Source organism: Micropterus salmoides, unplaced genomic scaffold (assembly GCF_014851395.1).
Source record: "Micropterus salmoides isolate LMB-PRFRI ecotype aquatic unplaced genomic scaffold, ASM1485139v1 Ms_hic_scaffold_4, whole genome shotgun sequence".
Classification (NCBI taxonomy): Eukaryota; Metazoa; Chordata; class Actinopteri; order Centrarchiformes; family Centrarchidae; genus Micropterus; species Micropterus salmoides.
In genome coordinates this window covers 22,740,245-22,884,423 of record NW_024043372.1, presented here as the reverse complement: position 1 = coordinate 22,884,423, position 144,179 = coordinate 22,740,245, and the positions used below count along the sequence as shown (strand labels likewise).

General features: G+C 40.2%; 3 protein-coding genes across 6 annotated transcripts; all 3 read right to left on the bottom strand.

Moving 5' to 3' along the window:
* Window positions 1-22,259: 22,259 nt before the first annotated feature.
* LOC119886561 (PAK4-inhibitor inka2-like) lies at window positions 22,260-25,374 on the bottom strand. Its single transcript, XM_038697378.1, has 3 exons — window positions 25,223-25,374; window positions 25,085-25,118; window positions 22,260-23,513 (listed from the first exon to the last, which is right to left on the bottom strand). The coding sequence occupies exons 2-3, from the start codon at window positions 25,100-25,102 to the stop codon at window positions 22,509-22,511; spliced, it is 1,023 nt and encodes a 340-aa protein (XP_038553306.1). The 5' UTR covers window positions 25,103-25,118; window positions 25,223-25,374; the 3' UTR covers window positions 22,260-22,508.
* Window positions 25,375-33,031: 7,657 nt separating this feature from the next.
* Window positions 33,032-97,309, bottom strand: LOC119885750 (guanine nucleotide-binding protein G(i) subunit alpha-2-like). The gene is made up of 9 exons (XM_038695967.1): window positions 96,505-97,309; window positions 52,453-52,495; window positions 47,486-47,627; window positions 43,437-43,597; window positions 38,924-39,052; window positions 36,730-36,859; window positions 36,386-36,539; window positions 34,054-34,268; window positions 33,032-33,955 (listed from the first exon to the last, which is right to left on the bottom strand). Exons 1-8 carry the CDS (start codon window positions 96,620-96,622, stop codon window positions 34,078-34,080), a joined length of 1,068 nt encoding a protein of 355 aa, XP_038551895.1. The 5' UTR covers window positions 96,623-97,309; the 3' UTR covers window positions 33,032-33,955; window positions 34,054-34,077.
* Window positions 97,310-98,608: 1,299 nt separating this feature from the next.
* Window positions 98,609-141,088, bottom strand: LOC119886704 (sodium-coupled neutral amino acid transporter 3-like). Of its 4 annotated transcripts, none has more exons than XM_038697611.1 (17): window positions 140,882-141,088; window positions 121,891-122,137; window positions 120,866-120,898; window positions 120,575-120,668; window positions 119,570-119,685; window positions 113,249-113,322; window positions 112,826-112,918; window positions 112,530-112,611; window positions 108,958-109,040; window positions 107,284-107,342; window positions 106,751-106,897; window positions 105,836-105,915; window positions 105,300-105,400; window positions 104,626-104,750; window positions 104,339-104,483; window positions 103,313-103,416; window positions 98,609-101,713 (listed from the first exon to the last, which is right to left on the bottom strand). In XM_038697611.1, exons 2-17 carry the CDS (start codon window positions 122,025-122,027, stop codon window positions 101,609-101,611), a joined length of 1,578 nt encoding a protein of 525 aa, XP_038553539.1. In that variant the 5' UTR covers window positions 122,028-122,137; window positions 140,882-141,088; the 3' UTR covers window positions 98,609-101,608. The 4 variants fall into 4 exon arrangements, with proteins under 4 accessions (XP_038553539.1, XP_038553537.1, XP_038553538.1 ...); XM_038697609.1 differs by lacking the exon at window positions 140,882-141,088 and adding an exon at window positions 140,344-140,734; XM_038697610.1 differs by lacking the exon at window positions 140,882-141,088 and adding an exon at window positions 139,953-140,293.
* Window positions 141,089-144,179: the final 3,091 nt, after the last annotated feature.

The following is a 144,179-nucleotide window of genomic DNA, read 5'->3' as shown; positions in this document are numbered from 1 at the left end:
AATTATACTAATATTCAATCTATCTATTTGAATATCATCGTGAACAGCAGTCTTTGTAGTACTTGCAGTATCTTATGAGAGAGACCTGTTTTATCCGTAAAAACAGCCATGTCATCTGACCTTGACTTCTGAAAGCAAATGCTGGCTAGCAAAGCAGGTTTGAGTTTCTGCACAAGTAAGTATTAGAGCTGCTGATTTAAATAGCAGGAAAAGCCTCTTTGATTCCTGTCATCCTCTGGGCTGAGCCCCGAGCCTTGGAGCCTGTTGTGGTATGTGCTGGGTGCAATGACGGCGTGTCCCCTGGGAAATATTGTGTTACGCTGCTGGTTTTCAGATCAGAAAAAGGATTCCGGATACTCTGTTGCAAGGATTTTTGGATCAGTGGATAAGGCAGTGGTTTTAAGAGGAGTATGGATGTCACATTGGGATAATAATCCTTGTCATCATGTGCTGAAACAGAGCAATCAAAATACTGTACTCCTCACATTTCCTTCCTTTAAGTGGGCCTGTGTTTGTAGTTAAAACACAGTAAGACATTTGGATACATAAGCCATCTGGGCAGTTTAGAAAAGGAGAAGAAAAACAACCAGTGAGTGTCCAATGGCATACAATAAAGAATGGCCCCAGATCATTTGGAGGAGATAGAAAAATAAACACACAAATAAATTAATGATCATCTTTACTTGGTCACCAGAGATCTTGGCTTTAGGCAGCCGTATTCCTGGGCCTGCCTCATCAGTGCCTTTAAACATTATATCATCCAAATGGAGTTGGAAATACAAAACAAAGAGGAAAGTGGATGAAAGAATACAGTACCACCAAACAACATAAAGAGTAATAGCAAATATGAAAAACATGGAATAAATTTGAACAAACAAACAAACAGAATCCAATTTCACTCACACAGAAGACTAATTTTTTTTAGAAATGGAATGAGGGGTCTTCAACCTGCAGACAATCATCGTTTTAACTTCTGTTGGAGCCATAAGTAGTATGTGTTTTTCATAGATAGATAATAGATTAATGACAAACCAACAGTAACATGTAATGGTTTTGTACCATATATGTAATCAGATGTTCAGAGGGATCACTCTGAGACAACTGGCCTTCAAAATATGCGGGATGTATAGTAAGTTCTATGTACAAATTAATAATAAATAAAGTGCATTTGCTTGGCGAAACTGAGATATTGTTCCAAATGATTTGCCAGTTCAAGCCTGCTGCAGACAGCTGGATGTCAGCACCCCAGACGGAGTCCAAGGAAAGAAGCTTATACTGAGTGAACAGATCCTGGCCAAAAGACCTTTGGAGTTCGTTCTACATTGGATTGTAGTATATAAAAGTATATATAAAGGATGGGAGGGCAGTCTGCCCATCAATGGAACTCCATAAGCTTGCATAGCTGATCGTAAATGAAGATAAAAAAGAAAAGAAGAGCCAGGGAGATGCAAATGCTTTTGGATGTCTTGAACGTATCCCATCCAGCCAATATTAGGATCTTTCACTAAGACTTCACATTTTCTCAGAACAGGTTTCAAAGCATAACTTTCCATTACCCAGCTATTTGAAGGTTGGGGTCATTAAAAAATGTTCACTCCTGTTCTTTTGGGTTTGAGGGGTACTGCAGGCTAGTGGAAAAGGTGAGAGTGAGGAGTGCAGTAGCTGCTCAGTCACAAGCATTGCTTTGTATGAAGGGCCGTTTCCTGTGTTCACAGGAAATGCTCATATTGGAAACAGATTTTCTCTGACAGTTCATTGAGCCAAAGCCCGGCTGGAACCACTCTCAGCTGCTCCAGACTGCACACAGAAAAGGAGGAAGGAGGGGGCAGCTTTGAAACTCATCTCCCTCATCTTACAGGGTGCGGGGTATTTCCTTCATTATTTTTTCTTTTTTACGACCACATATTTTTTCTCTCTCTCACCCTTCCTCTTTTTCACTCTCCTCACCAAACTGATGCCCTTTCCTCCTAGTGCAAGGCTCATGTTTCACTGCTGAGTGCTGTTTGGTTTTTCAAATGTCAACACACAGGAGCCTGCCTGAGTGGAGGAGTTACCCCAGCCTCAGCAGTACAGTGAGGGTCCATGCAGAGCCCTGGTCAGATGGAACAGCCAGGGCCCAAACATAAATATAGCATGCGACACACCATCACTGCACGCTTTTAAACCCTCAAACAGAGGAAGTTAAAATCTGAGCATCGCAGTGCAAGCAGCCAGTCATCTATTGGGTATATAAAACTGTCAGGAGAAACCAAGTGACCCTGGTCTCAACCCAAACAGTCGCTCTGCTGTAGGCTGCATGTGGAGGCATACATGTTGGAATTCTGCACATGCAGGAACATGAATACAGTCTTATTTGACACTGAAAGACCATTCAAATAAATCCGGAGTGATTACAATGTGTTGTTTGGATCTGAAAGAAAGGAGAACATATTTTTTTCAACTGTGTTTCTTGTGTGCATTTGTACAGTATGAGCACCTTTATTTACTGCAGTACAAACATACATTCTTCAGTCAACTTTACATTTTTCTTTTATGAATACCAATGGAATAATATTAAAAAATTTATTGTATTATTGCATTTGTTGTCTGTTTTTGCTGTTAAGATGAGACATGCTTGCCAACACAAGCATGACAGATATGGTTGTGTGTCTATATTCATGCAGCAAATGACTCCTCACTGACCACCACACCAGAACAGCTGCTCAAGTCTGTCCAGGTATCACCCAGTAGCCACTATCATTCCTCATGGGCGCTGTAGCCGAGATTACCATGGTGATAACCCTGAGGTCGAGGGAAGTGTGCCAGGGGCGGGACCCCCCATACTGCAGGCAGGGTCCCCAGGGGCCACACTGTTAGCTCTCCAGAGAATGTTGTTTACCTCATGTCATTTTAAAGTGGCCAAATGGACCAAGCAGAATACAAACTCAAAGGAGTACAAGATGTCTGCAATAACGTCAGGCTTTTTGGATCATGCTTACAGTGCAGCTATTATTGGCTAAACACTGATGAAAAACACCAAATAGAATTTTATCCAAATGCAGTAACTCAGTGTTGTGGAAGCTTTCTCAAGCATTTCAATTTATTGCTTTTTATAAAAAATAACTACTGTTACTGGTTGCCTCTGCATTCTCAACTAGTAAGACTGAAAAAGAAAGAAAGAAATTCAAATTATTTTAAGTGACTGTTTGTAATGCCCCATCCCTCTCTGTTACTCTTGTAATGTCAACAGTACATAAAGATACAAAGATAGCATGGCAAATTTACCACTCCTTGAATTCAAACAGTGGTAGGCAAAAGACATCTCATTTCTAGCTTTGATGATCAGCTGAAATGACAACAATAGACGATCAGCATCAGATTATCATCTAGGTAGCTATAGCTCCGTGGCTGAAAACGCTGCTTCCGGCTGACTCTTTAATGTTTCCTGCCGACTCATTTAAAACAGAGAAGCCTGTAAAGGAATCTTAAATATACCCTTGATGGCTAGATCCATGATCATCCGGTTAAAGGACTGTTGCTAAAGCTGATGTAGTTAACAGATGTATGTGGAAAAGGTCAGCTGATGATCCGTGTAGAAGACATGTAAAATAAAGAATTCTCTGTGTTTTTATTAAGTATGATAATGAATAATGTCAAATCAGATTGTTATTTCCTGCTAACATAGCCGTGTTTGCCTGCTTAGTTTACAGACTTCGACAAGCAAGACAAGGGTTGGATTTATGCTTAATAATTCACATTTTCACCAACACTTCTTAATTTCATTAAATATTACAAGAGAAAAAGGTTTTAAGATGACATAATGTAATACTATCTCAAATAATGAGTTTGCTGAGTGTAAACTTTCCTAAATCCAATAGAAGCCACCATCTACACTCTTTGTATATCTCTCTAAACTATAGTCATCCTCGCATTGCTTCAAAGCTTGACAGGGGTGCCTTGCCTTGTTACGGTTGCTAAGCTATGATTGGACAATCGCTATTAGTTTGGTGAATGGTTAGTTGAGATTTGTAATGTTGCTGCTGTGGACAGTCCCAAAGGATTTCCCACCTTTTCCTCTTGGTGTTGTATTTCTGTATCACTAATCCTCATCTCAGTCAGAATCCTTTTCTTTCAGGCTAGCCATCTTCTCTCCTGCTGTGTGCTGGTTTTGCCGACTTCACATCTTTTGTCCTGCAGTGCTGGTGGGCCTGGCATCATCTTACCCTCCAGGTGTTCTAAATGAGCCATAAGTATTCTAGCAAACCTGGCAGCGAGCTCCGTCTTGGGGAGCCGAGGCAGATGTGGGTGCACAATACACCCTCCATCACCAACGCTTAAATCATTCAAAACAACTCTCCCGTTGGATCCCGTTTTCCCACCGTGCCAAAGCTGCACCCATGCTTTGATTATAGCACAATCACACAGAGTAAACCGCAGAAGAGAGGGTGCATCTGCTGTAGGCTTTGGAAAGGAAAGGCTTCTCCAGGTCTCCTTGTGGGAGAGGGCAAGTGTGTTCACAAAGCCCTAAACATGAAGTTAGGGAGCTGTAAACAGGGGTTAGTAGGAGAGAAGTTTCCCTTCCATCATATTTTATTCACAGGAGTGCCACGCTGCCAAACAACATGTTGACTTTTGGACAAAGTTTCAGGGTGTGTGCTGTAACCTTCTGCTAGGAAAGAATGTGCTCTCTGTGTCATTTCGTGCCTCTGCTCTTGTCTATATTTGAACTTGAGAATGTCCGCGGTGGAAAACCAGATGCTTTGCTCTGGGTTTAGGTTGGGAGGTTTTCCTTGGCGTGGCCTGGTGATTACATACAGGGAAAGGAGAGCAGCTGAGCAGATTGGGATCTTTCACCACAAGCCGGGATCCCCAAACTGTACAAACTGCTCCGTGGTCACAGCCAGATGAGAGCTATTATCCTGCAGGCTGCTGTATGCAAAGTTTTTTTTTTTTGTTACATTGTCTTATATTTGCTTTGTGATGATAAAAAATTAAAAACCAACATTTAATTTTATGATATGGCAAACACTGATGCATTTGATGCTGATACAAGATAAGGAGGCCTCTGTAAATAACGTCTGTTAAAAAAGGAGCAATGCAAATGAAAGCAAAACATTTCTGTTGAGCAAAGTGATTTTAAGCAAAAGCAACTGAACTAAAGAAGCAGATATCTCCAACTATGTTGATACTGCAGTTCCTATTTTCATTCTGCATATTTTCTATCTGGTATTCCCTTTTCGCCATAACCCTCATCTCGTCCAGGCTTGTCATCCCTGTGCAAACCTGAAAGTGCATATAGTTGTGGCCCAGTCCCCCACTGCATTCAAAAGCCTTTCACACCTGGGTGCCATGGGAGGGGCAGCTGCCGCACAGCTCTCCTGTTAACAGCTATAATGAACTGTTCACGAGCTGGATTTAGATCAGAACTGGACCTGATGGGATACAACATCTAAATCTACTATATTTTATATCTTATAAGAAGCTAACATTTTGGGAAACTTTCAGAGTCACATAAGAAGATTAATGCCACTCTAAACAAGAAGCTAAAGCCAGAAGCCGGTTAGGTTAGCTTAGCATAAAGACTGAAAGCAGTGGGAGACAGCGAGCCTTGATCTGTCCAACGGCGCAAAAACACAAACCGCCAAGCTCACGAATAAACACACATAACACGTTATATCTCTTTTGTTTCATTTTTACAAACATTCAAATGTAAAATTTACTCTATCAGGCTTTATAAGGAATAAAATAGGTAAGTAGGTTTATTGTAACAATATAACAAGTTATATATAACTATATAACTCTCTTCTGCTACATAGCAGACAATATACATTAATAAAGAATCAATTATGAAAAATGGTAAAGAGAAATAAACTATCATCACTGGAGCAGTGCTGAGAATGAATTAGAGTTGAGTAAGAGTCTGATAGCTTGAGGGTGGGTACTGTCCTTTAGTATCCTTTGGGCTCTGCGTAGGCATCTCACCACACCGATATCACTGATGCTCGGGAGATGGGTACCAATGATCTTCTGAGCAGTTTTAATCACCCGCTGCAGAGCCCTCCAGTCCTGGGCCACACATCCCATGCCAGTTTGTTATGCTTCCAGTCAGGATGCTTTCTATTGCTCCTCTGTAAAAACTGACAAGAACTTGGCGCAGGAATTTGGTCCTCTTAAGCTTCCTCAAGAAATATAGTCATTTCTGAGCTTTCTTCACCAGGGTGGAGATGTGAGATGTGAAATAATGTGAAAATACTACTTTATTCCCTATAAAGCAATGACTTTCTGGAGTTTTTATATTTTCAAAAAAATAAACATTTTACAGCTGCTGTTTTATGAAGGTTTTAAATGTGTGTGTTAAATTAACCTTGTCGAATGAGAATTTCTGTCACTGCTTTGGGACAGACAATCTATCTATCTATCTATCTATCTATCTATTTAAAAAGCATAATTAGCATACAGATTTAGGAGTGATACTGATCTTCCCACCTAACTGTCAACAAGAGGGTAAAATAGATTTCCCAAAATGCAGAAATATTCCTTTAAAGCATGTCTTCAAAGTGATATGAATGGTTGTTTGATCAAAGGATGCGCCCTGCATGTTGATGAATAAAGGGTATTTGGTGGAACATAAACACGTAGCAGCATGAGCTGTTATTAGATGTTTAACGTCTTTGTGGTCACATTTCAAGCCATATTTAGATGCTGTTGGCGTTCAGAAATTACCTTTATAAGCTGGGAAGCAGAACTATTAACCAACTGGCTTTCTTAGGTCAGTTTATGGTCATCTCCTTCTAGCGCTTGGCCATAGCCGACTTCTAATAGCTTACAAAAATTGTCTACCACACTTATGTAAACATGAAACATGTATAAAGATAGAAAGAGAGCCACAGAAATAACAGCAATATAGTTGTGAATAAAACTTCATGGGGCTATCAAAGTATTGATTTAATTGATGCCCGTACATTCTCTTGACCTGGACTGTCCACTAATAAACACATACGAGAGCAAAGAAGGAAAAAAAACCCTCAATTCTTCCTGTAGTTTTCAGTCTGGTGCCAATTATCCTGATTGGACAGGGCCTGCTGTGTGAAGGTGATTACATCCCGGCACCAAAGCCACACACCATCAGGTGTGGGACAACATGAAAAACCTGAAAGAAGATATGGGTGGTGGAGGTGTGTGTGTGTGTGTGTGTGTGTGTGTGTGTGTGTGTGTGCAGACAGTTTGGCATTAGTCCAGTAGTCCAGCTGTGATTCACTCAACAAAATTAGAGTTTAGTGTTCTTCGCAGCCAGACTAATGGAAATCTGATTCCTTCACAAAATGGTGCACAATTTTCAAAAGTGGTGAAACAGAGTACTCTCATTTCCCTGATGCTAAAACCAAACTAGGTTTTACAAGGAGGGTTGCAGTAAAAACAAATATGTGGGATGTGTTACTTCCTTGGAGGTGCTTTCCATTCATCTTGAAGAATAGTGGTGGACATGCAGAAGATTAAGTTGAGGCCAGACTTAATTTTGGCACAAGCATGCAAGTAGTTCCAGAGGGAGCAGGGTTAACCACTCAGTAATATCTGGGAACAAGATTAGTATGTCCTCCTGCAGCCCAAGGGTTTAGTAAAATGCTATACACACCAGTTTTAGAAAAGGTTCTCTTCTTGTACTCTTCAAATCATCAAGTGTCTGCTTCAAAACTCCCAAGACATGCTGATGGTGCACAGATATGTCTCATAAAAAGCATGATAAGCCACATCCAAATATGGTATTGGATACATAAAATGAAACCTTTCTTCTCCATATCCGCCTCACGTGCTATTGTTTAGACAAGTTGCTGTAAACGTCTGCCCATAGGGAGGACTAGCAGAAGTTAGCTACACTGTTTAAACTCAGCAGCTTTCAGCCTGGCCTTCTAGAGCTAGATCATCAGATTGTCTGGCTGCCGCATCTCATTTTCTCCAGAGCAGTGGACAGTGACCCTCTGAAAGGGCAGCTCTCAGGGTGAGAGTCCCTCTGTTCTGGTACTTTTAATATTGCAACACTTCCTTCTCATATTATTAGCAGCTAAAGTCCCAGTGGTCTGCAGAAGCCTGTGTTGTAAAACGCCAGACCACCAGTCTGTTACAGCTGACCCTATTGATCTTCTCCAGCTACTGTGACATCTGCTCAGCACTAATTGAGAGAAATTTCATGTGTACAACTGTCAGCCACTATAGTGCCAGGCTGTTGTAAAAGTAATTCCCTCAATGGCGTAAAGAAGACTATGTTGTTTACTGGCAGGTACTAAATAGGAAGTCAAGGTAAAAGTCCAAATAAGTGTTTATATTATTATTTTCCATATGAAAATGAATATGCTGACTGGGCCACATCTGTTCTTATGGATGACTTTTGACATTTTAAAGATTTAAAGAAGGCTTTCACACCAACAGAGAATAGCTGGATTTTTCATTAATTTTCTTCCTCTGTTTAGCTTAGCTTAGCATAGACTTAGGGAAATAGCTGGCCTGGTTCTGTCCCAAGTTAAAATAAAATCTGCCTACCACCCATAAAGCTCACTAATTAATGGGTATGGGGGTTTGTCTACAACACTATATTTTCGTGGCTGGGACAAATATGTATTAATTAAAGAGCTTTAGAAGAGCAGATTTTGTCACCTTTGGTCAGAGCTACGCTAGCAATTTCCCCCCAATTTCCAGGCTTTGTGCTATGCTAAGCTGCTGGTCTGCTGGCTCCATGCAGCTATAGCTATATTTTTATTCTGTTCTGTTCTAAACCATGGCTTTGTAGAGTGGGCACTATTCCATTGAGGGATAGCATGGTGGTATTCAAGATGACTGCTGAGTAAATAGTGAGCAGATTACAGTAGGGCTCAATAACCATCACTTTAGTAATTAAAAGATTTTTGTAATTCAAATGTAAAAACCTTTGTCATGAAAGATTTCAACCCAATAAATGACAGAGAATCCATGTTCAAATCTTACTCTTAATCTTAGTTAGATCACTATGGCGTCTGTACTATATGAAACATGGCTGTCAGATATCCCAGCCTAGAGAGCAGACTGAAGGACACACATCACCTCAGGGTTTAGAGGTCAAGAGGAGCCACACTTCCTGTAGCCTGCACCGTCGAACCCCTGCTGACTCTTTTACTGGCTCTCTCATTGTTCAAATTTATCATCCCAGCCATTGATGTGGCCTCTCGCAGAGGCCATTAAAGACCAAAGAGCATCACCCCAAACCAGATGTTTCACCTGACAAAGTCCTCAGTGCAGTCTGACACTGAAACATAGAAAGTGACTGATGTGCTCATGAACAACGTTTAGAAGTCACCGGTCAACATAAAGCACTCCGGCATATGAAAGGATCTCTCCAGGTATAACACATCCATGTTATGGTTTTAATTTAAACTCCCACATTCTCCATTAGAATGATTATATGTACTGTATAATATAAACTGATTGATGAAAATAGCATCCAACCTTAACAGAGCCAAAATCTCTGTCAGCAAAGTGTTACTGGATGACAATGCTTGAGACTTAAACTATGTGCGAGTTATGTCCCCACTTTACCACCAACAGTCTCAAGACAAGGTTAGCACACAACATGCATAAACAACTGTCACAATCCAGTATGCACAGCTCATTGTTGAGCTATTTTGTTGGTTCTGTGAGGTTCTGTGGGGTTTGTTGTGGGTGAGAGAACGTCCCTGAGGTCAGAGCAAAGAGCGCGATGCACAGATAATGTGAAAAAGGGAAAGGAGAGTCTGGTGTGGTCTGATGATGTGACATGAAAGCTCTCTGTCATACTGGAGTCAGGACATGAAGATCACCATCCCTCTGCTGCCTGCTGGGTTACAGAGGTAGGACGTGGATGCAGAGTCAAGGGGGAGCAGGATGGGGGAGCAGGATGGGGGAGGGGGGCTAATGTGATTACATCAACCCTATTAGGAGAGTGCATGTGAAGAAAAGCAGCTGTACACAAAGGAGCACAGTATTCACTTCTTTGGTCTGATAGAAGAGAGTTCCAAATACCAGTGTGATAAAGACATTAGCACATTTATACTTGTGACGATAGTGTGGTTTCTCATTTGCCTAATGTCGGAAGTGGGGTAGAGCAGTAAAAGAGCAATAGAATCTCTGAACTCTTTGACTCTTTGTTCCTTGGATTTAGATGTAAAAAAGATTTTGCGCCAACTCTGGAAATGAAACCCTGTTTGAAAGAGATGTGTCAGATGAGAGAACATTTTGCTGACTTAATACTGATGATAATTCCCAAGAAATCTTTTCAATTAACACCTCTGGCTTTCACAGCTGTGCTGGGAAGTACAGTGTGACTGACTAAGCATATACAGTATGTGCTTGACAACGAAAACAACAATTTTGTGCCATGGCAATTTACGTGGCACTGTCTGTTTTCTAAATGTTAAGCCACAGCCAGCAGCTGTTTAACATAGCTTAGCAAAAAGACTGGAAGCAGGAAGAACAAAATCCTGCTAACAGCACTTTATAAACATGCACTGATTTTATATGGTTTTCGGTCTTTACACTAAGCTAAATGACTGCTAGCTGTAGATTCATATTTACCATACAGACATGAGATTGGAATCAACATTCTCATTTAACTCTCTGCAAGAAAGTGGAGAGGCGTATTTCCCTAAATGTGGAACTATTCCTTTAAAGAAACACATGGGTCTTTGCCAAATTGCAGCAGGAACCTTACCTTAAAAATATATTTTTTGCCGTTTGATTGAAAGCTTGAAAACCCATTCCTGGCCTAATTCAGCTGAACTTGCAGTAAAAACATCAAACACAGCAAGCTTGTGGGTTTACCACTCAGTAGGAATGTGGATGTTAATTGCCGCTGAGCCAGTGTATTTGATCTGTACTAAGCGACATGCATTACTCAGCCTTGCAGAGCGGCACATCGCTGAAATCCAGCCAAGATCACGGCCTGAGTTCACTGTATAAATACAGGCAGTATCTGGGGTTTATTTGCTCTGGCTGATGTGGGTGTTTGTATTAAAATACAGAAGGTGAAAAGGCAGCGCAGATAACAAAAATCTACAGAAATGCACTCCTGATTGGATCACACAGTGTTTGTATGATTAATAGTGCTGATAAGATGATGAGGACTGTTATTTGAGCTGATATAGTGCTGATGTGACACCACTGGGCGACTCGATTATACAGGATCTAGGGATCTTTTTTGCATGAATATTTTGTCATGCCCGCAGTCTGAGTCAGAGTTTAGTTCTCTTGTCAAGTCAAAGACTTTCACTTTTGTCATGGGTCAGGCACTGTGTTTGGGGGGAGGGTTGATGGCTGTGTGGTGTGTGTAGGTGGTGACAAGTCACAAGGGGCAACAGAGGTGACAGAGCTCAACAGCAGAGTAATTAGCGACACAGTGGTCAGTCTGTGTTGTCAGACGTAAAAGCTGCTGTTGCCTACTGTTGGGCCCTGCAGCTACACAGACGCCGCGGTGCCACGGGTCACCACGGATTCCATGGTCATAAAGTGGTCGACATCACAAGTTTAGTGCTCTTGTGTATGTGCCTTTTTGTCTCTGCATCATACATCAGAAACTATTATGTCATTCAAAGGATTCAAATGAAGTTGTTGTGATGCTTCTTGTTTCTTTCCCCTAGTCTTTTCTGTGTTTGATTTTATTCTGTTCATTTTGAGCATCTACTTTGCATGACAAGAAAACGTCTGAAACTAAAGATTATTTTCATTTTTGAGTAATCTGACAGTTCATTTCTTAATAAAGATAAAATGTGTCTATTACTTATTATTGCTTACTGTCATAGAAGACAAAAGAAAAGCAGCACTTGTTTACCTGCATTTTTGCTTGATACATAGCTAAAACAAAAAAAATGCACATGACTGTGCTTAAACAAAATTTCAGTGGACAATTGATTCATTTTTGGCCTCTGGTGTGAAAGTGTAAAGCACCCAAAAATGTTGAAAAAAATGTGTCAAAAGAGATATCTGTCAAACAAGTTGTTTATGGTTACTACACATTAATTGTTACATACATCATACTGCTGAAATTGGGCACCTTTTAAAAGGGCCTATTATAAATTAAGCAATTTTGTGTTTAGAATTCCGCGTCTGCAAATCCATGTTTGAGACTATAGCAAGGAAAGTGTTACAGCTGCATACATAATTGCATAAACATTAAGAAGTACAAGACTATGAGTCTACAGGCATGCAAACAGCTGAGATAAATGCTAATGTCAGCATGCTAACATGCTCCGTTGATAATGCTAAAATGTTAATATTTGGCAGGTACATTGTTAACCATGTTCACCATCTTAGCGAGTCAGCATGCTAACATTTTCTAATGGGACCAAACACAAGTACAGCTTAGGGCTGATACAACTATTAATATTAATTTGTTAGTGGTAATGGTGCCGGATGAAACGTTAAGGAATCAACAGAATTACAATTCCTCCTCTGAGGACCATAAATGTCTGGCAGTCCAACAGTAGGTGAGACATTTCAGTCTGAACCATCTAGAATTGCCATTCCTAGAGCCATGTCGCTAGCACAGCTTAAAAAATTGTTTAAACATTTAAAATATCCATCTGGTCTTTTTATTGAAACCTGAACTTTCAACATCCATGCATGAGTGAAATGACAGCAATACTAGTAATATTTTTCCCACGCTGCATCCTGCTTGCCGTTTCCCCTCACTACTGGGCTGGTTCAGCCGGTCGTGTGTAATAGTGATCCATCCCGTTTCCTGACTCACCATCCAAATCAAATCTTCTGTTATCCTGCCATTCACATCCTTGTTAAGGGACAGAAGGCGTGGCAGCAGGTAGAGGAGTGACAGTGGGTTATTTTAAGACTGATCTGCTGTGGCAGTTTGGTTGCGAGGCCTCGAGGCCAATAGATTCGGAATGTTCCTGATTTTACAGTCAACACCTGCAGTTTTATTTCACCTAGTGACTGGATGGTGACTGCTGAGCAATGAACTGCTCCAGTGGCCCTGTACTATTGGCAAATCTGTCCCCTGACATTTCCAGAAAATCTGTGTAACACACAGGTTTCATCTTTATGTTGTTCATCAAGTTGGACTGTGAGTTGTTTCATTTCAGTTTCCCATCCTCTCTGTCCTCCTAGGTGCATCTAATAAAGGCTAAAAAAAAAAGACCCGAGCATTACCACAGTGGTATGTGTGTGTCTATTTGTTAATGTATGGGAACAAGTCTGGTCATGTGATAGGCTCAGTCTTGTCGGGCAGGGTTTACCTCTCCATTAAATTAGTCTGCAGAATTTATTACTGCTCATTAATTATCAAATACTGTTGTCAGATGAGACCAATCAGAGGGTCCAACAACAACAGTGTGACTCTGGTTAAAGTAATTGGGATTAATGTAAGTGGTTTCTGTTAGTCCACATGGAAACCAAAACCGATGCATAATATGAAAGCAACTGTTCAGTTAGAGTAACTGTTCCGGGTGACTGACCCGCACAATTAAAGTGTTTTTGTGACATGTCACCCAACCTGTTGCACTTTCTTGTGCACCGTTGACTCAACGATCTGATTACAACCAAAGTGGAAGGCTACGTTAAGGCTTGAAATTCTGGTTATGAAACTGTAAAACTGGTTGTTGTTGACAAATGTTAAGGTGCTCAGCTCGTTTATAATTATGCTAGTCATTTCTATAAAAATAAAACCTTTGTCCAGAATTGAATTATCCAGATGGTCTCACACTCATAGGTTATTCAAAACCATATTAATTGAATATTAGGCTGGAGTGACTTGCTGCTATGATGTTTTTTCTTGCTGGAAAATTGGAAGCTTAGTTATGTTTAGTATTGAATCACATTAAAAGGTTGTACAACGATTGGAACAGGAAAATGTGTGCAGTGTGTATGGTGTTTATCAGCTGTGAGGGAGTGAAAGGTGAAAGGCTTTCGGGGGGGTTGCTTGACAACTCTAAGTTTAATATTTGACTCCATCAGTCGTACTGAGGCGGTCACTCAGTCACGCGGTCTGCATTAAAACTGACAGCTTTGTTTAAAATCAACAGTAGTCCAGGTGCGGCAGACAGCCATCTGGTCCCTGCAGTAGCCCACCTCTACTGGGCTGTGTGTTGACACAGAGGCGCCATGAAGAGGACGTTTCTCTCTGCCAGCCAGGAGCTTTTACCTCTGTTAAAATGTTTAATCTTCTATCTTTGTTGTACAAAATAGCAATATTAATAATTTACAGTATATTTCCATTTTAGGTTTGTTGGTATAAAGCATTGTATAGCCACTTACAATAGCTGCAAATGTCAAGAATCAAGAATATTTCAAGAATAGTTTACATCCAGAATAGTTTACATCCAGAATAGTTTACATCCAATGCTATGAAGTTTAGGTCACAGCGACAGTTTCCATTATGAAAAATACATTTATTCGCTATCTTGCCAAGAGTTAAATGAGAAAATCGACACCACTCCACTCACATGTTTTACGGTGAATATGAAGCTACTGTCAGCTGGTTAGCTTAGCTTTGGACAGAGCCAGGCTAGCTTTTCCATTCTTTATAGTCTTTAAAGCTACTGTCCAGTCTTCATGACTGGACAGTAGCTTCATTTTTACAAACCATATGTGTATATGTGTATATATATATATGCATATAGCCATATGTATTTTGTTCGTAACCACATGCATTTTGTTTTGAGACAAAAAGAAAGACAATATGTGAAAAGATTTGTCTTTTCACCATTTCCTGCATTCTTACTCGTTTTCCCACGTCCAAATAATAATATTGTCAGTGAATTTGGTTGAAGGCATCTGGTCTCTCACATGATCGTGTAACTTTAACCTCTGACCCTCATCTTTACCCGCATGACGACATGACCTTATACCCATGATCAACCCAGCTGATCCTCTATGACACATGATTTATACAACACTGCTTTTGTGCTTTTTTAACTTTTGCTCTGTGTCAGATGCCATCTCCTTGAAGAATGAAAGCACTTTCTTAAAGGTTTGCCATACAACAGCGGAGAAATCGGTGAACCTTAATCACTGACTGCACGCACATCTGTTTTTAATGATTTCTACATTGAAACCGCGTTTGTTAAATTGGTCCAAGAAGGCCAACTGTAAGGTTGATATTTGGAGTCACACTGCAGTTTCTCTTTGCTCCAGCGCATGAGAAATAAATCTCTGAAAACATAAACAAACAACCCGTGGGGTATCATTATTATAATTTGTGTGTGACTGCACGGGCCTCCATTGACATGTTCTCTCATTTTTTCTATCATTTCTATTTACACTCAGCCTGCTCTGGCATATATCAGGACAATAGGTCACTAAACAAGTTCAGCCATCATAACAAATTATCCATAGCCAGACACGGCGTGAGAGCAAGACAGCCATGACCAACTGGTTCGACAGCGCTGTAAAGCAAAGTCTGCACAAACAAAACACACATCTTTACTAACAAATACCTGCAGGGGTCTGTACTGATGGACAAAGTTAAAACGCGAATAGTTTTATATTTCAGTGAATTGAAAGGACATCATAAGATGGAGAAGATGGGATGGAGGGTGGTGGTGGGGTGTCAGCAGGAAGTGAAAATGTCAGAGAAAGACACGTTGGAGGAGGCGGGAGACTGAGAGATCTTTGAGACCACACAATGTCTGCTTTCTGTCTGTCTTCTCAGTGCAGCCCATCTTAAGAAGGCCTCTATTGTGCAGACATCTCGCGAGGGTTTTCTGTTTGGAGCTGCAGAGGGACAGTTAGTGGCGCTACCATGCTGTGGAGCACCACAGGAAGAGGACTTATCAAGGTCGCTCTTCTGACCTCGGTTTCCTGCTCTCCAGAATCACCAATTGTGCAACAGAGCAACTCGCAGGCTTGCATTCTGATTGCTGCATTCCTCACCCAGACATTCAAACTTTAACTCAACAACCTAAACGGTGCTTTTTTCATTGCAGTCTGCTTGACAAATCTTTTTCCCTCTTCTTTTCTTTATTCCTCGTCAGCACTTGCTCCTTCCCTTCCCTCTCCTCCTCATAGTGCAGGATTTATGTCTCTTCTCTCTACCTCCTCTTATCTCTCCACACCTTGAGTTCATTCGATCACGAGCTAGGCATGCCCATTCTCCCACACTGCTGAAGTCTATGATGCTTCCTGTGTCTGCAATATTTGGGAAAGACAGAGGTCACATTACTTCCCTGTGTTTTTAATGTCAGTCATATGGGCTGCTTTCAGCCAAGACCAATGGATTTTTCCAGCCATGTAAAGCCCAAAGGCAGTTCTTTAGAGGGCCACATGCTGGCTACTCTGGCCCCATTATGCCGTAATATCAGAAGACATTGGAGTTATATGTGTGTGTGTATATGTGTGTGTGTATATGTATGTGTTATGAGCATTTGGAAAAATACTCAGATTTTTAGTAAAAACACAGCATCTTCTCTTCCTTGTTTCTGGGTTCAGGCCTTCAGGTTCTGGTTTATTAATTGTAACCGTCTGTGTCTATTGTATCAAAGTAAACTATGTGACAATGTTTGTGTGTATGCGAGTGTGAATATTTGTGTTTGGGAGTGAAAGTGTGTGTTTGACTTAGACGGCCTGTTGGAATTGATGCCTTGCCTGTGTGACTATAAACACACATTGGGCCATGTGGTTGTGAATGGACTCCTCCAGCAGCAAGGCTTGAAGTTATGAATAGAGTTTGTCACCATATGTGGCTTTGGCATCTTCTGCTGCCTTTGTTTGGAAAGTCTTCTTTGTGGTATTTATTGAAACCATTTTCAGAATGTTTCCAGATTCGCTCTGCAAAGTCAGCTGCATGGTGATAAAGTTTAATCTTCTTATATCTGTGTTAAAAAAACAAATATGAGTATCTGTCCCATTGTCTCAAACAACTGCCTTTTCGAAGCGGACCTTGTGAGCCCGATCTATTTTTAGACAAAGAGGGGGAAACTGCTGCTTTATGGGAGTGCTGAGACATGAGGATCTGCAAGAAATACAAAAACCATTAATTGGCTCCAGAGAAGCTAATGTTTTTTCCGTTGTCTTTACTGTGGTGTTTTTCTCTGTTTTTTCCAAGGCAGAGCGTGGAGACGTCACGTTGGCAGGAGGCTGCAGGCTCTGCAGAGGCCCCGTGATCCTGTCACTGACTGGGCCAAAAACACAGGCTCAGGCAGGTCCGTGCTCACATGCAGGTACGGCGGCTTCACAGCAAGAATAGGTGGCAAGGAATAGCACTACATTCCAGAGATGGCAGTTGTTTATTCAAGCTTAAAAAATCTGCAAGACAGCGGAGAATGTCTCTTTCCAGTATTACAGAAATTGAGAAATCACTTAATGCAGGAAAAGGCTAATGGAAGTGCTAATACTATCATGCTCATGGTGAATTAGATGTATATGGATTGTGCACAGTGGATCACAGCAAGCAGTAATATCATTTTTATTATTATTACAGATATAATTATTATTGATTTTCTGCAGTGAAGAAAACCAAATCGTTGCCGAAACTATGCTGATTTTGCAGGAAGCCAATATGATTGTTTTCTGCACTGGTTTTCTGCCCTTTCCTTGTAATTTCTTTATAAGCAAATTCTAATTGTTGATAAAACCTTTTTCTCATTTAGGAACAAAAAAAGAGCCTATACTGATACATTTTTGTGCTTATGTCATTAATTAAACAACCAGTTAATGACATAAGTACCCAACTGTCCGTTATTTAAGCTTCTAATGAGGCAGTTTTATTTACGGTTTGCTTGTGAAGCCTTGTGTTGTACTGCACAGAGGAAGCAGGCTCTGACCTAAGAGGCCCTGTTTGGCCATGAGAACCAAAGCAAAGTCCGCTGGGACATTTCACCAATGTCATCTCGTCTGTTATGATTCCCATGAACCCCATGGTCCGATTTATAGTAAGCAGCAGAAGAAGGCAGCTGTGTGGTTTATAAATAAAGCTTCTGTGATGATTCCCTGATTCCCCTTGTTCAAAACTTATCTGGTCACAATAAGGAGAATATTTCGATGTTATTTATATGTATATATTACACAACTTCACTTCAGAAATGATGAAATGTCAAAATAATCAAGAATGACTAAATAACTAATGACAATGTCAATCCTTCTCAAGTATTTTAATGCCGGAAATTCGGCTTTAAGGGTCAGTTGGTGGAAGTCTTTACTTTATTAAGATAAAGTATAAGAATCAGACTCCGGAAATTAGTTTTTAATACTGGCCAGGTTATAATGGGGGAGTTTTACCCAGGCATTTTACAGCCAACAAAGAGAGAAAGAAAACCAAAAAAAAGAACATTAATCACATTCATTCCATGCCAGACTGCAGGCTAAACACTCCACACACTTCACTTCCTGCCCCTCTCTCTGCTAGTTGATGGGTTAATAGGAATAGCCTTCATGTGTGTGCATATCCCAGCAGTCATGAGAGGAGTCCCTCTTCAGTAAAGGCTACATAAAGTTGATTATCTCTATCTGTAATGGAGCATTTGTCTATCTGTGGATGTGCATATGGAAGCCAAACGCTGCTGTGCATCTGTCCAACACATAACTAAACTACTTGAAACTCCACACAGCTTCGTAGACTTTTTGTTTTATAAAGAATCTCCTACATCATCATTACACACTTACATAACCTTCCTGTTCCCAAAGGGACATAACCAAATATGATATTTTGCTTTCTCTGCGACATCGAAACCCTGAAGGTCAGTGTTACATAAGCAACTTGGTGAATCAGTTCACTGGAATTCTTCCAAAATCCAAGGTAAATTATACATATTCATTTTTTTATCTGACAGCTGACATCTCAATAACTAGGTGTCATTATTTAACTGCAGGAAAAGATTTTAGCACTTTTTTTTCAGCTACGGTTTTCCCCACCCACTCAAACAGTAACCTGCTTTCTCGGGAAGCAGCGCATGATGCCAAATTGCCTCCAGCAAAATGTCAAAAGGGCCACATGATGTCGTTTACCTCTAAATCCCCAGTGAAAGAGAAGTTAGAGGTACTGTAGAAATACAACTGAATTTACAACTTACTGACCTGAATTTTATATATTTTTTAAACTTGTGTCTGGCTTATAAAATTTGTTGTGTTAGATGTTATGGTCCCTCGTCCACTACGAGGATCTTCATGTAAACTCACTCAGTAAATTCTATTAGCTATCTATTAGAATATTCTCTACACAAGACTGTGACATACCATTTCACCTCACTGCATTTGGGCAAAATCAGATGACCTTGAATTTTTACTTTGCATTGACCGGCCAAGGGACTACAGATGCAAGTTAGCTTAAAGCTAGAACCTGGTATGGTGCATCAAGTGGTGATATTTATGTTTTAAACTACATTTGATCCTTTTTAAGTAAAATGGAATAGAAATGTCATGTGTGGAGTCAGTCGCAGATCTACGTAATCAGAGTCAGCAGATGTTGGAGATGCTGGATGAAAAGAAAATCACAAGGTCTTGTTATTCACCCGCGCTGTTCACAATACATTAAAAAATGTATTTGATTAGCACTTAGCGGCACAGACAGATGCATCCACTGCGTCCAACAGTGTGAGTTCAGGCGAGCGCATTCAAAGGCCACTTAGATGTCATCTGAAGCTGTCAAGTATGATAAATAAAAGGTCTGCGGTGCAATAATCCTGAACATGGCTCTAATTAGAGCTTGTTTCTATCAACACAAGAATCACAGAGATGAGTAGCTTGCCAAGCTAAAACACATGGACCATCTTCACCTCCCATTTACTATTTAATTAACAGGAGATTTGTTGTGTGTCCACTACATTAGACTGGGCCACCCTGTAACTTTAAAATGCTTCAGTAGATCTGCTTGAGATTACCTTGTGTGCCAAAGTCATGAATACTGTTTATGGCAACTGGTACTAAGAGAGTCCCATTTGCTACAAGCAGACTGTGGGTGGCAGTCATCATTAATCCTTTATAGTTTGAAAGCTAAGTCATCTTAAAAGTATCCCGTATTGGTGGACAGACTGTTACTGAGTTTCCTTACCATTGTGCCTACTTGAAAGTGTCCCCTTGAAGGTTGTTTGAGATAAATTAAGAAACAAATGGTGACATAGTCTGACTTATTGCCATGATTTACACAATAATAGGTTGCTTTTGATCAGGTACATGTGCATTTTAAATTTTATTTAAATATTAAGCATTTTGGTGGACCAGATAAATAAGGACTGAACATGGAATCAAGAATCAAATGGTGATCAGAGAAACCAGGACAAGTAGCAGAGGTCAGCACTGAAGCAGGTTCCAGACCACGAGACGAGTGAGATGAAAAGGTGGAAAAGCAAGAAAAAGATCCAACTACAATTTCTTTGGCAGTAGGACGAAGCCACCCGAAAGTTTCAAAGAACGTGTAGAGAGAAATCTGTCGAGTGCTTTTAAAATCTGAAATGTAATCCAGAGCCATTTGTAGTGGCGTCGGTAACTCCAGGCGAGATGTCATTATGTATCCATGGCGTTAACTGTTGATGTAGACATCAGAATGAAGAATTGGTCAAATGGCATTTTGTAGCTGTTTACTGATCTGATGTCTTCACTGGAGCTGAATCTGATGTGCTCTTCTGCAGCTGACGTCTAATGGCTGTAAGGTTCAACAAGTCGCATGTGCATGTCAGTGTTAAACTGTCATTAGCATCCTTGTTTGTTTTTTGTGTTTTTGTTTGTTTATTTAGAATTTTTCCTCTGAGCGTCCTTTTCACTGACCCAAGATTTCCATGCTAGACTTAATAAACACTATAAATTACATATATACCACATATTTGAACGAGTAAACTGGCTTCAACAAGTTCTTGCTAGCAGTCACTTAATTTTGTGTCTTGCAAATACAGCATTTTTTGTCTGTTACAGCTATATATGGTTCAGTCTACTTCGGTTGATTTTTCATTATAATATGTAACCTTAGTTTAAATTAGTGAGGAATCTATTTTTGACCATTAATGATGCTTTACATCTTCTACTCTCCATACAGACATAGATAGGGGACCATGTCCTGTTGAGATGAGTTTGAGTAATGGGTTGGATTCATTGCTTCCCCTCTCTTATCCTCTTATCCCCTTTACCTGAATATTTCTCAGTCAGCTGGAGAAGGTGATGTATTGAGGCACTTATCCAGCTGCAGACCAGTGGGAAACCAGCGTGTGCTAAAAAGGGAAATCAGCTGTAGAGTAAGAAAAAAATCGAAGATTATTTGTTCCAAGTTCTCTTTGCAACGATTTTCTATTTTTCCATCATGGGTTGCCACACAACTGTGGTGTGGGCGTTATAACTGATGAGTAATTTTATCCCAGCAGAGTGCTCAGCAGTTTGCCACAGTGACATTCCAGCAGGAGACCTAGATAAACAGGCTAAGACAAACGGCACCCAGTAAGAACCATCTCTCTTCTGTAACCCCCCGTGCCCTTAATATCAGACATGATTGGTGAGTCTGGCTGCAGCAGGGAGCATGGGAAATCCCTTTTGGGAAAATTCTTTATCTTTATAATGTCTGCTGCTATTTCTCCTCTGAATTGATGAACAAAGCGAATATGTAAAGGCAAAGGTGAAGTGATCATTAGCTTATCTTCGGCGCAGATGTCACTCCTTTGTATCTGTTTACCTTCCTCAGTGGGCCCAGAACTAATACTACCATTAACCAATGTGTGTGGGTGAGTTGGTACCACTAGGAGGCTAGGACACAATAAGCAGAGGCCGAGTTAAATGAGGCAGCGGGGCTGTTAGTGAGAGACGCTATGCTTCATAAAGCAAAGGGAGGGTAAACTTCTGCTCCATCTGCAACCAGCTGCTTTGCCTCTCTTCACCTCTTTCTACATGGACACATGGGGAATTACCTCATCATGCACACAGCACTCTGTGTTGATACAGCCTCTGTTTCTGGCCTGTAAATAGCTTTGTTGCTCTGTTTAAAGCCTCTCCAAAGGTTTCAACTTTTTGTTGAGTAAGAACAGAACTTTTTGAGGACAGTGAGTCCCTCTGTTTCTAACGAGTACACTCGGACTTTACAAACTCAAATACCCTTATTAGTCCTGGAATGAAGTCTGAGAAGCACATCTGAGACATTGTTATGCTTATAATGTATCTTTTTTAATTATACCTTATTACACCCCTACAAACTCCATCATGCACACCCAGAGTATTACATTTCTAATGAAAACAAATGAGCGTACATTAATTTGCTTTACTGCAGAAACAGCAACGGCCCCCTTTAACTAATCTGGCAGTGAGGATTCACTGACTGTAATGAGCTGTAATGAAACACAGATGACAGTGGCAGAAGCTTCATTCAAATAAAAAATTTATTCAGATAATGTTTGTCTTCTGGGAATTCAAAATTATATGAAGCAGCCACATGTCCTGTGTCACATGCAAGACATGAATGATATAAATAAGAGTATGTAGCGTTTCAATTATGAGAACATCTTTATTTCTGTTAGTCACAGCATATAAAAAGTGAAAAAAAAAACAGTCATGTAAAAATAAAGTGACTCTGAGGATTGTCCAGTCTGTTCACGGCTTCACATGAAAAGTCAGACGTAGCCAATGATATCTTTGCAAATTATGGGCTGTCGGCTGCCTGATTTCATGAGGGCTGCAAAGTGGTGAAAATCAGTGTCCAGCTCATTAATGGCTGAGTGTGACTGGTGTAAAAAAGGGACTTTGGGCTGCGAGGCCACAACTGGACAGGAGAGACGTTTTGGAGCATTCGCAGCTCTGTTAACGTGAGCAGAATCTGTGGTTCTCATCCTCACTTTGTCCTCTACGCTTTTAGAAAACCCAGTCAGTTTCTTCCTCATGTTGACAAAGAAACCTCTTCCCAGTCTACGCCTTGGATTTGGCTTCAGCTCAGTGGGCTCAGGAAAATCTGGCAAGTCCATCCAGTTCTGTATGAGGTCTGCAAAGCTGTTGTCGCCAAGGACCAGAGGCTGGCGGTTACGTCCTCTTGTCAGTAAAGAGTTTGTCCAGTCCTCTGGGTCGCTGACCTCAAAGGATGTCCACTTCTCCAGACAGGCGTCAGAGGTGGATTTGGGTCGAATACGTCCACTTGGGGCTCGGTTTGTACGGAGGCAGGCTGAAGATGACACCCGCACATTCCTCGTCCTCCTGAGAACCACCCTTTCATCCTGCCATGATGCCTCAGAGTAGCCTGAATCAAACTCCAAACTTTTCTGGCTGCTGGGAGAGCCCAGGCCCTGTCTGAGGCTCAGGCCCAGTCGGCTGCTCGAATCGTCGTCGTCCTCCTCCACCTCTAGAGGACTCGCCAGGCAGCAGGCAGAGTCGTAGGTGCTTGCCGTGCTGGCCGAGCTGGCATCGGACATCCGCAGGCGTGTGCGCTGTTCTCGTTGCAGTGCTCGCTGCTGACATGCCCGTGCGACCGCAGAGTGGCGCGCTAAAGCTGGCAGCTGGTTGCTGATGGGAGCTAGGGGTCGTCTGTCTGAGGGGCAGGTTTTCCGTAGCTGTTTCAGATCTTGCAGTGACCTCATCATATACTGCATCTGCTCCCGTAAGCAGTCGCCTGAGTCGCGTAGGCAGAGCTGAGGAGACAAAAGATAAATAAATGGTCAGTAAATCACGTCAGTAAACAGTCAGCTAAGCCTTTCTGATGAACTGTTGCAGAATGCCTCTAACAATAACAAGAGTTGAGTAAGCACAGAGTATCAAAGTGACTGCTTCGTAGGCACGCTCGGACTTGCTTGCAGTAAGTTTCAACCTATGAATGAACACCTTTTCTCTTATTGTAATCTTGAAGGCCAGCCGACCTGCTGATCAAAGAATGCGCTTCTTCAATAGACAAACACAAAGCAAATCAATCTGTCCGTTAATTCACTCGACCACACCAGCAACATAAGTGAACGCCCAATTTTCATTGACTCAGACGTGACTCAACTGAAAGCCCAGACAGATGTTATTACAGGTAGAGGTGTACTAATATCTAACCTCAACTATTTATCTACACACTGAGGCAACTCCACGAGTAAAGTGAAAACATCTGCACTATATCACGGAGTAACTTGGCTCTTGATTTAGCTACAGGGGTCCTGCCTCTTTAAGGGTGCAGCGTTCCTGCCTATGAAATTCACCAGTGACACAGTGAGGAATATAATACTCGTGCTTCCTCTCTGACTCGTTGTGCTGATTGGCCAGATTCAGCCAGTGAGCAGCGATGGCTCACACTCAAACTCAAACAGGGCTTGAGAGATCATGTGACTCTAAACAGAGTTTAGAGCAGACATAAAGCAAAGGAAGAAAGATGGGGGCCCATATTCTTTGTAAACACAGTCCAGCCTGGTACTACATGGGTTAATAACATATTATATGTGCTTATACGTTCTTATAATTCTTGTAATCTTAACATATTTGTAGACAATGCTAGAAAAGACACATTAAGGAAACACAGGATACAGGTTCATATGTGGACACAGAGGTCACATCCAACACAAGGCAACATAACAGAACACTTCTTCCCTCCACTACACTAACCTTTGAACCTCTATGACTTCTCTGCTCTGAGTCTACACTGTCCATCAGCATTTGACCCTGCTGCAAGACCTCCTGCCCCCATTTGGTTTTCATCATAACTCTGTGAGATGTTGCAAGAACATGAGAAAGTACCCGAAGCACATAGTCATGGAACAACACAGCAGAAAATGCAATACATATAAAAGAAATCACTATAAAAAGCTTTAAAATTGGATTTTATAATGAAAAAAACTGCATTCATGCTTCAGAATCAGTGAATGTCCGTTAAACAGTTAGACGCCTCCATATACTTTGGAGAAAGAATCAAGTGTCATTATTTACTCCAAACAATGCTGTTGTGTAAAAACTCATGAATCCCCACTATGGAGGCATCTGGGCATCACTGTCCGTTCAGCCGTCTGCTGCACTGGCAGATGTTTTCTCCATATGTTGGAGGACTACCGGACAGATCTGCTATTCAGATCATACTAAATATAGTTTAGGCTATAGAGCCCTACTTTTTATTTTATTTGTAATAGGCCTATCGCTTGAGATTAGATAACCGCAGTCTGAAAGAAATGTTCTTGTTCAAGATGTCTTTTACAGTTAAGTTAAGTACACAGAAAAATAGAGAAAACGAACTCACCATCTCGATCCCTCTCATCTGTAAAACTCAGATCCTGCAAGAAAAATGATGGAGCAGTTTTAAAACTTGACCAGACATAAATCTCTATAAGAATCTACAATAGCGTGTAAAAAGCAGGCAACGCAAGCAGACACTCACTTCTGATGTAGATCCGTCCAGAGGAAATAATTTGGCTCATTAAGAGGTATAATGTCCCGCTTCGTTCAGAGGTGTTGCGGGCTTCAGTGTCACCGGTAGGGAGCCAGTCCTGACTGAACAGAGGCAGATGTGCTGAGTGAAAGGTTCAGCGCTGTTCGCCTCCTTTTACAGCTCCGCGCTCTGAATGAGCCAATCAGAGCACAGGACGCTCACTGGTCTCATTTGCAAAACCCACCTCTGCGAGCAGTCAAACTCACCAGCAAGAGATGCAAAGAAAAATAAACGTATAAATTAGACTTTAGACCACCACAGCATAAAAAATAAATAATAGATTTTTTTTAAAATAGTGTAGTAGTTGTTTTCTAAAGGCGAGGTAATGTCTAGGAGGGAGGATTGCTCCCTCTTCACTCTAGTGGATTTTATATATATATTGGAAATTAGCTCCGTTTAATTAAAGGAGACCATCTGGAACAGTACAACACACAAACTTGACCCAAAAAACTCTTCAAATTAATTTCCTATTTTGTTGAATTAGGTAAAAGATGTAAGAAGAAGATCATGAAATCAGTGTACTGAGGTCCCTTGAGTTTGTTTTGTATTTTGAACCTTTGTCATTGTGTGTCTCTGTCCATGATTTCATTTACTGCATTATGATCTCTCTTCATGGTAAATCTGCAGGTTAATTCCTAATTTTTAGCTTCCAATATTTAGACAAAATGTCCTGTTTTGTCAAAACAAAAAGTATGATTTCTCAAAGCCCAAAGATGATGTCTTCAAATACCTTGTTTTGCTGACCAACAATCCAAAGATATTCACTTTACTACCATAGAATCCATCAAATATTCAAACTCAAGAAGCCAGAATCAGTGAATTGTGGGCATTTTTACCCTGAAACATGAATCATCAAGTGATTGATTAATTCACTAATTGTTGCAGCTCAGTTATGCATTTATGTGTGTAATTTAACCTTGTGGACATGCAGGGAAGATATGTTTTTAATTTCCTAGCACTGATTTGAATACTGATTGTTTTAAAGTCACATTGCAAAAAATCCAACAATAACACAAACCCTTGCACTCATTGTCTCACTGTGGATCACTGAATCAGAGCGTAAACAAAATACCTAAATGTAAATGTGATAATCTACAAGTGGGCATTGTGCCCGTAGCCCCAACAGTCATTTGGCACTCAACCTTCCATTCACACTATTCAGTGAATGGATGTTTATGCAAATCTGACGGGCAATGCATCTGCCCATTACTGTTGAGGAGTAAATCCAGATCTGATGGCCTGCTGTTCAAGTGCAGATTTGTCTCCACAGTGAGTCCAACATTAACATACAGGTACGTTTGGCATGTCCTAACCTGCTCAACCAACATGACCCTGAACCATGGGTAAGGCTTATGAAAGTGTGATTGACTTGATTACATTTAAAGTTACCCAGTCTTAAGTTCATCTATAAACTCTGTCACATACTGCTCTCTTTTGACTCTTTTATGGAGATTGTAAGCCCATTAAATAAAAATAAAATACAGCACTAAATTGCTTACATCCTTGCACAAATTTTCACATAATGCTTCAATGTACAGTATAAGCTACAGTACATACTAACATTAGAGTATGAAAATAGTAATTTGACAGATTACAAAGAACACAAGCCTTTCACTTACACCAATATTATGTTTCTAAAAAAAACCATGCACCATTAAGTATGGTGCCTCAAAAGCCCTCCACTCTAAAAAGCCACCAGCCCATACACTCCACACTGTGAATTAAGGCATTACACAGGGCTTCTAATGGAAATGTGATTATTTCAATTTTCTACACAGGCTGACCTTTATTCTGAGCACCTCTGCTTTCCTGAATGCCTAATACATACAATTAGTATTCGAGTTGGTACTTCAACACAGTCCATGCCCATTAAGGTCACTGATGAGTAGTTTGCTCTCCTTCTTCATAACACTTGATTTTATAATCATGCTGATATTTTGTTATCTTGACATACAGTGATGGTCATTAAGGCTGAGCCCTCGGGTAACCAGGGCTATGCACTAAACACACCTACAGTCTAGGTCCCTATAGGTCCAACATTGTCAAGATGTAGTTTCATTTCAACATAAAATGTCTGCTTCAAAGATGGTTTATGTTGATCTGTCAAACCTGTCAGTGTGCAGCAAAACCCTTTATAAACTTTAGCACACTTACTTGCACTTTGAAACCTTTAATAATTTGACCACAACAGAACATGAGATAATATTTCCTTTTACTGTCAAGTACACAAACACTGAAATGTTACACTTGTGGGGTTTTAGAAGCTGGATGATGGAGTAGGCCTGGTAGAGTCTTTCAGGTGTAGAACTGCAGTGCCCTCTAGAGAAAGCAATGTTGAAGGGTTTAGAAAACTGGATTGAATCAAATCCAGCACAGTGTTTTATAAAGGATGGCAGAAGTGTTTCTATAGGTTGATCTGCTGCAGTTTAGTTTCATTTCAGATTTTTATATATATTGTTGTTATGTCCTGGACTATTGATTGTTGCTGTTCATTGTCATCAGTGTATTCCGGTCTCCTGTGAGTTAATGCTGGCCTGCAAGCCAAGCTAAAGTTGAATTGAGCATAATTTTGTCTTTGTAACGTTGAGCATACAGTTACCAGAAACACAGTTCACAGTGACTCCCATGTACTAGGTGAAGTATACCAGCGGCTAGTTGTATTGAACTAGCTGTAAATACACAGGCAAAACCTCCCTGCAGAGTTTCTGAGCAACCTTGACTAAACCTTGCATCCATATGAATACTATGTTTTGATATATTTAATATAATCCCATTTTAATGATCTTACCTCTGGTTGTCATGTTTTATTATAATATCAAAGCTGGTGCACCCACAAAGTAGCTCATTATGATTGTATTTTTAACACACAAAACTGTTTTCGTCAGTTTTGAAGACAAATCAGTTCACATGCACCTAATCAACTTGAAGACCTGCTTGCGAGATTACCAGACTTGATCCCATACAAGTGAGCAAGTCTTGTATAGCGCTACATCTACTGTATGTGTTTATTTACAGTGTGTATAAAGAGGGCTGTAAAAGCTGGATTTTATTTATTTTAGCTTAAGGTTTAAGCTTCTGTCAAGTATAGTGATTCTGTATGGGCCATCTTTTTTGTTTCACAGCCACAGCTCTGGTAAGAATGACACCACTCACTCATGTCAACTCTAATCTGACACTACTTCTTATACAGTATACACATACAGTCCACTATGTGTATTTACTTATTCACATTAGTTTTCCTCTGAGTCGGTACAAGAGATCCCCCCTGCCTCTCAGGTCCACAGCCTTGTCCCTCTGTCCAAGCCTTTTTTTCCAAAGGTAAAGAGGTGACAGAAAACTATGAGAGACAGAAATAGGGGTGATGACACGCAACAAAGGTGGCTGGAACCGGGCTTGGGATGTTGTAATCACAGTATATTATGTATCTTTTATTTATTTTATTATGTACCAGGGGACCTCAACAACCCCTCTTATTTATATATTCAGTATATATATATACAAATTAAATTAAATTCAACAGTATTGACAAAGCTTCATTATATATGTATATATAAGTATATTCAATTCCCTGGTGAGCACAAGAGCCAAGAAATTGAAATATTTAATTTGGCAATCAGACAAAGAAAAGATGAGGAGAGCAAACTGTCATGTGTCTGCTTTTGTAATTATAGATCGTTCTAAACTTTGAAAGGCTCAGGTAATCCAGTGTACATACAGCCGTGGTAACTGCATCTATAATACGTACGTATAATACTATAGTACATGTGAACAAGTACTGAACCACTGCAGTCAGTGAAAATCTTTGATAAAGTTGGATGAGTATTATGACATGTTAACTGATTTAGGTTTTTTTTTAATATCTGTGTTCAACAAAGTTGTTACAGTCCAGGCTTTAAAGAGGTGGTATTATGCTCATTTTCATGTTCAAAATCCTATTTAGGGGTTGTACCCGAACAGGTTACATGGTTTAATTTTCAAAAAATCTTCTTTTTTTTCATACTGCACATTGCTGCAGCTCCTCCTTTCATACTGTGTTGAAGGCTTCGTTTTAGCTGTGGAAAGATACATCTTGACATCACAATCAGAAGCAGAGAAGGGTGGGTCAGTGAGAAGCAAACACGGCTTCGGTTCAGCTGTACATGTTGGTGACCAGCTTAGCAACATGGACTGGAGCAAGACTTTCAGAGTGGTGACTTATTAATCTGTAACAAATGTATCATTCATCCATAATGTTTTAACTGAGCTCTGTCTCTACATCACAGTAACGACTTTATGTCCATTGACTGCCTGGAGATAGCTAGTGTTTGGAAGGGAGAGGAGGCTTGTGCTGCAGCTCGGTGTTTTTCCACCGGTGTATTTGGGGGCGTGTTGGAGTACCCGCTTGGCGTGCCTTATATTAGGTGCATTTAGCTTTCATCCCTGTGTCATCACAGGGATAAAAGAGAAGCGGCTGGACTACAAAGGAGCTTCTTTTCAAGCAGTTCAGAGCAGAGTGTTCTTTGGGAGATGGGAACTCCCTTTGGGCTGGACTATGGTCTTTTTCACTTTGCAAACATGCACAAAAAGGTATATAACTCAATAAAGGAGAAGGAAAAAGCCAAAAAGCACAATACCACCTCTTTAATGATCATTTACATCGTATTGTCTTCAGACTGAGTCGGCTGTGACACCTTTCTGTGATATTTTACACTGTATAACTGCATAGAAAGTATGTAATCTTGTAGTTTTCCTGTCTTTGCAGATCAATGTAGTTTGCCACTCACTTGTCACTTGTCCTTAATCTGTCTCAGTGTGAATTTTAATATTCTGGAGGGCATCTGTAGAAGATTGAAAGGATGAATCTAGGGGAGGGACTGTGCACTGGGAGTCATTAAGCTAACACAAGCATTATTAATTTGCCCTCTTATCTTGTGTGATATGGATTACATCATGAACAGCCTCTCACCTACTTTGTAGGCTCCTGACATGCACACATAAGACAACGTTGAAGCACACTGTAACTGCATCTCTGTCAATAGGTTACTTCAAATCTGGAACTGAGTGTTGATGTCCACTCTGTGGTGGTTTTTTTTGGCGGGGGGACACCGCCGAAGCAACCTCCATGTAGCCCAGCACATGATTCTAATAGAACAAAAGTACAACTACATGTATAGTGAATGGAAGTAGCTACAGAGTGAACTATACGGTTTCCTTATCATCATGGTTGAGTTTCACATGCGCTGTACCGATCACCGCCAATCAAGGCTCAACAACTGTCCGACCAGCAGCCTCTCCGTTCCTCTGCAGAGCGCCTCCACACCGGGATCGAAGTCAGCCAGCTGATCAGCAGACATTGACGACAATTACGCTAGTTAGTGTAAGTACGTGGTGCAATAAAGACTTAGCGAGTAAAAAGCCAATACTTTACCAACACACCTGTTTAATAAGCATAAACACGACGTTTGAATCTGCTCAGTCTCTCATCCACCGCAGCTGTGTTTTGGTTTTACACAAGCCCAGTTCAGATAGCCTAATAGCTTACTGTTTCAAACAGGCTAAAGTGAAAGCTGTGCGTCTTTAGTGACTGTTCAGCTTAGTTTGCTAGTATATTAAAATATGACACATTATAAACTGAGCTGGTGGCTGAGACAGACCAGCCCTCATGTCTACCAGCAGCAGCAGCAGAGGAAGGAGGAGGACAGGAGGGACTGAGTTGTTCATTCTTGCTAAACTTCACTCTGTATGTTGATGTCAGAAATATGATTTATTTTACGGACATTTGTTTCCAGTGAGATATTAGTGACTTTGCTGTTGTAAATCATGTTGCTGCTCTAGAAACAACATTTAGTTATTAAAAAATGTATTTTTTTTTAATAATATATGCAATTATTTAGTAATAAATAGGATTGATAAGAGCATTGATAAAGAACTGAACCAATAAGGAATACCAAAACAAGTGTGTCAATAAAATCCTAATGATCCCAACTCATGAGAAAATTTCCGGCCCATCTCTGTGTTCTGGTTTTAAAATCCAGCCCAGTTGAATCTGTAATTGAATAGCCCTGGTCTACAGTGATCATAGTAATATAGCTTCCTTGCGACGAAATGTACATTAGACTGAATGCAGCACTGTAGAAAATATTTTCTCCTTGTACTCCATGTTTCCTTTGGATATTGCCGGAAATTGTTCTGAGTCCCTCTCCTTAAAGGGTAAATTATTTTCATAACAATTTAATAATGCATTGCATTTAAACAGCATTTTTCATACACAAAAAGTGATAACAGTAGCTTACTGGTCCTACCTGGCTGGACATGCAGTCTGCCAGAATATGTATCCCCCTTTATAAAACAGATGATGGCCTACCATCAAGTATTTTATTTTGTGTATACTTCACATCAGGACTAATAACAGGGGTGAATATGGAGATGTTTCAATTTTCCAAGCAATTATTTCAGACTTTATTTTCAACCTGCCATAAAACGTATCCCCCCTTTATAATGCACAAATGATGGCCTACCATCAAGTATTTAATTTTGTGTATACTTTACATCAGAACTAATAACAGGGGAGAATATGGAGAAGTGTGTTATTTCCTAACAAAAGTTATAGTGGGATACAAAATACAAACTGGGATCCAGAGAATGTCTAGTACACCAGAGCTTATACGGTTCATTAAGCTCTACAAAGAAGTGTTGCATCAAAGAATGTACTGTAACTTGAGCTAAAGTTAACAGGAATGTTTTTTTTTTGTATAATGTAATTTAATAAAACTATAACTAAGTTACTGAAACAAATAACTGTAAGTTACAGAAACATACTAAAACATTATATACTAAACAAGACATTTTGAAAACTTGAACATTGCCTTTGTCTCTTTTGTCCCAGATTTATTCCAAACTTATTGAGAACAATATTTTATTCCCAGCCTAACTGCAGGTTAAGGGAAAGATAGCATTCATTTCTGCATCTGGAAAATTAGATGATGATTATATACCTTTACAGTAGAGAGTGATATAATTGTCGAGGTGTTTTAAGTCAATTACTGATTTGGTAGTCAAAGATAATAGGCACAATTTCATTAGAGAAAAACCTTGGCAAGAGCCTGGAATTTATTGAAATCAGACCGCCTGTCCCTTCAGTGCCTCCATTATTCCATTTACCAGGCCCTTACAGCCTCTCGCACTTAAGAACTTACCAGGTGACATCAACTAAGTAAGTCTGTGAGGGTTCAGGGCTTAAGCTTTAGGCCCAATCCCTTCACCCTGTCAGTGCCAACAGTTGATGCCATACACATCAAGTGTCCACTAGATGGTGCCATGAGCCAGTTTTGAAGACATGTCTCCAGTCAGAAGTGTTGGTTGGGTTGACCTGTGTGCGCTGTCTGCACCAACAAGTACCGGAATTAGTTCTTGAAGAGAGACTCCCCGCATCCACAGCTATTTGTTCCAGTATCTTTGTGTACTGTATACCAACCAAACACTAAAGCAGCTTATTTCAAACGTTTGTTCCTTCCTTCCTGGTTGAGTATGTGAAATGGTCTATAAAAAACTGCTCACTTGCCAGCCTCCATGATTGAAACTGTCCACCATCATAACATACTTCTAAAGTACTTCCATTGTATTTATGTTTGCAATCTAATCCTCCCGTATAACCCCAGGGCAAACATGTGGAGCTGTCAGTGCACTTCAGCAAGTCCACCACAAAAACTCTTATACAATGCTGCAAAACAACATAAAGGTAACAAATCGGAGAGAAAAAAACATGTCAGTTGAGTCCGGTCAGGTGATCACTACTTTTATTTAAATTAAATCATATAGGACTTTTAAAGCATTTTAATATTTACCAAAAACACTAACCTTTTTCTGAATTAGATTTTCGTCTCTCATTAATAATCACTATATATTCATAGTTGCTAGGCAGAAAATGGAAGAAAAATATAGGCGCACAGTAGGTCACACAGTACTGAAAGCATATCTAGGAATTGGTTGTAAACAAAAGTCAAGGCACAAACATACTGCAACAGACATGGAAATGGTACTATAAAAAGTGATAGAATGTTAGGTACACACATTTTAAATATCAGTTAGAACTTTGCCCTCATTTTCCCCTGCATGTGAAGCTTTTTTTTTTTTTTTCAGCATTTTAATATTTTTTATTTTCATTTTGTAGGAATGTTAGATCATTTTGTGCAGATTACAGAGCCGTTACTTGCCATGTTGTCATGCAGAACAATATACGGTTTGGCTATGAATGATGAACTTATGGAAACATTATTTTAAAAAAAGCACTTTCCTTTATCAGTAATATTTTATGACCATGCCTGTGCTTCATCTCTTAAAAAATAAGCTTCATGTGATTAAAAGTTTAATAATTTGCACATCAGTATTTCTAAAACTAAATTGAATGCATTCATATAAAAACTTTTTCCTTTGCCTCCTCTATTAATTGAAAATAAAGAAGAAGAAGAAAAAAGAACAAAAATACAATAATAAATGTTGATTTTGTTGTGGTCATAGCCCAAAGAGTTAACAATACGAGTGACTGGATCAGCAATCGTTGAAATTCCGCAAGGCTCGTCGGGTTTTCAGTCTCTTAGGTGTCTTTATAAAAAGCAGATCAAAGCAGAAATCGTGGTTGGCCAACGCAGTCATGATGTATGTATATTCCCCTATCTTTATGGTGACTGGAACTGTTCAAGTAATCTAAGGACAAAAAACACACACACAAATCAGTCATTTCAAACAGGCTTCATTTTGTGACTTGAGCTGAATCACGTTCCGCATCATTTCTCTCAACTCACCTTGACTCTTTCTCAGATGGTTTATTAGAAGAGGCCACAGTCCTTCAGGTTGTTCTTGATGATGACGTCAGTGACGGCATCGAACACAAACTGCACGTTCTTGGTGTCAGTGGCGCAGGTGAAGTGGGTGTAGATTTCCTTGGTGTCCTTCTTCTTGTTCAGGTCCTCAAATTTGGTCTGGATGTAAGCCTGGGCCTCCTCGTTCTTGTTAGGGCCTGAGGGACACAGAGTGTCGGGGAGCGTTAGAAGAGCTTGTAAAAGAATCTCGGGGGATCAGACAGTTTGATTTGTTTGTGATCCATGCAGACTAGTTCCAGCAGTTCCTTGAATCAAGTGTCATTTTCTTCTTCTTGCCCGAGTTTACCTAGCCCCAGTCTGTGCCGCTCCTTTATTGCCATTAGATTGGAGTCACACAGATAACAGGGTATATATACAGGAATACTGAAGTAAAATTCAATACATTTTTACATTTACATTTATTCATTTAAGCTGACGCATTCATCCAAAGCGACTTACAATTGCTATACATGTCTGGAGCAACTAGGGGTTAAGTGTCTTGCTCCGGGACACAACAGTGGATGGGTCACAGTGGGAATTGAACCCGAGTCTCTCACACCAAAGGTATGTGTCTTATCCATTGCGCCATCACCTCCCCTTACCCCCCTCCCCTTACCCCCCTCCCCTTTTCAAGACCTTTTCAACATATTTTAAGACTGCTGTACCACTTTGAGCTGTAACCGATTAAATCAGCCACACATACACACATAAAAATTGAGCCATTCACCAACTTTCTCAATTGCCTATAACAGGCTGTATGAGCCAACAGTTTTCTATGTGAAGGACTGGTCAGATTTCCTGCAAAAAACAACTGTCTTACATTAGCTATGACATTTATGTACGCAACATTACAGCAAATCATGTGAAACACAGTGTAATTTTGTGTGTTAGTTGGTTTAAACTAGATAATGTGAGCTTGCCTGCAATGATATGTGTGATAACTTTCATTGACCACTTGATCAATACAACAAAATTCAAATAGGCCAGGAGGAAACAAAGATGAAGAGAATAAACTGAGTGATGAATAACGTAAGTAGTGTAGGCGGTGTAGCACAGATACAACCTGGAGGGGAATTAGTCTCAATGTCTGTATTAGTATAATATTATAACTTAAAAGTATAAATTAAAAGTATATTGTTAATTTAATAGTAAACTGTAAGTTTGATATTAATATATTAATTATGTTACTATATTCAATATAATAGTATATAACTTACCACTAGTATAATATTAATTCAAATTACAGCTGTTTCAGTTTGGGGTTGTTTTTTATTCATTAACTTTGTGCAAGAAAAATTCTCTAGGCTACATGATGGTCTCCAGCCTTGATTTTGGGCAGGCTACTAACTCGTCAATAATCATACCCATTTATGCAGAACATTGAGTTCAACATTTATAAAGTTTAAGAGTGAAATAGGCGCACGGTAGATCCCTGCGCCTAACGTTACAGAAGCGAATCACACAGTCGCTACTCACTGCCTGTCTAGTATTTTTGGCTACGCATTATAAATAAATACGTTCACCTACACTTTTAGCACACAAACTTTTGGACAAACAGGATTTTCACATTGAAAAAAATATCTTCAAAATTTAATACCTTGTTAAATGCCGATTACAACTTTTTAATAGCCTTAATTTTCGCAAAATTGATTTATCACCTTTTAAGACAAGACCCTGCAGACACCAGCGATGACTGAAAAAGCCAGACAGAAACACTGTTGCTATTCTGAAGCTATTTCCAGATTCCTCAAAGAAAAAAATTGGATTTCATCCAGCTAGTTCCCGAAACCAAACAAAGAGGGTAGCTCAAAATGACATGGGTGTTTGTTTAATTTATACATAAATAAAATGATGTTTTGTATGTTTTCTATTTATTTTATTTTCATACTGAATAATGCTGTCACATTTTACTTGGGTTGTACTAGAAAGAGGAAAGGTCATTTCTGGCAACCTGGATTACAAAATACACTCGCAAACAAAGTAAAAATTGTCTAGATCATACATATCATGGCGCAAACAGAATATCTTTTCATTCAGAAGGTTAGAAGATCTTTCAGAAAAAAACTTTTTTTATTCTGTTACGGGAACAAAGAAGTACAACTTAAGTGGAAACAGGTCTCACAGGTATCACACCCTGTTGACAGAATATTTCACTTTGAAAAGGTTTGAACTGAAATGGAGTTTTGCACTGTTACCAATCAAGTGGTTGTAAAAAAAACAAAAGTGAAGCTTTTAAGTTGGCTGTGTCTTGTGTGTAGAGGCGTTCAGACTGTACCAGTGTACTCAGGGAAGCAGATGGTCAGAGGGCTGTGGGCGATCTTCTCCTCAAACAGGTCCTTCTTGTTGAGGAACAGGATGATGGACGTCTCTGTGAACCACTTGTTGTTGCAGATTGAGTCAAACAGCTTCATGCTCTCATGCATCCGGTTCTGGGTGGAACGGGCACAAATGTGGAGATAAAGAAATGGTTCAAGTGCACAATTAGGGTACATAAAGGAAATTAATTCACTGAAACCTCCCACTCCCATTCAAATTATCCTGGAAATGAGCTCTGCTGAGAAATGCATGCAAAGCTTTTCTTTTTTTTTTGGTTATAGCGGGAGTATAAGCTTAACTCACCATCTCCTCATCCTCAGCCAGGACCAGGTCGTAGGCACTCATGGCTACACAGAAGATGATAGCTGTGACACCCTCGAAGCAGTGGATCCACTTCTTCCTCTCTGACCGCTGGCCTCCAACATCAAACATCCTACACAGACACACATGCACACACAGTATAAACACGCTGTTATTCTTTTTATGTAGAAAGTGGACGGGACTGGGCTCAAGAGAAACAACACTTTTTTCCCCCCACAGTGACAGACAAGGCAAGCAGCTTCAAGGTCTTCCTCTGGAAGCGTGCGTGCTCTCTCCCGTCTCTTTTCATTGAATATATTTCTGCCTCTTCCTCTTTTCAGGGCAGGGTGTTTGCTGCACAGGCCTTGTCATTTTCCTGGCATTTGAGTTCAGAGCAGTTGCTGTGGTAACACGCGGCCTCAAGACAGGTTGAGGCATTGTCTGCTCCAGTTATAACCTGCTCACTCTCCAGCCCCCCGTGACAAACTATTCACCTTCATAACATCCGTATTGTTACTTTATTATTACAATTATTATTCTTAATACAAAAGCACTTCCATTGTGTATTTCTGTTTGCAATCTAACTCTCTTATTTAAATAACAGTACAGTACAAACACAAGAGAAGTCCACCATAAAATCCTAAACACGGCCAGGTTTTTCACTAACATCCTATATGACTTATTCATGAAGATGGGGTGGTGGTGGCTTGGTGGTTGAGAGAGGAGGCTCCTCTGGACGGTGCCAGTCTTAAGATTTTCACCATCTAATATTGAGAGGGTGCTTTGTCAGCTGGCAGCTGAAGGCAGAGCGTAACCGTTTGCACTACCTCAGAGAGACACGCTGTCGTCATGATACTTGATTCTTCCTGCTAAGCAGGTTTCACTCTGCAGACTTTTGGATCATTAGTGCAGAAGTTTGACTCATGTGGACGGCCCAGCTTTAGGCTGAGTAAGCATAGCTCATTATAACAGTGACACACTTTAGACTGTTTACCTCAACAGAGTGCTTGTTTCCAGCACTGCTTACATAAGCTAAATATATCTCAGCGGTACTGCACTGAAGAGCTGCTGTAGGTAAACACAAAGCTAGCTGGACTCGGTTTATGTCTTCCCAAAAGAAATAAAAATAAATCAAGCCATAAATATGAGACTTAAATATTACACACAGACACACAGCAGGCACAGATGGAGAAGCACACACACTTTTCCATTTCCACTGCCTTGATAAAGCAGCTAAAGTCTGACTCAAAGCTGTTTTAGGTCTTTCATATTTTACAAAACAAAATCCTGTTGTTTCAAAAGCGGTAGCAGTGACTAATGTCTCCATCAGATATAAAGTATAAAGTGTTAGTGTGTGGTCTGAGGGGTGACTACAATCTTCAGATTTCATTATGTCTATGAGGAATATACCGTTGCACATAAACACAATGACAAAATATTTTCATTGAAAAAAAAGGATCACTTCTGAGAAGGGTTGTGGAAAACTGACATTCAAAGTAACAAACTAAAGCGGTAATAATGAGTTTTTATTCACTAATACATGTTTTCATCACTAATATGTGTAATCCTGTTGTGAAAAACACTCAGTTACACTAAACTCCCCCACACAATGCATCTGGTTTGTGTGTCTGTTTTTACTCATATATATGATTTGCACTTCACTGAAGGTTTCCCTCTGTTCTTTTACTGTGTGTGAGCAATATGTTCAGAGCAATGAGAATGTAACAAAACAACAACAGCCCAAGTTGGAAAAAAACAAACAAATGTTTGACTTTCTAAAAACATGCGCTGTAAGTACAAAAAAAAAAAAACGTGACTCATAAGCGCACATCAAAGAATTTTCCTGGCAAAATATTCAAATTAGGATCATTCTCGTCAAAACACAGTGAATAGTCCTGATGGTGTCTCACCTCTTTGATCAGTTTAGTTAGTAGATGATTATCTAAAAAACTAAATATGTCCTCTGCTGTGTGAAATAGCACCAATGCGTCTTTTTATTTCATGGGAGAGGCAGTTTTTAATACAGCAAAGCTGCTGTTAAATGCAGTACTTGGTTGAGTAAATTAGTAGATTGAAATTAAATGTTGTGCTGCATAATATAAACTGATGTGGTGATTGTATATTTAACTGTTTAAACGGTGCTCCCCAAAAATTAGCTTGAGCAGTTGAGAGAAAATTGCAAAAAGGGGGGTCTTACTTGAAGTGCAGCTCCTTGAAGGTGAAGTGTGTTTCCACAATGCCAGTGGTCTTCACTCGGGTCCGCAGCACATCTTGTTGTGTGGGGATGTAATCTTCCTTGGCTATCCTCTCCAGGTCATTTAGGTAACTGATAGGACACACACACACAATTTATATATGAAATTAAGAGCACTGTCCTATGACCCCACAGAGAGAAAGGGTATTAAGATGTAATGTTAAGGTAAGGACGGAAGGTTGTTATAGTTCTCAGCTGTTCCTTCACACAGACATGAGAAGAACAGAAGTGCCTCATGCTGGCCCTGTCACAGCACTGGCGACACTGTGTCGTCTCAACGCAGTCAGGTTTAAATTTACAGTCACATTACACGAGTTAATGTGCTGTCACAGAACTGCTGCTTTACCACCGCAAATACCCCTAACCGTTCACACAGTTTCCCCATAGGTCAGTTAAAGATCACCTCACTTATAAAAAGATTTTACCCAACTTTTAAAAATCACGAGTACTCATTTAATATAATGTACATTTTTATTCAACGATAGATCAGGACGCATTTTTTGAAACGTTATATCTGCTGACATTCTGCACACCTGAACAAGAGCTCCACTCACAATCCGTTCATTGGTAATTGGAGCATACATAACAGCATGCTATTGAATACAGAGATTGTATAGATGTATATCACATACTGCACTCAGCCATGGAAAAAGCATGAACTGTAAGTTACAGCCACCTCAGTTAGAAATGAATGTAACACGTAACAAAGATAAAATTGCTCGTTGATCAGAACGTCTAAAAATAATACTCAAAGCTTCCTCTAAAACAACATTTACAACCAAAGGTCAGTAAAATAGGTGAAGCGCGGTAATGAACAGTTCTGGTAGCTATAGTGTTTGCCTGATTAAATCTTCTTAATGATCTTTGTCAGCAATTACAAAATCATGTCATATCGGCAGCTATTTAAACACTAAATCCTGCCGAAGCACACGGAGGGGCAAGTTTTCTCATATCCACATGAACACACACACACACACACACACACACACACACACACACACACACACAGAAGGCAGTCACCTTTGTTTAAATCCTCTGATTTACACTGATAAGGGACGTCAAACAGTGCAGCCAGGGAACAGCACCCAGTTCACAGTTATAAGATTACTGTCAATCATCTCCTTTTCTGTGAAGATGGTTGCCTTTGATTTTAACCCATTTAGGGTTGGGTATCAAAAACCAATTCCAAGTTGGAACCGTTACCAAATTTCCAAGAAACATGGATTTGTTCAAACGTGTGCATTGCGATTGCTTATCGTTCCCTAACTATCTTGTTGCGTATTTCAGTCGTGCTCCAGATTGATTTGCAGTGAGCATTTTACAGTCCATAAAAATTGCGCTCAGCTGCCAGGAACTGCTATGCGGGTCACATCATCTGTTACGCCATAAGAGAGAACTTCTGTTTACATTCCTGGACCATGGCGGCCTGCAGCAAATGCTCAAAAATTTGGCTTAGCGTCATTAAAATAGATAACCATGCTAATAGTAGCAACGTCTCACGTTCAGGTACAAGACACAGATGAGCTGACATTGACCTTTTATACTGAAAGTAAACAAATTATATTTTTCTTAGATATGAGTCCCCGGAGACACTCCTCTAGTACAGAAACTCCTTTCAGTTTAGCCATGGAGGGGAAGAAGAGCAAGGAGAAAGTGGATGAATGTCAAGATGTGAAGAGTGACAAGATTTGTGGTGAACCGGATTCGATAAGTAGAATCAGAAACGATAAAATTTAAACGATACCAAACCCTACGTGGATATCAAACTCCTTCTATATTTCTATTTCCTCTTAGCTGGAGGGAATGTACCTGAATTGTTTTGATGGCCAAATAAAGTGCCAGCTTGGCTGAAGCCTGATAAAAGCACGAAATACAAAACCACAATCAACTTTTACACTTTACCATGGGAGACACAAAAAAGTCTTCTCTGTCAATCTTACGGCAGAAAACATTCAACTGCATAAAAAAAACTACGGTGTTTGTGCTGGATGTAATCCGATACAAGCCACAGCTCGGGTGTAGATATTAGAAATTCAGCACCACTACTTCATGCCACGTGTTTGACAGTTTAATCATAATCCTGCTCCCCATAGAGGTTTAGGCTGCTTTTGTAGTCCACACATCAGATATTGTAACAAGCTTGATTTAGCCATTGGGTTTATGAGCCTTGAAGATTAATTGAATTTGGTCAGCTTACACTCTAATAAGAAAAAGGTCCTCCACTGTAGTGTGACAGAATTGTCAATGGCAAAACAATCATTTTATATGTTTTTTTTAAAACTACCTCACCGTGCAAATTTTTGTCAATGTAGTTAACAATTATCAGAGACCCAGTGTGAAGCCGCAGTTTACTTGTGCAGTTAAAAGCCAGCAAATACTGCTGCACACAGAACACTTACTGTGCAAGGAGAGACCATTACATTATTTATACACACACACACAGACGTGTGAAAAGGTTTGTCTTGTTTTCTCAAATAACGGCAGCTGGATCCATTATTTTCAGAGCGTCCAGTACATGTCCCTTTCTATCAAACCAGTGAGAGAGAAGAGAGAGGTCTCTGTTGATATGGGCTGTGCCATCTCTCTCTCTCTCTCTCTTTATCTTCCCCATCCTTTCTCTGTCTCAGGTGCTCAGACATGGATTATGGTCTAGTGCCAGACTCATTTTGTCCTCTCTTACAGCAACCGACTCTAGGCGCTCTACAAAGCCTTGATAAAACATCCTACATTGTCTACTCTCCCCACTAACTAAATGTGAGGCCTTGTTAGCAGTTATGCTTCCAGCTCCCCCTTGGCTTTAACAAGAGCAGTGAAGCAGAGACGGAGAAGTTATGATTATGCTGGCCAACACAAACAGAGAACAATATCACTCCCTCTGGAAGTTAAATACTGCTGTGACTGAAAAGCATTTGTGAAACACTTAACACTCCCCTGACAGTTCACAGCACATTTTGGAGGTGTCACATTATTATCAAAGGCTTTGAGTATTAAACAGAAATCAGCGCAGTTAATTCCTGCTGCAGCCCTACAGGCAGCTGGTGGTGAACAAGGCCAAGGCTCTCCATTTTCTCTGGATTTCCATTTCAGAGCGGCCATGCATCCCAGAGGGTCAGAGCGATAACCACCTCTCACCTCTTACCAGCAGCCTCTCGCAATTACCTCCTGCTCTCCCTGATATTATACTGGAACATTATAACAATGTGGCCAGCAAATGGATGAGCGTAATTGAGGTAATTAAGACCTGAGGACAGAGGTTGAAGTTGCTGTGTTGTTACAGATTAGCAACGCGACTGGTATTAAAACGAAAGCCACCGTTTAAACAAAACAGTAATGTCTTCCCTATTTATAACGGCAGCCTGTGGGGTGTGCAAAGAAATGTATTATGGTGACATATTCACAATTTGATAAGTAATAAAAGTCACTCCAGCACAGAGAAAGCATGTAGAACTACTAAAAAGTATGGTGTTTGTGTAATGAATATAGAGAAAAATGGGATGAATAGTGACAAAGAAGTATATTTGGTAGGGATAGGGACTGCTTTATGATCCGAGTCTTTTTCGATACCACTATTGATACTTTAATATTATTTGGTGACGGTTATTTGGTAAGACCAGACCCAACAGTATGCCTGCACGGTATGAGGAAAATATTCAATGTGCGATAATTATCTATTGAGGTGACATTTCACTTGCGATAAATAAACAAATATTGAATAACTGCCTGGTTGTTTTTAAATTAATTAAAGGACTAGAATTTTATATTTTAAATACAGCTAAATGTTGTTTCTAGAGCAGCAACATTAATGTTTACAACAGCAAAGTCACTATGTATAAACTCAATATCTGACATCACAATAGTGAGTGATGTTTAGAAAGAACAAAACACATACAGGATGACAGACTGAGGACAGAGATGATTAAATTAACGCTTTCTACATGTTTACCTTACAGACAGGTATATTGATAAACCATTGTCTTTTTACTCACAAAGGTTTTATAGCAAGTACTTACAGTAACGAGCGTAACTGTCGTCAATTCGAGTAGTTTGGAGCTAACTTAACTTCACCGCCTCCACCGGCCTCTTTCTCTGCTGGCCGCTCTGTGCATGTATGTAGGAGCACAGTCTATGTGTAGGAGCCAACACTCCTAAACTCTAAATGCAGGGTGGAGAATGTAACATTTTTTAAAAGAAACTCCTCACACTTCCTGATCTTACCCTAAAGGTATAATATACATCTCGTCACAGGAGCAACCAAGTAACCATTATACAACGTTCCCCATCTCTGCAACACATGTTCTCCAGTCACCAAGGTTTTCTGTGCAAAACATTGCACAGAGGCGTGCGTCCTCTGACATACATAGCAATTGTAAGTCGCTTTGGATAAAAGCGTCAGCCAAATGAGTAAATGTAAATGAAACACCTTGATGTCATTTTAATGTTATATTAAGGCACTCACTAGGCCGCAGAGTCATTGAGCTGGTACTCTCGGGCCCGTGTGAAGCAGCTCTGGACGCCTCCGTCAGCCCAGAGTCGCTGGATGACGTTGGACAGGTCTTCTGGCAGGATGCCCTGCTCTTCTGCTGCTGCTGACAGGGCAAACAGTTGGCGGGCATCATCCTGACAAGAAGAAAGGCATGACATCTATTAACCCTCATTTTCTTCACTAGAGCTCATAAAGGCTGATAAAGGGGCTGTTTTTAGGACTTTCTTTCTACATGGCTTGTATTCTACTTGTCTCTTGCGAGGATCGGTGATGGTGTAGTGTATGAAGTGTATGAAACAGAGTCCAGAACTGTGGTGAAAAGACTTGAAAAGGGAAAAATATAATTAACATTTATTGTGATTGTGAATTAATTTTTAATTTCAAGTGTATGGTTTTTGAACAAATTGTAAATTACAGATGAAACTTTTTTGGTGGATTTTACTGTTTATGGTATTGTTCTCGTCATTGAGCTTCATAGCAAACTGTCACAGAGGCTTTCTTGGAATGTAGCATAGATAAGGAAAACAAAGCAAAAAACAGAGCTGAGATTCATCGGGCATTCATTTTCGGCATTCACTTGCCTGGCCAATATAAATCAGATAGGGTGAGTTGTTGTCAGCCAGCTGCCTTCCCAACATACAAACTGTAGCTTGCTGTTGTGTGTATCCAGTGTGTACTTGTAGTGATTGTGGCTTTAAAAATACCTCTCAATCTGCTTTATTTAGAAATTACAGATAAGAGCTACAACCACTGGAAATGGTTGGTTCCGAGGGACAGAAAAATGCTGTTATTCTTTGTTTTGTTGCTCTCTCAGGATAACCCATGTTATCCTGCAACCTTCTGCACTCTATACAAGTCCGAAGTGACATGTTTTATGGCTAACTCTATGGGGATGTGCAATCCAATTTGTTGAGGTAGCATAAGAGATAAGGGAAGAAACAGAGAAGTAAATCAAAGAGTGAGAAATAATATGCCCGGAAGTTATGGACACATCATTGACCTAATTGACCTGTGGCCATTACATCTTCACTTCACTTCTACACTTAACCCAGAGATACCACTGAACCACACTGAAACGCTGCAGTTGAACTGTTTTTGTTTTGCCTCTCTCTAACTATTTTTTTCTGGCGCTCAATGTCTTGCTCAAGAACAGTTTAAGGTTGCAGATTGCTGTTGATGGACACTCTGGTTATGGAAACATGTCTTTAAACCACAAGGACCATTCTCTGATTGTATCCATATTAGGGGGACTGTTAGGCACACACCTGCACATTAACACACAACCTTTTTATTGATTACTTTTCTCAGTGTTTGAGGCGCTGGGACACCAAGCAGATGGACTATTGGTGCTGGTAGCAATGGAGTGCATTTATGTGTAAACAATCAAAGGTAGAGTTGCAGATATGGTCACTGCATGAGAAGGGCATCGTCCACAGCTTACATCACCTTCATTATACCACTGTGACCCTTTGTGTTTGACACTGGACATAAGCTTACATAACCCTTTGATGTTAGCGACTAAGAGTGGACTTTCATGTATTAGTTAACCATTGCCTAGCTCTCCACCAACTTAGCTGTAGGTCACAGTAAGTCAGCAGACGCTTACGGTGTACCCTGTGGTAGTACTTAAAATATTGGGATATAGCACATGCTGTTTTAAATGGATGTCAGAATATTAGAACACCATGGTTTTGTGATACCCGCGATGTCCTCCACCAAACCAAACAATGGGCCTTCAGTTAACCTGAAGGGCAGCAGTTACATTATATTCACACTACCATCAAGTTGATGGCTGGGCTCTTTCTGAAGCTGGAGTTCCCAATTTTGGACTCTTGCTTAAACAAAGGTCTCAGGCCCATAAAATGCTGATTTTAGTATATTGCTGAATGCTGACTGCGTTCCTTCAGGCTGTGAGACAAATATTGTCTTTTTAATTGAAATCTGCGAAATGTTCCAGGAGATTCTCTCTGTAGGCCGTTGCAGTGGGGGAAGGTGTAATTCAAATAAACTCATTGACGAAACACTGTAATCTATCCAACGGAACGTGTCATGCAGAGCTAGCTACCTTGGCAGAGCCATTCCTGACATATAACAGGCAGTCAAGAAGCTCTTTCCACATAAAACCATGTTTATCCAACTCTACTAGAAAGGTCACCCAGGAGAGAGAAATTTGAAAAAAACCCCACAAAAATCAAAGCTGTACAGAAAGTGCAAAGTAAGGATTATTAGGGTAATGACAAAATCTGAATTTAACTGCACTGTAGCGTGCATGTTTTACTACCAAGCATAGTAATTGTATCCAGTACACATGACACACTGCTGCTTTATTACTTATTCCAATTCAGCAAAAGGAGAGGAGAGGATTAGGTAGGTCAGATTTCCTTATGTAGCATTTACATACACAAAATAAGTTAATGGAAAAAGATGCATACGACAGTTGAAATATGTGGCATTATGTTAATTTATTAGTCTTTTCAAATTTACTTTCATGAACAGATGGCTTCATCCTCTGTAAGTCAAGATACTCGGAAATATCTCTAGAACAGAATATATGGATCACATTGGTGAGACAGTGGGTCTATTGAAAAAGCAATGTAATTTTGTCTCAGTGATCTTCTCCCTGGGTGATGCCCCAACAAAAGGCAGTTCTTTACCATTTCCTTTAACAGCACACACACATACACACATGCACGCACAAAAGCAGAGACAGAAAGGCAGGAGTCCATCTTAAGCATGTGCTACCCATAGTTGATTTCCAAGTGCAAACTGTCACACTGCACTCGGGGGAAATTCTTGAGCTGCATAATCTCTGCTGCCTCAAATCCTCAAGGCAAGATAGGGCTGGTGAGGATGGAGGTAGAGTGGAGGCTTTGGTGGTGATTAGTAGAGATAATATCACTAAAATGTGTGTAGCTATATTACGCTATACCAGGATCGGCAACCTATGGCACGTGTGCCAGTGTGGGCACGCAGAGACATTTTAAGTGGCACATGAGAAAGAAAACTCAATCCTACAATATTGACATATGCCGCTACTTTGTTTAATATTACATTGAGTTTGTGAAAAAACAGACAATCAACCACCATGATGAATTAATTTTGACATTATTAATAGGATTGTTAAAATGATAGAAATATAGAGAAAATAACGGCTTATATTTTAACGCAGGATTAATCAAAGTGAACTACTTTATGATCCTCTACCAGGCTGGCTGACCAGCCGGTCAGCTGCTGTCAGTGTGTCTGTGAGAGTGGGCCAAAATAAAACATTAAATGTTGAGGGGGGATATGAGCGGCCCATCCCAACTTGGACTGATCCTTGTTTTTGCTGTAATCTGATTGGCTCCACGGGGCCGAACAAAGGAGTTTACTTTCCATCCAGTTTGCGTGACAAGTGCAACAGAGATGGTAAATATGGCAAAAAATTTGAATGTAATGTTTACCTAATTAAGTTTGTTTATTATCACTGATGCACTCATCTACCAAAATCTATTTGAATTAGAATATTTTAAATGTTTATTACGGCAAATATTGATATATGTGATTCATTTCGATTCATTCATTACAAAACTACAAACATGTCACAAAACTTGTAATTAGATACATTTTTTTAATCGCTTGACAGCCCTATTTATTATATGTCTATTATTATTATTAACAAGGTCAAACTTCAATTAAAATCTTACTAACTATCAGTGCATAAATTAAAAATAAATTACATGTGCATTAACAAACGCTGCTGGCACACTGGATGTCTTCAACTTTGTAAATTGACACTTACCACAGAAAAGGTTGCCGACCCCTGCGCTTTACTAACAGGTTCCCAGAACATCTTTCTATTATTAAACAACAGCTTTCAAGTTGCATGGGAACAATATTGCACTTGAAGGTATGTCATGTTATGTCCTATTTGTTTATTGTTCTAAAATACTGTTTATAAAACAAAAAACAGGCACATCTGCTGCTGCAGATGGTAACGACAGTTACACATTTCAGTGTCAACTTTATTGTCAGATACCTACCGCTCTAGTAGCTTCCTCATAGTCGATGTTAAGGTTGGCCATGGCTTTGATGATGGCCATAATGGATTGGATTGTGTTGCTGTAGACAACTGCTCTGTACTGCTTACACTCATCTTCTGAGTACCCATCCTCATGGATAATCCTGAAAACAGAGACCAGGGGGAGAGCAAGGGGGAAAAAAAGACTAGTGTGTTATTAAACTGAAATCACAATGTGACGACAAAACATAATACTGACGTTATGATTACACATTACACACAGTGGAGTAAAATATTGTTTGTTTTGCCCAGGCTTTTGACTCTCAGGCAACATACAGACTGCCCTTACTTCTTGGTAGAAGATTGCAGGCACTACTCGGGACTGAAAATGTATTTTCACCACCTCTGCACATTCTTCCGATAACATTTAAAGCAAAAATAATTAACTTTTTTTCTCTATTCACTAATAATCTGCTCCTACAAATAGGCTAGTACTGACCGTTGTGTAGTTAAAATGCAAATACAGCATTATCTCTTATATGGCATCAGGTCTCTATCAAGAAAACTTAATATGATGACCAAACCTACATACTTGTAGAGAAGATACAACTAGGGCTGGACAATAAAACAATAATTATCTATCTAATATATATATATATATATATATATATATATATATATATATCTATCTAATATATATATATATATATATATATATATATATATATATATATATATATATATATATATATATATATAAATAAAATATAATTTTTTTCAATAACAATATAACAAATGTTCAATAAATATTCAATAAATGTTTGATTTTATTCACTTGAATCTTACACGAATTAGGACTTAATTTTTAATAAGGTGGTTATTTTGTTGAGGAAAAAAGGACTGAAAAAAAGCTTTTACTTAATTTTTCTCATGCATATGTGTTGAAAAAGATTTTATCATAATTGTTTTGAATGATTTGTAAGAGTGATCCACTGTTTGGCATCAAGTGTTGACCATAAAGACAAGTTTAAACCACAATTAACCATCAGGTTTCTTCAACTTTCCCTCAGTAGCAAAAATCAGCCTTTAAACTCAAAAGAAATAAAGATTTGATACTTATTGTGATAATAATCGATATCAAAAGATATGAAACTTTTTATCGTGATAACATTTTTGGCCATATCGTCTAGCCCTAGATACAACTGATAAGTGTTGTTTAGTTTGGCCACATCTCCTAATGTAAAAGAAAGTTTAAGCAGCTAAGAATTTTGTCTCATTGTGAAAATGCTGTCCATTAATAGCTAAGACGATACATTTAATTGGTATTTCATTAGATTCGTCAAAGATGATCTAGTCCCGCACACGTGATCACAAATCACAACCCTGCTGGGCTGCAGTAGTGGGAGAACTCTACCACTTTTGTGTCTCTCAGTTTGAGAGACACAAAAGCAATTTCAATATTTACTTGATTTCGAAGTTGTGGAAAGAGACAGAAGGACAAAGAGGCATTTGGTTGAAAAAGCATGGGGCTGAGACACAAGTGGCTGGCTGGAAACCAAACAGAACCATCTCCCCTGGCCTGTCACAGCCCAGAGACCAGAGTGTCTCATTGGTTGTGTGATGTGCTGAAAGGGACCTCATTAATGTGCAAGTGAGCCCACTGTGAAACTGCCAAGAGGACTGAAAGCCCTCAGCCCTTGAAACAAAACTTTCAACACTTAAAACTATTTTTGATTGACTTGATTGTGCAAACTTTGTTTTATTAGTACTATTTAAATAGTTATTTTTATCATAATCTTAAACTTATGCCTGGCACATATGGACAAGGTGTAGCTGGACAGCTGTATATGAGAAAATCAGGAAATTGTGCTTTCTGCACATGAACACCTTGTTTAAATGCAGATGTAACTTATATGAATGTATGTAGAGTCTCTTTCAACAGCGATCAGTCGTTATCTACAGAAGGAAGCACTCACAGAGCTCATACCGCCCTAATCCTTTAAATCCGTTTTTCTAATAACAGCAAATAGAGTATGTAATGTGTATCTGAATCCAGATCTGCATCAGCAACACACATCCTATCCACACCTACAACAACTTCTTTCTTTTTTGGCCTAACTTTCCATTAGATTTGACGAAGTAGTTTTGCGATATCCTGAATCACAAACTGAAAACTTGGCGATATCCTGAATCACAAACTGAAAACTTGGCAATGGTAATTATATTGTATGGCCTTTGTGAGCTACTTCCTTCACATTTAAATATTTCATTACTGCCGGTGTTAAAAATAACTTGCACATCTTGCATCAACCAGGAGACATTTTCAAGAGACCTCTAAAACTGGATTTAATTGAAATCCAGTCATTAATGCTGTCATATTCTGTGACTGACACATTCTTGCAAGCATAATTTTTATATATATATATATATATATATATATTTTTTTTTTTTTTGACACAACGCGCAAGTCTAGTGTCAACTGGAGGGAATATTTATTAAGAATTAGATTAAATGAAACTCAGTTATTAGTGCTGCAGTTTCCTGTGACTCACATTTTTGCAAGCATAATTATCCTTTTGTTTTAATTAATTAAGAATAGAGAGATTCCCCACATAGTATTCCTGAAATTTATTATTTGACCGTCTTACAAAAGAAGATGCTCACACAACTGAGTCTAGTTTGGGACTGAGGGTTTGCATTTGAGAGAGTTTTGTTTGTTCTCTCTTTTTAGGTAGCCGAAAGAATTCACTCCTACTCGTCTATGAAGATAAGTACCCTTTTCACTTCACTGTCAGTTAAAGAGTCCCATATACCTTTTTCACAACAGACATTTTGACATGTGATAGACGGAAAAAGTACATGTATAAATTAAAAACATCAATAATTGCTGCTTACCAATAAGCTTAACCGGTTCCAGGGGTCTGGTATGGTATATGAATCATTTGTGGCAATAAATAATATGCTTTGTGAAATAAGTCTTATAGGGGGGTTTAAGTCAACTCAGTGAGTGCACTAACAACATGTTATCCAAAAATGTGTACAGAGAAGTAATTTGGCCATTTGGAGAGACTTGTTTTTGTGTTTTGTGTATCCCTTGCTCAAGCCCCCATGTATTTGGGGGAGTGGAAGTGTGCCTTTACTAATGACATCTCAAAAGCAAAAGCATCATGCGTGTAGGTGTTCACTGATGTGCACATTTGAGAGGATTTTAAAGGAACAGTGTATCGGAGAGATTTGTGAAACCGCCTCAGCCAAAACACTAGGCCTTTCATTCATACGTATCAGCTGTAGAAATGCACATTTCTCAACCCTTGTTTTAAGGATAAGCAGGGAGGGTTTCTGACTGACAGGAGGAAAATGGCAAAGCCAGGAAACCAGCGGCTCCATTTCAATACACAATAATCAGGGCCTAAGCTTTGAGCTCCTCCTTGCTCATATCTTTTGATACTGCATGTAAACAACTTCTTTAAAACATTGTGACAAACTTGCCAGTTGTCACTGGTCATGTCAGCTTGTACATATTAAGCTTTTGCCTCCATTGACAAACTGTAAACTTGTTAGAATTATTGATTTTAACATCCTCCCAAAGTAAGTTTGAAGTGGCCCACTTTATCTTCACATTGTGAGGTTAGTACAGATCTCCCTACAAGATCTTTATTTTAAATAACATAATGTGAGAATTAGCTGGAAGCAGGAACCACCAGCAAACTGAGAAGCGCGGTTTAAATGATGACATGACTCACTGCCTCAAGATACTCTCAAATGTTGTGTACTTGTGTAAACATTTCTGCTCAGCATTGTAAATGTGAAGTAAAATAGACCACAAATCAGCAAATACAAGGTCAATTTCTTGCCTTAAATCTATTCAGAATCCAATCTTGGTGTATATACTTGAGTATGGAATTTCATGTTTCAAGTTTTTTAATCTAAAGCAAAATCCATTCCAAGGTGGACCCTGGTAACTGTTGTGGTCCATGTGTAACACAGGAAAGTGCAGTGCAGATATCTATGTCTGTGTCTTCTGTGCGATTTGGTCCATCACTAAATTGTCTCTCATCCACAGGGCTGGTAATAAATGTTCATGGTGCACTGCCTGTTAATGGCCTATTTCAAGCCTGCTGGCTGTGAGCCAAAGAGTGGCAAGCTAAATGGGCCAAACTCTGAACATAAGGTAGCTAGAAGATTGCATTTATCAGAGGTGAGGACAGCCTTGTGTACATAATCAGCTACAGTACAGAGGTGTGCAGGAGTGTGTGTGTGTGTGTGAGTGTGTGTGTGAGTGTGAGAGACAGAACAGAAAAGTATTCCTAAAGTTTCCTAAAATAAACTACACTGGAAGACTTCATTTTGCACCTAGGTCAGCATATCAGGGCCATTGCAGGTAAAATAAATTTTAAAAAAGTATTAATTATGAAGCGGGGAGGGGGGGTTAATATTCCAAGGGAGAAAAAAAATAAGTTGAAAAATCTAGTTTAAAGTTGTAAATTTTCCAGAAAAAACATGGCTATTTTCTGAAATTAAAGTGGTAAATTTTCCAGAAAAAACATGGATATTTTCTGAAATTAAAGTGGTAAATTTAAGAGAAAAAAGTCACACATTTCTAAGATTATAAAATCACAAATTTACAAGAAAAAAAAACTCTCAGATGTGCTTATGTTATTTAACGACTCTGTGACTTTAATCTTGGGATATTTTCCCCTCCCCCAGCTCCATAATCCCCCCCCCAACCTATAACGGCCCTAATGCGCTGCTGTACCTGCTTTCCTTGAATGAAAAAAAAAAGATGAGTCATTTGTGGTGCACACTTGCTTCAATATCCACAAATTAACGTGCTGCTATAATTCTCTACCCTCATGTTCATGCTGCACATACTGATCCTCAAATAAATGTTGGAATACCATGTATAGCTAAATTTTCCTAATGCAGTTGTGCTATATGAATATGTCAGAGATGGTGGGAGGAAAAGCAAAACAATGAGCAGTCACTCACTTCATCTGCTTCACAATGGTGCTCTTCCCTGACTCTCCAGCACCTGCAGAGAGAACAAAAACAGGTTAAAAATACACTCCCGTTAGCTGAGAAATGTAAACAGGCAGCCAGAGAGGCCGCCTCACATCTGGACCCTTTCTCTTCCTCCCCTTCCTTTACCTCCCAGGCTTTGCTTTAGCTCTGAAACAGACTTCAGCACTCATTTTCATCCTGGACCAGTCTCCTGTTCTCTCCTACTGTATACCTACAAGGATTCTGCCCCTATATCTCAGTCAGCTCTATCTGTAGTCTAAATTCAAGTAGTAATACAGGGGTGTCTTTTTTTCACAGGAATAATCCCAGCCACTCACAACCTTTCAAAAGGAACAAAAAACACTTGCTATCCTATTCCCCTCTTTTTATTTTTAGACAAGTCATTTTATCATGATTAACATTTTAATGGAAATGTCTTGCACTGACAGGATATGTGCTCTTCTTATCCACTACTATGTTTATTCTAACAGCCTGAGGTGACCAGGGAGAGCTCATCTGCCACAAGGAATCTAACACTACACTACACTACACTACACACACACACACACCCACCCAGGGGTGCCTGTCAGTACACTCGCCTCAGGTGAAGTCTTTCTCAGATGACCCTCAAAATACACTACTATGCAGCACGCACATGCACAGTGTAGCCCCTGGGTAGAAATGGGCAAAGATAGTTTCCACCGACAGCTGTCAGCTCATACTCCTCTGTGTGGTATGCTAATAGAGAAGAATGTGCACTTTGCCTTGAAATAAAGACAGTTTGAACAAATATCCAACCGACTGTGAAAGGTGAGTTATTGCATACCTTGCTTTGTGCCAAGGCTAGGGTTGGGTACTGTTTAAAATTTTTACGATACCAGTTCGAAAACCAGTACTCTTAAAGTACTTCATTCGATACCTTGCATAAAATGCTACCTGTTGAAGCCATAGTAGTTGATTGGTATTATTTTTATTGGGATGGACATTTATCTACAATGAAAATAATCATTGGCTGCTGCCCTAATACAAACACATTGTTACATTCTCCATTTTTAATCCACCTCATGATTCTCAAGTCCACACTCTCCCCTCCAAGCAATTTGCAAATCACACTGTGATGAAGGGCTCATCCATCTGCTGTACAGTCTGTGGGCCATATTGTTAAGCGGGAGGAAAAGCATAGAAAGAAATGCTCTCTCTGGCTCACTGCATACCTTGAGTGTGACTGAAAACTGTAAATACATTCCCTGCTGAAGAAAATGGGAAATAACTAAGATGCAGACTGATTCAGGCAGGCAGTGTGCAAATCACAGATGATGATGAAACTCTAATATTGGTTTAAAGCTCAAAAGGCCATCAAAATAGTCTTCACTTAAACCTCCTCCCACCAACTCTGTATACCTGTATGTATTAGAACAAACTTTTGGGGTTGAAGCACTCATAACAGAAACTAATAATTTGTAACTTTTCACTAATCTGGAGGACAGCCACACAGTAAGACAGTCATGGCCGAGCTTGTCCCTGGAGCCTCTCTGGCTCAGCTGCACATCAGCGAGTCTGGAGCCAAACTGCGAGACCTGTGAGTTCATGAATCTGACTGATCAGAGTCGAGCTAGTGCACACACACACACACACACACACACACACACACACACCAAGCCCTTGCTCTCCTGAAAGTAGTAAACATGCCCTTTGGAATTTGTCCACTGAACCTGACGCTGCTAACAGCTAGAAATGAGCGGTGAAGTTGTGGCACATACCTCAGCGCCACTGCTGCTTTGATTAACAAATAGCAAGTAACAGATCCCTTTACTGTACCATACAAATGCACTTAACAGCCTGGACTTTGTGTATTCTCAGTTTCCTAGCTTATAGAATCAGTCCGTTCAAATGATTTCACAACAAAAATAACGTGTTCCTCATTACACATGACAGTAACTTTAATGTGAGAGGACCACACTCTAAAATATTTAACTGAAAGCACAATGGTTTGAGTATAAAGTGGGGTTTTATGAATATCTAAAAAATGATGAACGATGGACTGATGCTGCATTAATCCTTATTATTAGTACTTCAGCGACCACAATGCACATACATTTGCAAAGGCAAGTAAAGTCCTGCACTGTGTCGCTTTAATATTTCATACTTGCCAGCTGGCGGTAAAAGGCTGCCAACAACTGTACAAGTACATGTACTTTAATAAGACGGTTTGCAGAATTCCTGGAGGACTGGGCAGACTTTGTTTCTACTAATAAAACCTTAACTGGATTAAACACACACACACACACACACACACACACACACACAGTAGGACAGCTGGGACTGCTCAGGGATCATAGGGGATGTTTTTGTCATGGTCACTGATGTGATCCGAGTGGCAATCACTCTCAAGATTGGGGCAATAAGCATATGTTGCTGGTGGTTCTGTGGAGAAAAGCTGTATCAGGAACTCAAGGCCTGCTGACTGTCAGACTGATACCACTGATCCTGTCGCTATTACACAACACACTTTGTCTGATCTCCGGCTAATGCTGCATTATCACCATATCTCCCTTTGGACCATGGAGGCACACACACGTTCTGAAGATTGTTAGGAAAAATGACAGCAGGTTCTAACCGGTGGCCTCTGAATAGACTTAAGTCATAATCAGATCTCTGCAGTGCCAAAATAGAACAAACCATGTGGTAGAATTAGTTTTGTTTTTCTGCTTTTTCAGCACAAATAAAATGAACACCATCTTAACTTAGCTAAGCTCAAATGTGATCTAACCTAAAACATAACTAAGCTGACCTTTAACCCATCCCCTCTAAACAAACTGAACTGACATGAAGATGAAATTAACACTAATGCATTTAACTAAACGCCAAGACACAGAAGAAACGGACTGATTGTGCGGTGCAGGGGATGAAGAAAAGTTGAGTTTGCAGGAAAATAAATACTGTCCACTGCCTAGCAACTGGGCAGCATGTACGACAGTTGTGGTTCTCTGACTCATGGTATAAAAAGAGCAGAGAAAAAAAAGAGGGGATACTGCCAGTTTCCAATTCCATTTGAATTTAGTTAGCTTTTGTGTGTTTTGTCACATTTCCTTCACCCTCACAAATAAAATACAAAAATGGACAAAGAGAGGAAAAATTTGAGTGTGTGCGCAAGCTTAAATATCATCTGTCTGTGTGTGTGTGTTGGGGAAGAAGTGGGTATTAGCATGAAGATATGTAGTACTAGGAGAAAGCAGCAGGGGATTTGTAAATCTCACAGCAAGACTCAGGAAATTGCCCGATTACCCATAGGTTACAATGTGACTTGCAGACAGGCAGAACCAATACGCAGATGGACGCTAGGGGAATCTGCGCCAGGGAGCCCACAGGCTTTACCGGGGTCCAGCTGCCGCAGGACACCGCCTGGGCCAGACCCAGGATGGAAGGACTGTATTCACAGGTGTGTGGGGAGGTGTCATTAACAGTGACACAAGCAGGTCAGATGACAGTCACGGTAAGTGAGTAAGGTTTCTGAGCCATTCCCCGTGAACATTACACCGGCACAGAAACAGCTTTGATCAAGTCCCAGGTGGCTGCAGAATAAAGCAAACCTCTGCTAATTGCAAAAAAGGAGAGAATACACTGATCCCTTTGCATCAGGTAAGATCTAAGTGTGTTGTTGCCCCAGGGTACCTGGTGGTTTCATTTATTTTATTGCTAGAGCTGATAAAAGAAATGACTCCTGTTTGTCTGTTTGTTGAGACAACATGGGATCCACTTAATACTTCATAGGACTAAAATGAGTACACCTGTGATTGGGTATCTACCTTTGTTTGCCGATTTTAAATTAAATGCAACTATCGTTAATATACCAGGGGAACTGTGCCTGCTCCCACTGTGAAAATGTGGTATTTGGGGCTTGAGTGTAAACAGCTTTTGAGCAAATTATTTTTGTCTTGGTAGGGAAAAAGTGATAATAAAATGGTACACAGCACTACCACCTATCATTGTCCACGATGTAAAATTTTGTTGAGGTGGTCCAGTTTTCTACCTTTGCTTTGTGGTGACTGGTCTTCAGGTTTACCGAACACGTACATTCACATTTTTGCCATTTTTTTTAACCACTGCATAAATTAAATGGTCAAAATGTGCTTTATTCAGTGTTTCCCACAAGATTTGGAGAGACTATGGTGGGTGGGTGTCCGAGGCCCAAAAGGGTCCGGTAGAGTAAATTACCTGTGTCCATTTACGTTTAATGGACACATGTAATATGTTTTATACTTTCTGTGAATATAATCCAATTAATCTTATTTCCATATTGTATAGACACCTTATTTTGAAAACCGGACATTCATCAAGTCCGACCCAGTTTGATAAATAATGTTGTATGTGGTTCTTGTATCAAGTAACTAATCAAGATCAATCTAATCAAGACTTTGTAGCCTCTCTTTAGGTAGGACTTTCATACTGCAACACTTGTCTTTGTAAAGAGAGAAAATGACAGGATAAAGTCGTTAACCTGCCTGTCAGCTAGCACTGGTCAGTTTCAGTTACCATAAAGGCTTGAATACATGGACACTCCAAACGTAGGTGCGGTTTTCTTAATCGCCTTCTCAGAAACGAGTGATAGAAACACTCAAAGTGGGTCAGAATATTTTTTGCCTTTTCTGAGAAATCAGCCACAGATGGAGTGGATGTGCTGGGAGACAATTCAGCAGAACAGTGTCTGCAAACGGTGATTTTTGCGTCTTTCTCAGACACTTTAAAATGCTTCCACACTGCCGACATGTCAACGTAATTTGACAGAGACCATGACTTTTGACGTATTAGGCCGAACACCAAAAATGCTTTTTTTTTTTTGGGCCGATTCATTTCGGTGGCCGAGCATTCGGTGCATCCGTAACCACCTTGCTACTCAACAAGCCTAGAAAACAGTACCATCAATTTACACAGATTTTTTTCTGTTTAACTGTGAAACCTAATAAGGAATTTCAGTTTTCTTTTGTAGAAACAGGATCTGTGAAAAGAACTGACAAAGCTCGACTCCCACATTTGACCAGTGATGAAACCTGCCAAAGGGAATAAGTGTGGCAGCCTGCTCTTCTGTGAGAATTCCTGGCATGCTCACATTGTCTCTAGAGTTTCGTTATTCAGTGAAGCATGAAGAACTGACAAGTCCAGACATAAAAGGAGGAAAGAATGAGGGTACTTCCCACTGTTCTGTGTCAAGACAGAGGATCATAAAATAATCAACTTATTTCTCTATCTTCCTACAGTACCTACGTGTTGCGTCAGCATCTTGCAGACACAGCCTCATCAAGCTTAATATGTTAAATGTTTCACAGGTCTGCCTCCGCCCAGGGTATTAAGGCTTTTACTCTGTGTGTATGAATAAATATGCATGTGTTCGGAGCAAGTTTGACCCATCCTGGTGAGGCTGGGTGCAGGACACAAAGGCAGCAGTGTGGGCCGCTGCTAGCTGAGAAGACAGGCCCGCTGTTGATGTTTACGCCTGAACCTTTCCAATCAGCGCTACAGCTCACACAAGCTTCTCACGCTGCTCCGCCTCCTTTCACTCAGCATGACAACTGCCTTTGCCAGGCCACAGCAAATCGTTTTACGGCCACTGGCAAAGGGAAAGGCTTGAGGGGACATGACTGAAGAAGTTAAATCTCACTGCTGATGAGAGGAACATATGTTGAACTGGGAAAATGAGTTTAGACAATAAGCACTTAAGCTCAGTTTTAGAGCTTTAACAAATCTCTTCATAAAACAATCCACGGTCTAATCTATCACTAATGATGTCATGAAAGGTGAAACTTTTGAGATTTTGAGGGTGTTTTTGTGGTAATATAACAATACCAGGGCATGTACCCTTAAAGTCCCAGTCCTGATTGTCAGTCAGTCACAACTTATCATTATGTATCCATATAAAACAAGATTGTACAATGAAATGAAAGTTTATAGTCCCTTCATGCTACACACATAGCATTTAAAAGATAATTAAAACAGGGTAACATATAAAATAAAACAATATACATTGGCTATACATGTATACACCCAGGAAATAATTTTGGCCTGAGGAGAATTACAATGGCCCCAAACTGAATGTGAGTATAATAATAACCCAAACACCTATGCAATATAATATAATCCAATATAATACAACTGAACATTTCACAAAGTAGTTTTCCTTGCAGGGCAATTGTCATGAATTGAATTAAAGTGCAGGTGTAGGTGTTCATGATGTTGTGTCCACATTCTGCAGGAGTGGGTTGTTCAATACTACACCTCCAATATGTTCATGTAGTCCTCTTTCAAACAGGCTTTTACAAGCTGTTCACAATGTCCCAAGTAGACTGTAATTACTGAAGTAATTGATGCAGCCATTTGTATTGAACCATCAGGCATGCAGACAACTTACTGAAAAATTAATAAAGCGTCGGCTCTGCTTTGTGATAAATGAATGTCACACCCTTTAATGAGACAATTGTTTGACTGCTCCTTGTGCTGCCACTGTGAATGCAGAGAATGTTAAGTAACAAACAAAGAGAAAGTTGAATAAGACAATGGAAAGAACACAAGAACATTTTCTTTTAAAGTCAGGCTCAGCCCATCCACTAAATCTATAATGGGACGGCCCCCTGGTCCTTCCTGTCCCCACTTCAGAGCAGATCTGTTGAATAAATCAATATCAGACCCCTTGGTGACAGGCTGACCCATGAAAATTAAGTATGCTCTGCCTTTAAAGCTCAACTCTGAAGACAACAATGGATGTCGTGATGCTTCAAATCAATAATCACTGAGACTTAATGCTGTTAACTACCGTTAATGCAATTTTTCCTGCTTTCTTGATGTGCTCATAAATATTGGTCCCAGTGCAGGCAAGGCTGGTCTCACTGTTAAGACATCACTTTTCACTGACTTGAGACTTCTCACAGTCTCTAGTCTCACTCTCAGCCGCCTGAGACTCGAACAAATAACCCTGCTTGAATTCTCACAACCTCCCCTCTTACACACAGTCCACGAAACATACAGGGGGGAAAGTGATGAGGCAGCTTGTGTTGGTGCCAAGCTGAGTAACTAAAGTGATAAAGGAAGCCATGGGAATTCAAGGAAACAGGTAGAAAAGAAGTGGGTGGGGAAAGAGAGGGGAAAAAAAACAAAACAACAAAAGCGCAGAGTTGGCAACTCCTGCCTACAGCAGGATCCAGTGAGACAAGGCTGCCTCACTATACTGAACTTTCAGATATCTCATATGCAACAAAAAAGCCTTAATCACTTCTCCATCTCCCCACAGCCTTACTCTCTCCTTATTTTATAATCTAATTAATTAAAATTTTCCATCATTTCTAAAACTCTTCCTCCCACTGTCTTCGGCCGCCTACACACCAGCAGTGAGGCGGCCCGATGCCGCCTGTTCTTCTCAGCTAGGCCTATGTGTTGAGAAATGTGCTAATCCAGACTCAAGACCAGAGGCCCTCCAAGAGACACATGTGCCACTTCCTATTCTCAGATCCAATCAAGGAGGAAATGGAAGCAGCTTGCATGAACATGTGTACGCTCGAGAATGCAAAAAAATACACACACACACACACACACACACACACACACACACACACACAAAACGGGAAAATCTGTCTGTTTTATAGACAGGGATTGAGAGATTCAGTCTCCTCCAACAGATGGCTACCATGCCTCAGGCAAAGAGCAAGTCTGGATAGCACAGTGACAACTGCTGCCAAAGCAGAGAGGGGTGAGAGGCAGGAAGACCAAATCTACTTCCTCTGTGTATATTGAGTATTCACTTCGCATTTGATGCCAATTTTTCATACAGGTGCAAATGGCCTCAACCAATGGACAGCCACAGACACAGTCAATTATCCATTAAGATGAGCTGCAAGGACCAATTCTGGAGAACTTAGACCTTTAGCGTGTTAGTATGAAACATATTTTACTGTGTTTGGAAAACCCCTCTCGCCCCGCCACCAGCAAGGCTTTGATCACAGTTATAACTGTATCAATCATTAACATCAACAATTTGTGAAAGGCATGAAAAAGCAAAACTCATATATGGGATCATAAACCTGGAGAAATTAATCAATGGAGCTTGAAGCGCAATGTGGTAGTTGTGTGACTCCTGCAGAGGTTATTAGTCACAGGAGAACCACATGGACAGGGCAGCTCCTGAGCAGTTACAGGGTTTAAAGATTAACCAATGCTCTGAAAACCAAGAGGGAGAGAAGAGGGAAAGAAAGAAGGAGAGAGCTTTTATATTCGTCAGGAATGGGGCAATACTGATATAAAAATCCAAACTCAATTTAGTGAGAATAATCGTCCTGAATACTCAGAGGTTATATACGCAGGCTGGCAGTACATTGTAAGAATACTGCACACAGAGTTTTCTATAAGCACCGGTTACCAGCCATACAGCCAACCACTAATTTAAGTACTACTGGCTACTTTATTATATAAAGTTTTGATTCTATTAAAATTGTTCTGATTAACAAGTTGTAATTCACTGTGCATGTAAATTTTACAAACAGTTCGCTTCAGAACAATGCGAGTATGATGATAGAGCAACATTTCTGTCTCCCCATATGCTCTATATGAATGTGCGTGTGCTCAGCTGAGAGGTTGTGTCCCCCAGAGAGGTGTCTTCAGTGTTTGACAAATATTAGCAAATTAATTGTCAAAACACATTAAGAACTGTATTGATTGCACGGACAGGGTACGTCCTCATTAGACGGGCTACTTCGAAAAACACCGGTGGCAGCAACTTGATGATTGCGCAGTAAGCATTAAAAATTCCAGTAAAGCACTGCAATTTCTATATGTCACATTCACAGGCTAAATGACTGAAGAAATAATTTATTATCTTAATTTACACTGCATAGAGCTATCTCTAAGACGCACTGCAAATACAAATAGGCAATGTTGCCAAAGTAACAGGCCTATGCCTCAGCCTCACAGTGTAATTGTGCAATTTAAAATGTCTTTGATGCTTTAATTATGCAAATTAGTGTCCAATGCCCAAAATCATGTCTTAAAAATAAAATTTATATAGTAATATATATGATCAATATGTTTTTCCACACCACACATTTTATCCATAGTTTACACATTTTTGGTAATCCTGTCATTGAGTCACTTTCTCCTGCTTTCTGTAACAAAGTGAGTGTTCATTCTTAAATCATACTTGCTTTATGCTTCTAGTAAAACAATACATTAAAGCTGGGGTAGGAAATTTATTTCAAAAGCATTTTTTGTTTTATTTGTTGAATTTCTCTTTACATCCTGACAATAAATCAAATGCTCTGAAAAAAATATCCAGTATCCACAGCTGTCACAGCACTGTAATAAGCACAGCCAATCACTTGGTCCGAATAAAATGATTGGCTGTCCTTCCTGACTGTCTACTAGGGATGAAACGATCGGTTTAACGGTAATCATTTAATCATTTTAATTACCATGATAACCAGGTACGGTTAACCGTGCTGTTATAATCTCACGGCAAACACTGTCCAGCGTCTCCCAGAAGCAGGCGCGCATGCGCAGAATGCAACGTGGGCTTGTTTGGGTCAATGACAACACGGCGGAAGACAACCCTGCAGTGATTTTTCACTCTGAAGTCCGGTCGTATTTGAGTTTTTATCAGAGTGCTGAGGGAAACTTGATTGAAGAAAATAACCTTACAGTGAACGCAGGGTGAGTTAGCTTTGGCTTTTCTCACGTTGTTCTGTTGCTGTGTGCATCGTGTGTCGGCAGAGTCTATTTGTCCACCGCAAATGTTAACACGTTACGCAGTTTCAACCAACCAGCATATCTAGAAACGCTCCAGACTCCTCTGTATTTATGTCAGTTTTTGGGCTCATTGCAGTTACTATCACTGTCTTCTAAAGACTCATTTGTTTTCATGTAATTGTCCACGGGGTCATTGTGTTACCTATATAATATAAAATCTTGATAATACACACTTAGATGATTTTCATATGTTTACAAAAGGTATTTGCTGTTATTTTATTTTTTATGCAAACAAAATGGCAATTGTATTTGTAGTTTTCAATATAAAACTTGAAATGGTTTCAGTGTGTGTATCAGTCCATTTTTATCTTTTTTGGCACATTTTTACAATACCGTGATAATACTGATAACCGTGATAATTTTGGTCACTATAATCGTGATTTGAAATTTTCATACCATTTCATCCCTACTGTCTACCTACCTGCACATTCATTGCACATGGAAATGTGTTTTGGGGGAGTGGCTTTAGAGGGAGGCCTGAAGGGAGGGGGTGAGATTTTTTCAGTTGGATACTTTTGAAAATCTAACTTGGTGGTTCACCAACATTGCCTGCCCCAGCTTTAACCATCACTGTGGCATGTCTTGGTATAGCTTACAGTGAAGGTGTCATGAGCAGATAACAAAGAATAAGGTCTACCGATTCTTAATCACAAAAGTCAGTTAGCTAAAAAGCACAATAATGTACTAATTGTTTACAATCAGTGTATATTACGGAACAGCGGCATTAGTATGTGGCACCACATATGGGCTTTTGAGGCTAAAGTTTTTTTTCGGAGCCCCCAACCTGGCTACTATTTCCTCCCTTGCTGAAAACCCTGTGCAGACATCCTGCTTCCGTCAACAGATGACAGAAACGTAGAATGCTGCTAAGACAGGAAAAGCAAATAAAAGAGAGGGTGACAACACTGACGTATCGTGTCTGAGAAATGTTCAGCAGATAATGGAGCTCACAGGAACTCAAGACTCTGTCAGCCTCGAAAGTGTACAACAGGTACAATGTTCTGACAGGCTGCTGGGACATGTGGAGCAAAATGTCTTCTGTCTTTCTCCCACCGAGACATGTGGAGAGCAAAACACAAAGAAGGAAACGGCAGCTGCTTGTTTGATAGACTGACAGCTCCACGCTGGTAATCTCTCACCCCCACTCCTCTGCAGGTGCTGTCTTACCTTTCCAGACCTTGACAGTTGATCAAACAGGTTACATAACTGTCAGTCTTATTTTTATAGTCAAAGATTACAGTTTCTCAGCTGTAATGGCAAAAATCCCACATCATGTACTTCAGCAGGATTAAAATTGTGACGTGAGCATCTTCAGTTACCTAGCATCGGGTACGTAGCGTCAGGTGCTGTTTCGATGGGAAAAAGAAGCAAAGAATAAATGTGACTTCTTTCCAGCAAAAACGTCTAGGTTAGTTTTTACCCTCTGAGGTACCTCCATGTCTTGCCCTTTTCATTGATCTCTGTCTAAAAGCAACTTTCTAAACTCTCCTGGCAACTGTATTCCCATTAAAGGCCTTTTCTACACATGCCGCATGCAAGCACACCCACCCTCGCCACACATGCACAAACAGATCTGGTAAAGTAATTAGGAAATTATATGTTTCACTAATTAGATACATGGGAAGAGGGACATAGAGCAGGTAATATCTCTAAACCACCTGCTCTCCGGTCTACAGGGAGGGGGGGGCCCAATCGTAAAAGTCTGAAGTGCTGCCTGAAGGTGAAGGTGCTCTTTGACGGTGGGAAAACATAAGTAGGACAAATTCAGCGGGGGTCAAGAAAAGCATAGGTAGGAGGAGACATTGATGGGAGACTGAGATGAGTGGGACAGCAAACAGTTAATCGTAGCAGACAGCAGAGAGGATCATCTGAGGAAAATGAAGAGAGGTGAAGAGAGAGAAGGCCTTTAGAGACTCTGATGGGACACTAGAGTGAGGTCCCACTGTGACGGTGACAAATGAATTGCCTGGTCCTTGGCCTTAACTGCCAATGATTGAAACAACCTTGAAATCCACAACACTGAGAAATCCACGACTGTATATCTGTAACACTATATAATAGGGAAGCTCCTATCGAGTAAGCCAGTATTTATTACAAATGACTGAATCAAGCTCCTTAAATTTGCTGATGAGTAAAAAAATAGGCGAGGTCTCTCCCCCTCACATTTCTTTCTTGGTTTCTGGCCAAAGTGTCTCTCCTACCTCATTTCATTCGCTCTGAATTGTAGTGTAAGAAGAAGTGGCTATCAGGCCCGCTACAGTGCCAGGAGCAGTAATCACAGCCCACCAGATGGAATGAATTCATAATTGATGTCGATTTTCAAACCGTTTGCGGGGATGAGGGAGTGTAAGGCAGAAGGATACAGGAAGTCTGCAGCCGTGTGAGCTTTTTGTAACGTGCTACAACACCTGGAGCAGGCTACCTCGGCCATGGCGCTGCTACAGAGCAAATAAACAAGCCCATTTCCCAATAAAGTATGACCTTCAGAACATGCTACCACTAATATGTTCTCCTGTGTTATTAACATACTGTAGTACTTAGTGTTCAGTTCCAAAGTGATTGTATAACTTGTTAACCAGTGGACAAACTCAGCTGCTCATTTGAACAAAATGTTCATTAGTTTTAATGCCGTTGTCATAATGGAAACTAAAATCTAATTGCAAAGGGACACACACTTTTTTTTTTTTTATTTAATTTGCACCCTCTATACACTTTCCTAATACAGCTGTACTGCAACTGATAACTGTGTGTACTTTTACTGATATCAGTAAACAGACATGTGCAATCAGTTATTTAAGTAAACTTCACCTTTTCATAGAACAATTACACAGAAAATAAAAAGGCCTTTACAAACACACTTGTGTGTAACATCAAACACCAAGATTTACTAGATCTATTCATTTGCTGGAAGCCATGATGACCATGTGTCTTTGTCCCAGCATCCTCACCCCCTCTGACACTTAATTCTATATAATTTAATCAGAGCTTACATGCATACAAATGGTGAGGTCAGGTTTAGGATTGTGTTACACGACCTCTGAAACTGTGCTAGTTACAGACAAAGACCTGGGGTAGCACCAAGGGTATTGAAAGACAATCCCTCTGCATGCAAAACACATGCATTGCACTCTCACAAATACGTGCACCAACTACGGGCATGGTATCAGCAGCAGCACTGTGGGGTAGAAACAGGGTCAGATACTGAATGCCTCATACAGATGTTCAATCTGCTATGATGAACACTTCTTTAGGAGGGATAAAGCAGCACACAGCTTTGTTTACTGCACACGTCTTTGACTGCTGCTAAACAATGTGACATGACTTCCTGTGCTTTTTGCGTCATTTGGGCTGCGGGTTCTGGTTTATTTCCTTTATTTTACATTACATTCTCCCTTTTAGTTTCTGTATGTGTGTATGTGTGTTCTGTGCTTAACATATCTATATTTAATTGTATTACACGCTCTAACTTGGTGTAAATTTTTCAGCTATGTATCTGAATAAGTGGCAGAACGTAAATGGTAATTTGACTGTATTATGAGTAAATGAAATGTGATGTGCAACCCCCCCCCCACACACCTTTTGTTTAAACTTAAAAATATTCAGGTGCAGATATGTGCAGTGTGTGTCCCATTGAGGCATTGATTTAGTCAACCTTAAGAGAAGCTATTTAAAAAGGCTGCTCTGGGAGAACTTACATCAGTGTGAAACTATTTTGTCACAGTGCAATGACGAAAATGTGCTTACCGTTTGTGTTTGGCATTTAATTGAGACATATCAAATGTCTCTCACTACTGTGCGCTCCACCCATCACAAGTGTGTCAACAGCTCTAGGATTTTGAGGCATTCAGACAGAAAAGCATGAAACATATTAAGGAAGATCACTGGACCACATTGATGTGTACCACCTCATCCTGCACTGTTTTGTGTCACCAAGAAAGCCACTCCACACTCACAGGAGGAGCCACTCTACTTGTTGGAGTTTCAGTCTCACTTCAAGCAGCAAAACAAAGCTGGGAGCTTAGCGTCTCTTACTGGCATTAGCAGTCTGCAGTCACAAAATCTGCAGCCTCTCAATGATGAGGCTGAACCATGTGAAGGAGTGCTAGCATACGATACAGTTGATGAAAACACTTTAAAAAGAAAACATGGTAGGCATACCCTTTTATTAGTCACCCCGAACTGGCAAAGAAGAATGCAAACAGGGACACAGTGATTCTGAGCTTACTGGAGGCATCTGCTGCATCATGGGACTGTAAATGTACTGCTGATGCATTATACATGCATCCATTACCCGCCTTCCTCCTGCACTAACCTTTGTACTGAGACACGCACATTCACATTTACAGGCGCACAGACAGAAGGATGGAGGAAAAAGGTGCAATGAATTATGGATTTGTTCATCAAAATATGAGCAATGAGATGTGGAAGAAGCAGTGTATAAACATTTGGATAAAAACATGTTCAGTAACAAAATCCAGACAGTGAGGCAATAGTAAAATCAGAAGTTTCATTCAACAGCAAAGAACTCAGAACTGGTCACAAATCCAGGATATTTTCCTCAATAAAAACGAGTCCACCAAAAGGCAGAACCTTGAGAATGCAGAAACCTCTGATAAGATCAAAAATATTAAAAGGACACAAACAATATTGTTACTGTTTTGTTTCAGCTGAAACTAAGAGTCTAGAAGGACGATGCTCTGCCTCGGCATACTTACAATGGAGAGAGAGTACACACACTCTCTCTCTCTCTCTCACACACACACACACACACACACACACACACACAGAGGCCAACGTCCACATTAAGTCTGCATCATTTTCTCATCCATCTGTGTTGTTCATTGCTTTTAGCTAAAAAAAAAAACCACACTCTTCAACATCAATCTTTTAAATCTGAGAATGGCAATTTTGTACTGCAGTGTGCTTACAGCCAGCCAGCTGCTGAGCAGCAGAAATGTTAAGAGACAACTCTTTAGCTTCCAGCTTTCTTTGTGTTATTTTAAAGGTCCAATATTATACAAATGCTCTGCCTCAAATCTCTGTGATTTACGGAGTTTCCTGATGGACAGATAGCTTTACTTTTTGCTAACGCTATAGTAACCGCTAGCAACAGCTAAATGTAGCTGCCATTATCAGCCGAACTGGGCACTCCCAGCAGCCCAAAGCTCCTCTACTAGAGGAGCTTACTAGCTTGCAGCAGCTCCATTAGCTTTACTTAGCGGCAAAGGTAACTGTTAACAACAAGTAAAGCTATCTGTCCATCAGGAAACTGTAAATTGTCCAAAGTTTAGGCAGAGCAGCTGGAGGACTTTGGAGGGAAAACCAGAAAATATTTTCTCCATAAAATTGTTTGGTTGAGATAATAAGGTATTATGTCAAATACAAACTTAAAGAAGAGGCCAGAGTAAAATTTGAAGCAAAATTATATTATTGCTATTAAATGTACTTAAAACACAACAGTATTTTGTTTTATAAACTTACAAACTTACTTATTAATCATTCAACTGAAATCTTGTCACTGCTCACTCTTGTCGTGCTTTATCATTCAACTTAAACCTCCTCGTCAGACTGTTCACTTTCTACAATCACCCTCTTCTGGCCTTCTGGTTCTGACAGTCCTGGTGCCACAACATCGCAGATTTTGTGGGATCAACAATTTTTATACAGCCTATATCTCATTCTCCTTGATCTCTGGGGAGGACAGCAGGACCAACAGAAGATCTGACAGTGTGTCAGATGCTGACTGGACTGCCAACTACCCAGCTAAAAGCTAAAAAAAACCTCCTAGTACAACTTTTGTAATTAGCGCTGAACACCAACTTTCACGCTGCCTTATTTCACGGGGGTATTGCGCCAATCTGCCAACCTGCTGCACTTTATGAAAGGTACAGAGCAGATTGTATCCGCCTCTGAGCAGGGAAAGTTGGTCACAGACATGAGACAGAAAGACGGAACGATCTCCCCTCCCGACTTTTGTCCCCTAACGCCCATCCCTTACAAATCTACGCCAATCAAACACAAGTAACATGAAAAGAACATAAACAACAACCAATGAACGCCCCTAATTCATGTGTTACACGATTTCAGATACCTTGGTACATCGGGGGGCCAATTTAAGTGCGACACAAATCCAGCAAGAATGCTGCTAATTACAGTCAAACAGAAATTATATGCCGAATATATTTACCCGCCGATGTGGCAGGTAGACTTCCAACATTTGGCTTCCAAACGGAAAATCCACCCGCATTTGGCCAAAGTGGGCTTTTAGAGATGGCGGGCTTAAAGAGACAGGAGCTAAAACAGAGTGTTCAGACAGAGGGTGAACAGAGGTGCTGAAACTGTGTTTACAAACATTTTCTAGTATGCACCCAAAACAAAAAGAACCTTAAAATTACCATTATATAGGACCTTTAAATATATTCATTAAACTATAACTATGTTATCCTGTCAGACAATTTCATAGCCATAACACAGTAATTTATTTAACTTTCTTTGTGCTACAGATGGCATTCATGAGCTGCAGTTAAATCCCTATTTTATACTTCTACTATCTGACAACAGAAACAGAACAATACATCAATTTAAATGTCTGGCTATCAATTAAAATGTTCTAATACAAAATAAATTCTCATAGAAAGTAGGAGTTTAAACTTGCTACAGATGACACTGTAATGCACTTCTTTGTTGTTTGCAAGAGAAAGAGGCATTCATTTGGCATTTAAGTTAGGGCAGTGAACCTTTTGAAAATAATCTGAAATGTCTGCTTTGGCTGTAACTAATTTACACATGTAATCATATTTTCTAGGTTTATGCACATTTGTGTGGAAATGGCAGTCCACAAAGTCACCAGCGTCCCAGTCTGGCCTGAGATAATTACTCCAAACTGAAAGGCCATCGATCAAAGAGCAGACGAGGCAACCAAGCCTGCCTTAGACGACTGGCCTTCTCCCTGCCCTAAAAATCAGAGGCTTCACTGGCCTTGAAGCCTACAGACATGAAAGGCCTGACCAGACCAATGCACCTGACATGGTCAGACCAAACATCATCGCTCAGCATTTCAACTGAAGTTTAAAGACACTGTGAATGCAATTTCAGATAAAACCGGTTCTCTTTAAAGATTAACTTAAAAGCTAAAAAATACTTACACCAAGTATAAAGATGTTAACATGTTTTGCAATTACTCTGATTATACTATATGTGATAGGCAATGCCAAAGAGCCAAGACAAGGTGTTTCTCCTGCGTTAAAGCTGAGATGTCAGTAACAGTCAACAATCTAGGAAATAGTATACTCCAAATATTTCTAAACACTTTCCGAAATATAATTTGCTTTCGCGTACTTTGCAACACAGTACATTTTTTTAGCAAAGCCAAATAGTATCTGATTCAGAACTGACCCAAGTAAAAATGTCCAATCTTTAAACAGTTTGAATCAAATGTATTTTTACTCTGGACTCGCATTAGCATTGAAGGAGGAGAAATAGGGCAAGCCAGTGCCCATGAAGTAAAGTGCCTAAAGGCTTTGGGGAAGAGAAGATAAGGTTTTGAGGACTTAACTCATGAATAATGAAACATATTAACATGTTCTGTTTTAATGTTAGACCCACTGTGCCGCCACCTTGCGTGTACTGTATGTTGTAGGCTTAGTGTGTTGTGGCCAACATAAGTTTCTTAAAATACAAGAGCAGGTGAAATGAAATGTGACAGCTCAGAGAAAATTATTTTAACAGCTGGGTAGGAAGACTCTGGGATTTGTTTCACAAAGCAACTTGTATTCCTCAACTTCTGTGCCGCATGATGATAATAGCTAGATGATGACAGTTCAGTTATAAATCACACTCTCGCCGGGTTTCTTCCCCTTTTGGTAAAGTCTTGAAAGGTTAATTTCTCAAACTGAAAAAGCATAACAAAATACTCCACATTTAAAACAAGGTTTAGAAAATGTGTTTTGCTCATCAAGCCAACTGATAATGTACTGTGTATGTTATAATTATCTACATGAAATGATGAATAGTGTGAAATCAACACATCTGTGTGTGCAAGAGATTATAAAGGAAGAAAAAAAAGAGGCCAAAAGAGGCCGCAATTAACCACAGGAAACAGACAGGAAGTTTATTCCATCTCTGTGTCACTATAGCAACCTCAACTTGCAAGTTGAAAAAAAAAAAGCACAGGAAATGAAAAGAGGAGGGGTGAAAAGGGAGGTTTCTCAACGGTTCACAAATTTCCACCAGAGAACACAAGCTGAAACTTGGTTTGCTGACACCTTTCACTGAATGAAGTGACGTTGACCTGTCACATCATGAAGACGAATGCCATGGCTTTCACACAGATTTGATATTCACAAAAAGAGAGGTTACAAGTAGGAGGTGAATAGAAACTCTTGGATTCTGGTTCCCATACAGTGTTAAAGTCCCCCTATTTTAAATCACGATGGAAGCCCTGCTGTAAAGGGCTGCAGACATTTTATGTTTTGACTTGGCAGGCTCAGTAGGCACAATGTCACTAATGCAGCAAATAAGCAGCGCACTGGGACCATAAACATGTTAGGACATGACATCACTGACATGACATTCTCAGGAAACCTTCTTGCTCACCACCCACGGAGGACATCCTACCTGCAATCAAATGATCAAATTTATATTAAAAAGAATCATGATTTCTCACAACATGCATCACTGGTCCACGAACAACCTTGAGTTGTCCTCACTTGTCAATGTGGGCCACTACCTGTCAGCTGTCCACTATCAAGACGCAGCATGACGCCATGAAAGACAAGACAAAACAGCAGGGAAGGTGACACTGTCTACACATGCCCCCAACTATAGTTTCTCTTGTGTACAGATTCATTAAAAGGTGCTCTGCTCTTTCAATCGTTCAAACCTAGTAGCTGATGTACAGTTGCACTTTGCTTCTACCAATTCTATTTGACAAAGTGGTTGTGATAATCTGTTTGAAATGTCAGACACTTGCTATCCCTCCGTAATTCCATCACACTTGCTTACAAATCCTGGGTCAATGAAAAGTTGGTTTAGACACAAACTCTGTTAAAACAAGAAGTGGTGCTAAACTTTTAAATAAAATTGCAATTGCAAGTTTATGCTCCGCAAGATTTATTTGACAATTCTCTAGTAAGGGACAGACTATATGAGATATGCATGTATATTCAACATGAGCGATATACCTAACCTTGTATCTGCCATTTGTCTTACATTGTCCTTTCACAGCATGTCCAAGAAATGTATGGTGTATGGAATTCTGCAAATTGTTATCTTAAACACAAGTGTATACTTTCAGTAAAATGTGATTTTGATTGTAATATGTTAATTGGTACTACATAGTATAAGGTTAAGGAATAAAACCTTCTCTGCCAATGCTGTCTCTCCAAGATTGCTTCAGTCCATGTGGGTATTCCTGGTATTCCATTACTTGCATGAGACACCATGCGAACCTGCGGTTCTGCACTTTTGGCAATAAACCCAATACATCAGCAGAGAAAAGGTTATGCATCAACCCACACGTCACTGACCACTTCTGGTACCGTTCCCTTTTCAACCACTTTCTATGGACCACTGTACACATCAGGAAAGAAATGGATTGAGAGGGGGAAATAAAGAAAAGTAAGCAGTAGTTTATCTCTCTGGTGCAGCACAAAGTGATCCAAGTTTTAAAAAGCATGGGGTGTCACATACTGTCTATCTAGCAAAAAACAACATTGGTAAGGTAACTACTATAGACTCCTGGAGCTCGGCAGATAATTCTGTCACTAAAGTTGCCTATGAGATTCAAGACAGGTCATCTGTGTTAATGTTTATGGTGTCAGTACTGACAACAGGCAGATCAGAATCAGATCAGAAACATAAATTAGCTGAAAAAGGAGACTCAGAGGATTTAAAAGGTTTAATTCTAATAATGTTTGAATTAATTCTACATGGGCTGAAAGAACTGTTGATGGAGGCAGTCCTTGACTTAAGCTCACCAAGGTATAATTTCTTTCAATATTTCTGAGATTTAAACAACAGCTATGTACCCGTTGACCCAGAGAGATAGAGCAAAGGTCAACAAGCATGACACTAAATTTAAATTATGACTAGTGTCCATAAGGAACATGACTACCACTGCTTGTTTCTGTAATTTTATTTCCTTATGTCCTTCTAGCAGTTAACATTTACCTATGGTGAATGTGGACTGAGCCTGGTAGTGAGTACAGATCTGTTGACACTTTTCCACCGAAGTTAAGGTATGCCTCCAAAACTCACTTCTGTGTACTAACAGTTTAAAAACGATACGCTCAAGTCAAGTTTATCTCCGCGTCCTGTTGCTGTGTGTGACTGACTGAGTACTCCACAGGAATACGGAGCGCTATCACTCTCACAGAGAGCTCTTTGTGTGCACATGCTGCCCCTGAACCAGCATGTCTACTAAAGGCTCGTTGCAGCTTTGTTTGGCTTGCTTTCTTTTTGTTTATTCCACTTCCTTTCAGGTTCCTCTCTCTGCAGCTGACCAGAGCGATCGCCCCGGACTCTGAAAAAGACTCACTGAGAGAAAGTGAGAGATAGGCAGGCAGATAGACAGACAAAAGCGTAAAGTCTCTAAAGTGTAAAGTAGTGTTTCTCAATGGGGGCTCTGGAAGAAATATTTTGGAAAGAGGGGTGTTTGTTGATGTGAAAGTTTTAAGCCGAGTTTACACCAAAGATTCACAACAATACGAGTTTAAACTTTCAACTACTTGCAAAAAACTGTGGTCTGCAACATTAAAACCTGCCCGTTTACTCCACTGTGACTGGACGAGACTATGTGAATCGTAACTACTGCTGTCGTCAGTGTTTCCGTCAGCTCCTTGTGTCGCAGCTCCGTGCTGCCTTCATAGGAACGGAAAGTCAGAGTAGCCGACCATCTATAAATTTTCAGCTACATGGAGTTTACTGTGTAAAATGGACGCTCTCTTTCTTGATATTACCGTGGAGAAATTTCTCTGAGGAATACACCGTGAACGCCTTTCTATTGCCGTGTTTACACATTCACAAGGGGGATGTTCTGCTGTCGGACTTCCCCTGAATGCCACTTAGCATCCGGCATCTGATGCGACACCAGCGAGTGCCGTGAGATTAATCAAGTGGACCTACCTCGCACTATGAATCGCAGTTTGTGCACAAGCGGTAATGTGACATGTTTCAATTTTAAAAATGTAACGTTAAAAACTGAGCCGCAAACTTGCTCTGTTTGGGACTGTGAGCTGCACTTTATCCGAGCTGCTGAAGTTAACGTGTGGATTTGTGGTGAGCCTGATTCCAGTGTCCCACAAACGGAAACAGAGCCATGTGTTTATAGAAAAACTAAAGCATTCAAGTAAACTAAGAAGTTAGTCCATCCATTTTCTTAAAACAACTCTGTCAATGTTGGAGACCCACTTTCAAATAAGTTATAAGCAAGCATGTAAGGAGCCTAGCTAATAAGTATAGCTATGTCAACATTAGACTACTAATTCTGAGAAGAGCAGACACAGCGACAGGGTCCTCCATCTGAACGATAGGAACACTGCAAAAGACTGCAACGGAGCCACAATTCTTCCCCGCCTGGCTAAATGCACAACAGACCTCCCAGCTAACAACTAGCACGCCAAAGCAATGTTCCTTCCTTTACAGACTGGTAAAGTAACTGGGCATTATATAGCTTCACATAGCTTAACATTACTTGGTTAAGCACAGGACTGTTAGCTTTTGTTCAATATACATGCAACGCTACTTATGAGGTTTATTGTTGTGATCTTTCATGGTTAATGTGAGGTTATGGTATAAACATAGTTCTCTAAATTGATGTTAGTAATGTTATGTTCCACACAGATGCAGTCTTTGCATGCTAACTAACTCCTTATAACATTCAGTTACCAAGTTTATGATCAAAATGGCTCTGGACACCTGTGAAATCGTTTTGTCCACTCTTTCGCTAAATAGTCACACAGTGTTTGTGGCTCGCTAGCTCTGATAGGGACGGCAGCGGCACTTTGATTCCTGAACCTCAACATCAAAGCAACAGTTATTGACAGGACTCTATAGTGACAACAGCTACTCATGCTGCAGAGAAAAAAAGGTAGCTGGGATGGAAACAAACCTTTTGGCACACACATGGAATGGAAGGGCTAGTAAAGAATGTTGAGATCATTTGACTGGTATCTGATTAGCACAGCCGTAGCATACAGTTAATGTTCATTTGCACTTCTATTCCACTCTAATGGGACAAATGGAAATGTGTCCTTATGGTCCTTATGGAATCTAGTAAATGTGTTAAGTGACAGTCCGCCAAGTTTGAGAAATAAATTTTAAAACTAAGTCATCATCATCAATAAAACACCATAACTTATGCCACATACCTGCATTATCATCATCAGAGTGATGGACAAAACTAGGAAAAATACAACCCAAGAAAACTGACATGCAGGCACACGCAGTCACCTTCACTGCTGTCAGTGACATCCTCCCAGCCAGTTATAGTGCCAAAACAGACCTGTTTGCTTTCAAAACACACTCTGCTCCAGTGATAATCGCCATAGTAACCAGAGAGCTGAAACCCTAAGCTACTCAGTCCTTTCCACACGTTAACAATTACAGTTCATTGAGGCCAACATGCACAAGACTGTCATCAAACATCGGGTCAAGGGTGACCAGACAAAGTAGATTAATTCATTAACACAGTTACAGCCTCAGAGTTGACTTTCAACAATGAAAACATTTCCTTAACAACACCAGCCCAGCAACAGGGCCCTCTGGCTTCATCCAGGACATGGCAGAAAGAAAAGGTGGAGATAAGTCTCTTTGCTGAGTGCATGTAACTGTTGACTTTTTCTCCTTTTTTGGACTCTTATTTATCCAGGGTAGATTCACTGAGCATGAATGCTGTTTTTCCGGGAACATCCTGCTGCACATGCACACTGGAAGCTGTCCAGTACAACTACAGTCTGATCTAATGGCCACTGGGTAGCACTAGTGGAGAAATCAGGGGTTAAGTGTTTTGCTCTTGGGGTTAAGTGTATTGCTGAGGAGCTTCCTGCTGATCAAATACAGCACAATCGTTGTTACGTGACAATGGAACTGTACAAAGAGATATGAATCAAAATTACAATTTCAGTTTTATTCTGCAGCAGTATTTGCAGGGGTTATATAGTGTGTCATAGTGTAACACACAATTACATTTCTTGAATTTACAAGTCAGTCATATGCCTTATGGATTTTCAATGAAGCGGAAACATGCCAAAAAAAGGTGAGTTTCGATATAGGGTTCATTGCCTTTCCAAATAGGAGTCAAAGCTTATGAGGAAAGCTTTAAAGCGAAAGTGGGTCAGAGTAAACCCACCTGTCTTTAAATCTCATGTCCTGACATGAACACATCACCAAATAATGAGTTTCTGCTGATTCTAGAGTAGAGGAAGGATAATAAATTACTTCTGTTTTGTTTTTTTCAAAGCGCATATTTTCTCCATAGTTCTAACTCTGATCAGCATTTTCACTGCACTGCTCAGCTGCAAATGGTTTGTTTATCTTTCTTTCTCTCTGCTGGAAACGAACAGCAGACCTTCCCAGAAGAAGAAGGTGATGTTTTCTGCTCTCTCTATGGTTGTCAGGGATTTACACTGTCTTAGAGTGCTGGTTCTGTCATGCCACTTTTTCTATAACTTTAGGCAGTTTACTCAGTTGTCTTCAGTTTAAAAGAATACTAAAAAAGTTTCACTGTATCTATCCCAAGATGCACTCAAACAAATTGTTTTTTTTCATCCAGGGTTAAATATATCAATATATGGCCTAGGCTTTGGCAGTGTTATTTTTCATACCTTCCTGACTTTTCACCAATATTCAGCATTATTTGTGTAAAAGAAAAAAAACAATGTAAAAGCTGTGCTACTGTGATAGAAGCCACTGTAGCATGTATGACACTGTCTGGCCTACAATGATATGTGTCTAATATGCAATTAGCCTACTACCTATTATAGCCCAAAGAATTATGAGTAGATAGGGAATAAGTGCCCTCTTCCATAGATTTCTGCTGGACGACCCAATGACACTGCGGCAGCTACCGACACATCAGTTGTTTAGCAGTAAATGTACAGTGTAGTGTACTTTCGCTTAAATTCTCTTTTTCCCCCCACACTCACACACCTCTGCTTCAAACAAAGCGCCATGCTCCGCCCCTTTCTGTTTATCTCTACATGTATGTGACGGCTCTGCTGACTTTCTACATCAGTAGTACGTTGCCTAAAAGTCACAGAACTCGTCTTCTCGATTTTTCCACCAGCAAATCCATTTACAGCAGCAGGTGCGCCGCGTGTGGAGGATGCCTGTTAACGACATAGCCTATGAAAATGAAACCAACTTGGTAGCTAATAAATGATACTGTACTGGTGTGTCGCTTTACTTGCTCCGTGCTTGTACAATGTCCACCGTGTAGATAATAACTGTCTCTGTAACAACTCTTTCTGTGTTTCTCTGTGAAATGCTAAAATGGGTAACCAAATATACTATATGGGGGGCTGTTAATATACCTTGGAGAAACACTGTTCTGTTCGGCCCTCTTTGGTGTAAAAAGGTTTCTGTAAAGGCAACAATTTCATTTATTTAAGACCAGTGAAGGTACTGAAGGCTGAAATTCATGATTTCATTTTCCTGTTAAAGAAATTATACCTCAAGGTTCAGTAGGTCACTTCTGAGGTGCCACATTTCCTTGACTTTAAACCTTTGTGAGAAGTCTGTTGTTTGCTATGGGCTTTCTCAATGCCTACAGAAAATTAAATAATTAGATAACTTGCAACAAAAATGCATGTATCACATGACAATGTTTTTTTCCTTACCAGTGCATCACACTTTCAAAAAGGGAAATGAGACAAACTTGGTATAAAAAAACATTACACAAGTCTGTAATAATGTTGGGTGTCTACAGGTGGGTTTATAAATGACGAGTTGGTGTCTTAACTTGTGCTTGGTGTCTTGTGTGAATTTCTTGTAACAGAATATTAGGATACACAGCTTATTTAATGCTTGTGTCCATGCAGGCAGGTACAACAGTATATGACTACAATTAAATTAAAAGAACAATACAGTATGAAGCCTCATCATCCAGCACACTCCCATCTGCGCTAATGAGTGTGTGTAAATGTGTGTTCACATGTGACTATGAAACAAAAAAGGAAAGGAGCAGCAGAGCACATATCTCATCCAGTACTTCATTCAGCATAAACAGAGCAGAGTCAAACAGCTGAGTCATCCATCGCTATGCTCTTTCTCCTCTTTTAATGTGAAAGGTCAAGGTTTGATCCTCAGACTAATGTCAGGTTCCTGTCCTCCCTCACACTGCATTACTAATACTAATAGCTCTTTTCTATAGCACATTGACCTTCAGGAACGTTCTGTGGCAAGAGCCACCTGAACACTGTGTTTTCAATTGTAGAGACCAGGCAGCTGTGTGTTTCCTTTGCAATTAAAAAAAATCTGTAATGGCCTGAGGAGAAAAAAAAAAAAGACAGAATGATATAAGACTTCTTGTAGACAACAGCCACAAGGGGTTGTCTGTGTAAGTGGTAACTGTATTGTCTGTGTAAAAAAAAAAAAAACAGTCTGTCATTTTCTCCCTGTGTCATCATTGCTGACTGAATAGTAGTAATCCGAGTAAAGTACGAAATCAGAGGGAAGGGTAAGTTTATTCTGGATTTTGGCAGCAGCAGCAGCTCAGAGCAGTAACTCATAGTGCCTCTGTGGTCCGACCCTGCTCTCTTCCTGCCTCACAGGAAACACGCTGCACAGCCCTCGCCCTGCCCTTCCTGTTCCATATACCTGTATTCATACACTCTCTCTCTCTCTCTCTCTTTCTCTCACATACACACAGTTTGCCCTGGTTGATGTCTGTTACTTCCTCTCTTTAAGGAAATTAAAACATCACCACTCACCCAGGAAACTATCTCAAAAACTTCACAGGAAATCTGGATCATTTTATATCCGCAAAATTAACTTTAAAAACTGTAAACTGAACCCCCCCCCCCAAACAAAAAAAACACAAAAAAACATTGAAACTGAAGACAACCATTTTAACTTGCAAGCACTGGTCTTGCGCCTTACAGACTGTCGATGCAAACTACCTTTAGTCTTTGCTCCTCAACCACAACATGAGACTGAAAAAAAATTTTTATAAGCAAAGCTTGGATTACACATGTCCTTGAGCTGAGCGGGGCTGTAATTGAGAAGTGACAATGTTAACAAAACAGTTCTCCTGTAAAGATGGGAAAAGCTGTATTTAGGGTACCCTAGAGAAAGCAGAGGCCCTCCCTCAAGTTGCTGCAGCTCAGAATCCTCCATTGTGTCCATGCCTCATCTCCCCACAGTCTTTAATCAAACTGGAGTGGAAAGGGCAGGCCATTTTTCACCACGGGCCTCAGACTACAATTGAAATCGCTAAAGAATAGGGATCTACTGTAACAGATTATGTGACAATGTGTGACTAAGAAAACTGAGTCAAATGGAACCAAAACATGCACTGGCAACTCTGAGGGCACATTTAACCTCCACTTATCTCTTGAATCTGATCTGATATTTCAGTTACAGGCCTAAATGCATGTAGTTGTTTCACAGAGACAAAAAAAAAAGAAAGCAGAAAAACAGGAAATCAACCTGCTGCAAACGGCAACCTTTGTGGGCAAGTTTGAGTCAATGCATGGACTTGTGCCTTTGGCTCAGCCTTGCTTTAAGGGCACACTCAAGAGAAGACAGATCGATAAGCAGACAGGCTCTGAGTCAATGTCTATACACAGCATGTTAGACTTAAAACTAGCAAACTATGAACAGAACACAAAAGATTTACTGCTGAAAACATTCAGCCTTTCCACCAAACTCAGATCAATATAAAACAAATCACAACAAACTTCACAGGCTATTTCAGATATTCAGCCTCTAGTAATAAATGTCTGGCTCTGCCGGGACTACAATTAAAGTGGCATGCGGGGAAAACACAGGGGAGAGGCTTCCGATGAAGCTGTACTCCTCCTGCCCTGCGTTCAAACTGCTCTCTGTGCAGCTGTCCACTCTCTTCAACTTAAATGCAGCTTAGCCACTGACATTCAAAACATTCAGCACGGCGATCCAACACTCCAACACTTTGTCATCACCTCTGCTCTCCTTCCTTTACTGTCCTGTCCATCATCCCCTTCATTTCTATTCATGTTCAGTTAGAAGACACCCACATTTGTGATGTCCCTTCTCCTTTTCATCTTTGTTTGTTTTTTATTTTTAAGTTTGTTCCACTCCCTGCAGCCCATTAGTCCTTTCCTTCAAATCTATATAAAAAAGGATTATTTCTCAGTCTCCAGAGGCTGCCAGGAATAAAGATTCAGGTCTCAGCTGAGCCACTCCAGGGCAGACCACTACCAGTCATGAAAAAACACACAAAAAAAAAACAATCAAACAAAAAACACATGAATGAAGATATTTGCATAAAAACATCTGCCCACCACTATTTTACAGTGACTTGTGTTTTATCTCACACTGCTATGGTGCAGGCACACATAGAGTATTCAGCCCTCTGGGAAACAATTAATGGTCTTGGCCTAGATCTAAGATTAAAAAATGAGTGATGATCAAGTTTCTCATCGCAATTTTCATTTTCACGGAAAAAAGTATCAAAATCATGATGTTGTGGCATTTGTTGGAGTCTGTACCAAACAAACATGTTTTCTTTCATCTGGAGATTTGTAGGCCGGGGAATCTCTGCAGTGCTACAGTACTTAATCATAATGCTGTTTTTCTGCAATTTGGAAAATTGCACGTGGCCATATTTCAATTTTGATAATATGTCAATGAACTGTGAAGCCCTACTCTCATTTTACTGTGTCAGTGGGTTGTTAAAATAAATGACACTGTGTCAGCCAGCTGTTCATGAGTATGTATGGCCTCATTTTTACCCATAGCTGTTAATTTCCCTCTTATAAATCTTATATAATCAGCCGTGGTTTTCAGTTACTAAACAAATACATGCCAATCGTTTATACCCAGCTTGTCTAGTTAAGCACATTTCTCAATTGTTGACCTCTTGCTACTTTTTTCAATGATTGTACAAATGTGCAGTTGTGCACTACGAACATCTCACTAACCACACACATGTTGACAAAGGAAATGGCGAGAAAAAGTAAAGTTGTCTTGATTTAAATATAAACCTGACCCATTTCTGAGTCACTGCTTCTTGCATGGCTGCAGTTCACCACGCCATTGGAGCTCCAGCCATGTCTGCTCATTCTTGCTTTAACAAAAATAGTTAACAGTGACCCTGGCCCCACCCTCCCTCTCTCTCTGTGTTCTCCTACTCAGTATTCCCCGGCTAAAAAGAGCCTCAGTGTGGGAGCGCACCAAGATGAGGCCCCACAGAAAACCACATAATTACAAATCACAATAAAGCCCTCAGTGCTGTGTCCCTGCCAGAGGCTCAGCTGCACCCTGCTCTGCTCCAACTAGACGGCCCCCCTTCTTTCAGCACTTTCTTTCAGTCCACTAACCCATGCCTTCCTTCCCTCCCTCACCCCTCTTTCTTTCACTTGTCCCTGCCATAAATCTTACTCTCCCTCCCCTGTCCTCTTTGCACATCTATTTTTCTGTTCAAGTCTCCCAGAAATCACCTTAAACAATCTATACCTCAGTCTACAGACACATCTACAGGCAAAGAAACCTATGTTCAAATGCCCCTCTGACTTTAACTTATCCTCCTCAAATGGTATCAACACTTAAGACGTACAGCTCACAAGCTCATAAAATACCAAGGGAATAAGCTATGTCATTAACGTACATTATCAGCCAAACAAACACGGCACAGGTTAACTTTCTGAGAGAAGACCTAACATAAACACAGAAATGTGCTTTTATTAGCAAAGGACTCGTGCCAGAGCAATAAAGACCTAATACAGAGCTCCAGCTCTGAACAAACAAAACTAAGCCAATCATTAAACCTTATTCAAGTGTAAGGAGCGAAGCTGTCCAGTGAGTTGAACGGTAATTATGGTTCCATAATTCTTACAGCGGAGGTCTGAGATTAGGGTCACCTTAAACAGAGTCACTTGCCTTTGTTGCATATTAATAGGCATGAGCACAAAAAGTGTAACTGACTTCAACTTGTACACTTGGCACATAGAAAGCATCAATAAGAGCTGCAGGAACATGCAGGAAAACTACACAACTAAAAATAACTATGCAAATACATAATGTAGGGCCCAATGATTTCCACGATTCTGAAAACGTGGAAAGAAACACGGAATTTGATAATAAAAATTTAATCAACTGTAAAATGCGGAATTGTGGTATCTGCCAAAATGTTGATGCAATGGGCTTATAAATGCCTATGAAATGGGCACGCTGCTTCTGTGTTTTCATGTGACTGAAGGTGGGCTCAGTGCCTCCACCCACCCAACCACACCATATCGAAGAGAGTCAGCATTGAGCGTCCAGCTCATAACATCAACAAAGTCTCAGAAGTACAACCATACCGGCAGGCACAAGACGCAAGCTTGTTGAAGGCTTTGTGGCTTTAAGGGTGGAGTCAGATATTCCTAGCTACGTCCAGTCAAGATTTGTAAACAAGGTGAAGCGTTGCCCAAGCGAGAGTAGCCTACGTAAGACCCACTTATTAATGTGTGTACAATGCCGCTTTGAACCACATATGGAGGCTGTCCTGCAGAGACCCGAAGAAATTGTCAGTAGTCAAGTAATAACCTACAATTCTCAAACAATGTATGGCAATACACTGGAAGATTTTATTGGACTTTAATATTTGTAACCCACAGAAAACAATCCACAAATGTGTACTACGATGCGCATATATTTCACATTTCATATATCTACAAATATATATTTTTACATTTGTAATGTGTAAATTCATATCCACAAAAATACAGAGTGACTTCTACACACAAAACAGTTTTTGTACATTTGCAGATTGCTTTCTGTCAATTTGTGAGTCATGTTACATTTGTAACTTCCTTTTTACGCATTTGTGGAATTTTGTCCACTCTGTACCACAGAGATTTGTAAGCAGAGATCTGTAAATGTGAAAGCAGTTTATTAGCTACACTAGCAGGTGGCGGTAGCGACATTGCCTCTCATGAGTTGTAAGAATATCCATTGCAGTACCCAGGAACATCTGTAGGAGACAACAACTTCTGCTTCTGCTGGACCACTGGACTCTACTCAGTCTAAATTTTTCTTTACAAGTGTACATAGTTTACTTTATACAGCATTTGAAGTTTGTAGGTCACAACAGGAGGAGTCAAGTAATATTAATTGATTTACTTAGGTAAGTCAGTTAAGCTAGTTTTAACTCTTGCAATGTATCACTATTTTATGAGCTTATTGTATATTCATTCATGTACAATCTTAATCTACAAAGTAGCTACAGTTATCAGATACCGGTAGCAAAGAAAAGTGGAGTAGAGGAAGTAAAGGCAAAGTGCCAGTACCCCAAAAGTGTTTTATGTACAACACTTAAGTGAACAGATAAAGCTCATTTCCACCTCTGGTAGGGAGAGAGTAGTACAGCCAAGGATCCAGACATCACTCACTACTTCTTTCTACTGTATCCTGTCACTGTGCCATATCATTATCCAGTCATTCTGTAACTACTGTAGCTACAGCCTTCAGGTCTTACCCCTAAGGTTTTAAGGTCATAAAAAAGGGACACCTGGGTTGTGTGCTTCAGGCCATACCTAGATTCAGAGATCAAGATATTCCTGACTAGTCAGCCATTGTGATTGTTTATGTTTGCATATGGGAGAAGTGTGGCTTTGTCTTTATTGCCAATTTATTACTTATTTTCCGTCGAAGTGTAATTACTACACTGACACAAGCATCATCTGAACCACAATGAACTCCTCTGTCTGTGGGAAGGAATTCTTATTAATGTGGATGAGACTATCATATGCTCTACTTATTAATTTTCCTAACCTCCGGCTCAGTAACATTCGACAACTGTGTTAGGAATGGAGGGCACACAACTCCTCGAGCCATTGGCACAGTTGTTGCAATTTGAGTTACTTAAGTGGAAAGCACTAAACTCGTATAATATCCAGAGTTGACATTAAAATGGAATTTAAAATGATGTAAAAGTGAGGATTCAAGTACAGTTTGTCATTTTACGAGCAATTTACAGCCCAAAGCATATAATGTGTTTTATATTCAAATTCTTAATCCAAGCGACATACTGCATGCTGGTACATCAGAACTGAGGGAGACAAATCTTGTTTTAGTTGGCATTTTAACACAGTGTTTAACATTACTGGTGTGATAATTTCATGGAAACCAACTCTGTTTGAAAGGAACCAATAAACTAATTTCCCCAGCGAATTTCCCAGTGCTACACACCTACAGATACAACATTTAGCAAAGCGGCTGCTGCACCTGTGGCTGCACTGAGACAGTGCAGCCACCTGGCTCCGATGCTCATGGGATTTGCCAAACTAAAAATGCGACTATCTCAACCTCATCAAATCTAGGTAACAGTCACTGTCATTACAAAACTAAGTCTGTAGTAATAATTCAGGACACAGATAGGATCAGTTTAAAGCACTTCTTATTTATATTCCTAAATAATCCTATAGACAGCATTAGCAGACACAGCTTTGTTAGCGGGTAGCATTCACCACTGCAAAATGACAAGAAAAAACAGCAGAATGTCACAGGGGTGTCACCTAGTTTAATGTGCAAGATTTCCAGCCCTTCTCTACAGTGGAGTCCAGTTGGTTTATGGTATACTCGGTAGTCAACAGCTAGCATAGTACACATCATTCAATGCTAGGTAGCCTAAGTTTTTTGCATCAAATTATAATGAGATACTTATGAAGTTATTTTCACTATGAGCACAAAGTGCTTTCCTTCCCCTATCAGCACAAAGAAATACAATAAATGTACACATCATAGGTAGTGTATATTTCTGTGATCGTAAAATATCTGGACTATGAGCTGTGGTTCCCGTGAGATTCACCACACACACACACACACACACACACACACACACACACACACACACACACACACACACACACACACACACACCCCAACAGCAGCAAAGTGAAAGCAGCTCCCAGGTTGACAGTAGGTCTGATTAAAGCCTTCCTGGAGGACATAATCCCTGTCAATGGGAGAGCCAATGAAAGGCAGGAGCTGAGCCAGTATTTTCTCCCCATTCCCCTAAAAATTAAAACTCAGGTGATGAAAGCCAACTGCCTTTCTCTGCCTCTACCTACTCGCTTCTGCCAAAATTTTGCCAATAATAGCCAGGTGTAATCAAAGTCTTAATTTGTGTTGCAGTGGAAAGAAATACTGTTGACAATATTTCACATGAAACTCGCACTATTCTATCAAAAAATAAAAATAACATTTTGTGCTGACATTAGCAACATTATAAAAAACAAAGTTGTTCCCTTTGAAGAATAAGTGATCTTGGGCTCTAGTTACATACATTGTATTTTATTCGTTATGTTATTATATAGTATTGCACAATTTTACTTTTGCTTTCTTATGGATTTATTTTTTTAAAACAACCAACTTAGACCACCTGCTTTTAATAGATACACCAGCAACTGTTGTATTTGTATATTGTCTCCACATGCAGAGTCTTTGTGGGGAGGGGACAGAGCAGCATGCTTTGACAAGCAAAAATAATAAAATCACCTTTACATCACAGAGACATTTAATGTGTCACAGCTACGGACAGCTTAATGTACGAGGCTATGCTGTTAAGTAGTAAATGGTTATGGCAGCATTTCAATGTGTGCTTTTATTTTAAACTCTCCGCTTACCAATCATTTTTCCCCACGTGGGATTTTTTTTAACTGTGTCATATTTGAGGGAATGTCAGCCTGCCTCCCACATGCCAAATGACACACCACACGAATGCCCTAAATAACACACACACACACACACACACACACACACACACACACTTCAGATTGCGTTGCCAGAGAAATTTGTTTTGTTTTTTTAAGTGAGAGGGCTTGGTATGGGTTCTCACCTACAGTCTATGGTTCTCACACACATTTCTCCATTGTGCCGTGCTGCTTTAAGAGTTGTTTTTTTTATGTGGTGGAAAAACACGCCAAAGTACAAGCGTATTTTATGGCTCTACACTCATTCTTTCCAAAAATCCTTCTTAGCTTGAGGGGTGTATACCGACTAATAACAATGGTGACTGAGTATTACATGTAACCGTCCCAGAGTATCACAGTTAACAATGTCTTAAACTCACATGCTGTTGGCCAATTACGGGGTGTGTAGAGCGTAATCTTCATGCTATTTTCCTTGCTGTGAAGTCTGCCACTTGCTCTGTGAAATTCACACATTGACACATGAGTTTTGTACGACAGTAGAAATAATTAAAAAGATTATGGAGGGGGGTAATGTCCTAAGAAAAAACCTTTTCCAAGATTAAAGTCTTAAATTCACGAGAAAAAACTTGGGATAATATGCAGATGTTAACAACATCCATCACATCTTAGCAGCCTTTCTCACCAACCAGTATTATGAGTTAGTTACAAAAGACTGAAAGCATTAAAAAATTGGGGAATAACTGCAGACATTTGACCATGATGTGACTCATGCTTTCAAGTGGCTTTGTTGCAGTATCTCACATCTGCCTAACTGTCTCAAAGCTCCACCTCTTCTCTTATGTCTGCAATGAATCTTTTGTTATTAATAAACCTGAGTTTTTTTCTTGTAAATTTACGACATTAATCTCGAAAACTTTTTGGAATATTACTCTCCTCCCCAAACTACGTATTTATTTATTTTATGTGACCAACAATGTCCCTAATACACTGTTGTAGTATTATTAATACTGCTGAGTGTTAACACAGACTCAGACGTGCCTACGGTATGAGGATCAGAACCAGACAGCTGACACAGGATGGGTGTGCTGGTTTCCTCAACCAGAGAACAAAAGACTCACATCTACTTCTCTTTTACATGCAGCCCGCTGAAAAAGGAAGTTACAGATGGGGGGGGGGGTGACGCGCTGAAACAGGAAATGACATCAATTCCATCTGCAACACAGTTAACAACCATGATCAAAAATGGTAATAGAGAGAGAGGAAAGAGACATCTTAACACGACAGCAAAAGAAAACCGCTGCCAACCAGCCAGTTGCAGTTTACATTCATGTCTGTCCAGACTCATAAAACAAGTGTTTTTCTTTTTGCTAAATGTAAGTTATCGCAATATTGATGACACATACGTATGATTCCAGTGAATATCCATTGTTGAACTTATTAATAAAAGGATTATCAGAGATGTATTGGCTAACCAGGTAAATGTGAACTTGATTACTATGTAGACAGATTCTTATAGCTACATAACATGTGGACACAAGATGTGGTGCATTTGTTTTTTCCTGGTATTTTCAGATGTTCCTCTTTGAGCTGTAAGTGAAACTCGCTCACCGGATCATGGTTAGCTAGGCACGCTCCAGTACATTGTTTGCAGTTGATGACGCTCGAAATTCAGAATGAGTGAGAGGCAGAATGGACGACATGGAGGAAAGCCCTTACCGTGTTATAATAATCTATTTGATATGGGACATAATTGCTTACATTAGTGTGTGTGTAAAGTACAGCAAACCTTGATTTTTATTTAAAGATCTTTAGGAATATGAGGAAATTGAATGATTAAATGAGCTAAAAGAGATGATTGGTCTCAATTTCTTCTCCTATGTGTGCCATTCTTATTTGATAACCATGAAATCGCTTGTACCCATGGAGCATCATTATTTGTACAAAAGAAGGAAGCTCTGATTGGTTTTAGAAGGTGAACAAACAGGGTTTTTTGTACCACACAATTTGTCCTTGTTCATGTGGTCTGAAAAGGTTTCCGAATGTGATTACAAGTTACAACTGCTAGTAGGGGTGTAACAGTACACAGTGCTTCTGATCAATACATTCATGGTAAAAGGTTGGAATGTCACTGTAGTAATCCAGTGAACATATGACCAATATTATGAAGCTGTGTTAGAATAAACTCACTGCATGCAGCATGGTTTCCTCTTAGTGACCTAATAAATGTGTACTGTTAACCTCATTTCGGTTGCGTTCATTGAGATTTATATAAACATTATGTAACACCTTGTTTTCAGTTTACTGTGTGACATCTAAACTATTCCCACCATCTATCACCTTCACAAGGGCCCCTGCTGCTCGAGCTATGTTAGGCACCTCACTTGATGCACTTTCACCACAGCACACAACTCCAATGAACACAACACCAACAAAAGCCAGAACAAGCAGCTGAAAGCCAGTAGCGTGACAGATCAGGCGTGAGATCCCAGGTAAAACCAAATCTGATGCTGGAAAACTTCACACAAGCGCAGAGGGGCACACTGAAGGGAAGAGATTGCAAGCAGTTCCAGCCTGTCCCTCCGGGAGAGGTATCTTTCTAGTATCTTCAACCAAGTCCAGTTGCCCTTGACCTCAACCTTTATTGGATACCTCCGGGAGAGGGACACCTCCCCTTTCCTCTGTAAATCTGCTGCCTGCTCTCTGACAGCTTTCCCATTTCACAATCGCAGCAGCACACCGTCACTTGGTGCAAAAACACAGCCACAGATAAAGTCACACCACCTGTTGACGACATTTTGAAAGATTCAAACTGATGTAGCTCGCCCCCTCATCCGCCAGAAACTGTCTTTTTCGCCGCCCCTTTCTGCTCGCCCTTCCAAGTTTCCTCCAGCACACATTCGAACAGCAGCTGTACTCAAAGGAGAGATGAAGACTCAGAGAGGATCAAACCGCGGCTGCGCTGTGAACAAAGGCAGCTATGATATTTGTGGATGAGTGAAGCCACTCTGCTGATCATACAGACATGCTCAATCTTCCACTTGCTTAAATATGAACCGTGGCCCACCCTCAGCTTTCATCCTTATCTCACAGGCTTTTCTACTATTATGTATATATGTAGGCACAAAGCCGAGAGTGGCCCAGCAGTAGAAAAATGACAGGATATCACGATGAGGATGGAGGGGAAGTGAAGTGAGCTCATTTCCTATTATGGCATGAAGAAGGAAATGGTTTGTGGGAGGGGGGGAGAGGAGATAATGGTTTACTGTATGTGTATTTAATGACATGGTCAGACAAAGAAAGTGACCACCCCCAGTACTCAAAGGCACTTCTTCAGCTTCTGGTGATGCTGTGGGGGGGAGGGGTCATGAACTTGAGCGTGAATTGTGTTTTTTCAGGACTCTAGCAAAATAAGCAGCATAACAGGGAGCACTAAATGGACTTAGCAGAATGATGTCAAGCAAGTTGGGGTTGAAACTGGAACATAAAAAAGTAAACTACTCACCGATGTGTATGACCAGGTCAGGTCATCTAAAATACAAAAAAACAACAATAACAACAAAACATTTCCTCTCTTACCCTTAGTGTTATCTAGTCATGCAGATAAATTTGGTTTTAACTACCCAGGTTTACAGATCTCCACTACTGAGAATACAATGGAGGTAAATCTAACTTTGTTTGTGGTTCTCACACCACTGAAAAATAACATTTACAAAGCTCATCTGCAGCATGTCTATTCAAAAACAATGTCCCATTTACTACAGATAATCCACAGCGCTCATCTCCTCACCACGCTTTGTCGATGGTTAACAATTTTCAGCATTTTTTAATCTCTGGAAGAAAACAGCTCTTATAGAAAGTGAGGGAAGCCAAGTGCCCAAAATAACCAGTATTACATAAATTGATGTTGGATGAATTTTTCAGTACTGCCATGCCATTCGCCTTCATTATACTGGGCTGACTCTGGAAGTCTCAGTGGAGAGGATCTGAAAAAGTCAGCAGCTTTAGCCAAACTTATTTCTACATGGCTGGATTATTAAATGGGTGAGCTTTTTTTGTAATTTGGGTGAACTGACCTCTTAAAAAAAAGACTAATTTGTACATTGTTTATCTTGGCTGATCCTTCGGATTCTTCCTCAGACAGCTCTGCATTTTGCAACAGTTCCTGTGTCTGTGGAGGGCTGTCTGTCGGCCTGGTGCTGCAGTATCTACTTCCCCCTCCTACAGACATTATCAGAGGTACAGGACGTGCATAGAGAATTAGTCTTGTGATCTGGACTTGTTTCAAACATCTTTACACCCTGTGGTGACCAGAACCAGGGCGAACTCTGAGGGCACACTCACAGTTCACACGGGAGACACATGCATACAAAAACCACAAACTGCCTTTCCTCCATAAATTATTCAATCCATGCTACTGAATGAAACAGCTGGAATAAAGTAGGTATAAAGCAAACATACGTGCAGTGTATAAAGGCAGGGATTGAGGTGGTGGAGTATTTTCTAAGCTATCAGTATTTCCAGAGCAGGGAGGATAGTGTAGCCTTATCCCAGTGGACTCGCACTGAGACACACAGTCTGCAGGAGCAGGCTTTATCTTCGGAGCTCTCGCTGTAATTGCAGGATATTCAGCCCCTTCACACACAGACTCACAGATCTGCTATCCAGTGCGTCACACAGCTAATTGGGCAGCACTGTGGTGCAGACTGTTGAGTAAACACGATCAAGTCACCCTAAAACATAGGGCAGCAGCTCATTTGATAAATCTCAAAGAAATGTCTGCCAATAGGGCTCGTTGTAAATATCAGTTACAATGCAGATGCTGCATAGCTGATGTTCAGATGAGATTTCTTGGGGAGCTGTGAAAGTGTCCTCTGCTGCTACAGCAGGCACTCAGATGTAGAGCCGTTTATACCTGTGGGACAGGTCAGTCTGACTCAGTTTCGCCAGAGAAACCCAGGCCTCTATAATCAGTCAACTGTAATTACACCTGACACCGCCTAAAACTCAGACATTTACTTTAATAAGAGGGAAGAAGTCTATGCAGCACTGACCACATGGGCTGACCAGCAGTAGACCATGTCACCTTGTGTTGTCATCAAACATGACTATCTACAGTTAATAGGTGACCGTGCTGGAGACTTACGTTTGGGCTAAAATGTGCTGGCAAAACTTAACTCTTTCATTTAGCACAAGAATGATATTAAAAGTGTCTTCAGAGTTATTTCGGAAGACATAACATATTTGTGTACTGTGTTTAACTTAAACCTGGAGAGGTATGAGAGGAAATGAAAAAGGAATTGGGCCTGACGGGAGCAGCTTTCCAGATTTTTGCAGACTAGTCAAACACCTCTAATAACCAACTGGCAAAGAGTTATTGACAGGATCAGATCAGAGAGAGTCTGCAGCTCTCTTAGCTCCCCTAACCATAGCTCCTATCATGCTATAGCTCAGGTTACCCGGCTCAACTTAGATTGATGGCTTTCAGAAATGGTAGCGATGGCTGAGCTTGAGTCGATAAAGGCCCCCTCTCTCTGATCAATACTGCGTCTGCATTGCTAAGCTTTGAGAAAGTTACCTAATTAAAGCATTTAAGAGAGATGAAGGTAACTGTTTGTTCTCCTGGAACCCACAGGAGGAAACTGTCTTTGAAGAGGCGTGACATTGGTTACGAGCTAATAAAATTAGGTGAGCTAAAATCTCACCCCAAAGTGTTCGGCTGTGGCCTTTCGTTGCAACAAGGAAATAAAATACAATACTACATGTAAATTTATACAGACATTTTAAAAATGACTTCTCAAAGGGAAAAGCTGTACTCAATGAAAAGAATGTGTTTACATTCAAAAGCTCATTCTATATTTTTAAAAGGTAAAGGTGTTTTAGAGGAGTATATAGATTTCCATCTCCTTTAATGTACCTCTGTCAAATGACTGTCTCAAAGCTTGGTACAAAAGGAGGTGTTGTTATAAATTACATTACTGTCTGAGCATTTAAAAGACCATTACTGAAAAGATAACCTCCAAGTATTTTCATACCAGACGCTATCTGATGGATTTTGTGGTCAGACCTCGTTCCAGGTGATGCGATACTAACTGCAAGACAAGATAAACGCTTCCAGGAAAATCCATTTGTGACACGAACGAGCAGGCTCCAATTTCACAATCTTGTTATATCTATCAGACTAATGGTAAAACATTGTGTAGTATTTCTATCTTAAAATAACAGCTTCAAAATCATTTTGATGGCACACTGATGTGTAAACATGGTGAACGACGTCACCATCACTGCCTGTCTGGCACTATGTAGTTAGTTATGTGCTAGTTTTTAATCGTATTGTAATCACAACAATACAGTGTACCTTATTTACGAGTGCGGTGAATTACACTGTAAAACAGTAGGGATGCCAAATAACACAAAAAAAACCCACATCTTACATAATATTGCTTTTGTTGGTGCTGCACTGCAATTTTTCTACCTGACTGCTTGCTGTCAGCAACAGATCACACCTTTTATAACATAACTTAAAGTAAAAATACATACATCTTAGTTGTAGTCCGGCCTGTGCGTGTTGTAATGTTAAAAATGCTGATTTATCCCCTATAAAATGTGTGATCATTTCAATCATTTTAATGAAGCTCATGCAACATGTAACAGGGGAGAATAGTGTGTGTATGGGTTAAATGTTTCCGTAAGAGACAGAAAAGCAGGGTAAAGGAGAGTTAAGAAGAGTGACGGCAACATCGAAAACTGGCTATTGGTATTCCACTGTTGTTTCTGTGCCTGTGCTAGCTCTTATTGTGAGACACCTCATGCAGCTGTTATGAACGGCAGCACATCACTCGCGTTTGACAAACAGGTACCAATTGACCCTTCGCTAAACCACACCCCGAATACACAGCTGGCCAAAAAGAGTTGTTTTCTAGCTTTTTTTGGCTGTATTTTTCTAAGATATAGTCAAACACTGTTCCTGGGGCACTTGTAATAGCTACAGTCGCTACGCAGAGAGGTTGATAGGAGAAGTATGATTTATTCTCTTTCCAAAACCTAAAATAAATCCACAAAAATGTCGGCTTCGGATTGTTCCTAATGTGGACGCCCTACTGTTCTGCTTTTTAATGTTTGTAATAATGAATAGAGGCGTACACAGCTTTCCAGGAACAGTGTTGATCGTTCATATCGTTGTCTTCTGTCTCAGTCGTCGGGGGATGCGGTGGTTCACCTTGTACTGTGTGATCAGTAGGCTTCTATCTTTCATTTTTTTCACGTCCGTTTGAGTCAGTCTGACAGCCTGAACACAACCTCCAAATGTATAATGCAACTGCAAAAGTGTCTGTTTCTTTCTGAGATCGCTTTTTCCAACAAATTTGACAATATTTCTCTGGGGAGTGCAGTAATAGACAGTGGCAGCGCCGACAGTTTCACGGACTTAGCAACAGTAACTAAGGGGGGCGGGGCTTAACGAAGTGTCAATTCCCAGATACCATCAGCAGGTGTTTAAAAACTGGTAGTTATGCCACAACGACATTGGCAAACTCCTTTTTGGGATCTGTATGATTTTCACAGTAAGTATTAGATTGTTTTCGGTGTGTATCAGCCGAGAAAACAATATATAATATCGTAATCTCCACTATTCCAGTACATCTCCCCTTCATCCAATAACTGCCTGGATGTTCACTGGAAGTCTATTTTTCTACTTCCTGACCAAGTCTTTAGCAAAGAATGCTGATTAATGAGCGAGCATCCTCACCCACACTGCAATGACCAGATGTAGAAGAGGAAGAGAAAATGACTGGTTTCAGGTCATGTGTTTTTTTCTTTTGTCTGTGGTTCAAAACATTCAGCATTGGTTCATAATAATGGCAAATTAGAAAAAACAACAGTCAATTTCACTGTGTTAAAAGTTACACATGCTTCTCTTTATATCCCCTCTCCACAGCGATAATATATCCTTAGCCTGAAAAACATAAACGCAGCTGCCAGCTTCATTTTAGGTAAAACAGGCTGAACAGCAATAAATCAATTAGCTGTAAACTATTAAATATTCTGACTTCAGCTTCGTAAATGTGAATATTTTCTCATTTCTTTACTTCTCCATGACAGTAAACTGATATCTTTGGGTTGTGGACAGCTGAGAACGTCATCTTGGGCTTTGGGAAATGAGCGACATTTTTTCACCATTTTCTGACATTTTACAGACCAAACAACTAAACGATTCATCGAGAAAATAATCAACAATGAAAAGAATCGTTAGTTGCAGCCCCACTGAACAGTATGTTAGCCTTCCATTGTTACACGGGCAGCTTTACTGCAGTGACCACCAGGAGCTTTGTAATGGAAATCTAAGAGAGTTACAACACTAAAGCAACAACTGGGTCTATAATGTGTACTGCAGTGCACTCCTTGTATCTCATGTCATAAAAGAACAACATATCTAGTATCCTCAATGGAGATGAACACTGCTGCCATGTCAGTTGTTTTCAAGACCTAAAATAGACCAAGTTGTTTCTCTTCTAAGGACGTGATCAGCATTTCTTCGTCGCAGTCTTTATTTTCCTTCATTTATCACCTCTACTCTGTCGAGCTGACAGCTGTTGGGGGGAGAGGGTGTATTTCACTGCACACATGTGCTGCACACTTCTACACATTTAGAAGATAAACAATGTCTATACATTCATGCAAGAAGTAGATATCCCTTTTTACTGTGCCCTACAAGCAGCATGCTTGCATCCAGTAACCTATTTACATAACAGCAATGCCTGTCAAGCCTCTGAGCAAATGTGTTTATATACAATTAACACTGAAGTGTGTGTGTGTGTGTGTGTGTGTGTGTGTGTGTGGCTGCGTTTACAGTGAATCATGCAGAGATATTTCCTACTACCAGGCTGCTGCTCTCACAGTTTAAGCAGAGCACGCTGCCCTAGGGGAACTTCTCATTTGTGCTGAGCTATGGGGGAAAAAAGGTTTGTAAGCCAAACAATAAAGAAAATCAGTTGAAGTGAGCAGCAACATTTTTGTTATGGACGGGGAGGAGATTAAATGTCAATCAAAGACCAGAATCAGCGGGGAAGCCTGTGAATGAGTGCTTCCTGTTAATGAAAGCTTAAGCCTCAACGTTGTGTGAAGCCCTCTCTGCTGCATTAACTAATGGCTTTCTCTGGGGACTACCAGCATGCCAAAACAATCCAATTCTGTCCTCTTTTTTGAAAGGCATAATTAGATAGAAGTAGTCACCATGGGATATTCCTTATTGAATTTGTTTGTTTAGGCCAAGTAAAATATAAAGCGCCAACTTTTTAAGCTTTTTTGTGGTTAGACTTCCTCAGCTTGTCAAAGAAAGGCAGTGATTCAAATAATTTCCGTCTGTCCCTGTAAGTAGTAACGAGGCTCATCTTTCAACCTAAACCCCACACCTTGTCTCTGAATCTCCTAAGTTTAGGCTTTAGCGGACAGACAGGACAGACCATTTAGTGGTGTGGCCACGTAGGAAGCAGTGAGACTTTTCTCAGCTGTTCTGACAGATACCATGGACGCAGGTGTGAGTGCTGTAAAGCATACGTGGAGGCGTGATGTAGCACCTCTGGAAGGATGTCACACCTCTGTCACACATACGGCTAGATGGATCATGATTTCAGCTAAGACAACAAACTGCAACAAAGTATTCTTTATTTAACGGGTAACATCTTCCAAGAAAGAATAAAAACTTAAACATGGTCCTTATCATAAGCCCAGCAGCAGGACAGTACGAGAGGAAAAACATGCAACTGTCACAGAGTACAAAATCAAGTGTCCAAATGAATTTTATTTATTCTTGAAGGTATTCTGAGCTCACAGCTGCATTTAGCCTTCAGATAATGTAAATTTCACTTTTTAGAGACCAGAAATCCTCCACATGAGATTCCAGGTCTATATCCGTGATGCAGCGTTCGCGTGCTGTGACGTGTTATTCAAAGCGCACAAGTGAAGGTAAAACTCTTACTTGCATGACGTGAGTATTTACGCACAAATTCATGAACCCCTGGTTCAAATTCAGACCTCTCCTATAATTCCTGTCAACCTCGACACACTGCACCGGATGGTAATTACTGATATGAAACCTGCTGTACAGAGCAGAGTATGTAATTAGCCTTCTAACCAGGGGCACAACTTAACAACCAGTCGTCTCTTCAAAGACCCAGGAGAGGAAAACACAGTATGTGGTCCCTATCAATTTAAGCCAAATTTTCTGTTTTCTTTCAGGAAAGAGGATGACAAATCAATTCAGTGATTAAAATGGTCACAAAATGCATGATATTGAGCACTACATAGCCACATTATTTTAGATTTAAACAAGCTATGGAAAGAAAAAAGTATATCTGAAAGTGGTGCAAAATAAACACATTTTTAAAATGTTGAGATGTTGACATTTACTTCAAAGGCCCTGTACAGGATGCTCACAGATCATGTTCTTGAACATGTGCTACATCATATTTTAGTAGACTACTAGTTTTAATCCAGAGAACAAATTCTAAAGAAAGTATTTAAGGTTGTCTCAGTCTTTTGCCTACAGGATCACTATCAGTTTAAACCTCAGCATATGTTCAGCAAAGTTATAAGAACAACATAAGCATTTGAAAGCATGGGAAAGGGTAATCTTCTCTTTGCTACCAAGCGCCACTTTCCATCAGTTGTTTAATGCGTGTGTGTGTGTGTGTGTGTGTGTGTGTGCGTGAGAGAGAGAGAGAGAGAGAGAGCTCTAGCCAGTGCTGGGAACAGTCAGGGGTGCTCACACTATGTCCAAACAGCAGCCCACTCATTATCAAACAGACCCTGCCATGTCTGACCCCTCACTTCAGTCCTGGTGGGAGGAAACCACTCCAAACCAAGATGCTCTGCTCGCTCACTCACTCAACATCCAGGATTTAGCTTTTAACAAATGTCCTCACATCCTTGCTTGCTGGGAAAAGGGGCATGTGCTCCAGGGAGCTGTTTCAATCCCAAACATCCTCAGTAAAGCCCATATGTTTACCTCAAAGCAGAGCCCAGAGTGAAGGCAAAGCACACACACGGATGTGTTTTTTCTTTACATATAAACTTGGGCAGTGGCAAGTTAAGTGCACCGGACTGCACTCACACAGACTGCACTTCTGGTGGCATTGCTGATGCCACGTCTGTCCCTTCAGGAGGTGGGTGAACACTCCCAACACCCCAACAATTCAAACTAGGTCTGGTGCGGTTAGGAAAAACACTCCAACAGTGTGAGGGATAGCACTGAAGGCCACATTTGTGTTACTATTAATAGCATTGGCTAAAGAAAACCTGACTCACTCAAATACTTTTTGTCTGCCATATTTGCGCAAATTGTCTTTTCGTGCTGTTGCGCAATTCGTCTGTAACCATCAATGTGGCTCGTTTGCAAGCCAGATATGGGTGTTGTGAGACCACTCACCCAGCAGCAGCAGTTTCACTTCCCTCGCCGCCTTCTCTCCATCTTCTCTCAGGTTTTTATCAATCATTTTAGACCTCTCGGCCGCCGCTTTATCTTCCTGACTAACTGTACAACCCATGGTTCCTAGTGCGCGCTTCAGGACTGCTGCTTAGTGGGAAAATATCACCTAGGAAAAAATATTAACGGCCGAGCCTGAAAACCCCTTATTTTAAAAAACAAGGGTTGAAGTTGAGCAAGGCGACTTCCCTTTTTGATGTCTGGCGACAAACGTGACAGAGTCCGTTCATTAGCGAGAGGGACCGAAAATCATAAACATAAAGAGACGAGTTTCTTCTGCGACGTGAACTTGGGTTTCTAACGCGTGAAAGCCCCAAAGACTCGTCGGTTGTTCAGTCAGTTGGTCCACATTGGTGGTTTCTTGTGAGAGTGGAGAAGATGTCCAGAGACCGTAAAAAAAACTTTTTGGCGACGTTTGTCTTAAGTAATTCGGTAGCTCCCGCAGACCATCCGAGCAGGTTAAACACGCGAGAAGGGGCCACGAAGTTCAGCACTCACAAAAAGAAAAAGTATTCCAGCTGTTGAAAAACGAGCACACGGATTCTTGCTGCCACTCAGGCTACCGGACAGGCACTAAGCACTTTTCAGAGGATATGTATCTTTGCTGCGTTATATGTTTTTCTGGTTTTATCCCTACTGCCGCTGCGCATTTCTTCCCCGCGTTGAGATTTATCACATTTGAAGCCACACCCGCAGCCGCCGTGAAGTTCCCCTTCTCCCGACAAACAGCGAGACAGCGCCGTCACCTCACTGAACAGCAGCAGGGACAACCTTCACCAGCAAAAAAAGAAATACGCCCACTAGGAGTGCTTCATGGGAAATGTAGTCAACTGTTTCCTTAAGCGCTGTCTCATCTGCCTTCAACTTTCCAGTTCACATGAATTTTTTTTGTTTATGTGATACCCCGAGAAGAGATTAGATAGACTAGATGTTTTTGTTTGTTTATTTTTTTTATTAGGCTACACTTCTAGCTAATAGCTAGCATAGCATCAATAACTAGTAGCATGTCTTGTGTGGATATCCTACCTAAATATTTATTATATGTTATTATTATTATTATTATTATTAGAAATAGCAGTGAAACAAAACAAAATAAATATATATAGGCCTATGTATGATAAAGAAACACACCAGCATAAAACAGAAATAGATGAACAAATCAAACACTTTTCATATTTCTGAGTCATTTATCAGTGTTGGTGACATATTTTGTCTCATTCACATATAATGTTTTTGAACATTTTCTTAATCTTACACTTGCCTTTGGTGTGGGAGACCTGGGTTCGATTCCCACTGTGAGACATCCACCATTGTGTCCCGGAGCAAGACACTTAACCCCTAGCTGCTCCAGAGGCGTGTGACCTCTGACATGTATAGCAATTGTCGCTTTGGATAAAAGCGTCAGCTAAATGAATAAATGTAGATGCTCTAAAAAAAACCTAACCTTCTCATGCTGCATGACGTTCTTGTAGCGCCACAGCTAATGCCTGTACAGCTCTATAGTGTCACCTTGTGGACTGTCTCCTGACCCTCAAGAGAAGAAATAATCTCTTTTCTTGCACTATTTGTGCACTGCAAACATGTTTTCTTTGCCAAATAGAAGAGACAATGCTAGTTATTTCATTTAGGTGAAATATAATTATATATTGTGAAACTATATATATATATAATACACATATGTGTCTTCACTAAAAAAAATATTGTTAAGATTTCAGGTTATACTGCTTACAGCTTAAACTGCCTTTGTGGTCCATTTAAAGCTGTTCTGATTTTGCTTCTCACATAATATACGAAAATATATATGAAAAATGCATTATATATTGAAAAATATATTATATAGGTCAAAGAATTGTGGCATTATGAAAGTGTTTCATTCAGGACTGATAAAAAACGTTGGAATTTTTGATCTGTATAAAATATAAGGAATGATTACTTACTCAGTCCATATATAACTTTCTGTTCCATTTAATAGGGTGAAGGACAATGGGAGAAAAAAAACCCTGTAGTTTCCTGATCATCATATCTGATAGATGATGAAAGATCAAAGTTTTGTTACCTCATTATCTTTATTGCAACATTGTTTACAGTACAATAACTGCCAGCAACATATTAAAATATATAGAGAAAATCGACATGAATCGAAGGACAAATAGGTTTAAAAGCACTTTGAAAATGATTACATTTATATTTTTAATTGGACTAAAACTTTGCTATTTACATTGTACAAACTAGATATGCATATAGAATATAAAGGGTATACATTTATATACATTATTTATAAATGCTGGCCAATGTCAATATTTAATATGTTACTATTCAATCATACACGTTTCAATAAATCACAGAAAGAGGGAGACACTAAGCAACACTAAGATCTAAAGAGAGGTCCTCAGAGATCATCTTGTATCAGCCACTGATACTCACCTCTTGCTTATTTTTATTTTTTGCATGTTGCGAGGTTTTGAAGTATTTTCTGTGTGCATACTATTGAAAAACTCTTTATGACACCCATTACATTTCCCAAATAGCTGTATCACACATACAGCCAAAAACTAAGGTCAAACTAGGAACAGGAAGCTGTGGATAAATATAACCTTGCATTGGATAAACACTAAATATAAGTTATGTCCCAGTGGCTGATTCAGATGATTCCCCCTGCACACAGACACATAAAGACAACCAAATATCTAGATATAATGAGAAAAAAAAGGGGGATTAAAAGAGGTTTGTCGTGTAACAAATTGACAGGACAATACTCATACTCAATACCCATACATACAATACCCATATTGTCTGGTGTAACAGAATTTATCATTTTAAAAAAACAATGAAATGTAGGCAAGTATACCAGCTCACTAACAACTCCAGGTTAGTGGGTTACTGTCTGCCAAGAAGCAGCGAGGAAGTCAGAAGTGACCCAAACTATACCACTGATGATATACCACAGACTATAAAAGACAAATATAAGAAAAAAAACATAAAATTGATCATTAACATGGTTTTGCATCTTGCATTTCATTACTGAATCAGATTCAACTGATACGCCGAATAAACATTACACATGAGGTTTAAAACAACAGTTAATCTATCAATGGTAGGAGACAAATACTCGAATTATACTTCAGATCAGAGTATAGGTCCAGGTGTAACGACACAAACGCATATAGGTAGTATAGTTCAAATACTGTGGAGCCATGTTTTCTTTTTTAAACAACACGGACACTTAAAAACCTCCAACAGTACTACTCCAACTAATTAGTTTTTTTTATCTACGGAACGGACCAGAGGAGGAAACTAATGATGGCAGGGTTTCACAGGAAAGCTAACTTCATTTCAAGTAGTGTTTGACATCCATATTATACCATCGATACATTGTCTCGTAATCTACATTAGATTAATTTATTAATGATTTAGTTATGCAAAGGAACACACCTTTGAATCACATCTATCAAATATGTTAATTTCTCACAAATCATTTGCTTGTGTTTCATTATTGGCTACAAGAGGTTGTGCTCTTCAAAGGAAAGTGCTATTGCTAACCTTCAACTTTTCAAGATTGTTAGAGACTTTGTTAGGGATCAAGCTTGTGCTGCACACAGAAATATTTACAGACACCAAACTGTTACTAACCACTTCATGAAGTGACCCTGTTGTTTTTTAAAAACACATTTTGGTTATCTCTGATTACTTCCAGTAAATGTGCAGAAACAACACATCAAATCTTCCAGGTAAAAATCATCCCTACTCAATGATTAAGAACACTGAGTGGTAACTTTCGTCTTTTCATTTATCACTCTGATCTGTACATTCCAACTGATGAGGTCTTCAGTACCATTTATCACTGTCATTTACATGGTAATACAGAAAAGAAAACTCTGTGTACAATATAAGCATTATTCTATGTATTGATCTGGACAGCCAAGAACCATTTAAAAATGTTCTTAACCTGAAACCTGCCTCTCTGATATTGATCTCCTCATGTACGACCTAGCTGAGGATCATGTCCTCTGAGGTTTTCATCAAGTAGTGATTAATAACAAAAATATACATCTAGATCATATTGTGTAGGAATGTTAGGATAAATGTGCTCACAAAACGGTACCACTTCTGTGGTTCCCCTTGCTCTGTCAGAGGGGAGAATGTTAATACCTCCAAACCTTAAAATACACAGCAGCAGCAAAAGTTAGTGGAGTAGGAGCTAAAGGCTGCACACCTTAAAAAGGAATAGTTTGACACTTTCCAGTCAATATGCTATGCTAAGCTAAGCTACGCTAAACTAACCGGCTATAGCTTCAAATTTACTGTACAGACACGAGAGTGGTATCAAACTCTCTGCAACAAATTAAGCGTATTTCCCGAAAATGCTGAACTATTCCTTTAACCTATCTTTCTTTCTGTGCAATAGCCTGTACTATCACATTCCTCTGCAGTTGCACAGAATAGCAAAGTTGTAGTTATTCAAATAACTTAGAATAATAATAACAGACTTAAAATCATAAAAGAATTGTCTATCGTTCAATGCATTTCTCTCATTCAACAGTTCAAACGAGAGGTGCCTCAGATTGTGTCCTATAATCTGAGTAGCAGTTTGCAGATCATAAAGGATCTTAGGACAAAAGAGGGATAGCAGGTGTGATGGCCGATGCTCACAACCAACAACGGGACAGGCGTATAAAGACAGCAGCTTTCTCTAGTTACTTTTCTGTTTTCTACATCCATCTCACAAGGCACAGCCTCCAAATGTCAGCATTAATCTTTATGCACCTGGCCTATTTTGTAAATTCACTATCAACTTTCCAAGAAAGTCTACTGGCCTGGATCTGCAGTCACTGTTAGGCAGGATGCACAGTACAAAGTAACGTCATTAGAGTGAGAGCTTTTTGTGAAGACCCTTCCTCAACTCTAGACTCCCCCCTCTGTGGCCAATATTTTCTGATGTAAAAGATCGGACATTTTTCACGAGCATTTTTCAAAATAAAAACATTACAGCAAAAATCTAAATCAACAATATAAAATCGGAAAGAAAAAAAAAAAAGGAAGGTGATGCCTAGTGACCACTGCTGGCGTTATTGGTGCCGGATGTCCAATCAATGATGATAAAGCTGAGACTCATTATCATAAACAGGAAGCCTATCCCAGCAAAACAGGCAGCCTAGAAGAGAGAACGAGCGATTGAGTTAAAGAGAGTAACAGAGAACAGGAGACGCAGAGATCATCAACTGGATGCATAATTTTCAGTCAGGATATTTACAGCAACTTCCACAGTAAATCATTATGTGAATGACTTAAACAAAAACAAATGTTTCCGTGTGACTTTACCAATGGGCTAAAATCACAACCAATACTGATTTTTAGGTCTTTTTTGAGGTCGATACAGATTTCAATATTTGGGAATTTAAAAAATCTTTAAATTAGTTTATACGTTTTTTTCCCTGGATGGCACCTGAGAACCTTTTTAGTCCTCTGACCTCTTGTTTAATTCCAGTTTAAATTGTCACCATGCTGCAGTGAGATAGACATGTACTCCAGGATGTGTCAGTACACCGTGACCGAGACTACTGGGTGCGCTTACATGTGCAACAGAGCGCACTTCTGAGCACACATATCAGTGACGCTAGATAAACTTTATTGACAAAAGTATTGGGACACACCTACAGGCGATTTTATGACATCCCATTATGAATCCATAGGATTCATTATATATGGAGTTGGTCCTCCCTTTGCAGCTATAACAGCTTCCACTGTCCTGGGAAGGTTTTCTATGTGGACCAGTCAAGTTCTTCCACACCAAACTCATCCAATCATGCCTTTATGGACCTTGCTTTGTGCACTTGGGCACAGTCATACTGGGAAAGAAAAGAGCCTTCCCCAAACTGTTCCCACAAAATTGGTAGCATAGAATTTTCCAAAATGCCTTGGTAAGCTGAGGCATTAACATTTCCCTTCATTGGAACTAAGGAGCCTAGGCCAGCCCCAGAAGAACAACCCCACAGCATAATCCCTCCACCATTAAACTTTACAATTGGCGCAATGCAGTCAGGCAGGTAACGTTCTCCTGGCATTTACCAAGTCCTGTGGAAGCCTGCTTTACACCACTTCATCCGATGCTTGGCATTGTGCTTGGTCATGTAAGGCTTGCATGCAGCTGCTCGGCAATGGAAACCCATGCCATGAAGGTCGAGCGCACAGTTTGTGTGCTGATGTTAATGCCAGAGGAGACTAAGAAATCTGCAGTTATTGAGTCAGCAGAACGTTGGCGACTTTGAGGCACTGTGCGCCTCACTCTGTGGTTGAGTTGCTGTGGTTCCTAAATGCTCCACATTGCAATAATACCACATAGAGTTGATCGTGGAACATCTACGAGAGGGAAGAAATATCACAAACTGACTGGGGTACGGTACCTCGCTTGAATTGAGTGAGCACTTCAGAACAACCAATTCTTTCACAAATGTATGTAAAGGCAGACTGCATCTCTAGGTGCTTGATTTGATACACCTGTGGCAATATGACTGAATGAAAGTCATGGTATCACTTTTTCCAAATTTCCTCAAGCATATCTTTGGCATTTCTGCACTACAATTGTTGATACAAACCTTTTTATTTTATTTTAAATATTGTCATTTTCAATCCACAGAGCTTCTACTGTATATTGATGCTATACCTTTAGACAGATCATCTTTATATAACCTCAACTTACCTAAAATAAATGCAACTAAACTGAACTTTTCTGTTATTCTCATTAGATGCTCACCATGATTTTGGGAACCGAGCGCAGTGGCTCCTCTTCTTTGGGTACAATGCGAATGTAGAAGACAGCAGGGAAAATGAAGATGAGACAAGGGGCAGATGTGGCACCTGGAAAGCAGACAAAAACACAAAATTATTCATGAATTTCATCTTCTATGAATTCTCACTCCCTGCAGTTCTCATTAAGTGCTGCTGCCAGTCTGCCAGCACTGTAGTGATTTTATGGAAATTAGTAGATAAGGATGTTTATATTTATTTTGTTCCACCAACAGAAATTAATTGATATGTGGATTTTGAATTTAATGTTTGAAGTGAGAATGAGTCTGTTGGACACTTGGATGGATCTGTAAAAGTACTGCTGGGTGGCCTTCACCCCACAAAAATGATCAGAGACACTGAATAAGATCTCTTTCCAGATATTTAATTGCTGTTCTCAAAATCTTGGATATGTCTTCTTTATCTTTTCCGTTAAAGTCCTGGAATATCCAGAATACCAACGTATATTATCAGAACTGTTATATATAGAAATATAATATAATATATAAGAAAGTGTAAATATGAAATATGTAGGCGTAAATAATATTACTACTGATACCCAGAGTTTAAAGCATCCTTGCCAGCCTTGAGACATGAAAAATCCTGACGATTTAAGAACCCTGAACCCTGGGGGGTTCTTCCATGTCACGTGCATGCTAGGAAACAACATTTGGTGTAGCTGTATTGTTGTCCGGGTGGGAACAGTAGAGAGAGAAATGTAGGGCTTCTATACACTGTACAGTGCCAGAAACAGGTTGTGGTAATGAAAAGGAAAAAAAGTTGTGAACATCTGTCATAAATCAGGAGAAATACAGGAGATTTGTGAGCCTGTGAGGAAACTGGGAAAATCGGGAGGGTTGGCCAAGTATGCTTTAAAGAGAACATGAAAGTTAATCAGGATTTTTCAGGGTGCCTCTGCTAGTAACTGAGTCTGCCTTAATGTTGGTGTTTTATGCGTCCAACCCACCCTTGTGCCAGGGTTGGTCTAACCTACCAATGATTCCAAAAATGCCCAGGATGTTGGGGGCAAAGATGACCAGCAGGTTGATGAAAGTGAGCAGAATGACAGCAATGGCGATGTGACGGGGCCAGTAGAAGGTCTTGTTGGGAAACACCATCTGCTGGATCGCTCTCCGTACCTGATCATAACAAAAAAGCCATTTTCAATTGTTTTACTGTATTTTAATACAACGTAGATTCGCTGCATCAAGAAAACTACTGTTTTTATAACTTTATCAAGTGAGCCAACATGTAAACCTAAGGTGCTGAAATTGTACTTACAGGAAAGAGCACAATGGGAACAGTGAGTGTGACAGCAGTGAGCACAGCCACACGCACGCACAAAATCAAAGTGTCATACGGGTCAATACGGCTGTAGGTGTGAAGCAGCTCTGCTTCCACTTCACCTGAAAGAGATCAAAAGAGAGGAGGGATAGAATAGAGTAGCTGCAAGAATGATGAGGGAACACCACTTCCTAAAAACCAGCTGGCAAAACAACTTGTAGTAATAAAATTTGATAGTATATCATAACAAATACTAATTGGACTAATGCAGAAATCATGCTTTATTAAGATCCAAAATATAGGTACAAATTACCTTCATAAATCATGATGCCTTTTCAGTACAGTTACACATTAGGAGATTAAATGGTTATCGTAAGATGTACAATATGACCACTAGAGGGGGCAGAGGCATCATGGTGCTTTTCAGCCTTCAGGATTACTGTTCTGCTGTGGCATTCATTTGTAATAATATGCCATATGAAAACAAATATGACAATATTACAGTTAACTAATTAGAAGCATGAATAAAGAAATAAAGAAGCAAAAATTAGGCAGTGTAGCAAAAATGACTAGATAGATAGATAGACAGATAGATAGATATAGACAGACAGATCACACAAGACAAAGAGAGAGACAGAATATTCTGCAATGGGAGGAGGACCAGGCCTCACCATAGAAAGTTAGGTATCCAAAAAGGGCAGCCAGGAAGTACATGCTGTACATGACTGCAATGGAGATGTTGGCCACATGCTGCATCTTTTTCTTGGTGGGACTGAAATCAGAAGATATTGCCATGTGATGTCACACACACACACACACACACACACACACACATAACATCAGGACATCCACTGTCAAATTACTGTATGAGCTCACACACTAAGCATGTAGCCCAGTTACCATAAAATACCATCTTCAGCTGCGGGGCTACATTTGTTGCTGAAATATGTCTCAAAGATTCAATAACATGTCACACTTAATCTTAGGGAGACAAGCAACAGTGGTTCAAACCAAGATGATAAATTTAAACTAACAACATGCTACATTATACAAGCAGTGCCAACGCATTTCAAAATAAAGTGAAAGCAGTGCATGTGACTAGGTTGCGATCAGCCAAGCACAAATCAGACATAGTAGCTTTCCCCTTTGTAATGCAACTGATTTCTTGTCCAAAAGTTAGCAGGACCTTTCCACCATAAGAACATACTTGCGCAGCTCTGTGTAGATTGGCAGCACCTCGGGGTGGCACACAAAGGCGAACGCCAGGATGGGGATGGTGTAGGCCGTCTGAAAATGAAGCCCAACACGTCACCATAGATACAGCAGCGCCATACCAGACGTCTTACCACCAACCTCGCGCTGTACTGCCCATTACTCCCTTAGACACATCACAGAGAGCTAATTGTTTCCCTGTGATTAACTTGGGCCTGGCTGCGGACCAACTTTAGCCTGTTTAAGAATGCCTAAATTATAAGCTACTAAGCAGCAGGGATTGGTTTAACCAGCCTGGGTTAGGAAAATTTCATACATCTTTAAGGGATGCTAATAAACACTTGATCGGATTTAAAACATTTAGGAACAACTAGTTAGCATTTGCTAATGCTCTGGAAAGTAAAATTGCTTCAATAAAATTAAGTAATGTTATGTTACAAATTTAAACATTTAGCTGTGATTAAGAGACTTTCGGGAGTCCTCTCCTGTTGTGAAGGTATGTACCCTGTGTAAATAAATAAGAGTACTTAGAGAAATGCCAGGTCTTTCCATTTCATTCATTACCTTTCTTTGGCCTACAAAGGGCAAACTTGATGATCTCACTGGGAGCAACAGAATGCCAAAGCAATTTTTATTGTTCTGCTGGCAGGGGCAGGCAGCTCAGGGGTCACTGTCCATCTCCGAGCCTTGCATTCATCACAGACAATTGTCTATCATTAACAGCTTGATAAAAGCCCTGATCTCTTCTTGAGTGCAACTGAGTGCTTCAAACCAAGTGTGATTTACATGCTTGAGTTGTGAACTTTCACTGGCAACATGCTGAAGATGACTATGACATAAGTGAGTGTCTGTCAGTGGCCATGGCGGTGGAGGTAGATTTGCAGTTTCTGACTGACATGCGTAAACCTACTTGTGAGTTGAGGTTGGCCATTTTGGGAATACAGGCAGGATCATCCTCCCCACCAGGGTCGGTGACACTGACATTCAGCACGCTGGCAGTGCTATTGAATGAAAAGTCCGCAAATGGACATGGGATATTGAACTTCTTGTAGATGACCTGTACAGTGCAGAGGAGAGCTATTAAGCAGAAACAAAGGCTATGGGACACAGTCAGCATACAGACAAGCAAAAAAATATGGCACTGAGAGAGCCAGAGAAAGAGAGAGAGAGCAATGCGTGGATTACAGCTCACACAGCCAAAACTAGGTCAGAGAAAGACAGAGAACCAACACAGCCTGGAACCGCAGCCTGCAAACATTACTCCATGGCAATGAGTAGAGAGAGTAGGGAATACTAAAGAGGTGGTGGGAAGGTGAAAAGAAAATCTTGTTACAGACTAATCCCAGTGCATCTGAATATGCTGCATTGATGTCTCTGCCAACAGACAAGAAGCAATACATATTATAGTTTACATGTATGATTACCAACAGTCAGAGGACATACCGCAATGAGGAAGAAAACCATGCAGCTCAGTGAGAAGCCACTGGTGTATCCCAGGTATCCTAAAAGACACATTCACACATTAGACACATTCATTCATTAGCATTTCTCCGAAATATATTACACCACAGATAACAGGTAGAATACGCTAATTTATAGGGGTGGGGGAAAAAATCGATACAGCATAGTATCGCAATATTTTCCGTGGCAATACTGTATCGATACACAGACGCCAACTATCGATCTATTATTATATAAATTGTACATGAAAATTTGACTTTATTGGTACTATAATAATACATTCAATTGATTTTTCAGTCCACTAGAAAAAGAGTTTTCCTTTGGGGACACAATTTCTAATTGAAAAAAATGTATAGATTCCAATACATTGCAATATGTTTAAAATAATATCGCAATAATATCGTATCATGGCATAAGTATCGTGATAATATCATATGGTGGGGCCTTTGGTGATTCCCACCCCTACTAATTTAAACTATGTATAATATCTCCCATCTCAGCTTAACTAACTACTCATTAGTGAGGCAAAGAAGCATTTTCCTGCTGAACTGTACCTTCTGCTGTCTGTTATGCAAGCCTTGTCGTGGACTAGACTTATTTAATGTGCTGAGGGGGTCACAGCTCATTACTGGACTGCATCGACTGGCTCTGTTGTCCTTAATTTCTTGGCAGGAGACAGACTTCTTACAAGAGGTCAGCCAATACACCTCCCTTTCCCACTTCCAAACTGGCTTTCCCTGCTTTTTTCTTATTTCTCTCTGTATTTGTTTCATGTACTCGCTCATCTAAAGCACTGTGATGCAGACAGACTGCATGACCAACCCTGTGCTACACATTGGATTTGTGTGTGTCAGAAACGACTTATTCTGTTAAAATGAATGAACTCTTGTCAATCTAGCAGTGTGTTGCCAATTATCAGACATGGCCACACACACAATTGCTTCAGGTGTGACCTGAAGAAGCAGGTGCATTAGCCAGGACAACAGTGGAAGAAGAGGAAAGGGGAATGAGGGAGCAGGCTCAGTTAGCTCTAAAAAAAATCTAAACTGAAAATAAAACTTTAACATAGAAATGAACACACCCTTAAATAATAAAAACACATCCACATGTGGGTATCAAATTTTTGCAACAATTTAGACCCTATGAGCTCCACTGCTCCTTTTCCGCCCCTAGCCCTGCACTATGTTGGGGGGAAAAGTTGGCAAGCTAGGAAAAGTAAAGAATTTCCACATAGAGTAATGTACCACATTTTATTAACAAATACATAATATTTTCATATCTGGGGATTTTTCATTATTCTTTAAGTATTTTTGCGAGACTATGTAACTTTTGAGAGAAGAAACAACACATGGTGACTAATTTTAGCAAACTTAGGTAAATAACGCTGACATTACTGAGTCAGTTGGCTGATGTTATTACTCTTTTCCACTTGTGCTGCAGTTAGTTAGCATTTTAGCTTAATGCCAAACAGTAGTTCAGAATCTGATACTATCCCGTAATTGTCATTTGTAGCTGCAGTGGCTGCTGTTACATAGTCGTAGTCAAAGCCTAATCATGTGAAACGTAACACAACACAGGATTTAGATGTAAGCCCAGGCTGAAACACAAACGAAATTGGTAACCCACTGTAAGAAGCACATGATATTACATACTCACCCAGCTGTTTCATGAGAGCAAGTGGTAATATTACAGCAACAGATACAATGATCACGAGGTAGTTCCCGTTGAGGTACCATTCACTGCAGTGAGGCAGAAAGACACAGAGAATTAAATGTATTGATGTCGGCTCAAACGCTCCTCTCAATCTCAATTCTGTTAGCATTGGCACTGTGACGGCTATTGATTGAGAGGGCACAGGATAAAAGTGCGTGAACAGATCGAAAGTGAGGTGCACAAAAATAAGGCTTATGTGGCAGAAAAAGCAGAGGTACTCATAAAGGAATTATTTTATATCTCCACAACAATGCCAAGTCATAGCTGAGCAGAAATGAACACAAATCACATTCAACTGGTTGCCATGAAATCAAATATCTAGAGTGGAAAAACATAAGCCTCTTTGCTCACTGTACCACTGGACACTAAGAACTGTGGCTGTAGCTAGGACACAGAGGTCATGTCCTCAGTATTGGTTATAGTGATGCTTTTAGGAGAACTTAACATGACACACAAATTACAAATGATAGTGTTGTTGGCTGATTCTGGTACTTTAGACACAATATACATTTGACATCAAAAATAATTAAAATGTAATTACAAGTCTTTGGCTTCCAGAATTATTATCCTGGCAGTGTGGAGAAGGCTTTGAAACAGCATTTAGGCTGTGTTCTTTGAGATCAAATTTAGAGAAAATATAACATATAAGTAATCATTAAAACATTTTACAGGCTTTTTTATGGCTTGTCAAAAATTTCTTTGAGGGGTGGGGTTGCGATGGGGGAAACCAGAACCGTGACCTAACCTGCATGTCTTTGGACTGTGGGAGGAAACCTACTCAGCATGCAAACTGCAAACACTGTGCAGTGTAGTTAAATTCTATTGCCTAACTGAAAAACACCACTTTGACAGAATGGAGGACATGAATATGAGATGTTTGGAAAAAACACGTGACAACGAGATTCCACTGACACAACCCACCACATGTTACTATCTCATGCACAGCCAAGTCCAGGAAACAAACCTCTCTGAGCTATTTTTAGATTGACACCGTAGGGGTGATTAATTTCTTGTCTTCTATCAGGTGAGAGACACTGCAGAGATGCAACATCTGTTGGCCACACACATACAAACACATCTCACAAAAGCAAAGGCTCATCTATCCTGTTGTCATCCGGCCCTCCGGTCATCTGGACCAGGTACACAATATCTCATCAACACTGATACACACATACACACTAACATGAAGTATTTTACAAATGCACAATCACCAATAATCAGGGATAGTGCAAAAAACTTAATAATCAAATATGCATACACCACTCTCGACAGTGATGTCTCGCTCTCTGATAAGTTGACTGGTTGAACGAACATGCACACAAACGCATAGACACAGCCCCAGGTGTTTATTGATTGTGCATGTGAGCCGAGCAGGGTCAGGCTTGTTAAAAGCAACACACATCACAAATAGACACACACCCATCTGCAAAACAACAGGAACCACATACATATAGTCCAATACAATGTCCATGCAACAATAACAACTGTGTTTTTGTAAAGTTTATAATGTTCTGTTTTTGTTGACACTGTGTCCGTGTGCCAGTGGAAGAGCGCTACAAACTACCATCAAAGAGTTTAACTAAAACCTATGATGCGGATTCTTTTAAAAGGAGCAGGTCAGTTTCAGTTAATTTGATTGTCAATCCCTGTGCATGCAAATTTTCTAGTGTTTCCTGCTGAAAGAAGACACTTTAAATATACTTTCCAGAAAGTGAAGGAAAAATTTGGGGGTAAAATGCAAATCAGCTTCTGATTACGCACCACCAGAATCCCTCAAATTAAGAAAAATAAACAATGTCATTGTTTGCTTTTATTTGCATTTTTTTCATCTGATTTTAGCTTGCTATTAAAAATAATGATCCATAGACACAGTCAACAAAAACTGAACACTGTAAGCTGTAATTAATTTTAAATTATTATTACAAGCTCCACCATTATACTATAATTATATTCTATAATAAGGTAGTACTTGTTGCAGAGCTATTGTACTCTATTGCATCAGATTTTGAGGTGTCCCTGTTATTTAGTCCACCCCCTGTACAGATTAGCAATCTAAACACACACCCACTGACAGGATGAAATGCCACTGGGACAATCTAGTCTGTCTTTTCAAATAAACAGTGATTGTTGACTGTGACCAACAGCACCAAGCGCTGCTACACAGAGAAGAATGAGCGCACACCAGGAAACAATGTGGCCATGACGTCGCACTATATCACTCCTATAGTGACTGTAAATAGTGGGATAAATCAATCAACATTTAAGAGCAAACTTGGTGGCAGTTTTCATTCCCTGAAATCAGAGCAGTGCGTGTACTTGTGTCTTTAGTTATCCGTGTTGTAATATTTGTGAGAAGCAGCCAAATGTCATCACTCCACTGTGCATTTTAATACTAGGGACAGACTAACCGTCTGTGGCAAAACGTTCCAGGAAACTCTTTGCCCATTTTATACAGGGTTGTGTAACCGGGCATATGCGGACATTTCTCACCCCTGCTCCTCCTACTCACCCACTTCTCTTGAAACCGAAAAAGTAGGTAAGGAGAGGTTCTAACTGGGGTAAGGGTTGAGGAGTAAGAGGGTAACATCACACTCGAAATCTCTTCCAAGGAAATGAGTGTTGTTTGTCTCAGAGGCCACCTGCAGTGGCCAGTGATATCCCATGGTTTATGTTTTCGGCCGTGGAGTCTAGCTGTGTTTTGATGTGAGTGTTTTTCGGTGGCCGTGCTGCTCTCCTCCTCCAGGGTCACTATCACAGCTGTTCTCACACCAGCTGTTCAGTACATTCAGAGCAGCACCAGGCACGCCAATTGGTACAGCCTGACAGAACTTTTCTGTGCAAGCTAAAATCTTTGTACACGCAGGACATGGCAGCACTCGATCGTTTCATTTGAATACAGTGATCATCAGCACAATTTGTAGCATGAGCCATGATACTGAAGTTATAATTCTTAAGATTTTCATTAAATCAATTCATTTCCAACATCCCCAATATTGCAGGAAGTAATGGAAAAAAAGAAAGAGCTTTTAGATGAGGAGTTGCAGGTGGCGGGCTGCACATCTCCAACTCCAGCTGAAGTCAGTTTGCAGTTGCTCGTGGCAAGATGGAAAAAGGCTAATTATTGGCTTTAAAACAACATGAGTTTGTTTGGCTGTGCTGTAAATGGATCTGTTTCTCCTTTGTTGTATTTCTAACAGAGTAGCTGTGTGGATTTTGTAGTGTTAATCTACACTTTCTATTACCACCACTAACCATGAGTGTCACTGATTAACTAGCACTTAAATCTTAAGGATTACAACTTTTGAGTTAAGTGAAAAAATAAAAATTATGAATTTGCTATTTGAAATTTTTTACCAGTAATTTTCTCACAAGGACATACTGGAGTTTAACATCAACACTTAATTACAAATCAGACATGCACTCCTTCCCATATGACATCTCAGTCATAGTGTGTTCCCCGGATCTGAAGTCACCGTGTTACTGCATAGTATGAATGTCATGCATTGACCGCTCACCCTGCAGGTTTATCCACCCTCAGAAAGGCCTGGATGACCAAAGGAAACTCATACTTGACTATGTACAGGTAACTGGACATGGCTGTGGAAAGGAGACACAAACACACTGATGAGTTAGTGCTAAACTACACAGAGGCTTATGAACAGTACAACAATGAAAGCACTGTCACACATAAGCATGGACATATTAATCCCAAACAGCAACTCACACAATAATATCAGCATTATCCCAGATCACTAGGAGGACATTTTAAAAATGTATGTATACGTAAGTGTGAGGACAGGTGTGACCTCACCTCCAATGTTCTGCAGCGTGATGGCAATACCTGCTGCCATCTTCCCCGGGGTCCCAAAGGCCCTGTAGCCCAGCTGCTCATACGCACGAATACCTGAGCCACAAATACAAGATAAAAGGTTGTTATCAATGTTTTTAAAAACTCATACTAACAAGGGCATAGGGCTGTAATGTGACTGTAAATCTAATAAAGCTTGTACATGACAACTTATGCAGCAGTTGATAGAATACTGGGGGTTCACACATTGTGATCTTATCATCTGAGGTTTCGCTAATTTGTAGATGGCACCAAGGTGTTTGGGGAGCAGCCAGGACAGAAGTTTTTCATTGCAGGGAAATGTGCTCGTGACATTTTATTGCATATGACAACACATTCCTTGAATCCTTGAATCAGAAGATGCAGATTGTGAGGATACATACATACCTACAATACCAGAGGACTTTAGCAGTAAATGGATGGAATATGATGAGAGGACTGCCACCACTGTTAGAAGTACCCTGAAACAGACATACAACAGACATGTCCAGTATTACTGCAGAAATGCCATTTTAAATCACCACTCAACCAAATGTTTTCATTTTTCTCACGAACTGAAAACTGAAAATTTTATGTAGTTTATATAGCTGCAGCACAAGCATACATTTTCTGGAATCCCGGTACATAGATTGTGTTGGAAGAAGACCTCCCTTTACCCTGGGTTGTTACTCAAGCTGAGCCAAGGAGGCTGCCCTGTCAGCCCCTCTGCCACAGTAAATAATCACACACACACACACAAACCCCAGATGGACAGTTAAAAAAAAACAAAACATTTCCAATGCAAAGCTGAGATTGACAGAATGAGGAAAATCCTTTGTAAACATTAATCTTATCCTCTTTGCTCCTCATTGGTGGAATAACCCACTTCAGTCACAACAGTCATTCCTTCCATTTTCAGTAAGAGATTCCTCCTCAAGAGGGACTGCAATCATCCTCTCTCCACTGACTCATATTCACCGTTTTTACATGTTATTCCTCTTCAGGCATCCTGCTGCAATGATACGCTTCCATCTTTTCTATTTGATTATTAGATTAATCTATTTGGTTCCTGGAATAATTGTAATCCATCCTCAAATAATATGCTCTCATTAAAAATCATTCCCGAGAAGAATCTGAGCAAGGTTAAATTTTTCTGTCTTTACCATAGACTAAACGAGTATTTATTCATAGGCTGATTCATGATGCTTTTATTTATGAGGATGTACTTATTCAATTTTGACATTAACAGTTCATGTAATGCTTTAAGACTAGGGCTCAACCTCAATACTTTTTTGGAACTAACCAAAATGTGTCTACTGAAAACTGTCAAGTACTGAAAGCTGGTATCAAATGTTTGCTCAGGTTTGTGTTCTTTTTACACATTTATTGCTCAGACAGATCCTGAATTTGCCCTTTTTTTGTATTTTATTTAAGCAAAGTTCTCCCTTGGTTGCCTGCTTTAAGGCAACATTTAACATTGTAGAACTTTGGCTTCTTTAATCAAAAAAAAAAGTTTTGCAAACAAGATTTATTGTTTTTCTCAAAGTGAAGTATCAAAAGATGTATTGCTTTATTTCAGCGACCCTATCAGCACTAGTTTTGAAAAATGACAAGCAGCCCTGTTCAAGACACTGACTAATTAGTATGATTTCTTAACGGTATCCACAAACCTACAACAACACGTTAAAAATAAGCACCCTTGCAAGTTGCACATTACATCTTTTACTAGAATTAAATACTTATTTTCAAACTACTAGACCTTACATTTATTTTAAGACTTTTCAGTGTTGGGAACTTATCTACTGACTTTCCCTGACCCTGATTCCAACTCTTTTCTATTTCCTTGCTCTTTTGTTGTTACTGTTGGCGACATTAACTTTCTCTCTCTTACACACACACTCTCCCTTCATTCCTCTCTCCTTTTGGAAAAGCCAGACAGCACGTCTTTCATCTTGACTTCGACTCTTGGCCAGTTAAGCAGTTTTTTTGTTGTTTTTCTTCTTGTTTGTCTTTTTTTCAGACTATGTGAAAGAATGTTGGGTTGACTTGCAGTGGAGGATTTAGTCAGTCAAGTGGCAGTGGGAAGACAGATCTGCTGACAGTCAGACAGACTGACACACTTGGGTCACTGTAGCTCTGCTCACAGCTTTCCACCCCGCTGCATTCCAACCAGGGCCAGGGCCACTGACCTGCTGAAGCCTCTGCAGCCGCCAACAAAAATCTGTCAGGCCATGAGGCATACAGAAACAAAAGACATTCCCAAACAATCATTAGGTATAATAAATGGCTTCACCCTCTCCTTTATTGAGTTATATAGCTTTTTTGTGCATGCAAGTGAAAAAGTCCAAAGTCCAGCCCAAAGGGCGTTCCCATCTCCCACAGAAAACACTGCTCTGAAATGCCTGACAGCTCGTTTGTAGTCCAGTCTTTTCTTCCACTTTCTTGTGACATCACAAGAAAACATGTGTCATAATGCTTGCCTAGCGGCTAGTCAGACATGCCTTCAAAAAAAAAACGGTGGAAAAACACTCCATGACAAGACGTCCACTTGCTGCCTCCCCTCTCTATTCCAAACACTACGTACTCTCCAGGCAGTCAATGGACATAAAGTTGTTACTGTGATGTAGAGACAGAGCTCAGTTAAAACTTTATATTTGAAAGATACATTTGTTACAGATTAATAACTCACCACTCTGAAACTCTTGCTCCAGTCCATGTTGCTAAGCTGGTCGGCAACCTGTAGGCTACAGCTGAACCGGCTTTTCACAAGCCGTCCTTCTCTGATTCTGATCAGCTAGTAGTCCTTAACTAGGAACTGCGTATGTGCAACTACCAACAAAGATCATGTAGAAGTGAGATGTATCGTATCATAGCTAAAACGGAGTTTTCAACACAGGGTGAAAAGAGGAGCTGCAGCAATGTACAGTATGACAAAAAATATGGTGTTTTTCACTATTTAAACCTGTTACGGTACAAACCTTAAATAAAATTATGAACCTGAAAATGAGCATAATATGACCACTTTAAGTTAAGAGCATGAGTCAAATTGTGGCTCTCACTGTAGTCCAAAAACTGCTCTTAATCCACTCGTGTCTTCACTACAGTCTGGAAATGTATTGCAACTTCAAATAAGACTGGATACAGGTTGTACTCAGTGCCAAATAAAGCATAAACATACCTATTGTTCAACTAATCCCTGACAATAACCCAACAACACCGCTCTTGATTTGATTTATTCTGAGAATATATTCATAGATTAATTCAATAGACATAAACAATGATGCGCAAATGCTAACCTACGTGGAGTGAACTGATGCATCGTGCCTCAGATCAGTGTGCAGCCTGAAGTGGATGAATGAAAGGCTTCATAATTCTTCAAGGTTCAATGTGCAGAAGATGTCTGCAGCAGGCAGTCAGTGGAGGGAATAAGAACAACCTAGGTAACAGAAATACTCAGCAACAGGCCCATTTTTTTGCTGTCGGCATTTATTTTGCCTTTGTTTACACGGTCATCTCATTTTTAGGTCTTCTGTCCCCTTTAGGAGCAGGACCTAGGGCTCAGAGTGACACAGTACACTGCTTGAAAAAAAATAATGTTTTGAGGCAATCACCAGCATGAAGTCCAGTGTGGAACACATATAAATTGCCACTACTCCTTTGCTAAATATGTCACTGACCCTGCCTGCTTTCTCAGTGGCTACTCTATTGTTTGACACAAGATCATGCAGATATGCACACAAAGACACAAAGAGACAAAAACACAACCTTTCATCTATAACAAGACGGATAAATACACACTCTCTGATGCCTTCAGTCACGTACTATAAATTCTCACGCGATTACGTGTATTCATCAAAGTAAAACGCAATTCATTTCATCTCCTGTCTAGCCAAGGGTCAAAAACATTGGTGACACAGAGTTCAGCCAGTCCAGACGGTAGACAGCTTGAAAAACCTCAGTCACACAACTCAGATCAAAATAAGAAGCTTTCTCTAACACAAGGGAAAATCCCGCAGATATGACTGCCTAGGAAAAGAGCTCAAATAATGCCCTTGAATGATATTTTAGGGCGGTGGTAGCTGTCAAACATTGAAACTAGCTTCACATTGCTCCCAGATTGATTTGGATCATGAACGTCAATATGCTATTACTTTTCTGTTTGCTGTGAAATCTTCTGCCTCACCAGAGCTTAAAAAATACACTTGAAACAAGTTATACAAACATCCATTCCCCTCTCACTGGAGCTCTGTATTGTAATTTTATTCAGGGATGCTTAGTTACAATAAAAGGCACTGCCTGAATTTTCAAAAAAAAAAAAAAAAAAAGTAATACTGAGGTGTTTACAGCAGTGCCATTTAATCTTCCACAGAAAAAGGACTTAGCTCAGGTTGCTTCAGTACCAGCCACCTGACGCCCTGAGATGAGAACGTGTTGCAAAATCTAGCACCATCAGGAAGAGGTGTCAAAACAGCATGAGGAAGGCAAAGAAATGTCATTAGCCCCCTTTCCACTGCATGGTACCAGCTCAACTCGCCTTGACTTGCAACAACTCTACTCGCCTTTTTTTGGTTGTAATTGTACCTGCTACCAGGTACTTTTTTTCGTATCAGCTTCGTCGAGGTTGCAAGTGAGCTGAGGCGATACTAAAATGTGACATGAAAACATGGCAGACTACTGATTGGTCAGAGAGAATCGTCACTATTCACTGCATCATCATTGCACGCGCCTGCCAGCAACACAAAGTTTTATATTTTACAATTTAAATACATTATTTCATCACTAAATCCATTTCTGAGAAGTTTTGAGATGAGAAATCAACTGTGTAGATTTCGAATATTGACAGTTTTACAAGAAGTGATGGCGGAACAAAAACATGCTTGAAAATTTTTGGAGTTGAGGAGCTCCGTAAGTGGCGGCGAGCGAAGCCTGCGCCAACCCGCGGGAGGAGCCCTCTGATCCCACAGTTACACAGACCACTGCAGGAACAACGTCAGAGGAAAACACAACTGTAAGGTTTTCATACCGCTTATCTGTCTTTACATTCTGAGTAATGTTGAAACGTTTTAACTTAAATCCAGAGACAGTTGTTAGTGTGTAGGTTGCGTGTGTGTCGCATTGAACATTACGTTGCAGCAGTTGTGTTTGGCGTTGCTATGACGACCAGCTACATTGAAGGGTACTATCTGCAATGGAAAACGGAGGACGGCCAAACCGAGTCGAGTAGCGTCGAGTCGAGGCGAGTTGAGCTGGTACTGGCAATGGAAAAACGGCAATTGTCGCTGTAGCTATCTGGTGAGATCACCCTCTGGAAACACCTGCCTGCTTATTTTTGAGAAACAAGCAACAAAACAGATCAAAATCTTACAGCTGGAAAGCTCCTGAAAAAAGGGAGAAATCCTGAATGCAGTAACACGTGTATTTAAGACCAAAATGAGCGCATAAAGCTTTGACAGCCCATCATTCCAATATTATAACAATACAAAGTTTAAATTATATTCCACCACAGAGCTTCATTAGGTTTATATGCAGAATCCAACTTGCATAAATAAAATTTACGCCCACTAGCTGATATTATGGCACAGTACGTGAATAATATCTAGCAGACTAGATCTGCTCTCCCCGATGGCAGGAGATTCAGACAGGATGAAAAGTCTGAGAGTTTGGATGGCCAACAAAACTGCTGATGATGAAGCCAACACAGTGCATACAATGAAATGGCAATGCCAGAAGAATTACAATAAGCCAGTCTACAGGCTTCAAAGGCTGGAGATATTCTGAATTTTTCTTATTGTCCAGACCAAAATTAACTATGAATTGAGTGGCTACTAACAAGTATGGTCTGTGGGACTAAAGATATAGCTTATTTCTTTGCCACAGAGCTCCAATGTTGAGCCAGTGTCAAAAACACTTCAGTGATGCACCAATGGTACCCTGGGTTACATGTTCCTCTTATTATGATGAACATTACAATAGAACAGTACACCATCTTGATACAATAAATACTCACTAAAGCATCCAAATGCTAACAGGTCTGAAGAAAAAAAAACCTTGTCAGAGAAGGTCAGCACCAGAAACATGGCTTACAGTAAATGGGGTTATACAAAGTGTTTGCTTGACTAATCTCTTTAGTGTCACTGTATGCTTAATTCTTGCATAGAGTCAACGTATGAGAACTCACTGCAGCTCAAAGGTTCAAAGACCTCCAGCGCCATCAGGTAGAAAAAACATCTCCATGAAAATATAAATGATCAACCTGAAAGCTGCAGTGGACCGACTGTGACGTCGTTATCCTGACAGACAATGCTGCTGGTGCGGAGGCTTAAAATTGTTAAGCCCCTCGTGTATACAGTATATACACCCACTGGTTAAAGACAGAGAATCAACCACACAGAAACTATGAGGTTATTTTCTGCATCTGTGGTTACAGTTACACTCGTTTATAGCACAAGTAAATTATTTCCAGTATGCCATTTTCATCAAGGAGACTTTATTCATCAAGGAAATGTGCCCTGTGTCATTGGTTTCTGTGTCATAAACAGGGACTGCTGCCTGCTTAAAACAAGACAGTTACAATACAATTAGGTACTATTTATGTGCGACACAGATCGCCACTGGAAAGACCTTAGCGGGAAGAAAATGAGTCAGACAACATCTGTGAGATGTGATTCAGTTATTCTAATGCTTCCAATCTGTTATCATGGTGTTAAATATTTAGTGTATCAAACTTACAAAAACAGGACGACCCCTGTGTTGGCCATGGCATACGCTAGTCCTAGGATTCCACTTCCCATGATTGCGTTGCCCAGGTTAAAGACAGACATCCCAAACGAGGTTTTCCCCTCAAACTATAGTCAATGCAAGACAGGACAGGAGAGAAATAAATGTTAGATTATCATTAGTGCTGGGCAACCATTAAAAATTTTAATCGCGATTAATCACATTGTTACGCGCAAAATTGAATAATGAATTCTAAAGTAGTGTATCGTGCATTTTTTATTTATTGTACTGCTATGTACACAAAAGTGCAATAATATGTGGTTTGCAAACATTTTAAACAAATGCTTTTTGCAGGTGCTTTTTACCAGCAGTATGCCCTTTACATAGTAGCAATAAAATATTTCTTGTAAATCTCAACATAAACTTTAATGTAATCAAATCAAATATAAAACCAATGCTATTTGCCACTGCCAGGACATTACCTTTTATCTAGCTTGTTAAAAAAAGTTACCATCAGAGTCCAGTTTTCTTGTTTGTTTGTTTTTTCTGAATAGGTATCAGCAGGTATCTTTTTATCAGGCAGCAGCGTAAACAGTCTATGTCTAACAGTCTATAATTTTAACTTAAGTTAAATAGGCTACAGCTGTGTAGCGCACAGAAGCTGTTGCCATGGTTACTCTCTATAGTGTCTGCCATTTACTCGCGGAGGGCTGTCTGATCACCGGAGCGCAGAGCAACTCCGCAGGGCCAAGCGACTACGTTGCGATTTTAAGAACGTTTCTATCTATCTTCCCCAATACTAATCAGCATGCAGTGTGTAGCTATCCACTTTGCTATGGTATTTGATTGCTTGTCTTGCTTTTGTTTATCTAGCTACATCTGCCAGACGCTGCATCCAGCGTAGTCTGCCAAAGCTAATTAATGCGTTAACGTGATAGTAACTTGTTAACTTGCCCAGCCCTAATTATTATATATAGATATATATAGAAAAAGCCAATTGGCTGTGTTTTAACTTACATCTGTAAAGCGTATAGTCTTCTTGTCCTCCATTTCTGATAAGAACTCCTGGCTCTCTGGGAGGTTGGCCTCTGTATTCTCGGTTCTGTGGGGACTAATGGAAAGAAACACCGTCAAAGAACTTGAGGTAACACTACAATAAACAAAAACGCTGTCATTTCTTTTTTATAGAACAGGCTCTGGTTTAGAACCAGAATTTGCTTTTCTGTGCATTTTTACACTAATTTCAACACACAGCACCTTGAATTTGAAACACATTCTCTCTTTCTCACATTATTATTTCATACATACCTAGCATTCTGGGCACTATTGGGTACAGTTTCCCTACAAGCAGTGTAGAGAAAGGCCATCCATCACCCAAGGAGAGCACAAAGTGGAAAAACAACACCCTCAGTCAAAATATAATAAGGCAAATAATACAGCGAAGGACTGTCTATAAATTACCATCTGTATCCCGGAGAGAGACATTTTAATTAAACCATTTATTACATAGAAAGGACACAAATATTGCTAGACAACCATTGTCTGGATAATTATGCATTTACCTCACATCCATTATCCAGCACAAATGATAGTACAATAAGTGAGCAGGTAGAGTGTAAATGTCATCAATGGCACATCACCAGGCAGTTAATGGATATACACTATTAGCTGTTACTGTCACTTTACTGACAAAGCTGAAGTGCCACCACAGGCAGCAGGGTGACATAATCAATCTCACCACAACACACGCAATTAGCTGCTATTTTTGTCTCTCCCTAATATATTGTGAGCATTGAGGCCTTCCATTGAGATAATATTTTAATGGTGGTGTATACGGAATTCCAGCCAAATAAGTGAGAGTCAGGTCCTTCTTGTGCTGATGGGGGTAACCTCCCGATCAGTAAAGACACAGGCACACAGACAAGCTACACATGATGACACCTGTGTCACTTGATGTTCTTTTAACACACAGTGTGTAATGTGATGTGATGCATGAGAGAAGACAGGTGAGACCTTCAGCGAGTGACACGTTAAGACGACAACTAAAAGCACCCAGCGACTCAAATCACCTTGCTTAAATGGTGGCAGCAGGCCTATAATAGAGGACTGGATGTTGAAATGAGAGAGAATCTCAAAGTGAAAGGTTCTTTATCACTGATTTAGCCTTTGTATTTCACAAAAAAACATTTTTCCCCAGGTGGTTTCTTGCCATGCAAATAAGGTAACAATATCAGACAGTGGAAAAGTCATCTTTTTTCAGCAATAACAAGTTAAAAAGGTATTCCTAATAGATTTACATAGACTGTGTAGACTGTAAGTAGGATTATACTCACTGTTCACCGTCCTCTGCAGGTGGTGTTTTCACTGATGCTGTGATCTCCTCCCCAGGATCATGGCCTTTCCCATTAGGAATAGCGTTTGCCTCAGCAGGGACACTTTCCACAGTCTCAGCTGGTTTATCCTCACTCATATCTGCTCTGGTGCCTTGGTGTGTATGTAAGAATGAATCTCTTTAAATGTGTAAATGTCTGAAGCTGTGTCAGTGCGCTGAGAGAGAAGTTTCTATTTTTCCCCTGGGATCTGTGAAAGAGAACATATGGGTAATTAGCGTACTATTTTGCAATGAAACGGGCACTTTCATAGTTTATAAAGTGAACTAGAAAGCCCTTTGTCATTTTTTAATTCATTTCTCTTCTCGCAGGTAAAACAAGTACAATCACATTCTTGCCAACCACTAGGCCATCTCATTTCATGATTCATATGATGATCACTGTATTTTCTAAAAACAGAATTCATTAATGGACATAAACTTATGATTATATAAATAAAATACATGTTGTGAACTAAGAAAACGCTGTTGACAATATGTAATTGTTGCTTGAGACCGGAGATAACATTTGCTTTTATTTAATAATAGCAGCAAGGGGCTGAACGATTTAGAAAAAATATCTAATTGCAATTATTTTGACTGATACTGCAATCGCGATATAATTTGCAATATTAGAGGGAATTATAATTTTTACATGATTATTCTAATTTTCATTGAAATACATATTTGAATGATTATGGTATGATTCTTGCAAGGATCTGTTCTAACAAAGATGTTTTATCTGTATGAATATGACGTGCAGGCCGGGACATCTCTGCAGCGCGACACATTTATACATTAAAATGGTGAATGGTCTGCGCTTGTCTAGTGCCTTTCTAATCTTCCGACCACTCAAACCATTTTTACACTACATCACATTTGCCCATTCACACACATTCATACACTGAGCCTAACTGCTCAGAACAGAAACTAGTATTCACACATCGCCATCAGGGGCAATTTGGGGTTCAGTATCTTGCCCAAGGAACAGCTGATCTTCCGATTAACGGGTAACCCGTTAATACTCCAGAGCCACAGCCGCCCCGCAGAATGGTATTTTCACATATATTTCACCAACAAATATTGCATCTCCTGCGATTTGAATATTCAAGTAGGCCATATTGCGATTTAGATTACTTGTTCAACCCTAACAGAAAGTCCAACTCAATCAGAAATTGCCAAACAAATGCAATGGCACTGACTATGCTTTAATTCCTGGCTTCAAACAAAAATGAAAAAAGTATTTCCCGACTGGGAAAATCATGTGAACAACCCCTGAAGTAGGAACAACTCGGGAATTCGAAGAATCTTGGTACACGGGTTGCCGAGTTGTTGATGTCTTAAGCATAGAATCATGGCAGACAACGAGGTTGAATGCTAATCAAACACATCTCTGTAGTAGCGTCCATGTTGTTTCCACATTCCGATTTAAAAGCACATGATCACACCTGAGATGGAAGAACGACTTCACAACTCAGGAAATGGGACCATCCGAGCAGCATGTGAATGCACAGTGACAGACACATAGGATGATAAAGGAGGCCATCCTGAGGGCAGTGAGTCCATATCTTCCTTAAAGGGTAATTTTGGTTTTAAACCTGGGCCCTATTTTCACATATTTTGAGGTCAAAATGACGAGTTTTGAAATCCATGCAGCCACTGCAGCTGGTCCTGGCTGAAGTCATCGACTGCACAGATTACAAGACTACCTACTACTCATTTCAACACCAAAATATGTGAAAATAAGGCCCAGGTTTAAAGTTACCAAATTACCCTTCAAGGCCCAGCCGGTATGTGATTGAACTATTCACTTTATGAATGCTGACAAAGGGGATGACAACAGAGATGTCAAGATGGAGAAACAACACAAAATTCCTAATAGAGAAAAACACCTAATAAAGTAATTTGGATTGTGGACAAAATGAAGATTGAAACTGTCAACAAAACTTTTGAGGATTTAGGAAAAATCTTAAAATCCTTTGTGAAACCCTGATACGGTAAATCTGAATGGATGAAAACAACATGCTGATGCTGACTGTCAGCCGTTAACGTTTTCACTAAAGCAAAAACACCATGCTGCTGCTATGTTACTCAAAATATAGACCTGACAATAAATGGATATTTTGGCAAATCCTGCAAATAATTAACACATCAACTGACAGGTCTACGCTCAGAGGAAACAGAGCTTTTAGTTTTCTGTGACACACTGGGCTTTGCGTCAGGCCTCTGTTTCCTGGGTATCCTGTTGTGGTGTCTTAGCTGACCAGCTGGCTTGTGGGGCCCAGAAAGGCCCCCATGACATGTATCTCCTGGATGCTGTTGACCAAAGCCCCATATCTGGCTGGCCCTGAATGATCTCCTTTACTCTGCTGCATAAACAGCAGTGGAGGCTATAATGGAGAGCACGTTGGGGGCCATAGAGGAGGAACACAAATGGTAGAACCCCCAACATTGAGATAAATAGAGAAGAACCAGCTAGGACCAGCCACAAACCAGTTCTAGCCGTCTTTGTGCCTCCATTTTTCTGCTTGTCACTTTTCTCTTGGTTTCCTCTTTTATTTAGAAGGGTTCAACATAGCAACAATGCTCAGGGTTTTCTGTACCACCACTCCTGGCAACCACTCAGCTGTCCTTTTCCCTCAGGCTTCTTCCGCTTCACAGCCCGTCCTTTTAAAAGTAGCTTTTTGTAATATCATTTTAACACATCAAACACAGTGTGAGGTGAATAAACCCCGATCTTCATCTAGCAGTCCTCTGAACCTGTCTTATCAACCTCGTTGCTGTGAGCTTCACTGCACAGCCAGGCCTCTCGGTGTCTCTGGTTAAAGCCAGGCAACGTGGTTGGGCAGCAAAGCACAGTGCACAATGGCACATGTTGTGCGGTTTCCTGGGAACGGGTTGGAGAACAGTAGTACTATTGTGCCAGGCATCATTATACTGCCAGGGCCCCCTTGGCTGTAGTTCGCCAGGCCACTCGAGAGGCTGAAAAGGTATTTCACTGGGCTCTAATTGAAAAGATGCCACCTTGAATTCAGCAAATGCCAGTATCCTGTATCCATGCTCAGTTGTAGCAGAGTTGCTGACGACAGCAATGGGAGAGGCAGTGCCCCTCTCGTGGGACAAATCACTGCACAGAACCACACTGCGACTCAAATAGTCCACAAATCACAAGGAGGTTGGGGGAAGCCATTCAAGGACAATACACGATGGGCTGTCCGGCTACAAGGGTGCCTCTTCAATGGCCTCAAGCAGTGGAGTTTGAAACAGCAGACCTGATTGGACAGAGTTGTGGCTCCTACAACCATTATGTTCAATAACAAAGGCAATGACATCCTTGGAAATGGAGTGGAAGCACACTAACTCAGTCAGAAACTCTTATTTTTAGAAAGCTTGTTCTCCAGTCCTCCAGAGTTTGAAGCAAATTAAGGTGAAACACAGGTAGCTGAAACGCTGTGGGGAAAATTCTAGTAGGACAAGGTTTTGGCAGCAGAAATACTAATTCTGATATCAGGTATTATTTATTATATACAGATATATGTACTGAAATAATACAGATTCAGTTAAAGATATAAATGCTGTGAACAAAGATCAGTATAAGGATCATAAGGGACTGCTATTGGACCTCTGGGCTTTCAGTGACATGCATGGTTATTTATGTAATACTTCTAATTTCATGAAATGTATTTAGATAGTGCCAAACTATATTATTGACCAACATCCTAATACCACTATCTGGTGTATTAGGATCAAATGTGTTAAGTGGCAAGCCACCACCAATATTTATAACCAAGAAAATGAGAATGAGCACAAAAGCAGTTGAGTTCAGCTCCACGGGCTTGAGAAAAAATTACCATACCACCATTGTGGCATGAAACAGAGGAAGAGTTGTGTGTTCGTAAGGAAATGCTTGGAAAAACTGAAATGCTCTGTGGTCTGTAGACACTATGTCATCCAAAAACGCATGTGCAATCCGAATGAGCAATTACAGTTTTCCCTGATTTCAAAACATCATGTACCCAAACAAAAACATCATTGAGAGCAGACTTTCTCTTTTCAAAAGCATCAGTGTAACTGAAGAACACAAATTTAACATAAATAAAGTGTGTTTACTTTCACCATTGCACCATGAAACATTACAGAACAAAGAGTGCATTTACACAGTCATTAGTATTCTTGCTTTGGGCCTTGATCTTATTTGGGATATGGTGTTTTAAAAGAACAAAATAAGAAAACTGATTATTCATATCCCTGTATACAAGATTCTAACAGTACCCAGGATTCAAGGTAGCATATCCAGGTTTTTGAATCCAGGATATGATGTTTACATGTGCAACACATAACTGGGATACTCCAAAAATCCAAACATAACCAGGATACGAGTGCGCATACAAAGACACTCATTGACAGTCTGATAAAATTATAATGAATCTCCGCAGTCTGATTGTCTCAGTTATGCCATCTGTTACAAATAAAATAATTCCAATAAACCACATTTCTCAAGAGCAGAAGCACAGTTTTATAAAGTTTTAAACAAAGAATAAAGCAATAGTTGTAGAAAAAAAGAAAATCAGAAGAAACAGCAGAAGGACCAGATGGAAAAAGAAATGTTTCCCCACAGATATCTAAACTTCTGAATCCTATGCAAGAGTTAAAGCCACATTGTGAAGCTCTTGGTGGGAGTAAATTAGTCTTTTCACAGCAACAACAGGAGCTATGTTTATCCAAGCCCTCATCCAAAACATCACCTCAGTTTGCCAACACACAGCAAGTGCATGCGCCTCAGTTCGCCGACTCTGACGTAAGCAACTCCGTTGAGAGACGTCATCGCACAAGAAGGCAAACCGAGCCAGGCCGTTTTACTGATTGTTCTTCTTAAACTGATACCTGAGCCAAACAACACTGCATGCTGATTCATCCTCACTTATTGCTGTGCAATGTGTGCATTTGTGTTTGTAGCTGATTCTGTGATTAATTGTTTGTGCAGTTTATGCAATGAGTAATCTCAAATTGTAATACTGCCTCCTCTGTCACTACTTGATGACATTCTCATTTGCCTCTGGCCATATAAGCTTTCTTAATTGAGTCTCCACTGTAATTTTCGCAGACTCTTAATCTGTTGAAGAGTGTGTGTTTTTCTCTCTTGTTTCTCACACTCTGATCCATGGGTGCAGTGAAAGCAGAGCTAGAATGTTGTATGTGCCATCAACAAGCCTGAATAACATTTTATTCATAATGAAATATCCTTAAAATCCTCCACAGCATCATCACATCGTTGAACCACAGCAGTTCTAAAAAATGAAATCTCACTTACTAAAGGATTTTTATGGCACTATAGCTGCCAAAACAGCCTGTTTTTTAATTAAATAGTTGCTGTACTGAAACCAGGAAAAGGAAGAGATTTCCTGCAGATTAAGAGATTACACATGCCCACAATTTCACTGACGAGAAGCTAATAGATCTATCAGAGGACATTTTATTGTAAAACAGTGAGTTGAGACCCTGGACCGCTGACAGTCAGGATGATAGAGCAGATCAGATTAGGGCCCATCTCGCTCAAGCAGGAAATCAGGATCAAACAGCTCAGGTCACTCCATACACTCTTGCTCTGGTATAAAAATAGTTCCAGAGGAGTGAAATGCCTGGATGTAACCCCACGTCATGTCACACTCAAAGCTTTGTTTAAGTGCTGCTGCATGTGCCACTGAACACAGCAGCTGCCTGAAATAAGCAGTAAACACTCAGCGAACACGTCCACCAACCATCTGTCTGTGTTCTGGTTCTTCACACAAGGGTGAACATGCACATAAACACACAAGATGAAAAACACACACACACACACACACACACACACACACACACACACACACACACACAAAGACACGTTCAGTGTAATTACGGGAAAACGTCATGCTGTTGTTGAATGAATTAAACATTCCAAACAGCAACAGACAAAAAATAGAGCTATCATCACCATCACCAAAATGTGTAACTGAGACCGGTATAGAATTACACTTGCTGTAGAGCCAAGATGTTTGCAATACGTGAGTCCACTCAATCAGTCTTCCATTTATCTTTCAGTCTTCCAGAGTAGGGCTGAACGATATGCAAAAAAACCAATCATATTGTATGGTGGAAGCTTTAAGGAATCACAGCAACTCAACCACAAAGTGGCAGACCACGTAAAGTTACAGAGTTTAGTCGCCGAGTGAGGCGCATAGTGAGTAAAAGTTGCCAACGCACTGCTGTCTCAATAACTGCAAAGTTCTTATGTGGCATTCAGACCAAACGCGAATTTTCTCCTCGCGACGCTTTCCTCGCATGAGTTCATTCGCTGCAATTGTTCACACACAACGCGAGAAGGCGATTTTAACGTGATAACGTGAATAAACACAACTTGCCATTACTACAGCTGTATGAACCCAAAGTAAACATTTTGCTGTGATTAAATAGCAATAAACGGATTAAACTGATGCCGAAATAACTACAACATGATGCAGATTTGTTAAACATGTGAATTCATGCTTTGTCAGGTCTGTCAGCAAGACAGCAGGACTTCTAAACAACTTCTAAAATGTTTGTTTTCTGAATGGAGTTTGGATCGATCAGGGCTATGGGTCACGGTAAAGTACAATGATAGCTGGAATAAAGTTACAGACACATGTTTTCTGAACTCACCAGGTAGTTCAACTTCCTCGCTTTCTTTTCTCCAAGTAATGTCCAGTTTTGTTCCGGTTTTTATATAAATATGAAGTTGTAGTCCGGCAGAGCTAACGACGCTAACAACAACAGTGGAACCGGATGTGCACAGAAGCTAGCTGCTGAGAAGCTCCAGTGAAGATAAATCAATGTTGTAATCCCAAAAACTAAAGTAAAAAGCTAATTTAATGAAAGCAGTAAACTCTGAGCTCCTCCCACGAGTAAACGGCGTAGTTGTCAGAGCAGAATCCAGACCGACTACGGGAGTTTATTTGTCCAAAGGTTGCAGCACTGCTGCCTGCTCCTCTCCCCCAAGTTTAGCAGCTCTCAGCCGGCCAGCAGATTTTCAATCCCCCGCTCTCCTCGGCCCTGTCCTTTTTTTTTTTTTTTTTTATAAACATTTTCGCCTGGCCCTCTCCACACATCGCTCTGAAGCCGTCGGTGATGTACGGACAATCTCAACACTGATAGTTGAAAATATTCAACTCACATGAATTCCTTCGCGTTGCCTTCGTGTCGCCGGCCCTGCCCCCTTCGCGTCGCTTCGCCCGACAGGAACGCGTCTTTGCATTGACTTTGTATGTAAACTCACCACCCCAAATGCTCCCTTCGCTTTTGGTCTGAAAGCACCATTAGTCTCCTCTGGCATTAACATCAGCACACAAACTGTGAGCCGGGAGCTTCATGGCATGGGTTTCCATTGCCGAGCAGCTGCATGCAAGCCTTACATGACCAAGCACAATGCCAAGCCTTGGATGAAGTGGTGTAAAGCAGGCTTCCACAGGACTTGGTAAATGCCAGGAGAACGTTACCTGCCTGACTGCATTGCGCCAATTGTAAAGTTTAGCGGCGGAGGGATTACAAATAAGGATTATTATTATTATTATTATTATGCTGTGGGGTTGTTCTTCTGGGGCTGGCCTAGGCTCCTTAGTTCCAATGAAGGGAAATGTTAATGCCTCAGCTTACCAAGGCATTTTGAAAAATTCTATGCTACCAACTTTGTGGGAACAGTTTGGGGAAGGCTCTTTTCTTTCCCAGTATGACCTTTGTGCCCAAGTGTACAAAGCAAGGTACATAAAGGCATTATTGGATGAGTTTGGTGTGGAAGAACTTGACTGGCCTGCATAGAGCCCTGACCTCAACACTATCAATCACCTTTGGGATGAACGAGAATGGAGATTGTGAGCCAAGCCCTCTCGTCCAACATCAGTGTCTGACCTCACAAATGCTCTTCTGGATGAATGGGCAAAAATTCCTACAGACACACTTCCCAGAAGAGTGGAAGCCGTTAGAGCTGCAAAGGGAGGACCAACTCCATATTAATGCCAATGTATTTAGAAGAGGTTGTCATAAAAGCGCTTGTAGGCGTAATGTGGAGGGGTGTCCCAATTTAGTGTTATAAATAGGGCTGGGCCAACAATAATGATAATTATCCCAAAATAGTTTTCTTCATTAATAATATAACAAATGTTCAATAAAAGTTTGATTTATTTAATTTTTCTATTAGGATATTTATTTTGTTGAGGAAAAGGGACTGAATAAATATTTTACTTAATTGCTTTGAATGTTCTACTTTTGATTTGTGAAGTGATCCACTGTTTGTCAGGTTCTGACCATAAAGAAAGGTTTTAAACCACAATTAACCATCTGGTTTCTTCAACATTCAGTCAGAAGCAAAAATCGGCCTTTAAACTAAAAGAAATAACGATTTGATATTTATCATGATAATTATCGACATCGAATGATTTTTATTGTGATAACATTTTTGGCCATGTCGCTCAGCCCTAGTTATAAATGTGACACATTTTACCTTCATCATAAAAGTGTAGCTCCAGCAATATGGATATTGCACTAGGCCATATTCTGATTGTAATATTTCGATTAATTGCTCAGCCCTATTTCAGAGCTCTAAAGTGGGAGGAATTATTTCAGCCATGCAGGGTTCCTGAAGTAAAAGTCTTGTTATTTTCTGCATAGACAATATTAGCATGGGCATGAAACTATTCCAGTTGATTAATTCATACAGAAGACGAGACACTGTGTTCTCTAGTTTCCTGCAAGGGCAAAGCCTTTTGCCCAATAGCTATGATTTGCGCATCTGACTGGCTTCTTCTCCACAGCAATGACGGCCATTCAATATATACTGATGAAGATTTGACAGAATGTTGAAATACTTAAAACTAATGACAGTAACATAAACCTTTAGGTATGCCTAATTTATCCAGGAGGACTTCATTATTTATGCCGAGGAACATTGAAGGTATAATTTAAGGCTCTGCAGATCCACACATGTTTTCAATCATTATTGCTGATTAGACCTTTGCTCAGGTGTGCAGAGCTATGCTGGGAATTAGGTGAGGTTACTGGACTCCGTGTACTAATAAGAATGATAAAGGTGGGGGCTCCCTGGTGGCCTAGGGATTTAAGGCACCAACAATGAACAAATGATCATAAAGCATAACAAGTCTGGCCAAGTCCCCCATCTCTCTCCTATTATTTCCTGCCATCCCTTTACTGTTGACTTTTAAATAAAGGCATAAAAAAAAAAATGTCCCACCCAATAAAGCTAACATTTCTTTTTTTTTTCTTTTTTTTTTTCTCTGCTGAGACCTGAGTGACAATGTGTTCTGTGCACTACAGGGTCACAGTCAAATATCTCTATTGCGTTGCTTTGAGAGTTTTACTTTCCTTACAGTGTTGCCCTGCCATCTCTCTCTCTCTCTGTTTTTCTCTCTCTGTTTCTCCCTCTCTGCTGCAGGCCCTGATTACCACTGTGATTAGCCAGCAGGAAGAACAGGAGATTAACTTCTGGCTAAGATTTGTATGTCAGCTTCTGAGATGCTTCCCATCTCCAGGGTTCTTATAAGCTGCCACAAGATACCCACATCAGAGACTATAAAATGATGCTGGGTGTGGTCTCTGTTTGGCAGTGAATTTAAGTATCCATTATCAGGTGGTATGTATCATCTCACAGCAAGTCAAGTATTTCAGACAGAGCCTCTTATCGGGATTATTCTGTATGTTCAAAGCAGGAACAAAAAAACCTCAAATCTCCTGATGTCTGCTCTAAAATATTTGCACATAAAAACACTCTTGAGTATCGTCAATCATATTTAACGCAAATATATATCATATATATAAATCCTGATTTTAATAAATTATTCAAAATGATAATGCACGGGTTGCATTATCTAATTATCCCAAACTATTTGAGACCATTTGATCTAATGAAGCTTTTAGCGCAAGTTCAAGCAGGAAGCACTGTCAGTCATTATCACACTGAAGCTCCACCTCTCAACTATTATAAAATGATTTCACTGTGTTCTGTGCCCAGACTTTCCTATCATCCAATCATCATCTTAGCTGAAGAACATTTAAACCCCCTTACCTATTTTGTCTCTCTCAGCTGTCATTGCCCTCCACCAGCCCAGTGTCATGTCTCCCTTGGGGGTTCTCTGATTGGCTATTTATAGGGCTCTATCCCTATGCATCTGTATAATAGATGTCAACGTCAAAGTCTTTATTAAATAATGCTTATGTCTTTCCTGATTGAGTTATTGTGATTAGCTGACATTGTTGCTCTACCCGCTCTTAATTATTCCAGTTGTGACATCACACTGGAGGACGGATTAGAATGATTTCCTCAGATGGGGCAATTTCATTGCATCAGAAAGTTGGTGACACAGTGGGGAGTCCTGCATACCTTATAATCGCAATGTTCCAGTCCGCAATGTCCTGGTTCGATTCCAGGTGGTGACTTTCACTAAAGAGTTCTGCTGGTATGGCTATGTTCAGGTCTCAGTTTTCTGCCCAAACCAGACTGGTCCTGCCAACTGACCCTTCGCTAAACCCGCCCCCCTTAGTTACTGTTGCTAAGTCCGACAAACTGTCGGCACTGCCACTGTCTATTACTGCACTCCCCCGGAGAAATATTGTTGGAAAAGCGATCTCATAAAGAAGCAGAACCTTTTGCAGTTGCATTATACATTTGAAGGTTGTATTCAGGCTGTCAAACTGACACAAACTGACTCAAATGTACCTGAAAAAAATTAAAGATAGAAGCTAAAGCTTACCAATCACACAGTACAAGTGAACCACCGCATTCCCCGACGATAGAGACAAAAGACAACGATATTAAGGAGCAACACTGTTCCTGTAAAGCTGGGTAGCTGGGTTATTACAATCATTAAAAAGCAGAACAGTAGGGCTTTATTACATTACATTCAGTAGGAAGTTATCTAGCGTTAGCTAACTAACATTACATTAGGAACAATCCACAGCCGTAATTTTTGTGGATTTATTTTAGGTTTTGGAAAGAGAATTAAATCATACTTCTCCTTTCAACCTCTCTGGGTAGCGACTGTAATTATTACAAGTGCCCCAGGAACAGCGTTTGACCATATCTTGAAAAAATACAGCAAAAAAAGCTAGAAAACGACTCTTTTTGCATTAGAGTCAATGGAGCGCAGTCATGAAAGTGTCGGACCTCAGTTAGAGTGAGTCCTATACTGCGCTGTGATTGGTCAGCTTTGTATTTGGGGCGTGGCTTAGCGAAGGGACAATTTGAAAGCACCTGACTCATATTATACTCAACGCTATATTTTACTTTATTCCATCTGCTAGCCAGGCTAATGCAATACGTTAGCTACACCCTGTGTCTTTAAACACCCTTCAACACATGGCACACATGATTAGCATAGCCAATTACAGAAATTTCTTCATAAATTACATTTGGAAATAACCAAACACAAACCTTTAGTTCAACTCCGAGAGAATTTCCTCCTCTTTTAGAATATATTTGTTGAGTGTTTGGTGGCTCAATTTTGATTATTTCATCTTTGAGACTCACAGAGGTCAAAAGTCAGCTGTTTTGTCTCCTGGCCTGACTGGCGTGCTGTACCTGGGGAAGGACCCAGGAAAGAATGAGGCATGAGGTGGATTGTCTTTAGTGTCTCGTGACACGGCTGCGTGGGAGCACCAGCCTTGTGACTCATAGAAAATGTGATTTATTTATAGAATCACACAACACTTTCTGTCACTCTGGCTCAACTCTAACACTGGACACCCCACAGACAGGAAGGGACAGCAGAGGAGCCATGTAACCACACACAGAAGTCCATGAAGTCCAGTCATTCAAGGCATCAGTGTGGATACAAACGTGTTTACAGCAAGACAGCAAGGATGCCGAATGCCATGTTGCTCTTGAGGTGATGAGCTGCTTCAAATGTTTGACAGGTTATTAAGTTTCTGTACAGTCCCACATCTGTTTGAACAACATACTGTGTATGCAGAACAAATGATCCACTTAATTTGAATGTGATCTCAGCTCTGTGGCTTTCTGGCTCACAAGCTGCCTTCATCACCTCTGTGCAGCACACAGTAAGCACAGTTTATAACATTTTACATACAGTACGCTGACCACTTTGTCCATCCATCCATCCATCCATCCATCGTCAACTGCTTATCCTGTGAACAGGGTCACGGGGGGCTGAAGCCAATCGGGCAAAAGGCAGGGTACACCCTAGACAGGTCACCAGTCCATCGCAGGGCCACACATAGATTAACAGATATCAGATTGTGCATTTTCTAAACAAGTGGGTCATTCATAAATTAAATCAGTTATAATAGCAAAACATGACGTTGTGGTGATGTCCTTTGCAGAAGTCTGAGCCAGGAAGGTGTATAGTTTAAGTTAGATATACATACATGAAATAATAAACTATTTATATATTAAGTAATGTTAGGTTAATTAACATTAGCAACACAGCAAGTTGGACTTAACTGTGTTTTTAGGACTTTAACAAAGAGGACATGTAACACATGCCACATGTTTTCCATTCATTTTATCTGAGTGAATAAAGTAAGGGTGATGAGTACTGGCCTAGACAGTAACACAATGCTGGCATGGTAATACCAAATCAAATGTGGCCTGTTCTCAAACTGCTGTCAAATACAGCACTGGAAGAGAATGCCAGTGTACTCACTGCCTAATGAAGAAGCTTGCAAGTAAGAGTAAACGCAATTTGCACACTCTTCACTCTTAAGATGAATGTAACAAAAAAATACCTGACAAACAACTTATTACACAACGCTGCAAATGATGATGTATTGAAGGTGAATGACGTGTGCAAACACCTCAAGAAGTTCGGCTGGCCAGCACATCACTGAGGCATAAAAGGTTAATGTGATTGATTAAGATAAAGAAAATTAAACCAGTAATATAGGTGACTGTGTATCTGTTAGCTTGTTTTGAAGTTTTCATGCCCTCTTGTGGCCCAAAAATCAATTGACGCTCCTTTAAGGAGACACAGATCTTTCACTTAAAGGTTTGTAGCTTGCTCGTTCACAGAAAACGGCAGCTGTAGTCAGCTTGGATGGACAGCAATTACAATGGATTCCTATGGCAACAAATATTTAACACAAAAATGTATCAGCCTGGCCGATTTATGGAAACTTATCAAACCACTCCTGCAGCATAATCCACTTCTCTGCTATTGATCCGAATGTTTAGTATATACGTAACAATCGTCACTTCACCTGTACATCACTATATACAGTACTGCTTTTGAAATACAAGATTAGTAGTAGTTATACTGTTAGTTTGAAATACCTTACCATATCCATGACTCTGGATGAGCTGGTAAGATCTAGCTTTACGAAGTTCCTATTTAACGATTACTCACAGTTGTCCTAGGATACAAGGTGATGAATGATGTCATCAAATGTCTTGTTTTGTCAGTTCAAAATTACAAAACGTTTTACTATAAAACCAAGACAGTTAGGGAATTCTCACATTTGATAGCCTTGAATCATCAAAGGTTTAACATATTTGATTAAAACATAACTTAAATGATTAATCAATTATCAAAAATTTATTTTTGCAAAGTCTTTTGATCAATTAATTGACTAATGGCTACCTATTTACCTAACAGGTCTCATATAAAAGAGACAGCATATAACTTTTTGTTTCCTCCTGATAGTCAGCTGTGGTTATTTTGCACAGTGGCTCCTAAAGCAGGTTGTCTAGGAACTCGACATAAAGACAGCAGTCAATGACACAGCCTCTATGAGGAAACCATAAGCCAGTTGTATTAGCTCGAACAATAGGACAGAATGCAATCAGCTAACTGGCCTTCCACCCAGACAGTCCTCCCTCAACACCACACTGTTGAATGGCATCTCTGTCTTCTCTCAATCATGCGCCCTAAAACAAAGTACCATCCCCTCTTGGCATCTGCTACTCGTTTCCCTCCTGTTTCCTCCTCATCACATGGGAGGAGAGCAAAAGAAAGAGAGTGCATCATGGGGGCGAATGCATTCATTCAACCGGAAGTACAACTCACGCAGTGTGTGACCACCGTGGTGGATGCCGCACTTCTGACTCTGTCACATGCCGCAGCGCCATGGAAGTCCAAATCCCAATCCACTGCCAGAGAACTCCTGAGCACAGCAGGCACCCACTCTAAGCTGTTTGATGTAAGGCGTAAGTATCAAATCCCTTATAGAACTAAGAATTGCGCAATAAGCCAACGATGGATAATGAGCAAAAATACAGCTGAGGCTCAGAAGACTGAATTCTGACTTTGGGGTATGTAAGGTGGCCAAATGGTATGACTTTCCTCTATCTGTCCTTCTTAAGGGTATTTGGCAACAAATCAAGCCCACAAGAACCAAGAGAGACTCGTACTAGCCAACCCTTTACTTTATGTGGTTGGTGGTTTCTAACCTTAGTCTCAGGAACATGCAAAAATAAATGAATAAATCTTGCTTCACAAGATTGTGTTCGTTTTTCAAACGTTTTTATAGTCTTTGCTTTTCTATTCAGAAAATATTATCTATTCAGGCCTATTCAATCAATCTAAGAAGAAAAAAATACTTTTCCCATGAGACATGGATTCGAGGCTCTTCTCAATCTACTAGGAGAGACGTGTAAGGGCAGCTAGTGAGAAGTCCCAGTACGCGAAAGAGTAAAATGTAGAAGTGCCGGTACTGTGTACCGATGAGTACCGGCCCACTTTAAGCACTGATTGTAACTCTGATTAAGAATATACACACATTCACACACACAGATAGACACAAGATTTTCTTTAATTAGGTACATTGTATTGGAGTTTATTAAGTACACTGTTAAGTAAGTTTGTTCTAGTAGACAAATTTACATACACACACGTCAATCAGACAGTCTCTTACAGAGAGAGAGAAACATTGTTCTTTTATGTCACTCCCTGATTTTGAAGCATTTCAAATGGCGTGGCATCCATTTTTGCTTTTTTTGTCTAATTGTTACAACTTACCCCAGCATGTGTTACAACCTTCCCCGGGAGTGGGGCAGGTTGTAACTAAAGAACACCGTGTATTTGATATCACCTCATTACGTCTGTGATATTCTTGTAAAGGATTTAATTGGTGCCATTTGTAGAGAAAAATGTGGGTATTTTGTATAAACGCTTGAGAAGTCTAGCTAAAAAATGCAGCAAGGTATAGTTGCTGAAGCAAAAAATGTTACAACCATACCCAGTCTCCCCTACTGATACTCGACAGCGCAGTGTTGAGGGCATAATCATTTCCTCCTACTTGGAGCTCATCTAACCAATAGTCTGGCATTTATCCTAAGTGGTATGACCTTATGCAAGCTGCAATTCATTTATGATATCCCACAGTAAGCCCTCAGATACCACAAGTCTTTCATAAACCAGGCTGTGCTTGCACAACGTAGAAATACTGTGATGTGACTAGGGACAAGCAGATGAGCCAGTTTGCCATCAGAAGAATAAATATGTCATATCTCTACAAAGTACCAGATTGAAATTAGTATTAGCTGCAACCTGATGGTCTATAACAGGTATTTTTCAAACAAAGTTTTAAATATTTTGATTTAATTTACGGCTTTCCTTTGCAGCAACTAGCTTGATACGTTACCTCAGGTTTCTGATCAGGCTATGGGTTAGTAAAGAATAGGTAGGTAGGTAGGTAATTACTGTCACAATATAACAGGTTATATAATGAAATTGAGCTTTGTAACTCCCTTCTGCTACAAAGCAGAAAATATACATTAATATAGAAGCAATCATAAAAATGGTCAACAGAAATAAACAATATTCAATGATCAATGGAGCAGTGCTGAGGATGAATTGAGTTTAAGAGCCTGATAGCTTGAGAGAAAAGGCTGCTCTGCAGTGTGGTGGTGCGGCAGCTGAAACTTCTATATCTTGTCCCAGAGATACACTGTATTACACTGTATTCAGACTAAAAGCTCATCTGGTCACACTGCACCTTGGTCCATAAAAATGTATTTTAAAAAAAACATTGTCTATCTCTTATTGTTTCTAAATGTGTCACTTGACACAGTTCAGCATATTTTATTAAGTTGATGATGTACTAATTGTAAGTCCCTTTACTTTAGGATAAAAGTATCAGCTAAATGTATCACTGTGAATATGAATGTAATGAATCAAAAGCCAAGATGTTCTTTCCCATCCTATTCAGTCTTTAGAAAAACATAATCTATGAAACTCGCAAAATGTACTTTTGACTGTGCAAAATACAATATTGCCTTTTGTGTGCCTTTTGAGAGACCAAAATCAAATTCCTGTAAAGCCTCAAGTCCTTTCATGGTATAATACCATCAACAAAGTCGCAGCAGGGTGTTCCTTTCTTCTCACAGTGAACTACATTGCAATCTAAGACTGAACCATCCCTTCATGTTTTCTTTTCATTCTTGCAGAGGTAAACCAATACTGCTGCAGGATGAGAATATAGTGAACATGGACCCAGAGCTTTGATCAAATTAAACAGCAACTTAGTGGATCTCTGTGTCTCTCTCTCATCCAATAGTGCGGAAAGAAGAGGCAGGGTGAAGGAATCATGAGCCTCTCTTATCCACTAACCTTAGATGGGAAGAGAAGAAAAAAGTACCGAGGAGACGTTTGATAGCTTATTTTCAGCTAGTTAATGTGATGGCTTCAGACTGTTTTTACCTTCTATAGTAGAGAAGGTCACATGGCGGTGACCTTTGTTACACAACACTGCCCACTCTTTCCCACTTGTCTGGTCAGTTGATACATTTTGTAATCAACCCAAGAGGCTAGGACATTTATGTCTCAATATCTTCATAATCTCCATTCCAATATTCAACAGTGTACACGCATGCATGTGCATGACCACATGCTTCCACGCAATCATGCACACAAATACAATCTGAAACACACAAATGCAGGCTTTGATCGTACACCAGATCAAAAGCTCAGCACGCCCAATGCCAGCTGAGGCTGGGTCAGTCTGTTCACACTGCGATTTCATTCAGGGTTGAGGTAGGAAAGAGGCAGCACATGGGGCCATCACAAGCCAGAGAGAGGAGTCGGTTAATTATAACAGCAGAGGTCAAGCAGGCCAGACATGAGCTCCTGTCCGCTCCAGCCTGTCACAGTCTCACCTGCTGCCCACAAGCCCTTGAGGTGACTCATCAGTGAATGACTGGGGACTATGCCTGCTGCAAGTGACTCTAGAAAACATGCTGCTGTTATCCAGTGAGTGTCATCTAGTATAGGATGTTTTGCACTTAGCCAAGCTGGATGAATGAATACATTTGCAAAATGTCATTTTATGTATGAAATCTATCTGACTATATTCAGTACATGTTTTGTCTTTAATCAGACAAATTTATTAGTGCTGAAAAGCAACATGATATATGTATTCATATATCTGTATATGATGTATATTATGATTCGAAAGCTGCTTTGTCTCCTTCTTAGTTAGACTTGGCATCCCACCAATGACCTGGGTATTTCTCCCAGACTAGGCAAGATCACCATACATGAAGACCAGATGGCACCTGTAGCCAAGCTGTGACATGGTGTGAGCCAGCTGTGGCAATCCAAAAATGAAGCTCCAAACTGTGCGATGCATTCGCAGGATTCCAGCTTTGAAGAGACTCAAAATCCCTGAATGCCTCAAACACACATCACTGAAACAATGTTGTACCTGGCCTTGAGTGCTGTGCTTGCAGTAAAAAGCAGGAAAGTGTTCAGTTTGGTGTTTGTTTGGACTTAAGCATGAAATGGAATAAAAATTGAAAATGTAAAAAGCAGTGGTTCACAGAGTAGAGTCCACTGGATCATGGTTGAGGTACCAATAGGTCCTTAGTAGGGCTTCACCAAGGCTACTCCACTTGATAATGGCAGTGAGAGGCTGCACACTGGGATAACCGTTTTAATCCGAGGTTTCACTCTCAACACTTATCATCTAGCCTACAGAGCAAACATTTATCCAGTCATCTACCAAATCATTCCAGGAGATTCTCAGATAAGCCCCAAGAAAGAAAGTACTTACAAAAGAGGTCTGTGTAGTCCAAACGAGGGCGCTGGACATCAATAGTATGTTACCCTGCAAACACACGAAGGGCAAGTGCAGCACGTTTGTAATGTCACCTCTCTCTACAGCTGCTTATCTGGGGGCCGAGCACCTCGCACGTCGCATGAATAAAACCTATCGCGACTTGGCTCTTACTTTGCGTTTAACTCCCGTTTGGTAAATGTCACACACGGACAGGTGATGATGCGCACGCATGCACAACGGAGCGTCGTTCTGTTTGTATTTAAATTAATTATTTTATTAATTCCTTTTCATACCCATATCTGTGAAAAGCGTATTCGTTACTAAGTTTAAATACCTTGTAAGGACTAGACATCCGTGTTAAAACGTGCAGCAGCCTTTCCCTTACCAGAGAAGTACCAGTGTCCTCTTGGCAACCCTAAATATCTCCACACAGATCTGATGCCTCCGCTCGCTGCTCGGCTCTGCCTCGACCCGTGGCGTGTCGTCCTGCCTCTGTCCCTCTACGTCCGTCCGCCTTCCCTCCGAACTGCGTTAATGTCATGTGTTTGCCAACAAATTGTCCCCGTAATCTTCTCAAAAGTGGGATGAGAAGAGTGTCCAGGGTCCGCCTACCGCACGCACAGCGACAATATAATTATTGTTGTTTGTAGCCTGTATGTTGCGAAGCCAGCGCGCGCGGGGGCACGAGAGGTCCCTATTTGGCACGCGCCTTTTTAATCGCTTGGAAGATTGATATCGGTTTAAAAGGTCATCCTTTTAACATGTTGTAACTGTCATTTCAAACGGTGTTGGTGGCGGGGATTTATCGTCGTGCTTGCGCGCGCATTGAGACAATGAGACCGCGAGGAGACCGCACACGCCATGCATTTATTCCATCCACTGTTTTTGTTTCCCCTTTAACTAGATCCAAAAATATGACTCACGCGGGCCTTTATGGAACATCCATCCAATTCTTTTTGACACGCAGTCAACAACGTAAACAGCTGCCTGAGCCATGTGCCACAAAAGCCCACTGTTGCTTACGCACATAGGATACGCACGCTCCATTTCTAGGTCATCTGCGGTTTGATGTCACGCCGCTCCGGGGATCGGCTCTTTTCTCACCCCTATAGCTCATGTTCAGCGAGGAAGACACGCACCTGCAGTCAAATTGCAGACCAGGTTCTCTGTGAGTCTGTCTCTGTATTCATGGGGGTATTAGATTAGGCCTATACATACCCCCCCCCCCCCCCCCCAATTGCTTTTAAAAGTATGAGCTGATCCATTCTCCATTTTCCATTTTTGCTTACAATCTGTCCTTGCAACCGCAGCGTCCTTTTGAAGCTGTTGCAGCAAACCTGACCTTGTGGAAAGAAGGGGACATTTAACCTCTGGGACATGTAAACTCAGCATCTGCTCTGAGGTCAGCACAGCCGGGAAGGGCTACCCGGAGAGGAAAGGGCCAGAGATGCTGAGAACGTGGCTGGTGCATCCCAGAGGTCAGCAGAGGAGCTCAACAGATGTATGATATAGTTCAAAAAGAGAATCTCAAGTGCATGAAGTGCACGTGCTTTAATCTGTGGTTTCATTTCAGAGCAAGGCCCTCTGGTTGTTCCTACTCCTGTTCACAAATAACACGTTGGTGTGCTAATTTAGGCGCTGTCAACTAATGAGGGGGAGAGCGCAAAGGACATCTGGCAACTGGTTCTGGAGGCACATCATTTTCATTCAGTTGTATGAGCTCCCCCTGTTCTTTCTTCTTTTAATGGTGTCTCACCTTGCCTCGCCTATCTGTCAGCTTAAAAGGTGATACATGTGTAGTGCTCCAGAGGACTTTCTGACTGCAGAGAGCAGTGCACAGCAAGGTGTAACCATAGAAACTGGGTGTAGCAAAGGTCTGCAACATGAGTTAGATGGCTACTGAGTATAGATGCTAAATGACTTCAGAAGTATGGCAGCAATTAATGTATTTTATCTCACAAATGACATTCATATGGCAGAGCACTTTAAAACCTTACAGATTGATCCCTGGTTAATTATGAGCCAATTAATTTAAGTAACTATACTATAATGGATGACTCTCTGCACAAAATAGCTGTTCCAGATAATAACAGATGGTTGTTCTAACGTTATTTACACACAAACAAAACAAAAAGATCTATGAACGTTTAACGTTACATCAACAAGTCAACAGCCTTGCTAGCGTCCCTGTCAGGCCGTAGTCGTATCAGACAAACTGAAATTTGACTTGATGATGGCACTAAATGAAAGGTCAGGGGATCAAAGTTTACAGTTCATCCTGTGGGGGCCATGAATTGTCTGCACCAAATGTCATAGCAATCCTTTCTATACTTTTTGAGTTATGTCAGTCAGGACCAAAGTGTTGGACCGACTGACCAGATGACCAACATTATCAGCCCTAGAGCCATGCCACTAGAACAACAAAAACATGAAATGAAGTGTTTATATTGTCCTCATTGGCTTCAACTGAAAGGCACAGAAAAAAGGTTAAAGGTAAAATCATTTCTGGCTTGTCTTTGTGAAGAGATCACAGGTGAACTTTCATCAACAAGATTCACTCCTGGCCAATATAAATGCCGGCAGAGAAAGGCTATCACTCTGTTTTCGACAGCCCTGGTTTCACAATAATAAGACAAAAAGACATGCAGTTAGTTGAATGGACTACATACAGTAAATTGTTAATATGCATCATGATCAAACGGATCCCTCTTTTGCCCGAACATTCAAGTAACTAATTAATGCAAAAAGATGCAGATATATGTGATCAAGAAATCTTACACTAATGCAAAGTGTATTATTTTGATTTCTGCTTTAAAAACATGCTCTTTGGCAAATTTTGCATCAACATGTCAACACAAAAATAGAAAGTAAGACATTTATATTCAATAGGGACCTTGTTTCATATGATACATTCAATGCCACTTTTACATTACACATTTATATTAGCCCTAGTTTTAACATCATTTTATTACTGTTGTTTTTGACATTCAAGTCTGTTCATCAAAAAACCTTCATTTTGGCCTCACCAAAAGAATGTGGTAGTGTGCATTCATAGAAAAAGTGTTTTTTCATTTTTACAAACCGCAACACACACCCTATTGAACCCAATGTATTACATCAACAAAGTATTACAGCCTTCTGAACAGCTTTGAATGGATTTCTGAAAACAATGGGAGTCTGTGACTTCTGGGAGGCCAGGCAAACCTGCATAACAATATAAAAGCTTAGAACTTTAGTAGCTGTGGTAAATACATAAGTGGATTTAGGCTGTTGAAAGGCAGGTCTAGAAAAAAACTACCCTATTATTTTTAAACTATAAATATCATTATATCATATCATCATTTTCCAAAGACTGTTACCATCCTGCACCTTAACAAAAACAGTCTGTCTACTCTTGACTTGATTGCCTTCAGTGAGATCAAATTTAAAACTGACACTGTATTTACTATCCTAAAACTATCTTGTTTTTGAGGGTCTTTTCTAAGTAGCTTCCCTCGCAAGTATGGAGAATGATTTGTGGCCTCCTGTCCATCCTCCACCGCCCCACAGCCCCTGTACATAATTAGGAGAAACAGGAAGAAAAGATCTCATCACAGACCACTAAACCCATTCAGTTTATTTTGCTGAGTCCTGCTGGAAGATGCTGCAATCAAACTCAATTAAGGTCAATCTCATAGTGCATTCATCATTTGGTGAAGGGACGCCAGTCACTGTGATTATCCAAAGCAACATGGCGCACTCATAGATGAGCGAGAAATAATGATGTGAAAATGATGCGTTTGTGCACTTAACCTGAGAGCTGGTTTCAGTTAGATGGTGTTTTATGTAGGACTACTGGCAGTCTCGTGAAGGTTTATTAGTGCCTTGTGAATCGAGTGTGGTGGTAACTCATAATCATACTGTGTGAACATCAGCTAACACTGACGTCACTTGGCATGGTGCCTTGGGGGCTACAGGCATGAGTCAGTTTGTAGGTGTTGAAGAAAATGACATGCTTAGTTGACCTGTTTTGTTTACATGAATAAATTTAGTAAATAAGAAGAAGAATATGATCCATATCAAATATGTCAACAGTACAGTATCAGCACTAGTTTCACTTTGTGATTAAATATTTATATGTTTTGTGATGTGCAGTTTTAAAAAAAGGAAAGAGACAAATTAAGCACCCTCCCTACCACACTTTTTTCATGCAGAACTATAGACTCAGGTTGAGATATTGAT

Bases quoted from the DNA above. Each gene is read 5' to 3' on its own strand.
- LOC119885750 (XM_038695967.1), bottom strand. From the start codon at position 96,622: ATGGGTTGTACAGTTAGTCAGGAAGATAAAGCGGCGGCCGAGAGGTCT. The intron at 36,860-38,923 runs GTAAGACCCCCC...GTGTCTGTGTAG, and splicing joins TTCAAGGAGCTGCACTTCAA to GATGTTTGATGTTGGAGGCC. The intron at 34,269-36,385 runs GTACAGTCTGAA...TGTGTCCCTCAG, and splicing joins CTGCTTCCCTGAGTACACTG to GCCCTAACAAGAACGAGGAG.
- LOC119886704 (XM_038697611.1), bottom strand. From the start codon at position 122,027: ATGAGTGAGGATAAACCAGCTGAGACTGTGGAAAGTGTCCCTGCTGAG. The intron at 109,041-112,529 runs GTGAGCGGTCAA...GCCTCACTGCAG, and splicing joins AGGGTGGATAAACCTGCAGG to TGAATGGTACCTCAACGGGA. The intron at 103,417-104,338 runs GTAGGTTAGACC...TCTGCTTTCCAG, and splicing joins GGGCATTTTTGGAATCATTG to GTGCCACATCTGCCCCTTGT.